At 43.9% G+C, this 144179-nt stretch overlaps 1 protein-coding gene across 1 annotated transcript; it reads right to left on the minus strand.

Annotated features, from left to right (window-relative positions):
* Positions 1-915: 915 nt before the first annotated feature.
* Positions 916-112782, minus strand: slc7a14a (solute carrier family 7 member 14a). The gene is made up of 7 exons (XM_041179242.1): positions 112479-112782; positions 35774-36010; positions 34265-34482; positions 16861-17007; positions 9890-10098; positions 5815-6692; positions 916-1247 (listed from the first exon to the last, which is right to left on the minus strand). Exons 1-7 carry the CDS (start codon positions 112780-112782, stop codon positions 916-918), a joined length of 2325 nt encoding a protein of 774 aa, XP_041035176.1.
* Between the last annotated feature and the right edge of the window lie 31397 nt (positions 112783-144179).

Raw genomic sequence — 144179 nt, forward strand, 5'->3', positions numbered from 1 at the left:
GATTCTCAGCAGGCTATTCAACACTGAGTGGCATCACAACCAGGCCCTTCCATTAAATACATGCAGAGCAAGGGGTCAATGGCTTAGCCAGCAGGGAACTTATGCATTTATTATCTTGTGTAACCAGACACAATGGGGCCTATTCTACCCTGGCCATCATCACTCCGGTTACAATTGCTTCCCTTAGCACGAACTGAGGATCAAGTCTGGGAGGTCCTTGACCTGTATGACTCAGCATCATATCACAAGGTAATTTTTAACAGCTGTAACACTGCATGCCTATTATCAGGTCTTAATTTGAAACCTTAGCCATCCAAGTCATGAATGTATAAGAATGTCTCCTCTCACTCTGCTGACACAACTCTCTGCTCACAATGCTCTCAGTTATAGCAAGATATAAGCCAACCTGTCCTTTGCTTCTGACCTCTCTCATGATAAATTTAGAGTAATTCTGAAATATTTACAATCATGCCTCATTGTAATGTGTCAAATGGACCTGGAAGATTGGGTTATAATTTGGGCAGAGTGTATTCTTTCCAAAAAAGAAAAGTTCTTTTTGGCTTGATTTACTGATTAAAGGGGAACTGTGATAAATATCTGGCAAATTCTTTCACGAGTTTGCAAATACATGAAACGTAACGTCAATATGAGTCACACGGAGTCACCTCGTTAACTCGTTTATCTGTGACATAACCGTCACGGTGCCATGCACAATTCTGCTCCTCTTTGAAGAATAAAGGTTTGCCAAACATTTATTCATGAAAGTGACATCCCTTTAATAAGCTAAGGGAGAGAAGTTTGAAAAAAATTCAAACAAACTACATATTGCCTTTTTATGCCACAAGACTGCATTTTTTATATATAAAAGAGATCATATCCAAGATTCTAGCCCAAGGGTATGAGGGTCAGTATCCTTTACTCTGGGGAATAAGCTAGCTCATCATTTGCAATCAGTGCCTCGGATTTCCCAACATACTTCCCTTTGCTTCTGGCTTTGCTATTGTAGGTCCTGTGATTGCCCACAATGTCAGGCATTGCCTGCTGGGACTGGTACCCGGTCTGTTCTGCTGGCGGCCATTCCTCCCGGCGTTGGCTGCCCTCCTCCTCAGGGTAAGCAAAGCTCTCGTCCACCATAAAGCTGTCATCCACATCGTAGCGCTGGTATGTGCTCTGGCTCAGGGCTTCTTGCCGCGCTCCAATTTCTAGGCTGCTATTCCAAATCCCGTATCCAAAGTAAATGAGTAAACCTGGTGGTGGGGAAACAAAACTGACATGGAAATCCATGAAACGCCAGAAGCAGATTTAATAATAACATTCAGTAGAGAACTGGATATTTGACGCGGTAAAATTTTCAGGGCTATCGGGAAGAGCAGGGGGTGCAGGGCTAATTGGATAGCTCTTTCCAAGAGCCAGCACAGGGATGATGGGCTGAATGGCCTGCGCTTTGCAATTCTATAAGGAGTATAAGTAAAGGAGCAGGAGGAGACCATTCAGCTCCTCATGCCTGCTTTGCCATTCAATAAGATTACGGCTGAATTATGATTCTCCAAGCATTTGAATTGTCAGTATGGAAATGGTTGGGCATATCTTGTCAATATTATTGGTGGTCTCCCAAGGGTTTTGCCTTGTTAACCAGGTGTGTTCGTGAGTCAACATCTTCTGAGGCTCATAAAGGGATTGTTGTTGCCACGGTTTGCTGTAACCTTCATGATCTCTACTCTGAAGCCAGCTATACATACCATAGGATTGTTGAGCACACATTTAGCCCAGTGTGGAAGTGCCATCCAATTAGTCCCACTCCACTGCTCACTCCCTATATCCCTACTGATTTTTCTACTGAAGTTTTATACAATGAGAACATTACTTATTTTGCCATGTCCTAAACACGTGAACATTTACAGCTGACATTGGCTGTTGTAATAATGACATTGGGTGTTAGCTATTGCTCAGTGGCTAACGCTCTTGCTGCTGAATTATAAGGTTGCGTGTTAACGTCCCACTCCAGAGACTCTACCATACAATTTAGGTTGACAGTCCGAGTGTAAAACTGAGGGAGCTCTGCATTGTCTGAAGTCATGTCTTTCAGATGACTCAATAAACCAAGCCTTCCCTCTAGGTAAGAGATTCCATGGTACTATTTTGAGGAAGAGCAGGGGATTTGTGCCTGGTGTCCTGGCCAATATTTATTTCCCAACCAACATTACAACCATTGATGTTCTGGTCCTTATCACATTGCAGTTTGTGGAATCTTGCTGGGCACAAATTGCTACCTACCCTACATTGCAACAGCGACTATGCTTCAGAGCTAAATTATTGATGGCAAAGGGATGTCCAGATGTCACAAAAGGCGCTAAAAAGTTGCAACTTCTTTGTTTTTTTTAATATATGGGTGCTAAATACAGAGGGAAATCGGGCACTAGCTGTAAAAGGTAAAAATTTGACTAACATATTGAATTGAACCACTGTGAATTTCAGCTCCTTATGGATTTAGTCAGTCCAGGAATTAATGACTGTTGTCATGTCCTGAAACCCGTCTTACACCTCTGTTGAAGTTTATGAATGGAACAAGGGAAAGCTTTCCGTTTTATTAACTAATCCTTCTCTTGCCTCTAGGCTTTGACTTGTCTATCTCAATAGCAGTCCTCTATATCTTCCTCTGTGTGATTGATGCCATGATTGCTGCTACTTGTTTGCACTTTCCTCTTTCCAACCTCCAAATACATTGATAAAAACAAAAAAACAAAAAAACTGCGGATGCTGGAAATCCAAAACAAAAACAAAATTACCTGGAAAAACTCAGCAGGTCTGGCAGCATCGGCGGAGAAGAAAAGAGTTGACGTTTCGAGTCCTCATGACCCAAGGGTCATGAGGACTCGAAACGTCAACTCTTTTCTTCTCCGCCGATGCTGCCAGACCTGCTGAGTTTTTCCAGGTAATTCTGTTTTTGCTCCAAATACATTATACCACTTGCTACAATTCTTCTTAAATCTATGGTGACATCAATTCTAGTATTCTTTCCTTCTATCCCCAAACTGTTGGCTTCCTCAATAGTCCTCCTTCCTTCCTACAACCTGGTGATATGTAAAACCCAACTGGTGTTTGAGAATCAATCACGAAATGATACAGAACAGAAGGGTGACTGTGCCAGCCCTTTGAAAGAACTCTCCAATTCACCACACTCCCCTGTTTTTACCCCATAAACCTGTAATTTCTGCCTTCTCAAGTTACTATTTAATCTGCATTCCAGATCATAACAACTCACTGAGTACTTTTCTCCTCATCTTTTTTCTGCTTCTTTTGCCAATTACCTTAGATTTGTGTCCCCTGGTTACTGAGTCTCCTGCCTGTGGGAACAGCTGCTCTATAGTTACTCTATCAAAACCCCTCCTAATTTTGAACTCCTCTTGTGAAATCTCCCGTTAACTTTCTCAGGCTGTGAAGATTTTTCTACAGCCACTACTTCCTGGTTGTCCTTCCTTTTCTGGCACTCTCTAATAATGTGGACTTTGTCCTTCAGCTGGTGAAAGCTGGATGGATCTGTCAGAATTGGGAGGACATACGGGGACAAACAACATAGGAGTCTTTATTCAAAGGTGTAAGGAAAATAATCAACAGGAGCCTGGCCGATCAGCAAAGCTTTGCAGCTGGGACACTTTTCTCTAATAAGATTAATTTCTGATTTCAGCCAATCTCCAGTCTTTTCCAAGAAGGTTACAAAGATTATGTTGGCACAATGAAACAAAGCCAATACTTTGCCATTTCTTCCTTCTTGCTGGACAAAAGGTGACAATAACTTGCATTTAAGCAGTGCCTTTGTGTCGTTAACCATCCCAAAGTACTGACTGAAGTGAAATGTGACACTGGTCCACATAAGGTGATTTGAGGCAAGTCTTAATCAATGTCTTAAGGTGGAAAAAGAGGAAGAGAGTTCTGAGGAATTCAATTCCAGATCTTAGGGCCCAGCTAAAGGCATGGCTGCCAATGGTGCAGTAATTAAGACTGGGGATGCTTAAGAGGCCAGAATTGGAGGAGCACAGAGATCTCAGTAGGTTGTCAAGCTGGAGGATAGGGTGGGGGTGAAGCCATGGTGGAATGCAAACACAGTGAAGAAAAAACTGTGCGAATGAAGGTAAAGGTGTGCAGTAAATTGTGTATGATGCCGTATGGCTTTATTTTAAAAGCGGCTAAAGAGCAGAGAAGGAATCTTGGACAAACGCAGTGAGCAACAGCTTTGCACCATATGACATCACAGTAACTGTGCCATGCCTTGTATTTTTTGGCAGCAGATTCCAGTGCCCAAGAATATTTAATGCTGAGATCGAATACTCTTTCCAGGATAGGAAACTCTTAAAGGCTTCTGTTCAGGACCAAGAAAACAAAGTCCATGCCCCAACCAGGAGGGCACAGGCCTGCCCAATTGGGCCTCAAGCCTCATGAACATTGTTTGGGCAAACTGCTGACTTCAGTCCCTCCTCCACATGCATCTCCCCTGATGAATGTCAGGCTTTTTGCCTCATTGGCACCTGACCTAAGGTTAAGGTTAAATGTAAGGGTACAGTTGTGGGTGGGTGTTGAGGGTTTACAGGTGGAGTCACAATAGAGGGGAGTGATAGTTAATTCCGTGGAGTTCATGGAACACTCCTGCTCCTCCTGAATGCATAGCAAAGGTGATTGTTTTTTTTTTTGTTAAGTTTACATTTGCCATTGAAGAGTGCCAAGCACAGCAGGACATTGAATCATCTCCACCCAATATCCCCAAGGGGCTTAAATCTGGCCTCAGGCCCCTTAGTACATGTAATGGGCCTAATGCTGTTTTAGGCAGTTTCTGTGGACACTTGAAAAATATAAGATAATTAGCAAAAACCCAGAGAAAAGATGAGGGGAAAAAAATTACCCAATATCAGATTAGAGGTCTTTAACTATGGAATATTAGCCAATGAAATTATCTTGCACTGTCTTCATTTTACACACATAGAACAGCACAAAGGATTCAATTTTTACCAGCCAGTGCTGTCATTGGTCACTCCCAAGTTAGGTTTTGGTGTCCCTTCTTCTCTCCTCCAAGAAAGTGCATGAACCTTAGCCTCAGATGATTACTTGCACTGCGCCAATTTAACTTTTGTGTTTGCCACGCAAACTTTTTTTTATGGCCTCTGCAGCTGAGATTGAAATATTTATGTCACATTTTGTGAACTATTTTTTTTGTTATGTACAATAGGTCCATCAAACTTGCAGAGTTTACAGAGCAGAATGAGGCCAGTGGGCCCATTGTGTCTCTAACTCTTTGCTAGAGAAATCCAAAGCTCATCTCCCTGAATGCTCTTCAAATGTTCCAATTATCCCCGAGAACATGTCTCACTTTCTTAACCAACCACCCATCAGGCAAACCAACTCCAAGCTCAAACAAGCCTCTGTGTAAAGAAACATCTCCTAACCTCCCTTCTCATTCCCTTCCTGGTCAATCCTCACCAGGTACTGAGCTGAGACTCACCAATAAATGTTATTTAAGCAGAGAGAAATCCTTCAGCCTAAGTTGATATCAGCCAAAGGACATTGGGGGAACCCATTCATTAAGCTTCCACTGTTCCAGTTACAATTAGAAGTGCAATTATTCTCAACTATCAGTTGGAGCTCTCCATACAGAGCAAATTTGTTTCAATTTCAAACAATAGGCACAATGATATTTCTGCCTTATTGGTTGACACTAATTGATTCATAGTCAAGGCTGTCAAATTTTAATTCAAAGGTGGAAATAGAAGATTTAGCCCAATTCCAGCATCAATAATGCACTCCAAAGTTTTTAATCACACTTACCTACAAAACACCAGACTGCAAAGCGTATCCAAGTTATACTGGAGAGCTTCAACATGAGGTACATATTTACCAACATGGCAAACGCAGGCACAAAGGGGACGCAGGGCGCCATGTACGGCAACTTCTTGGGGTTCTCAGGCTGCTGTAGGATCACAAAGACCAGAGAGCAGATCAGCAGTGCCATCAGGATCATCAGGAGGATGGCCCACCAGCTCCGATCATAGACATACTCCTCCCCAAAAATAGCGAAGGAGCAGAAGACAAACATCAAGACAAAGAGCAGCATCACGCAGGTGGTGACTGTGCGTCCAGTGATGGTTGTGGGACGATCCATTTTGCCAGGCAGGCCAAGCCGAATCCTCAATGTGTAGTAACGAGGTCCAATCAGCTTCTTAAGCTTTATTAAGTAGATGTTCTCAGACTCATCTGCCTCTATTCCGGTGCTCATATCCACAGTACCATAGTTGGGATGGTTCATGCTATAACTGGACTTGTCTGGTTTCCCAATCAGCATCTCATTGTCTCCCAAAGATGGCAGGTTCTTAGCTCCGCATGTGTTCTTCCCAAGGCCTGTGTAATCTTCCCCCTCACTCATAGGGGAAATGGCCTCCTTCTCACACTCAGCCAGTACTCCTTCCTTCTTCTTCGTGCCTTCCTCTGATAAGAACTTTACGAAGCCATCAATATCACTCTCAGGCTGGTAGCGCAGAAGCAGGACACACACTGACACCAGAGTGTAGGCCAGGAGAGTTCCGATGGACATCATTTCAATAAGGTCCCGTAAGCTGACCAGGAGGGCAAGAAGACCTGCCAGGAATCCTGAAACAATGCAGGCCACAACCGGGGTCTCCGTGTAGTTACTGACATGGGCAAAAAACCTAGACAACCATAACCATAAACATTACAGCACGGTCATAGAACTACATAGAGTTTACAGTTTTGAAACAGGTCAAACAGCCTATGCTGATGTTTATATTCCATATGAGGCTCCTCCCACCCTTCTTCATATTCCTTTCTCCCTCATTGGTTTATCTAACATCCCCTTAAAAGATTCTGTGTTGTTCATCTCAACTAACCCACGTGATTTGACATCAACAACGTGCATTTATCTAACATGGTTATTGCAGTACAACATCCCAAAGTGCTTCACGGGAGCATTATCAAACATAGTTTGACACTGAGCCACATAGGAAATATTAGGACAGATGATCAAAAGCTAGGTCAAAGGGGTAGGCATTAAGGTGCATCTTAAAGGGGGAGTGAGTTAGAGAAGTAGAGAGCTTTAAGTAGGGAATTCCAGAGCTTAGTGATTCGGTGCTGCACAGTCACCAGTGGTAGATTGATGAAAGTTAGGGGTACCTAAGAGGTCAGAAATAGAGTACAGAGATCTCAGGGGTTCTAGGGCTGGAGGAGATTACAGAGGTGGGGAGGGATTTGAAAACAAGGGTGAGACTTTGTTATGAAGGCATAATAATGTTCATAATATTTTTCTGGTTTATGGTGAAGTAGGTTTATGGGGTAAGTATAAACACAAAAATAGCTGGAAAAACTCAGCAGGTCTGACAGCATCTGCGGAGAGGAATACGGTCAACGTTTCGAGTCCGAATGACTCTTCATCATATGGACTAGAAATGTTAACTGTATTCCTCTCCGCAGATGCTGTCAGACCTGCTGAGTTTTTCCAGCTATTTTTGTTTTTTTTTTCAGATTTCCAGCATCCGCAGTATTTTGCTTTTATCTATGGGGTAAGTATAGTTGGGTATGTGTGTGTGTGTGATTTAATTACATTTGGAGTCAAGTAGACAGCAAGTTTGAAATCATCAAAAGAAGCTAGGTGCTTGACATGCTAATGAGTAAATATGGCTGCCAGCTTAGCATGTAAGGTGTGAAGGGAATTTGCATTTTTAGATAAATGAAGGGAGTTGAATTTCAAAATGATCTTAGTCTGTTTACAACTAGCCAGAAAAACAAGGCTAAGGAATGTGTTTATTTTTTCCCAAAGGTTACTGACAATATATTAGCAACATGAAAGTTTCTATATTATGTGGAAAATATAGTTTCAAAGACAATTGAAACAACAGAATTTATATATTAAAAAGAGAGAAACATATATAAAGGAGAATGAAAAGCTATGTGTCAAAAGGCCATGGAAAATCTAACAGGACTATGTGAAACAGCCTTAATGAAGCCTCCAGCATTTGTGCATTAGTCTGCTATATAACAAAACTGAAGTTGGGGAAAAGTCATTTGGAATTCCACTGTCAAGTGGATATTGTATTAACTTGCTGGTTCTGGTTTAAATCTAAAATCCATTCTGGACAGTTGCCTTAAAGGGAGTGAAACTGGGGGTCAGGTTAATTAGGAATTTTAGGAGTTATTATAGTAGAAAGTAATTGTATGTGCTTGAAATCTTTTATATTTTGTTAAGAGATATTTTAATTTAATTTTTAAAATCTCTAAAGGTCTTGGTGGACTTGTTAATTCTGAATTCAGCGCATACATCTCGTAATAAATACAAATAATAAAACCGTTGTGATAACCCATGAAATGCGCTTCCTGGGAGGGTGGGGGAGGCGGGTTGCCTCACATCCTTTAAAAAGTACCTGGATGAGCACTTGGCACGTCGTAACGTTCAAGGCTATTGGCCAAGTGCTGGTAAATGGGATTAGGTAGGTAGGTCAGGTGTTTCTCACGTGTCGGTGCAGACTCGATGGGCCAAAGGGCCTCTTCTGCACTGTGTGATTCTGTGATTCTGTGACCAAGTTTCCCTTGTGGATTTGTTCTGCCTGACACACATTGTCTGCCACATCATAAATTTTGAAATCAAAATGTTGTTGGGACAGAGGCAATCTAGGTCAGTGAGCACAACAGGTGATGGGTGGCATAGCAGTAATAACTATTAATCTAGAGAACCAGGCTAATGTTCTGGGGACAGGGGTTCAAAGCCCACCATAGCAGCTGGTGGAATTTAAATGCAGTTAATAAAATCTGGAATTGAAAGCTAGTCTCAGTAATGGTGGCCATGAAACTATCATTGATTGTTATAAAAACCCATCTGGTCTACTAATGCCCTTTAGGGAAGGAAATCTGCCATCCCTACATACATGTGACTTCAGACCCACAGCAATATGGTTGACTCTTAACTGCCCTCTGTAATGGCTTAGCAAGCCATTAAGTTCAAGAGCAATTAGGGTTGGGCAATAAATGCTGGCCTTGCCAGCAACACTAACATCCCATCAAAAAAACAGAAACAGGACTTGGTGCAAATTAGGATGGGGCAAAATGGGTTTTTGTTGAGCTGAAGACTCCATCATCAAGATATAAACTAAAGATATAAAGATGTCTGACTTCCCATGTTGAAGTGTATTTGTTTTGTAAATGGTTACTTTCAATGATAGGCTGACTCATTTAAAGGAGATCCTTAGATTGCTAGATTGTAAGATTGCCTACAGCCTCTCAATGTTATGTGGTGGATATGTATATCCTTGGGATTTCATCTATATGGCCCCATTGTTACTGTGCTGAACTTCAACTTACAGCCAGGTAAACATTTTATATGAGATTTCCTTAATGTAATTGCTGCTCAATGATGTCACATCCTCAAGGATGTATTCATGGTACCACTGGAGTGATGAATTATAGAAGGTTCCAGTATAGAAAAATTTGACCCATCAGGTGGTTTCCCTGTGTGAATTGTATCATTTAATCCCAGTCCCTCTGCTGGACCCCATAAGCAACTATCAAGTTCCCTTTTAAAGTTATTTATGGATTCTGCATCAACAGGCACCTGAGATGTTCCCAAAGTTACAAGGCCAAGTGCCACATACTGCAGCAAAGGTTCCTGATGGAGAATCCTGCTTCTTTCACCAGGACCGCAAAGGCCATAGGACCATTGGGTCCACTGGGGTTTTTTGTGGCAAAATGAGACGAAGCTAGGAGAGAGTTGATGTGGAAGAGGGAAAGACAATAGTTCTCTCCTTATCCGCAACTGTAGGATATCTCGAAACTACCTTCACAGTTACCATCCCCTGGAGCATGAGAAATAGGACCCAAAGTTTGAGGAGGAACCACCAACCTGAAGAGTAAACCATCATCGGCCATGGCGTAAATCACCCTTGGCATCGGGAAGAGGGAGCCAAGCAGACTGACCGTCAGTCCCGCCACTGAACCAATAGCAACAATGTACTTAGCTGCATGGAATCCGTGCAGTACAAACATCTCCATAAGTGGAGACTCCGTGTCGATGGCATAGTAAGGCACCATCAGTGTCAGGATAATGCTGACCTAGTGAAGGAAGGAGAGACACATAATACTGTCAGTAACACAGTATGATTTACACTTACAAACATGCATTGAGTTATATATTGCAGGCAGGCTCCAAAACAACCTCGTGCTGCCTAAAAAGCAACAGAGGCACTCACTTAACAGCTGGCAGTGAGGAGGTGGGTGTCAGGACATCATTCTCTTTTTGACAGGCCTATGGTACAGACAATTACATATAACAAAATATACAGGAGCAGGCCTTTAGGCCCAACTGGTCTATGCTGGTTTTATATTGGTTCCCAAACCACCTACCCACCTTCTCCCCATATTATTCAAACCCACTTCCCCACCTCCTCCCCATATCCCTCAACCTACCTACCCACCTTCTCCCCATCCCACGATCCCACCTATTCACCTTCTCCCCATTTCCCTTAATCCCACCACCTTCTCCCCATATCCCTCAATTTAACATGCCAACCTTCTCCTCATATCCCTCAATTTAACCTACCCACCTTCTCTTCATATCCCTCAATCCAACCACCTTCTCCCCATCCCTCAATCCCACTTCCCCACCTCCTCCTCATATTCCTCAATTTAACCTACCTACCTTCTCCCCACATCCCTCAACCCCACATATCCACATTCTCCCCATATCCCTTCCACTACCTTCTCCCCATATCACTCAATCCCACCTATCCACTTCTCCCCATATTCTTTGATTCCCATCCATGCACCTCCTCCCCATATCTCTCAATCACATCTACCCATCTTCTCCCTATATCCCTCAAATCCACCACCTTCTCCCCATGCCCTTCAATCCCACCTACCCACCTCCTCCCTAAATCCCTAAATACATTCTTTCCCCAGAAAGGCATCAACTTCCCCGCCCATCTCAAAAGCCCTGTCTGATAATGAGTTATACAAACTGACTCCTTGACATTCAATGGCATTACCATCGCTGAATCCCCACTATCAACATGCTGGGGGTTCCCACTGAACTGGACTATCCACATAAATTCTATGGCTACAAGAGCAGGTCAGAGGCTGGGAACTCTGCGGTGAGTAACTCACCTCCTGACTCCCCAAAGCCTGTCCACCATCTACAAGACATAAGCCAGGAGTGTGATGGAATACTCCCCCCTTGCCTGGATAAGTGCAGCTCCAACAACACTCAAGAAGCTCAACACCATCCACAACAAAGCAGCCCGCTTGACTGGCACCACATCCACAAACATTCATTCCCTCCACCACCCGACACACAGTAGCAACAGTGTGTACCACCTACAAGATGCACTGCAGGAATTCACCAAGGCTTCTTCGACAGTACCTTCTAAACCCACGACCACTACCATCTAGAAGGACAAGGGCAGCAGATAGATGGGAACACCACCACCTGGAAGTTCCCCTCCAAGTCACTCAGCATCCTTGGAAATATATCGCCATTCTTTCACTGTCACTGGGCCAAAATCCTGGAACTCTCTCCCTAACAACACTGTGGTTGTACCTAAACCACATCATCTGTAGCGATTCAAGAAGGTAGCTCACCACCATCTTCTCAAGGGCAATTAGGGATGGGCAATAAATGCTGTTTAGCTAGCAGCGCCCACATCCCATGTATGAATTTAAAAAAGACCACCCTTTGGGTGAACAGAATCCACTGCATTCCCTTATCACTCAGAGTTTACTCCTCTTTAATTTCTCCCCTTGTTCTTAATGTTTGAATAAATGAGTTTCCTTGACTCCTTTTAAATTACTAATTACAGTATGTATTTTTAATGCAAGTTGTTACATTAGGGTTATCCCAATCTGCTTAATGGTTTGACATTAGAACTATATTCAGATATCTCCGTTACCATTGCTTGCAATGGTATTCTATCCCATCTGCTTGCATATTGCTGGAGGGACTTCTGGCAACAGTTCAACTGGAGCATATTGCTGTGAAGTGCAGTGTGAATGCTGAAACAAATGTAATGGAACATTTAACAGGAACAGTCGGGAAGGCTCTCGGCCAGATATCAGCTATGTTATTCACTTCTCTGTCTCAGTTTTCTTCTTCACTCAACATGCTTCAGATTGGATATTCAACCAGCAGTGTAGGCCTGGAGACAAGGACTATTCTGGGAATGGTTTGGGTAACATCCAAGACCCAGTGAGCATTACAGTGAACAACCCCAACCCACAGCCCAGCGAGATCCCAAGTTCAATCCTGATCCGTGTTCTCTTGCCTTAGAGGAGAAATGGGGTGTGGTGGTTTCAGTGAGCTGCAATCGGAAAGGCGAAAGCCAGTCAGCGATCCACTGCCTGATCGCTTGCTATTGGATGACAACGGTGGCAATGTGAATGTCATGCTAAAGCTTGCTGTAGTGTCTCCAATTAGACTGTCTCGGCTTACACACGAAGGCTTGTACCAGGGAATACAAGGCACTTGAGTGAATTTTTGGATGAATCACTTTCTGCATGAGAAACACACTTGTATTCCATAGCTGCTGTGCAGCCAAAGCCTGGAGCTGTCCCTTAAGGAGTGGGAGCATGTGGGTAGGCAGGGTGTGGGCCTAAGCGGAATAGAGGATGGAGTGAGTCATGTGGCCAGGACCAGTGCCAGGCAAAGACTTTAGAGGAGCCACTGCCACCTAACACTTACAGCAAGAAGCTCGCCAAAGTGATTGCCCAGAGGGGAAGGAGGCCAGGCATAGGAAGGCTGGCTCCAGATTCGAATCAAGGGTGGGAGGATTATAGTGCAGGGGCTGGATGGAGTGTCGATGCATCTGGGCTTTTCACTGAGAACCATTACTCAAATTCAAATGAGAGGGAAACTGAGTGCAGTGTGTGTGCAAAAGCTTTTACCTATTTGCCTAATCTCAACCAGCTCCCTCATCTATAAAGGAAAACCATTTCCAAACTATTTGTGCAGCAATAGGCTTCATAATGTTGTGAATTCAAAAGCTACGCATATTCACGCACACTGCAACCTGGACACTGCACCTCAGAAAGGATACACTGGCCTTGGAAGGAGCAATTTACCAGAGTGACACCAAGGATTAAATTATGAATATATACTGCACAAACTTTGGAATTTAGAAGATTAAGGGCTGATTTGATCAAAGTTTTCAAGATACTAGGGGAGACAGTTAGGATGGAGAGAAATGATAGAGTCATAGAGGCCTACAGCACAGGAAAAGGCCCTTCGGCACATCGAGTTTGTGCTGGTCAAACAATTACCTAACTATTCTATTGTCCCATTTTCCAGCACTGGGCCCATAGCCTTGTATGCCATGGTGTCACAAGTGCACATCAAAATACTTCTTAAATATTATGAGGGTTTCTGCCTCTATCACCCTTTCAAGCAGTGAGTTCCAGATTCCCACCATCCTCTGGATGAAAAAATTCTTCCTCAAATCCCCTCTAAAACTCCTGCCCCTTACATTAAATCTATGCCACCAAGGGGAAAAGTTCCTTCCTGTCTACCCTATCTATGCCCCTCATCATTTTATACACCTCAGTCATGTCCCCCTCAATCTCCTCGCTCCAGGGAAAATAACCCAAGTCTATCCAATCTCTCCTCATAACTAAAACTCTCCAGCCCAGGCAACATCCTGGTAAATCTCCTCTGCACTCTATCTAGTGCAATCATATACTTCCTAAATTGCGGATTCCAGAACTACACACAATACTCTAGCTGTGGCCTAACCAGCATTTTATACAGTTCCAGCATAATCTCCCTGCTCTTATATTCAATGACTCAGCTAATAAAGGCAAGTATCCCATATGCCTTCTTAACCACCTTATCTACCTGTCCTGCTACCTTAAGGGACCAGTGGACATGCTCACCAAGGTCCCTCTGATCCTCATACTTCCCAGGATCCTACAATTCATCCCGTGCCTTTTTTCTCCTGCCCAATTGCTTCACCTCACACTTATCTGGATTAAATTCCATTTGCCACTGATCAGCCCATCTGACCAGCCCATCTATATCCTCCTGTAACCTAAGGATATCCTCCTCACTACTTACCACCCCACCAATTTTTGTGTCACCCGTGAACTTATTGATCAGCCCTCCTACATTCAAGTCTAAATCATTTATATATACCACAAACAGCAGGGGACCCAACACCAACCCCTGTGGAACCCCACTGGACACAGGCATCCAGTCACAAAAATACCCCTCGACCGTCACCCTCTGCTTCCTACCACTCAGCCAATTCCGGATCCAATTTGCCAAATTGCCTTGGATCCCATGGACTCTTTCCTTCATTATGAGTCTCCATTGCCCTCATCTACACACCTGGTTACCTCTTTGAAAAATTCGATCAAATTTGTCAGACATGACCTCCCCTTAACAAAACCATGCTGACTGTCCTATGTCCATTGTTTGGAGAGTCTAGGACTAGGGGGCATAGTTTAAAGATTAGAAGCAGACCTTTCAGGAGCAAAATTAGGAAATTCCTCATCACACAAAGGATGACGGAAGTTTGGAATTCCCTTTCACAAGTGGCAGTTGATGCCAAATCAGTTATTAATTTTAAAACTGCGAGTGACAGATTTTTGTTATCCAAAGCTATATAGGGCAAAGGCTGGTATTTTGGAGTAAAATCTAATTGAAAGGGGCTAAATGGTCTCTTCCTGTTCTCATTTTCCTATAAAATTATGGATTTTTTTAGGGAATCCAATAATTCCAAAGAAAGCTTGTGGGGGTTTATTTACAGCTTTGAAAAACTGAGGTGGGTCTAACAACTTGCCACTATATTTGGTTAGTTTCCAGGGAAGTGCTGGTGATCTAAATGAGGTCTTGAAAATGATACAGGGACTCAATTGGTCAATACTGAGAAGCTACTTCCTCTGTTAAGGATGTCCAGAACAAGGGAGCATAATCGAAATTGAAGCCAGAGCTGTCAGGGCTGAAAACAGGAAGCACTTTTCAATCACAAAAGGTTGTGGAAATCTGGAACACTCTCCATCAAAAGACTGGGGGTTTTCAGGGGATGGGGGTGGCGGATAGAAATCTTCAAGACTAATATAGATGGATTTTTTTTTAATTATGGAAATTGGAGTTAATAGACCTATCAGCCATGATGTAATAGAAACAGGGTCAAGGGACTGGATGGACTGCTCCTGTTCCTATTATAATGTCAAGAGAATGTGGGGGCAGGGATGAGCTACAAAGTAAAAGTAAGTATTTACAGCATAGAAACAGGCCATTTAGCCCATCATGTTCATGCCAGTGTTTATGTTCTACGTGAACCTCCTCCGACTCCGCTTCATCTCGTCCATCAACATATCCTTTTATTTCTTTCTCTGCCGTGTGTTTATCTAGTTTCTCCTTAAAGGCATCGATTTGTTTCAATCAATCCATGAGGTAGCAAGTTCCACATTCTCACCGCTCTCTAGGTAAAGAAGTTTCTTCTCATTTCCCCATTGGATATGTAAGTGACTCTTTTGATATGGTTATGGCCCCTAGTTCTGCAAGCGAAAATGGCTTCTTTACACCCATTATATCAAACCCCTTCATAATCTTGAAGATCTCTACTTTATCATCCATCAGTCTTCTCTTTTATCAAGAGAACTGCTGACAATTTTCTGAATGGTTCATGTCACCTCATTGCACTTGATGGAAGTGGCAAACATTTGGGATTTCAAGTAATTTTTAAAATATATTTTACACCAGGACAATAGAGTTGTGGAGATATTTTATCTCCCCCTCTTTCTTCTTTGCAATGCCTCCCAAGCTTGATGTTATGTCCTATTTTAACCTCTATTGTTCCTTTTAACCATTTCCTGCACCATAGGCCTGGGCCCATTTGCTGAGCTGCTCAACAACTAGAGTCACCTTTCACCTCCTGACTCTTCCTGGAGCTTCATTCTTCGTGCTTGAGATGAGATGAAGAATGTGGGCAAACTGTTTGACCATGGACTAGATTTTCCAAAGACCTATTGGATGTATTCCTGGAGGTGTCACCACATGACCTTGAACTACCCTACCCCTGCCATTGATCTATCCACCCTGTGTGCAGCCTTCCCATGACATATTGGAAAGGAAACAGAATCGTAGTTACCCAATAGGATTAATCTTGAATTTTGGCAAAGGAGTGCATTTTCTCCCCATCTTCAATATTTAAAGAGGTGAAAATGTTCAAAGAAAATTTAAAAATTCAAAATTACATTTAATTTCCCTATGATATATTTCCTGGCTACTACTTGCAGCTGTGTACTGGAGGTTACACCTCAATTCCAGTAATCTCCCAGACAATCCTCAATGGTTGGAAACTGTACCATAGAGAGAAACCACAGCTGGGCCCAACCCTGCCGCCTATGCACATTCCCAATGGATCACTGTCAGGAGGAGAAAGCCTGGTTGAATTTTAGTTGACCTTTCCCAGATGTGCTTAGGTCAAATATAGTGCCATATCTGGTACTGTGAATGAGATCAACTACTTCATTGCAGGCCAGAGAATGAACTTGGACCGACCTGGACCGGATCAGTTCAGCTCTACATTTACCAACCTATACGGGATAGGGACGTAATTTAAAAACAGAAGTGTGTCTTGATTCATAAATCTCCAAAAGAAAAGCCCAAATTAAGATTGTTATAATACATTTACACAGCTACAAAAACAATAACTTGCATTTATATAGTGCGTTAATTTTACACTGAACCACAAGAGGAGATAGGACATGGATTGGTCACAAAGGTAGGTTTAAGTGGTAGAGATTTAGTCACAGAAATGGCATTAAGTAATGGAGATTTGGATTGCATTTAACCATCAAAGATGTGCTTTTTTCACTCACAGACACATATGCAGTCAGGCAGATCACCAGGGAAGCAGTGATAGCATACGGGATGGAAGTGTTTGGACTCTTTGCTTCCTCTCCAGTTGTGGCGATTATGTCAAAGCCAATGAATGCATAGAAACATGTTGCAGCACCCTGGAGCACCTGTAATCAGCAAATTGTGAAATGAAAGGTTATCAAGGGAAAGGACATGTTTTATAGAAATTAACTACTGCGAAAATCCTGTTTGAACCCACACATTCAGATTTACTAGCTGAGTCAGCTGTGGCTCAGTGGGGTGCACCCTCAAGCAGTATAGTCCTGAAGAGGTGCTGCACTATTAGAGGAGCCATTCTTTGGTTGAGATATTAAAACTCCCACGTAAATGGCACAACTTCAAGAGATGCAGGGGATTTCTCCCTGGTACCCCCGTCAGTATTCATCCCTCAACCCCCAGTGGCATTATCAGATTATTTTGTCATTATCACATTGCTCTTTTGGGATCTTGCTGTGCAAAAATTGGCTGCCACGCTTCCTACTTTAGAATTGCAACTATACTTTTAAAGTACTTTATTGGCTGTAAAATGCTTTGGGACATCATAAGGTCATGGAAGATGTTGTATAAATGGAAGACTTTCTTTCATAGAATAAATCATGAAATCTTACAGCGCAGATGGGGTAATTCAGCCCCTCATGCTTATGCTGGCTCTTTGAAAGAGGTATTCAAAATTAATACCATACCCCTGCTTCTTTTCCCTGTATTTTAGATGAACCAGTTCAGTATTTAAAAACTACATCATTAACGGGCCTCAAAAATCCAAGAGTCACTGGCCTTTGATGATGTTAGGACACAACTGGGTCCCTGCTGATATATCCAGGAATATTAGCTGGGCCTTTCCAGGCTGGGGAATGGTGGTGGGTAAAGAGGTGGGGGTGGGCTGGTTGTGCATAAAATGGTGTCAGGTTCCCTCACTACCCCCGCTGGGGCTCTATCTGGTCATAGTTGCTTGCTTTGTCAGAAGGTATTTGCAATAATTAATAATATTTTTCTTTTAATTATTTGCTCATTTTTATTTGGAGATCAATAGCCTCCACCATTCTCATTGGCCAGCATCAGCCCAGATCTTTGACCCTACACCTTCCCTGTCGGCCAATTACTGCACTGACTCTTGACCACATGCCCATTTTCATTGGCCAATACCTGCACTGACTCTTGACCCAATGTCCACTCCTACTGGCCAGTACCTCGACTGACTCCCAGCTCTTAGGCCTGAGAACTCCTGAGTATCTATCTATCAGTGGCTCTGTAGGAGCAGATTGAGGTCCAGCCCAAGAGGAACATCATGGAGGCTAAGACCTGTGGCCAAAATATGGGGTGACCGAGTCCCAATCAATGGACTACCACCAAGTTAATAACTGAAGTTTGCCAGAATTGACCACATGCAAAGCACATGCCACCTTCGTAGACATTGCACAAGGCAAATGCTTTCCTCTTGGGGTATCAAAAGGTGCCAAGGACAGGACGGGGGTTAGTTTAAACAGCATATTTTAATAAAATATACATAGATATCCTTATGGCTTTTTCTGAAATTTTAAAATTGAACCAAGTTCACTAGTACTATGGAACAAGTAATATTGCCTTGCTGAACTACATAGCTCAGCCTACTGTTTACCATCTATCTAGCAGCCTCACAGAAAAAGAATTCTGTCCAGGTTGAAAACCAGGCCCCACCTACACTGCTACTGCTGGAAGTTCTGTACCATTGCCTATAAGATTGATTTTTTCTCTGCATGTCCCTCTCATCATGTGAAATCAACACCACTGGAAAAGTGAATTATACAGCATTGGTTTTCAACCCACCAACCTCCTTGATACCTCCTTAGACTTTAATTCTGGATTCTGGAACTCATGTGAGCTAATATTAATTTTCTCAGTAGTCGCTGTACTGTAAAACCTTCCTTTCTTTAATCCTCTCTTCACTGTCTGAGTGTGGATGTCACATTGTGACCCTCCTTTCACATTTTCAATGCGTGCAATAAACTAACCATTTTTAGTTCATCCTATTTCAAATTTGCTGTGGGGTTATTAATAAAAAATTGGATAACACAAAAACAGAAGGGTTGGGAAACATGCTATCGCTTATAAAGAGGAAAGAAATCGAACACCTTTCTGTTTACGGACAGGTAGTGAGAGGAGAAATTAGTGCTTAGAGCAATTAGTGCTATTTCTAAAATTTTAAAATTGAACAAAGATCCTTAAAATGGCTGAAACCATGTCAGTCTGTAAGCAGAGGCCTATGTCACATGATCTCCTACCTTTCCACCCATCATCTGACAAAGGATGTGTATCCATCATCTGGGTTCTGAAGACTATTAACTGTCTCAGCCATTAGGAATTGAAAGGAAGATTGCATGGCCTTTGCCTTTGCAGGCAATCCATCTCCTTCTGGCCAGCCTGGGTTGTTAAATTCAGTGGCCTTTGTATATCTCTCTTTTAAGTTGGGCTGTGCAATCCCCAAGTGATCGTTGGTGGCTCCTCAGAGATAACGAGGTGTGAGATTTCCAAAACTGCAAAGTGGCTTCTTTTGTCTTGGGGTCATAGGCAGACACAGTTTCAGCCTTTTCAAGAATCTTTGTTCAATTTTAAAATATTAGAAATAGCCATGAGGATATCTATATATATTTTATAAAGATATGCAGCGTGAAGTCTTAGCCCCTCACAGAAATATTCATGAGATATTCCATCACATTGATGCTTCATTTAGGAAGTGAATTCAACATGAGGTTACAGTTTGTGAGATACTTGACACACTAGCTTGTGACTCCGAGAATCAAGCTCAGAGAACAGTACGCAGGTTTCCAGATTAACCGATCGCTGTTTTAAGTCAGAGTCAATCCCATGACATGTTCTTACGGCTTCGAAATTTGGGACTGCTCTTAATACTGTGGTGTTTCTTTCAGATCTGACAGTGATAAGGAGCAGTTTGTCATGAAATCCATTGAACTTTGTTTCCCTGAGTACTGTCTGGAGTTTGTAACATTTAAGGTACAAGATGCTCCAATGCTTGTAACGTTGGTTCCTGCCTAATAACAAGGGTGAGACACTCTAGGAGCGTTTTGATAGGTCACCAGAACAGTTCAAGGGTCAATGAACAAAAGCTTCCTGAGGCAGTCAGTTTGAGGCAGTCTGCCAGCCGGAAGTGTCACAGACACAGGGACAGGAATAGGTCCCATTAAGTAAGTTAAAAGAACAGAGCAAAGAATAGGCTCCAAATTAAAGAAAGAGTTGCTGTTAGCAGATTGACTCTGTACTGAGGGCTGCTGGGACAAAGGTACCCCTTTAGAGCAATAGTTGCTGATAGTTCAGAGGCCAGGAATCGTGCAATGAGTAAATCACCTCCTGACTCCCCAAAGCCTGTCCGCCATCTACAAGGCACAAGTCAAGAGTTTGATGGAATTCTCCCCACTTACCTGGATGAGTGCAGCCCCAACAACACTCAAGAAACTGGACACCACCCTGGAAAAAGCAGCCCGCTTGAATGGCACCACATCCACAAACATTCACTCCCTCCACCACCGATGCACAATAGCAGCAGTGTGTACCATCTATACGATGCACTGCAGGAATTCACCAAGCCTCCTTAGACTGCCCCTTCCAAACCCGTGACCACAACCATCTAGAAGGGCAAGGACAGCAGACAGATGGGAACACCACCAACTAAAGGTTTCCCTCCAAGTCACTCACCATCCTGACTTGGAAATATATCACTGTTCCTTCACTGTTGCTGGGTCAAAATCCTGGAACTCCCTCCTTAACAGCACTGTGGGTGTACCTATACCACATGGACTGCAGTGGTTCAAGAAGGCAGCTCACCACCAGCTTCTCAAGGGCAACTAGGGATGGGCAATAAATGCTGGCCTGGCCTGTGAAGCCCCACACCCTGTGAATGAATAAAAAAAAGATTGGCACGGCCAAAGATCTGAAAGTGTGCTTGTGAGCTAGTGCTTGAGTGCACTTGGGAATCCAGGTAGAAGTAATCTCGTAAGGCGAGATAGAAAATCTATGAGGTGGGCCATTGTTAAAGCCATCCGAGTGGGCGTGACACTTGGAGAGAACTCCAAGGAGAGATCTTCAAAGCTGGAGATTGGAAACCCTCGTCAGAAAGACAAAGTTTCAGTGAGATTGGTTGACTCACAGTGGGACTAACGTCTGGGTGAGTTGTTGAGAAATCTTTGGAATCCAAGTTTGACTGAAATGGTTTTCTTGCTGTAAGAAGCAAAGCAAACAAGAAACCTTGGAGGAGGAAAAGAAAATATGGGTTACGCAGAAATGGGTGTTCTGTGGTCTTTGCACTGTGGAGTGGGGTGTGAGTAATCCTGTGACTGCACCAGAGGTTGGAGATAGATACCTCCATATTCTGAATTACAGGCAAGCACTAGTCTTTGGAAAGCCTTAAAGAGGACCAGCGTTGAACCTTGTTACAATCCTTGGCCAAACTCCGAGACATAGGGAGGGATCTGGTTAGGGACCAATAATGTTTTGAACGGAGCAAAGAAACAGGTTCCGAATTAACGAAAGAGCTGCTGTTAGAAGACTGAATCTGTACTGTGGCTGCTGGGGCAAAGGTACCCCTTTAGAGCAGTGATCGCCCTGATTGACACTGCCAAAGATCTGAAAGTGTGCTTGTGAGCTAGTGTTTGAATATACTTGGGAATCTAGGGAGAAGGAATCTTGGAACCCATTGATTTCTCAACAATGTTTTGTTTAAAGTAGATAAAGTATGAGATTCAAGACACCTGCGCTTGGAATAAAGCTGCATCTGTCATTGGCTCTATAGTGTGGAGTGTCCAACCACAGTTCATCTGTTAATTCACATGTACCTCATACTTACCCTCAATGTTACAGTATCAGTTACATATTGTAAATGGTTTTATTTTTCTGAACGTGTAAAGTGAAGCTTGTTTTTGTTTGTTTAAAGCCTGTGGAATCTTGTAGCCTCATTCCAAGCTCAGGTGTCTTGAACCTCAACCTTTCTCCACTGCTGGGAAATCTATGGAATCCAAGATTGACCAAAATGGTTTTCTTGCTGTATGAAGCAAGGCAAACAAGAAACCTTGGAGGAGGAAAAGAAAATATGGGTTGTGCAGAAATGGGTGTTCTGCACTCCTAGCACTGAGCGGGGTGGGAGTAATCCTGTGACAGCACCAGATGTTGGAGATAGACGCCTCCACATTCTGAACTGCAGGCAAGCACAGGCCTTTGGAAAACCTTAAAGGGGGCCAGCATTGAACCTTGTTACAATCCTTGGCCAGACGCCGAGACATAGTGAGGAGATCTGGTTAGGGGCCAATAATGTCTTGAACGGAGCAAAGAAACTTAAAGAAAGAGCTGCAGTTAGCAAACTGACATGGTGCAGAGTAAGGATTGTAACAAGGTTCAATGCTGGTCCTCTTTAAGGCTTTCCAAAGACTGATGCTTGCCTGCAATTCAGAACGTGGAGGTATCTATCTCCAACATCTGGTGCAGTCACAGGATTACTCACACCCCACTCCACCGCGCAAAGACCACAGAATACCCATTTCTGGCGTAACCCATATTTTCTTTTCCTCCTCCAAGGTTTCTTGTTTGTCTTGCTTCTTACAGCAAGAAAACCATTGCGGTCAACTTTTTTTACAAGCAGCAGTGTTTGGCCCTTCCAGTTCCTGGAACTGGTGTGCCTTTTAAAATAGAGCCAAACATCAGCTCAAAGTTGGGTCCTGTGTGATGAGGACTAACCAGGGAAGCAGGTGCACTGCAAAGTAAGGCAAGGCCTTTTTTGGAATAAAGCCAAGCTAATAAGCTAAGTATCCACGTTGTCGTAAACAAGCGGGTTCTATTTTTAAAGCTGACATAATGCTGTAGAATAAATGACAAAGGCTGTTATTGGAATACTTCCAGAAAACCACTTAAAATAATTTAATTTCAGGTTTATGCAACGGAACACAAATTTGACACAAATTAGTTGACAAGGCTGCACAAGCATCTGCAGTGGTCAAGTCACTTTTGCGTCACTCTCCCTCTTTTGGTTGGACAGAGGAAAATAAGATCCAGGTTTTGCAGTTGCATTGACAGCAAAACTGGCATAGCCATTGCCCATGAAGTGACAGCAATTTCTGGAGTCTGCATGTTAAAATGTCAGTGATTCCCTGTTCCTTCACAAGGTGCACTGTTGAAGTCCTCACGTATGAACATTTTAGAAATCACTTAGCATTAATGCAAACTTTCAATTCTTATTATATTATTGTCTCTGTAAAAACCTTCGAAAAAGCCACACCCTGTTGGGAGAGGTCTAACTCAGTTCCTTCATGTGTAGTAAGTTATAATTACTCCTGAACAACCTCTCTTGCTTTGAAAAAGTCACTTTATGGCTGGAGTCTTGTGCTGCTGTTGGCAGTAGGAACTGAGGCAGGCTGGTGCACCTCATTAAAACTAAAACAAAAAATTCTGGAGAAACTCAGCAGATCTGGCATCTGTGGAGAAAGAAACAGAGCCAACATTTCAAGTCCAATATTACTCTTCTTCAGAGCTGCTTGCAGATGAGACGAAGAACGAAATGGAGCTGTGGACAAGGAAGCTTTGAGATAGCGTGAGTCGGGTGCTGCTGGAGAGAAAAGTCAAGTGTGTACATATGGCGGTGCATGGCACTGAGTGCAGACCTCAGGATGCAGCAAGAACAGCAGTCCAAGGACTGTTGTATGTCACGGAGATACCTGTAATCCTGAGTGGATCAAAACGTTTGAATTCATTTAATTGTCTGGGAAGCAAAATGTGAGCTACCTAATGGTCAGATGAAATAAGGGAATTAAGGTTGTGGAAAATTGAAGATGGATCAAGCTTCCTGACAGCAAGCCGTGAGATCCTATTTTTAACGCATTAGCATGTCCTGCATACGTATTAAAATACCATTTTGACAGATTCAATTGTACCTTTGCAATTAATTCTGCAGCAAGCATGAAACACGTGCCTTCAGATTCGTGACTGGTTAAAAGTGGCATGCTGCAGGTGAGGTAGTCATTCCTTTTCTTTTATGGGGACCTTTGCTGGACCACAGGAGAGGAGGCATTGATACAGTGAGAGTAGGTGGTGGCAGTGTATGGGAATTGGGGCATGGCTGAGTCAGAGAGGGAGGATGGGTCATGGCAGACATATGAGGGCTCATGGGGAGACAGAGGGAGGAAGCTGGACTGTACAGGGAGGGTCAATATTTACAGGCAGGAGGTAAAACATCTTTGGGGGAGGTCCAGGGTTCTGGAGGGAAGATCAATGGTGAGACCTGGCAGTTGAGGGTAACAAAGGGTAGGTTAAGGTTGATAGAAGAAAGTTTGACGATGAATTGGCAGGTCAAAGGTAACAAGGGAAGGTCCAGGGTGCTGGCGAGGCAGATCAATGGTGACTGGGGGCAGCTCTAGGGTGAATGAGAGTTGAGCAAGGGTAATGGTGGGTGGCTTGAGGGTCAAGGGTGATGGAGTGAGGGTAGAGTTTGATGGAGGGAAGGTCAAAGGTGACTGAGGGAGGGTGCAGGCTGTTGGCTACCAGCTCCAGGTTGAATGGGAGTGTCCAGGAACATAGCTGCAAAAACACAAAGAGGTCTCCAGAGTACAAGTCAAGGCTGAAGATGTTCATGGTGGGGTGGGTGGAGACCAGGGTGTAGCCAATACAAAGTGAAGGGTTTACAATTGGTCAGAGATTCTCAGTTCAGGAGAGAGGGCCATAAAGACTTTGCTGACCAGATTTTTGCCTGACTCGTGTCTGCAGTTCACTTCAGGTAGACAAGATGCGTCAAGTGCACCCAGTGCAGCTGCTAGCTCTGGTGGGGAACTGGCAGAGGGTGGCCCAGGGCCAGGGCCAGGTGCAAAAATGGCCAGAACGCCAACAAGAGGCACCAGCAGAGGGTCAGGCTCAGAAGCATGGCAGTCAGGGACCAAGTGAGATGCTGAGCGTTAGTGTGTAATCAAATATACCACTGGCAGAGCAGCTACCTGCAAATATCCAGGAGGCAATGTTGAAGATGGCTGAGGATGTCAAGGGACCTACATCAGCTGCTTCTAAATGACCTAAGTTCCCATTGACTGGGAGCCATCCAGTAGTTTGCCAGTAGTTTTAAAATCATTTAAAAGCATTTCTACATCATTGGATTGTTCCAGGGGTCCACTGAGGACAGGTGTGGACCTCATAGTCTGCCATTTATAAATGCTTCAGGGAGGTTAGCAATGCCGAGTACAGAAGGGCCACTGAATTTGACCCTGAGAAGCAGACAGCCAGTGCTTTGGGAATTCAGTGCCATTGCTGGATTTCCACAGGTACAACGGGCAATTGAGTGCACACATGTTGGGCTATGACTTCCCTGGGATCACCCAGGGGCCTTCATAAACTAAAAGGGTTTTTACTCTCAATGGGCAGCTGGTGTGTGACCACTGCAAACAAACCCTCCAAGTGTGTGCTCACCTCCGAGGGAGCTCTCATGACTCACACATCCTCACCCACCCTCAGGTGCCACAGCTATATGCTCCCCCTTAGCAACTGCAGGAATGGCTCCTGGGTGACAAGGGATTTCCACAGAAGATATGGCTCATTACTCCTGTGTGGAGCCCTCAAAGCCCAGCGGGGGAGAGGTATAATGTCCCAACAAGGGCAACAATAGAACAGACCATCGAACTGAGGTTCAGGTGCCAGGACCGCTTGGGAGGGACACTGCATGATGTGCCACAGCTAGTCCCAGGATCATTGTGGCCTGCTACACCCTCACAATCTCATGTAGCTAACAAGTGAGGAATTGCCAACAAGGAAGATGGTCCTCAAACGCGGAAGAAGAGGAAGAGACTGGTGATCCTCAGGGTGTGGTTACAGCTGCAGATACCGGGGTGATGGTGCAACTTGCCAGACCTACCTGTGATACCCTCATTGAAACGTGATTCCAGCAGGAGTGTAGCCCTGCAAGAACTCTTTGTGTCTTCATCCTCAATAAATATCACAATGCAAGTGCCAGCAAATCCAGCACACTCCTCCCAGACCACCCTACATTCCCGTGACTCCTGGCACCTCAAAAGGAAAATGGTTTTGCCAAAGCCACACACACGATTCTGTTTGGAAGGAAGTTGCACATACCCAGTGACACACACTCCAAATGCTGGCAAAGCCTGGATAACAACTCTGTGTGTTCACCTGCAATATGTGGAATGCATCAGCCACAGATGTTGTTTAGACAACAGCTTCTGATGGATGATAAAGGGGTGAGCACTGCATTCTGGCTTGCTGCAGCCAGGTTCCAAACCCCCAACCTTACAAAGGTGCCTAAGATGGAAACTTGCACATGTCAAGTGACTCGGAAATGCTACTATTTCTCAGGCCATACAATAAATGATGGTTCCATAGGCCCACATCACCTATTGTTGATCATTAGTGAAGTGTCACACCCTTAAACCCACCCTTCAGCTGTACAGTTCCAAACATCATGACTACTGAACACACATGAATAAAGTAACCCAAACCATACATTTACACGCGACTTATAATATCCATAGAATGAATAGATTCCTGCCAGCTTTGTGCTGTTAGAATTTTTGCAGCTTATGTTTCCTAACACTGTCTTGCTGTAACCCTGACATCTGCAGCTGAGGTGGAGGCAGCCTGCTAAGTGCTATGCCCCATTGCTTGAGATGACCTTGGCTGCAGTCCTCTGGTCACCTGAGGCCTAAAGGGCTCCAGCCTGCTGAGATTCTCCTGCCATGGCGGGGTTGGACCCTCTTCAGCCTCACCTGCTGGAGGCGATGGGCTCACTGGCAGAGGGGAGGAGGAGCGGCGACGGATCCTTGGACACCCCTGGGTTGGCTTGCTGGCGCTGCTGCCCCCTGTCAATGTGTGATGGCACCTCTCTGACTCCTGGAGGGAGGTCAAGGTGCCTTGGTCTCCCTCTTGCCTAGCCACCCATGGCCTGAGCACATATTCGGCTGTCACTGGGTGTTCAACTGGACCTGGCTCTCCATGGTCACCAAACTATCCATGGAGGAAGTCATGTACTCACATGGTGGAACCATGGCAGAACTCAGAACGTGGACAAACTCCTCCACCTGTTGCCCAAGGCTGTGCATGGCCTCAGCATCTCTGCCAGCTGTCCCCCTGCCTGTCTCTGGTTTCTCACATTTCCAGAGGCACATCACCTGCATGGGACTCAACATGGGCCTGGTCACCGATAGTGGTCCAACTGTCAGGCACCTTGGCTCCATCAAATATGGGCGTGTGCCTGTGCTGTGCTCACCAGCTCACGACCCCGAATCTAATCGCGAAATCGGAACCGTCGAGGTGAGAGTCGCTGTGCTGGTGGAGGGTGCAGGAGGGGTGGGGGGGGCGGGGATGATGTGATGGTGGATCCTCAGACTGGTCACTTTGGTTACCCTCAGGGGTGGAGGTCAGACCTGCTGCTTTCACTGTCAGTCATGACTGTGAGTACCTATAACGGACAACACAAAGAATTAGCTGATGGTTATGTGCATTCGCTTTCCCCATCAATGTATCACGTCTGTACCCTATATGCCCAGTTCTGAATGCCAGGCTGAAGGCATCCTCACTCTGATGTCCTGAAACTCCGGGCTCTCCACTGGCACAAGATCAGCCACTGCCCTCCCCTGCCTGTTCTGCAGCCTCCTCTTCTGCAGGGTTCAAGAATCTGATTTCTGGTGCACCCCACGCCCCCAGTCAGCGACCCCCCCCCCCCGCCTCCAATCCCCCCTCACCACCCCCCCGAACTATTTTTGGCCACTCCCTCGTGTTAAGCACACTTTGTCCTGCAGGCAGAAAGAAGGATTTAGTGTCATTTCAGTGGGCTCCTAATCCCTTAATGGGTATGCAGGCCTATGACAGTGGCTGTTGCCTGCCTGGTAATTGTTTCACACACACCCTCCTGCAACTGGTACAACTTCCACAGTTTGAACTGAACCCACACATCATCCACATGTTCCATCTGGCACTGAGGCCTAGAATTTCGTGCCTGACATTCCTCTTCACTCACACGTTTACTTGACTTGATGCCTTTATGAGTGCCATTCTGTACTGATGACATTGTGCCACTTACCTTCGTGGAGCACAGGAGGTCTTTGACACCTTTTCTGCATTGGACCAGTTTCGCTTGTGCACTCAGTGGTTGCTAGCCTCTGCTGCGACCTCTGTCTGGGTGCCTTTGTCAGGCAGGAGGGCTTCCTCTGCCATCATTGGGAAATAGGACACCCCCTCATTCCCGGATGGCCTGGAGGGGAACCTGCAGGGGGCGGGGGGGGCATCTCTAAACCGTGCAGTCACAAGTTGTCTGCTCTGGGACATCTTTCCAGAATAACAAGCGGTAGCAGCAGTTGAGGTTATCCTGGAGGGGAAAGATCAGGAGGTTCCAGCAGCAGCTGTAATCTCAAGACGTCCACTCACACAGCCAGACTGATACTGCTGGATTATAGGGAAGGAATACCTGCCCAGGAGCCTTTGGGATCCAGTGCCCTTTCATTTGTTGGAGCTAAAAAATCCAGATTGCACACTTGTTTCGGAGTGACCAAGTTGGTACCGAGACAGAGAACATCAGGAGATCATTGTTAGAATAAACATATGTTGTTTATTTACAAAAAATTTGTGTGCTCACAACTCAAAACTCTGTCTTCACTCTTCAGTGTCTAACTCAAGATTCTCTCACAGAGGTAGCCTGCGCTACTCTGCTAATGGGTATTAAGATCATGTGATCTTACATTACAACACTTGTCTTAAAGGCATACTACATATCAGATTATTACATCCCTGCCCCTTTACTGATAAATATATTTTACAATTTTTCATTATATCAAGTTATTTATACAGATCAATTATTTACAAAGTTAGTCTCTCTGGGGGAGTGTGGAATGTCTCAGCTCTACAGCTTCTGAAGTTTGATTTGGAACCTCCTTTACTGGAGTCGTCGGAGGGTCTGGTTCTTCAGTAGGTTCCTGTAAATCTGTTTCTTCAACTCTTTCAGGTACAGTCGGCCCTTCAAACACACTTGTACTCAATTCTTTCAACAGAAGATGTTGATTCAGCCTTGAGCACTTGTGGAATCATCTCTAGATATTTGGTTTCTCCTCTTCTAATGTGATCCACATGTTTCCTTATTCCTCAATCTTCAACTTTCACATGATAGGAAAGAGATCCTGTTACTGCACTTACTTCACTGAACAACCATGCTGATCCTTCTCTAAAGCTTTTCATAAATACTTCCTCTCCTACATTAAATGTTCTGTCCCAACTGTGACAATCATGTCCCATTTTCTGACTTTGCTGTCTTCTTTCTACATCCCCTCCCCTCCCCACCCACCTCCTGCCAAGTTTGGATCGGATCAGGCTCGGTCTCGATTGGAGATGGCATTTCATCAACAATTCTGCAGGTGTGACACCTGTTGTTGAATGAGGGGTGATTCTATAATGGAAAAGAAATCACGCTAATTTAGTCGCTATCAAGTCTCCAGACAATTTCTTCATACCAGATTTGAATGTCTGAACCACTCTCTCAATGAGTCCATTTGAAGAAGAATAGTATGGATATTTGATATTTGATATTTTCAAATAAACAATACCGTTGAGGCTTGTAAGTCAGTTAAACTCAGCACTTGTGAATTCTGTTCCATTATCTGATACTAGCACTTCAGGTATCCATTAATTGCGAAACTTTGTTGTAGTTTGTCTATCGTCGCTGAATATGTGGGCAACCTCACTTCGTATATGTCCATCCATTTTGAATGAGCGTCTACGATAAGGAGAAACATTGTTCCCGTAAAAGGTCCCACATAGTCAATGTGTACTCATACCCATGCCCTTCCTGGCCACTCCCAGGGGTTTAATGGGGCTGTTGCAGGTGATTTTTGTACTTGTTGACTCTGCGTACAATTTCTTATTAAGTGTTCAATTTCTCCATCCATTCCCCACCAACACATACAGCTACGTGCTAATGCCTTCATTTTGGAAATTCTGGCATGTGCACTGTAAAGTTCAGATAACAATGGCTTTTGTCCTTTGGGAGGAGCAATCACCCGAGCTCCCCACAATAAAATAACTTCTTGGCCGGTTATCTTGTAACTACTCGCAAAAAGGGTTTCATTTAATCAGATTCTTGTTTTTGTGACCGACCATGAAGAACTTGATTCTCACTTTGGATAAGACTGGGCCTCGGTTTGTCCAATCTTTAATTTGTCTAGCACATATTGGCGATGAGTGCAGGAAATTCAATAACAAAACGAATCCCTGAGGAATTGGGACATCGTCATCTTTTATTTGCAAGGGTAAACAACTGAGTGCATCTGTGTTTGCAATTTGACTTCAGGTTCTATGAATAAAAGTATACTCATACACTACCAAGATCAATGACCGTCTTTGTATTCTTGTCAAGGCTATAGGGGGTATAGCCTTGTCTTCCCTGAATAGTCCTAATAATGGCTTGTGGTCCATTATGATAGTCAAGTGACGACCCTGTACATGTTAAACCTCAACACCGAAAATGATTGCCAGGCCTTCTTTTTCAATTTGAGAGTACTTTTTCTTTGCAGTACTGAATGTTCTCAACACTTATGCTATAGGTCATTCTGATCCATTATCCATTCGATTATCCCACTCCATAGGTTGATGCATCACACATTAATATCAACTCTTTTTTAGGTCAAAATGTACTAGAAGTGGAGATGATTGTGACAACTATTTCACTTTTGTGAAAACGTCTTCCTGTGGTGTTTGCCATTACCATTTTTGGTTTTTCTTGAGCAAGTAATCGAGTGGTGGCAGTTCTGTCAACAAATTAGGCGAGAAGTGTCCAAGAATAATTTCAATCCGTATGTATTCTTTGGCTCTGGGGCTTCTTTAATCGCTTTCACTTTTTCTTCAACTAGATGTAGGCCTTGTGAATCTACCTTGTGACCTGGGTATGTTACCTCTTTTGCCTGGAATGTGCACTTTTTCTTTTTCAATCTCACTCCCACCTGCGAAAAACGTTTCAGAACTTCTTCCAAGTTCATCAAGTGTTCCTTTTCATTGAGTCCAGTCATGAGAATATCATCTAAATAACCTACAGCATGGGGCAATCCCTGTAATAAGCTTTCCATTGTTCTTTGGAATATGGCGCAAGCTGAAGATACGCCAAATGGTAACCCCTTATGTGTATTTATGGTGACAAACATCCAGGATGCCTTCTTTAATTCCAATTGTTGGTAGGCATGACTTAAATCTAACTTTGTGTAAGCCAATCCACCTGCCAGTTTAGTGTATACATCTACAAATTTAGATATGGGTTATCTATCCAATTTTGCAACTTTATTGACTGTTAATGTATGGTCTCTGCATATTCTAATGCTTTGGTCAGGTTTGAGAACAGGTACAATTGGAGCTGCCCACTCTGAAAATTGTATCACTCCCAGATTTTCTAAACTGTCCAGTTCTGCGTCTACCTTATCACATATTGCATAAGATACTGGTCTTGCCTTCATGAATCTCTGGATTTACATGAATTTTTGCTTGTAGCCCTTCAATTTTTCCAAGTTCATCCTTGAAAACTGAGGCATATTTTTGTTGTAGCTGCGATAGCCCATTAATTCTCAGCTGGAAGATTTCTGTCCATTCCAATTTAACTTCTTTCAGCCAGTTTAATTCAAGGAGACTAGATCCCTCGCCTACTACTACTATCAAGGGTAATCATAATAGTTTCTTCTAAATTCAGCTTCAAGATTCAAGTATTCAAAAGTATGCTCACTGATTACCATAGTAGCTGCACCAGTATCCACCTCCATTCTGATAGGCTTCTCATCCACTCTCATGGTTACGTAGATAGGCTCTGTTCTTCCTACCTTCAAATTATATAATGAATAGATATCAGGATCTATTACTTCTAGCTACCTTCAAATTATATAATGAATAGATATCAGGATCTATTACTTCTGGCTACCTTCAAATTATATAATGAATAGATATCAGGATCTATTACTTCTAGCTACCTTCAAAATATATAATGAACAGATATCAGGATCTATTACTTCTAGCTATCTTCTAGCTACCTTCAAAATATATAATGAATAGGTATCAGGATCTATTACTTCTGGCTTTTCAACACTGTTTATCTCTTTGGGTTTTTGCTTTTGTCTGCTAATCTGCCTGAATCTATTTTTACAATGCCTCATGAGGTGTCCATATCGATGGCAGAAGAAACATTTGATCTTTTTAAACTGTGATCCATTACCAAGGTGTCTGCTTCCATCTCTATTTCTATCATGCCATGATTTTGCTGCTAAGTTATCCCCTTTAATTTATCTGCTAGCAGCAGCTGCTTCTGAGTAAAGTTCTGCACTTTTGTGTTCTTTTCGGCTGAGGCTTCCCTCCCAACATGGAGGACGGAGCCATTTTGCGCTCCTCGAATGGCGTCTGAGTCTCGCCCTGCACCTTTCATGGCCAGAACGATTTCCAATACCTTCTGAAAATCTCAATTTGTTTCAGCCAGTAATCTCTTCTGAATCGCACTTTTGTTTATACCTCACCAAACGATCTCTAAGCATATCATTGATAGAAGCCCAGAGCTCGCAATATTCAGCTAATTGCTTCAGAATTACCACATAACAAGCCACTGTCTCCCTCGCAGCTCTAACTCTTGAGTTGAATTTAAACCATTGTTATGGTCACCGACGGTTGGGGCTGGTAATGATTCTATTCCAGGTTCACTAAATCATCAAAACTTTTCGAGCCTGGGGCACTGGGCACCAATAGATTCTGAATGAATCTGTAAGTCTTATTCCCACATGTGGACTGACAGATCACGCGTGTCTTCTCCTCCCCCACAATGTCGCCCACCTTGAAGAAGAACACGAGGCGTTCAACATAATGAGACCGATCGTCCGAGGTTGGGTCGAGAAGCTCCACTCTTCCAAATTGCAGCACGCCCTGAGGGGATTGCTTCAATGCTCAAGGAGGAACTTTTCTTTTACTTACAATTACCATGCGAGGTACGGCCCAGTTTCAGTTCTCCTGATTTCCTTCATTCTCCCTTGCTTTTTACTGCATTTTCTCCGCGGTTTCTCGTGTTTTTACTCTCATAGCCAGTTTGTTGGATCCAGTGCCCTTGAGTTTGTTGGGAAGAAAGGATCAGGGTTTCATGACTTATTCAGGGTGACCAAATCGGTACAGAGACAGGGAACATCGGGAGATCGCCATTAGAATAATCACATGTTTATTTACAAATGAAACTCAGCAACTATATTTATGTGCTCACAGCTCAAAGCTCTGTCTTCACTCTTCAGTGTCCAACTCAAGACTCTCTCACAGTGGTAGCCTGCGCTACTCAGCTGTTGGATATTAAGATCATGTGATCTTACATTACATCACTTGTCTTAAAGGTGTATTCCATATTAGATTATTACAGTGCCCTTATATCACACACAAATCTTTGACCCCATGAGGCATTGCCGAGGTTGTTGACGCCCTGTCCACTCCTTCACATGATTGGCTGGGTACCTCACCCACTAATATCCAATTAGCTGGCTGCCGTGCAATCATGTGACGGCCAACCATCTCGCCTACAATTGGAAATCCTGCGTACTTCCGATCATGCCATCAGGTGACTTAATACTGCAACAAGCTTCCGGCCTATATTTCTAGAATGGCAGACTACTGTATTATAACTTTAAAAATTCCATATATTTTTAAAATAACCAAAAATATATAATTTTTTAATTTTCTTTATGACATTTCCATTTCCACCTTAATCACATATGTATGCTCCAATCATTATAGCATTCTCTGTGGAAACATTAAAAAATGAAGGATAATCAGTGCCTTTTACTTCCCGGCTTGCTGTCTGTGAGAATTCTGCCATGTGGTTGGCTGTCTACACTGCTTGATGATGCTGTTGCTGGACACCGGAGATCCCCAAATGGCTGGAACAAAAGTAATTTCGGGAAAGGTAAATTGATGCTACAGGGATCACTAGATTTTTGTGGATTTTCATTCAGGTCTATGTTGGGCACGATTACTTTGCTGCTGAACACAAAATCTAAACAATATAAATATCAATACATCCTTGTACAAATAACAATCGTAATAATGATCAGGAATGCAACATTTACTCACTGAGTCATTGGTTGGATGGATTGCTGGTTCTAGAAAATATTTTGGGAGTGAAACCAGTCTTCTCTGGTAGCAGAACCAGGAGAAGCAGCAACCCCGTTTCACTTTGCGCCCAAAGTTTTGTACTTTTCCGTTGACTTTGGTGAAAAGGAAATTCACTCACGGTGTAAATAGGGCGGCCAATTCCCTATTCACCATTTCTGCTACTGGTGATGACTAATTTCATTCCCATTACATTCAAATGGAATTGATCAACAATGGACTGCAGGGATTGTTACTCACCCCAGACCATCCGAAAGGTAGAAACCTCCCTTCATCCCAGTTGGAGCTATTGATAAAGAAGAGGCCCGAAAACATGATGAAAACCCAGGCAGCCAAGTTGATGATGTTCAGCACGTTGTTGAACCCCACAGAATTTTTCACCCCCAAGGAAACGATGGCTGTCACAATAACAGCGATGAACAGTGCCAGGAGGTCAGGATAGGACTCTTCCCCTTTCCCTGTACAAACAAGCCACAGAAAACAGGGCCACTCAGTCACAAGAGTTACCTTAAAGACCAACAAGCTGCCATTTCAACTGGCCTAAACCAATTTGTCTTTCAGCAAGGTTTAAGGGTCTGTAACACCAAAATTCAGGTCCTAGGAAACACTTACTACTGAAACTGAATGATGACGCAATGGCTGGTTCACTCTGGGACGAGGGTTCCAATCTATTTCAGTCTAATAGGTCTCTCCTGCTATACGGCTCCAATATTAAATGAACCAGGTTAGTGCTAAAGTGCTCCCCAGCAGGTATGTGTCCAAAGCCAAGTACGAACAATACTCATTCAAGCGCAGTCAGAGTGAAGGTCATAAAAGTCAATAGGTGTGCTCTTCTGTGATTGGAGCTAATGTATATGGTGGGGGTGGTGGGGGAAGCCAGTCCATTTTCCAATGCAAGGACTTAAAGGGCAGCAAAGAGATAGCTTTAGCCATTTGGATGAAGTGTCAAACTGAGGTCCCACCTGAGCTCTTGGGTGGATATAAAAAGTCCTTTCAGACTATTGAAAAGAAATGTATGGGGATCTGCATGGGTGTCCTGGCCAATTCTCATCTCTCGACCAAAATCACCAAAATAGATTATCTTATTCTTCATCTCATTGGTGTTTGTGGGAACTTTCTGTCCCAAAATTGGCTGCAATATTTCCTACAATACAACAGTAACTACACTTCAAAAAAGTACTTAATTAGCTGTGAAGTGTTTTGTGACATCCTGATGTCATGAAAGCTTTGATATGAATACAACAAGTTGATGTTCTTTTCTCTAGAAAAAGAGGACATGGGGGAGTGAACTGATAGAGGTCTTTAAATTTGTGAAGAGGTTTGATAGGGTAAACATAGAAAAGGTATTTTCACATGTTGGACCTTCAAAGCTAAAAGGCCATTAATTTAAGATAGTCACTAATAAATCCACAAGGGAATTCAGGAGAAACTTCCTTAACAAGAGAGTGGTGAGAGCATTACCAGAGGGAGTAGCTGCAATGAATAGCACAAGTATATTTCAGAGGAAGCTAGATAAACCCATGAGGGAGAAAGGAATAGAAGAATATGCTAATATGGTGCTATAGGAGAGTGGAGGCTCTTGTAGAGCATAGCTGCAGTATGGATTTGTTGGGCTGAATGGCCGACTTCTGTGTAAACTAACAGTATATAATTAAACTTACAGAAAGCTAATGCTAGGACTCATGGGTCCAGTGCTTCTACCAAAGTTAAAAACTAACTGTATTTATTATTTAAATTGTACTGACCTACCTAGTCCATTTAAAGTGCCAACATAGTCCACTATCCAATGGCTCATGGTGTGGTTGGCCAATGAATCAAACATACTGCTCAGAGCACTGGCACCAGCGGCTGTTCCAATCAGATACTCCAAAATCAGGTTCCACCCAATGAAGAATGCCACAAACTCCCCCACCGTCACGTAACTGTAGGTGTAGGCTGAGCCGGTAGTTTTAGGTACTCGCACTCCAAACTCAGCGTAGCACACACCTAGAAGAGAAAAGAGCAAATACTTTCATAAAGAGGGCAGAGCTGTCAACATGCCTGTAGCCTTCAGTCTAAATGGGAGATTGAAAGAAGAAAACCCAGCATGTGAGAAGGTCATTTAAAGGTCACTCCATCTACTGACTGTGTCCAAACTTCCCTCACCTGGATTCTATAAAACCACTTAATCTCCTCTTACAGCCCATGTGCATTCCGCGTTTTCATAGACTCTACCCGCCCATTTAATCTGCTGAGGGAAAGTTCAACGTAAATATTCTATGATTCTGAAAGAAAAACAAGCAAAACTCTAGAATATCGATCCAGGGATTTTAAAAAAATGCTGAAAATCTGAAACTAGAAAGGAAAAACAGCAACTTATATGAACTTGCAGGTTAGGAGCAGTAGTAGGCCATTCAGCCCCTCAAGCTTGATCCACCGTTTGATAAGGTCATGGCTGACCTGATTGTGGTCTCAACTCCACTTTCCTCTCTACCCTCTACATCCTTCAACTCCTCTGTCAATCAAGAATCCATCTAAGTCAGCTTTAAAAATATTTAATGAACTTGCTGTCCGGGAAGAGAATTTCACAGACCAACAATCCTCTGAGAGAAGAAATTTCTCCTCATCTCCACACTAAATGGGAGACCCCTTATTTTTAAATTATGTCCTCTAGTTCTAGTCTGTCCCATAAGGGAAAACATCCTCTCACCATCCACACTGTCAATCTCCTCAGGATCTTATATGTTTCATTAAGATCACCTCTCATTCTTGTAAACTCTAATGGATACAGGCCTAGCTTGTCCAATTTTTTCTCATAAAATAATCCCTTCATCCTGGGAATCAGTTGAATGAGCCTTCTCTGAATTGTTTTAATGCTATTGTATCCTTTCTCAAGTAAGAATTCCAAAACTGTACACCGTGCCCCAGATGTGGTCTCACCAACACCCTTGCAATTGTAGGAAAACTTCCCTAATTTTACATTCCATTCCCCTTGCAATAAATTAGGACATTTTATTTGCCTGCCTAATCACTTGCTGTACCTATATACTAACCAGTTGTCATTCATATACCAGGACACCCAGATCCCTCTGTACCGCAATCTTTCTCCATTTAAGTAATATATTGCCCTTCTATTCTTCCTGCCAAAGTGGACGAGTCCACACTTTCCCATCTTATATTCCATCTGCCATTTTTATGCCCACTCAATTAACCTATCTAAGTCCCTTTGTAGACTTGTTATGACCTCCCCATAATTTACTTTTGAACCATCTTTGTGTCAACAGCAAATTTAACAACCATACATTCAGTCCCTTCATCCAAGTCTTTTATATAGATTGCAAATAGTTCAGCCCCACCATCACCCCCTACAGAGCCCTTACTCTGTGTAGCAACCTTTGATGTGGCTCCTTATCAAATGTCTTTTGCAAATCCAAGTACACCACATCTACAGGTTCCTCTTTTACCCACATTACTTGTTGTGTCCTCAAAGAACTCTAATAAATCTTTTGACCCTGAAAAGTGCCTAGTCTACCTCAGATTACCCTGGAAGGGTAAGGTGTCTCAAAAATTTTAACAACAGGTGAAACTAACTGTTTCATGCTGCTATTATACAGTAGCAACACAAGTGGTATTCTCCACTAACAGGATGCTGCAGTCAAGCCAAAAAGATGTTCTGCCTATCACACAAATGAATAATGTGGTTTATGAATTTCAGTGCTGGTATGATGCCAGGTATGTAGGTTGTCATGTCCCAATGGCTATCAATCAGCACGTCCCTTCAGCTGTTTGCAACAGGCAAAGTACTAATCATACCCAACTAGCCCGTACTTGCAAAACACAAAACAAAGTGTCCAACATTATATGTGATTTTGCGAATGGACAGCATAGGCTTAACAATTTTGATTGTGCTAAGAACTATACTGACAACCAATTTAAGATTATCAGCTGGGTTCGTGTGTGGCTCGCTTACGTGTACTAGAAGTTACATATATTCACACACAGGGCCCTGTCCTTTGCAGACAAAAGGAGCATGTCCAACCATTGCACCTTTTCCAACTAAACAAAAGCTTGAGGGATGGCCATTCCCTGATTCATTTGCCATGGCAATGCCATGACCAATCAGAGTCGACCTTGTCTGGCTTAAATTTAAACTAAAGCTTAGCAGTTAACTGTTCTCTGGTGCATTCTGCATGGCAATATCTCTACCAATCAGAGTCCACTTGCCAATCAATCAGTGCTCTCTTCTAATGCAGTATAAATTGTTTTCCTCCTATTTTTAAATTTATTTCAATCTATTGTTTCATCTCCTCCATTTAGCTCATTTCAATCCCTTCCCGCCACCCCATCCACACTAGGGCCATCTGCCACGAGCTTGCTTCCCTTAATGACCCCATTAGCACATCCTTTAGATAATATCACCACTGTCAACACCCCTTTGTCCTTTTGTCTATGACATCTTTGGCAGTCCCTTCTTGCCCTCCACCTATCACTGGCTCCCTATTGAGCTCTCCTGTCCACCCCCTTCTACCAGCTTATATTTAATCTCATTTCTATAAGTCTTAGTTCTGATGAAGAGTCATACAGACTCGAAATGTCAACTGTATTCCTCTCGACAGATGCTGTCAGACCTGCTGAGTTTTTCCAGGTATTTTTGTTTTTGTTCAGTATAAATTGTTGCTCCCCTTTACTATTGGTATTCCTGATTTTCTGTCCTGATGATTGCAAGACAAAAAGCTTCAATAGCATGTATCTTCTTTCAGCAACACTCTAATAAATTAGTCAAATGTGATTTCCTTTCACAAAACCATGCTGACTCTGCCTGATTGCATTAAGATTTTGCTTGTTCCCTGCTAAAACCTCCTTAAGAAATAACATTTTCCCTCTAACGTATGTTAGGTTAACTGGCCTGTAGCTACCTGCTTTCTGTATCCTTCCTTTCTTGAATAGAATTTTCTATTTTCCAATCTAATGGGACTTTTCTGGAATAAGAGGAATTTTAAAATTGGAAGATTAAAACCAATGCATCCACTATCTCTTCAGCCACTTCTTTTAGGACCCTAGGATGATGTCCATCAGGTCCAAGTGAATTGTCAGCCTTTATTTCTAATAGTTTTCTCAATACCCTATCCCTGGTGATCCTAATTGTTTTAAGTTCCTCCCTCCGTTTCACCTCTTGATTTATGATTATTTCTGGGATGTTATTTTTATCTTCTATAGTTATGACAGATGCTTCCAGCATTTCCTTATTTCCAATTATTAATTCCCCAGATGCACTGTTTAGAAGACCCATGCTTGTTCCTCTTTTCCTTTTCAAATATTTCTGGAAACTACCTGTTTTTATATTTCTAGCTAGTTTTCTCGCATACTCTAATTTCTCTCTCCTTATGACTCTTTGAGTCATTCTTTGCTGGTTTTAAAATTCTGTTCAAATCTTCTCACCTACCATTAATCTTTACAGAATTTTAACCTTTTCTTTCAATTTGATATTATCTTTAACTTCCTTAGTTAACCACGGATGCTGCATCTGTATCTTAGAGTCTTTCTTTCTCACTGGAATGTATCTTTGCTAAACATTATGAAATATCTCCTTAACTGTCTGCCACTGCATTTCTACTGACTTACCCCTTAACTTATTTCCCAGTTCACTTTAAACAGCTACATCTTCATACTCTTTAACTGCCTTTATCTAAGTTTAAATTCTAGTCTTAGAAACACTTTTCTCTCCCTCAAACTGAATGTGAAATTAAATCAGGTTATGATCATTGAGACCTGGAGTTTCTGTTTCTGTGAGGTCATTAATACATCTGGTCTCATTGCACATTGCCTGGTCTAGAATAGCCTGCTCTCTGGTTGATTCTAGAATGTGCTGCTCAAAGAAATTGTCCTGAAAACACAATGAAATCATCTTCTAGGCTGCCTTTGTCAATCTGATTCATTCAATCTAAATGTAGATTAAAATCACCCATAATTATTGTAATGCCTTTCTTACAAGCCCCCATTATTTCTCTTGGAATACTCCGTCCACAGAGTTGTTACTGTTGGCCCGAACAATCCCCATCTACCACTACTCTTCTCCGTCTGGCTGAACTTGTACTTTCACTAAACAATTTCTCCTTAAACTCCTCTCACTTCCTCCAAATAAAAGGTGTGGCTATGGGTACCCGCATGGGCCCCAGCTATGCCTGTCTCTTTATGGGGTATATGGAACATTCCTTGTTCCAGTCCTACTCTGGCCCCCTCCCACAACTCTTTCTCCGGTACATCGATGATTATTTCAGTGCTGCTTCATGCTCTCGACTGGACCTGGAAAAATTTATTAATTTTGCTTCCAATTTCCACCCCTCCATCATTTTCACATGGTCCATCTCTGACACTTGCCTTTCCTTCCTTGATCTCTCTGTCTCAATTTCTGGTGATAGACTGTTCACCAATATTCATTACAAGCCCACCGACTCCCACAGCTACCTCGACTACAGCTCCTCACACCCCGCTTCCTGTAAGTACTCCTTCCCATTCTCTCAGTTCCTTCGCCTCCGTCGCATCTGTTCTGATGATGCCACTTTCAAAATCAGTTTCTCTATTGTGTCTTCCTTCCTTAACCGAGGTTTTCCACCCACGATGGTCGACAAGTCCCTCAACTGTGTCTGGCCCATCTCCCGCGCATCCACCCTCACGCCTTCTCCTCCCTCCCAGAAACATGATAGGGTCCCCCTTGTCCTCACTTATCACCCCACCAGCCTCCGCATCCAAAGGATCATCCTCCGCCATTTCCGCCAGCTCCAGCATGATGCCACCACCAAACACATCTTCCCTTCAACTCCCCTGGTGGCATTCCACAGAGATCGTTCCCTCCGGGACACCCTGGTCCACTCCTCCATCACCCCCTACACCTCAACCCCCTCCCACCGCACCTTCCCATGCAACCGCAGAAGGTGCAACACCTGCCCCTTTACTTCCTCTCTCCTCACCGTCCAAGGGCCTAAACACTCCTTTCAAATGAAGAAGCATTTCACTTGCACTTCCCTCAATTTAGTCTACTGCATTCGCTGCTCCCAATGCGGTTTCCTCTACACTGGCGAGACCAAACGCAGACTGGATGACCGCTTTGCGGAACACCTGCTCTCTTGCCCACATGTCTGTCCTTGGCCTGCTGCATTGTTCCAGTGAAGCCCAACGCAAACTGGATGAACAGCACCTCATCTTCCGACTAGGCACTTTACAGCCTTCCAGACTGAATATTGAGTTCAACAATTTTAGATCATGAACTTTCTCCTCCATCCCCAACCCCTTTCCGATTCCCCCCTTTTTTCCCCCAATAATTTATATAGATTTTTCTTTTCCCACCTATTTCAATTCTTTTTAAATGTATTTCCATCCATTGTTTTATCTCTATCTTTTAGCCTATTTCGATCCCTTCCCCCCACCCCACCCCACTAGGGCTATCTATACCTTGCTCGTCCTGCTTTCTACCCTTAATGTCACCATTAGCACATTCCTTAGCTAATATCACCACTGTCAACACCTCTTTGTCCTTTTGTCTATGACATCTTTTGGCAAACTCCACTTATCACTGGCCCTCCATCCAGCTCTACCTGTCCCACCCCCCTTAAACCAGCTTATATTTCACCTCTCTTCTATTTTTACTTAGTTCTGTTGAAGAGTCAGACGGACTCGAAACGTTAACTGTGTTCCTCTCTGCAGATGCTGCCAGACCTACTGAGCTTTTCCAGGTATTTTTGTTTTTGTTTACAGTGTTGTTACTGTTGGAGGCCAATAACTATTCCCACAATTGATTTCTTCTCTTTACTATTTCATTTATCTACCCAAACTGATCATGTCTTCCAACATGTTATGCACTCTTGAATATTCAGGTTTGAGCATTGGTCACCTGGTAGCCTTGCACATTTTCATACGTTGCCTTATATTAACAATAGAGTCACAAAGTCATAGAGGTCTACAGCACAGAAAAAGGCCCTTCGGCCCTTTGAGTCTGCACCAGTCAAACAAGTATCTAACTATTCTAATCCCATTTTCCAGTACTTGGCCCATAGCCTTATATGCCATGGAATCAAATACTTCTTAAATATTATGAGGGTTTCTGCCTCTAACACCCTTTCAGGCAGTGAGTTCCAGATTCCTACCATCCTCTGGATGAAAAAATTCTTCCTCACATCCCCTCTAAACCTCCTGCCCCTTACCTTAAATCTATGCTGCCTGGTTATTGATCCCTCCACCAGGGGGAAAAGTTCCTTCCTGTCTACCCTATTTATGCCCCTCATAATGTTATACACCTCAATCATGTCCTCAATCTCCTCTCCTCCAGAGAAAGTAACCCCAGTCTATCCAATCTCTCTAATAACTAAAACTCTCCAGCCCAGGCAACATCCTGGTAAATCTCCTCTGCACTCTCTCTAGTGCAATCACATCCTTCCTATAATTCAATCACATCCTTCCTATAATTCAGATTTCAGAACTGCATACAATACTCTAGCTGTGGCCTAACCAGCATTTTATACAGTTCCAGCATAACCTCCCTGCTCTTATATTCTATGCCTCGGCTAATGAAGGCAAGTATCCCATATGCCTTCTTAACCACCTTTGCTACCTGTCCCGCTACCTTAAGGGACCCGTGGACATGCACGCCAATGTCCCTCTGATCCTCGGTACCTCCCAGGGTCCTACCATTCATCGTGTATTCCCGTGCCTTGTTTGTCCAGCCTAAGTGCATCACCTCACACTTATACGGATTAAATTCCATTAGCCACTAATCAGTCCATCTGACCAGCCCATCTATATCCTCCTGTAATCAAAGGCTATCTGACTCACTATTTACCGCCCCACAAATTTTTGTGTCATTTGCAAACTTACTGATCAACCCTCCTACATTCAAGTCTATATTGTTTATATATACCACAAACAGCAAGAGACCGAACACCAATCCCTGTGGAATCCCACTGGACACAGGCATCCAGTCACAAAAGCACCCTTCAACCATCACCCTCTGCTTCCTGCCACTCAGCCAATTCTGGATCCAATTTGCCAAACTACCTTGGATCTCAGGGGCTCTTACCTTCGTTATCAGTCTCCCATGTGGAACGTTGTCAAAAGCCTTGCTGAAGTCCAAGTAGACACCTCTTCGAAAAATTCAATCAAATTGGTCAGACATGACCCCTTAACCACACAAAGCTGACTGTCCTTGATTAATCCCTGCCTCTCCAAGTGTAGATTAATTCTGTCCTTCAGAATGGCTTCCAATAGTTTCCCCATCACTGAAGTTAGACTCACAGGCCAGTAGTTCTCTAGTTTATCCCTTCCTCCCTTCTTGAATAACGGTACCACATTGGGAGTCCTCCAGTCCTCTGGCACCTCTCCTCTGGCCAGAGAGGTATTGAAATTATTGCCAGCACCCCTGCTACCTCCTCCTTTGCCTCACTCAACAGCCTGGGATACATTTCATCTGGGCCTGGAGATTTATCTACTTTTAAGCCTGCCAGATCACTTAGAACTTTCCATGCTAATTTATTGAATTATATCACAGTCCTTCTGCCTGATTTCCATACCCAAGTCATCCCTCTCTCTTGTCAACACTGACACAAAGAATTCACTTAGATCCCTACTTACATCTTCCGGCTCCATACACAAATTACCACTATGGTCCTTAATGGGCCCTATTCTTTCCCTATTTATCCTCTTACTCTTAATGTACTTTTAAAATAACTTTGGATTTTCCTTTATTTTACCTTTCAATGTTTTTTCATGCCCCATTTTTGCTCTCCTAATTTCCTTTTTAATTTCCCCCCTACACATTCTAAACTCCTCTTGGGCTTCCGCTGTTTTGAATCCTCAGTATCTGCCATAAGCCTCCCTTTTTCTCTTTATCCAATCCTGTATATCCCTCAACATCCAGGGTTCCTTGGATTTGTTGGTCCCACCCTTTGTCTTTACTGGAATATGTTGGCCCTGTACTCTCACTGTTTCCTTCTTGAATGAGTCCCACTGCTCTGACACAAATTTACCTAAAAGTAGCTGCTCCCATTCCACTCTGGCCAAATCATATCCGATCTTATTAAAATCAGCCTTCCCCCAATTCAGAACTCTGATTTCTGGCCAATCCTTGTCCTTTTCCATAACAACCTTGAATCTAACAGAGTTATGATCACTATCTGCAAAATGTTCCCCCACTGATACCTCTACCAGTTGCCGGGTTTGTTCCCTAAAATTAAGTCCAGGACCACCCCCTCTCTTGTAGAACCTTCTACGTAGTAACTTAAAAGCTCTCCTGGATGCATTTTAACAATTCCACTCCCTCAAAACCGATCACACTATAACTAAACCAGTTAATGTTGGGGAAGTTGAACTCCCCCACTATTATTTTTACACTTCTCTGTTATTTGCCTACATATCTGCTCGCCTATTTCTCTCTGACTGTTTGGGGGTCTGTAGTACACTCTCAGCAATGTGATTGCTCCTTTTTTGTTTTTCAGTTCTACCCATATGGCTTCATTTGAGGAGCCTTCTAAGATGTCATCCCTCCTTACTGTTGTAATTGATTCCTTGATCAATATTTTGATACCCACTCCTCTTTACCTCCTTCCCTGTCTCATGTGAAGATCCTATATGCTGGAATATTGAGCTGCCAATCCTGCTCCTCTCTCAACCATGTCTCTGTGACAGCAATGACATCATACTTCCATGTGTTAATTGTTGCCCGCAACTCATCTGTCTTATTCGTCTTGACTCCTTGCATTAAAATAAATACCACGCAACTTTGCCAAGCTCCCTTGTGCCTTAACTGGCCTATAATTTCTATGCCTTCCAGACTCACTAGGTATCTCTTCTAATTTTGGCTGTGCATCTTCCCCTGCTGAACCTCCTCTCAGGATCCAATCCCCCTGCCAAGTTAGTTTAAACCCTCCCCAACAGCACTAGCAAACCTCCCCACAAGGATGTTGGTCCCATTCCAGTTCAGGTTCAACCCGTCCAACTTGTACAGGTCCCACCGCCCCCAAAAACGGTCCCAATATCCCACAAATCTAAAGCCCACCCCCCCCACCCCCCCACACCCCCCCCCACCTCCCCCACCCCCACTCCTGCACCATCTCTCCAGCCATACATTCATCAGGACTAACCTCCTATTTCTATACTCACTAGCGCATGGCACCGGAAGTAATCCAGAGATTACTACCTTTGAGGTCCTGTTTTTTAATCTGTTTCCTAGCTCCCTAAATTCTGCTTGCAGGACCTCATCCCTCTTTCTACCTATGTCGTTGGTACCAATATATACCACGATCTCTGTCTGTTTGCCCTTCCCCTTTAGAATGCCCTGCAGCCGTTCAGTGATATCCTTGACCCTGACACCAGGGAGGCAACATACCATCCTGGAGTCATGTCTACAGCCACAGAAAAGCCTGTCCATTCCTCTTACTATCGAGTCTCCTACCACTATTGCTCTTCCTCTCTGTTTCCTCCCCCCACAGTGCAGCTGAGCCACTCTCAGTGCCATGAGCGTGGCTGCACTCCCCAGAGGAACTATCACTCTCACCGTTTTCCAACACAGAGAAATGGTTCTCGAGCGAGATACACCCTGGGGGTATCCTGAAGCCTTTCTTCTGACTGATGGTCACCCATTCCCTCTGTCTGCACTTCCATAAGCTGTGGGGTGACCACATCTCATAACGTGCTGTCCACGAAACTCTCAGCCTCGCGGATGTACTTCAGTGCCTCCAGCTGCTGCTCAAGCTGCGAAACCTGGAGCTCAAGTAGCTGCAGCTGGTGGCACTTCCTGCACAAGTGGTGGGTCAGAGTGCAAGGAGTGTCCAGAATAACATGGGACTGAGCTGCCCTGCCATGCCTCTGGTTGAAAAAAAAACCCTTAAAGTTAAATACAGTAAAAAACATTAAATTATTTATGTACTTTAAATAAAAACTGGAACTCTGACCTTTCCTTAGCTTAATCTATTTTAAACTGGAGTAAAACTGGAGAAAAGATCTTGTGAAAAACACTTACCCACAACTCACCAATCAGCTCCCACCTTTGTGTTGACGTCACTTTTTGAAGCTTCCCCACACTCGCGCTGGTTCTGATCTCTCCGCTGCTCTCTTTAATGCTGTCTTGTGATGTCACTCTTGTTATTTTCAACAAGAACTGGCTGCAGGACACTCTTCCCAGATCTAGGGCACAATCCATGTGTCCTCAACAACTCGCCATTCCTGACCCCAACCATTTCTTGGTTTCAGCAGCATTTGGGCCATTTCAGTCTCTACCTATTCCTGTGGTCTCCAATCACATTCCCAACTGGAAATTTATCCAGCTCATTTTAAAAAGATGATAATCTCTATAATGGCTATCAGCTCCTACATGTATATTTCTATTTAAGATGTCGGTTCATCTGTTTTGTGATGATTTTTTTATTTGTTTATGGGATGTGGACATCGCTGGCTGGGCCAGCATTTATTGCCCGTCCCTAGTTGCCCTTGAGAAGGTGGTGGTGAGCTTCCTTCTTGAACTGCTGCAGTCCATGTGGTGTAGGTACACCCACAGTGCTGTTAGGGAGGGAGTTCCAGGACCTTGACCCAGTGACAGTGATGTATTTCCATATCAGGATGGTGAGTGGCTTGGAGCTGCCCTTGTGCTTCTAGATGGTAGTGGTTGTGGGTTTGGAAGGTGCTGCCTAAGGACCCTTAGTGAGTTTCTGCAGTTAATCTAATTAGATGGTACACACTGCTGCTACTGTGCGTTGGTGGTGGAGGGAATGAGTGTTTGTGGATGTGGTGCAAATAAAGTGGGTTTCTTTGTCCTGGATGGTGTAAAGCTTCTTGAGTTTTGCAGGAGCTGCACTCATCCAGGCAAGCGGAGAGTATTTCATCACACTCCTGACTCAAACTTCTTTAGCCAGAGAGTGGTGAATCTATGGAATTCATTGCCACAGAAGGCTGTGGAGGCCAGGTCATTGAGTGTATTTAAGACTGAGATTGATAGGTTCTTGATTGGTAAGGGGATCAAAGGTTACGGGGAGAAGGTGGGAGAAAGGGGTTGAGAAACTTATCAGCCATGATTGAATGGCAGAGCAGACTCGATGGGCTGAATGGCCTAATTTATGCTCCGATGTCTTATGGTCTTATGGACTTGTGCCTTGTAGATGGTGAACAGGCCTTGGGAGTCAGGCAGTGAGTTAGTCATTGAAGAATTCCCAGTGTCTGACCTGCTCTTGTAGCCACAGTATTTATATGGCTAGTCCAGTTCAGTTTCTGGTCAACGGTAACCCCTAGGATGTTGATAGTGGGTGATTCAGTGATGGTAATGCCAATTGAATGTCAAGGGGCGATGGTTAGATTCTCTTTTATTGGAGATGGTAATTGCCTGGCATTTGGGTGGCATGAATGTTAATTGCCATTCATCAGCCCAAGCTTGGATATTATTTAGGTCTTGCTGCATTTGCCTGAGGTTTTCAGGTACAGAGCCTTTATCTTAAACAATACAGAGTCTTTTTAGTGTTTTTGAAAATTCTAGCAATATCTTCCCTCATGTGGTCTCTCCCCCCACTAGTTAGTTCACAGTCCTCTCTACAGCCCTAGTTAAACAACTCGCCAGAGCAGCAGCATGGTTCAGGCCATCCCAATGGTATGGTTACCACTTTCCCCAGTACTGGTGCCAGTGCCCCATGAATCCAAATCCATTCCTCTCACACCAATCTTTGGATTTATATTTATACAGTTTTATAAACAACACCTTTAAAATTAGACACTAAGTCACATAAGTCAATCCTGAGGCAAATAGCCAAAGCTTTGGTCAAAGACAGAGGCTTTAAGGAATAAGGAGAGATCGGGGTGACGAGGTTTAGGAAGGGAATTCAAGAATTTAAGGCCCAGGCAACTGAAGGCATGGCCATCAATGGTGGAGCGATTAAAACTGGGAATGCTCAAGAGGCCAGAGTTAGATGAGCACAGAGATCTTAGAGGTTTACAGAGATAGGAAAGTCACCACCATTGTACCAGAGGACCAGAGGATGCTCTCTCATTAGAGAGAGATGACTGGTGGTGAATTTAATCTGAAGGTCACCACACCTTAGGCAAGGAGCGAGGTTGAAAAGGCAGGGCCTCCATGGATGATCTCAGCAGTACGGGAATCGAGCCCGCATTGTTGGCGTCACTCAACATCACAAACCAGTCATCCAGCCAACTGAGCTAACCCACCCCCATGTAGAGTGATAGGGAGATCCATTTTTCAGCTGGCCAAGGAAAAGGTGGATCCCTCCTCGATTCTTTATTTAGCTGTCATCACATCTCCATGTGTTGCCTATTAAAAACAACAATGAATGTGCCCCCAACAACTCTCCCTTCCTCAATCCCAACAGCAACATGGTTTCAAGGAGCATTTGGCCATTTCAGTCTCTACCTATTCAGATAGTACCCAATCACATTCCTGGACAGATATTTATCCAGCTCCTTTTAAAAAGACTATAATCTCAGCTGTTTGTTTGAAAATATGCTTCATAGATTGGAGACCGATTTAGATATTAAAATTAATCAAAACCTCATAAAGCACTTCCTTCTGTATGAAAAATAACTTACACTGATCTGTAGTTTCAGAAATTGTTTTGTTAGCTTTTATCTGCATCTTGTTTCTTTTATTCACAGTTCAAGTAAATATGATTAGATCCTACATCAGTGCCTCTCAGCGTTTCAAAAACCTGCCTCACGTCCCCTCAAATCTTCTTTTCTTCAATGATTGACAAACAATTGCTGTGAACAGCCCACAACTCCATTTTCGTTGAATCATATGATCACCAGGATGGTGGATTATGAATTAAATGGCCCTTATTCTTTTCATGTCGCACAATTCTTCTCTTCTCAATACTGCATCAGTGGATTTGGAAGGTGCTGTTGAAGGAGCCTTGGTGAGTTCCTGCAGTGCACCTTGTAGATGGTACACATTGCTGCTACTGTCAGGAGGTGAGTTACTCGTCACAGCATTCCTAGCCTCTGACCTGCTCTTAGAGCCATAGAGTCATTGAGGCCTTCAGCACAGAAAAAGGCCCTTCAGCTCATCAGGTCTGTGCCGGTCAAACAAGTATCTAACTATTCTAATCCCATTTTCCACCACTAGGTCCAAAGCCTTGAATGACATGGCATCGCAAGTGCACATCCAGATGCTTCTTAAATGTTATGAGGGTTTTTGCCTCTACCACCCTTTCAGGCAGTGAGTTCTAGATTCTCACCATCCTCTGGGTAAAAAGATTCTTCCTCATGCCCCCTCTAAACCTCCTGCACCTTACCTTAAATCAATACCCCCTGGATTTTGATCCCTCCACCAAGTGGAAAAGTTCCTTCCTGTCTACCCTATTTATGCCCCTCAAAATTTTATACCCTTCAATCATGACCCCCCTAAATCTCCTCTGCTCCAGGGAAAATAACCCCAGTCTATCCAATCTCTCCTCATAACGAAAAATCTCCAGCCCAGGCAACATCCTGATAAATCTCCTCTGCACTCTCTCTAGTGCAATCACATCCTTCCTATAATGTGAATTCCAGAACTGTACACAATATTCTATCTGAGGCCTAACCAGCTTTTTACACAGTTCCGGCATAACCTCCCTGCTCTTATATTCTATGCCTCAGCTAATAAAGGCAAGTATCCCATATGCCTTCTTAACCATCTTATCTACCTGTCCCGCTACCTTAAGGGACCGGTGGAGATGCACACCAAGGTCCATCTGATCCTCAGTATTTCCCAGGATCCTACCATTCATCATGTATTCCCGTGCCTTGTTTGTCCCGCCCAAGTGCATCACCTCACACTTATCCAGATTAAATTCCATTTGCCACTGATCAGCCCATCTGACCAGCCCATCTATATCCTCCTGTAATGTAAGGCTATCCTCCGCACTACTTATCACCCCACCAATTTTCATGTCATCCGCAACCTTACTGATCAACCCTCCTACATTCAAGTCTAAACTGTTTATATATACCACAACCCACAAGGGACCCAACACCGATCCCTTTGGAACCCCACTGGACACAGGCATCCAGTCACAAAAACACCCCTCAACCATCACCCTCTGCTTCCTACCACTCAGCCAATTCTGGATCCAATTTGCCAAATTGCCTTGGATCCCATGGGCTCTTACCTTCGTGATCAGTTTCCCATGCGGGACCTTCTCAAAGCCAAGTAGACTATGTCAAGTGCATTGCCCTCTTCTCTACACCTGGTCACCTCTTCGAAAAATTCAATCCAATTGGTCAGACATGACCTCCCTTTAACAAAACCATGCTGACTGTCGTTGGCTAATCCCTGCCTCTCCAAGTATAGATTAATTCTGTCCCTCAGAGTTGCTTCCATAGTTTCTCCACCACTGAGGTTAGACTCATTGTCCTGTAGTTCCCTGGTTTATCCCTTCCTCCCTTCTTGAATAACGGTACCACATTGGCTGTCCTCCAGTCCTCTGGCACCTCTCCTGTGGCGAGAGAGGGATTGAAAATTATTGCCAGTGCCCCTGCTATCTCCTCCCTTGCCTCACTCAACAGCCTGGGATACATTTCATTCGGGCCTGGAGATTTATCTACTTTTAAGCCTGCCAGACCACTAAGAACCTCCTCCCTTTCTATGCTAATTTCTTTAATTATATCACAGTCCTTCTGCCTAATTTCAATATCCACATCATCCCTCTCACTTGTGAACACCGACACAAAGTATTCATTTAGAACCCTACCTATGTCTTCCAGCTCCACACTCAAATTACCCTATGGTCCTTAATGGGCCCTACTCTTTCCTGGTTATCCTCTTACTCTTAATGTACTTTTCAAATAACTTTAGATTTTCCATTATTTTACCTGCCATTGTTTCTTCATGCCCTGTTTTTGGCCTCCTAAATTCCATTTTTAGTTCCCCCCTATGCATTCTATACTCCTCTAGGGCTTCCGCTGTTTTGAGCCCTCGGTATCTGCCATAAGCCTCCCTTTTTCTCTTTATCCAATCCTGTATATCCCTTGACATCCAGGATTCCCTGGATTTGCTGGTCCCATCCTTTGTCTTTACTGGAATATGTTGGCCCTGTACTCTCCCTATTTCCTTCTTGAATGAGTCCCACTGCTCTGACACAGATTTACCTAAATGTAGCTGCTCCCTGTCAACTCTGGCCAAATCATATCTGATCTTATTGAATTGGCCAATCCCCCAGTTTAGAACTTTGATTTCTGGCCCATCCTTGTCCTTTTCTGTAACAACTTTGAATCTAACAGAGTTATGATCACTATCTGCAAAATACTCCCCCATTGATTCCTCTACCAGTTGCCTGGCTCCATTCCCTAAAATTAAATCCACGACAGCCCCCTCTCTTGTAGGGCCTTCTATGTTCTGGCTTAAAAAACTCTCCTGGATTCTGCTCCCTCTAAACCGATCACACTATGACTAACCCAGTTAATGTTGGGGAAGTTGAAATCCCCCACTATTACTACCCTAGTATTTTTACACTTCCCTGAAATTTGCTTACATATCTGCTCTTCTATTACTCTCTGACTGTTTGGGGGTCTATAGTACACTCCCAGCAATGTGATTGCTCCTTTTTTGTTTCTTAGTTCTACCCAAATGGTTTCATTTGAGGAGCCTGCTAAGATGTCATCCCTCCTTACTGCTGTAATTGATTCCTTGATCAATATTGTGACACTATGACTAACTTTTACTTTCTTCCCTGTCTCGCCTGAAGATCCTATATCATGGAATATTGAGCTGCCAATCCTGCCCCTCTCTCAACCATGTCTCTGTGACATCAATGACATCATACTTCCATGTGTTAATTTGTGCCCTCAACTCATCTGCCTTATTCGCTAGACTCTTTACATTAAAATAAATACCATCCAACCTTGCCAAACTCCCTTCTGCCTTAACTGGCCTATAATTTCTCTGCCTTCCAAATTCACTAGCTCTCTCTTCTAATTTTGGCTGTGCATCTCCCCATGCTGAACCTCCTCTCAAGATCCTACCCCCTTACCAGGTTAGTTTAAACGCCCCCTCCCTCCAACAGCACTAGCAAACCTCCCCACAAGGATGTTGATCCCATTCTGGTTCAGGTGAAACTCTTCTGTCTTGTACAGGTCCCACTGCCCCCACAAATGGTCCCAATGTCCCAGAAATCCAAAACCCTCCCTCCTGCACCATCTCCCCAGCCATACATTCATCTGACTAACCTCCTATATCTATACTCACTAGTGCGTGGCACCGGAGGTTATCCAGAGAGGTCCTGTTTTTTAAAACAAAAACAGAATTACCTGGAAAAACTCATCAGGTCTGGCAGCTTCGGCGGAGAAGAAAAGAGTTGACGTTTCGAGTCCTCATGACCCTTCAACAGAACTGTTTTTTAATCTGTTTCCTAGCTCCTTAAATTCTGCTTGCAGGACCTCATCCCTGTTTCTACCTATGTCGTTGGTATTAATATGTACCATGATCTCTGTCTGTTTGCCCTCCCCCTTTAGAATGCCCTGCAGCCGTCCAGTGACATCCTTGGCCCTGGAAATAGAGAGGCAACATACCATCCTGGAGTCCCGTCTATGGCCACAGAAATGCCTGTCTGTTCCCCTTACTATCGAGTCTCCTACCACTATTGCTCTTCCCCTCTTTCTCCTCCCCCACCCCAGTGCAGCTGAGCCACTCTCAGTGCCATGAGCTTGGCTGCACTCCCCAGAGGAACTATCACTCTCATCGTTTTCCAACACAGAGAAACGGTTCTCGAGCGAGATGCACCCTGGGGATTTCCTGACTACCTGCCTGACACCTTTATTCTGACTGATGGTCACTCATTCCCTCTCTGTCTGCACTTCCCTAATTTGCGGCATGACCACGTCTAAAAACGTGCTATTCACGAAACTCTCAGCCTCGTGGATACATCTCAGTGCCTCCAGCTGCCGCTCATACTCGAAAAATTCGGAGATCAGGTAACTGCAGCTGGTGGCACTTCCTGCCAACATGGTCAATCAGAGCGCAAGGAGCATCTAGGACTTCCCACATTTTGCAGGCGGTACATAACACAGGAGAGGACTGCCCTGCCATGCCTCTAGTTGAAAAAGAACCCCTTACTTTAAGTTAAAAAAAGTAAAAAAAATTAAATTATTCATGTACTTTTAGCCACAGTATTTATATGGCTAGCCCATCTGAGTTTCTGGTCACTATACCATCGCACCCTCCCCACCCCCCCCAAAGCCTGTCAACAATCTACAAGGCACAAGTCAGGAGTGTGATGGAATGCTCACTACTTGCCTGGATGAGTGCAGCTCCTACAACACTGAAGGAGCTTGACACCATCCAGGACAAAGCAGCCCAATTGATTGTCACCCCATCCACAAACATTCACTCTCCCCACCTTTGACACACGGTAGCAGCAGTGTTTACCATCTACAAAATGCACTGCAGGAACTGCTCCATAGGAACACCTTCCAAACTCACAAACACTAAGATCTAGAAGGACCAGGGGAGCAGATACGTGAGGCAGAATTTCTCGTGCTGTGGGTGGGTACATGCCCGACCCGAACAGGAGTGAAATAGTGCGCAATGACATCGGGTAAACATCCTGACATCATCGCGCACTCTCGCGCTGTTAAGGCCTTTAAACAAGTAATTCATTTGTATTTTTTGCTGCCCACTCAACAGGTGTGGGACTAGGCCAGGCGGCCTTTGCATTTTTATGAAACCTCACCCGTGGGCAGGGCGAGATTTCCAATGGTAACTAAAATAAAATGAAAATTTTTTAACATCATTTCTAACATGTCCCTCTTCATATGACTGAGTCACATGTGGGGACATGTTTATATCATTTGTTTTCATTTTAAAATTCTTCAGCTCCCTGAGGCAGCTCTGTGCCTTTAGGGAGCGTTCAGTGCGTGCTTCCCCACGCATGCATAGACTTCAGCACTGGTGCCCCCACCACAGCAGTGCAGAGGCTCTCAACGCGCATTTCATTTTGGCTGGTTGTTAACTGGCCAACCAGCATGAAATCGCGGTCGGAGCCCAATCGAGGGCGGTGGTCCATTTCCTGGCTGTTCCTGAGCCCACCCACCGTGCCCACCCGATGAGGGGAAAACCCTGCCAATAAGAACGCCACCACCTAGAAGCCACTCACCATCCTGACTTGGAAATATACCACTGTTCCTTCACTGTCGCTGGGTCAAAGTCGTGAAACTCCCTCCCTAACAACACTATGGGTGTACCTACAGCAACACTGTGGGTGTACCTACAGCAGCACTGTGGGTGTACCTACAGCAGCACTGTGGGTGTACCTACAGCAGCACTGTGGGTGTACCTACAGCAACACTGTGGGTGTACCTACAGCACATGGACTGCAGCGGTTCAAGAAGGCAGCTCACCACCACCTCAAGGACAATTAGGGATGGGCAATAAATACTGACCCAGCCAGCGAAACCCACATCCCATGAATGAATAAAAACCCTATCACTTGGATGGTCTGGTTGGCGGGGAGGCTGCAGAAAGATTTGGACAGGTTAGGAGAATGGGCAAAGAAGTGGCAGATGGAATACAACGTGGGGAAGTGTGAGGTCATGCACTTTGGTAGGATGAATAGAGGCATAGACTATTTTCTAAATGGGGAGAGAATTCAGAAATCTGGAGTGCAAAGGGACTTGGGAGTCCTAGTCCAGGATTCTCTTAAGGTTAACTTGCAGGTTGAGTCGGTAGTTAGGAAGGCAAATGCAATGTTGGCATTTATTTCGAGAGGACTAGAATATAAAAGCAGGGATGTGCTGCTGAGGCTTTATAAGGCTCTGGTCAGACTACATTTAGAATATTGTGAGCAAATTTGGGCCCCGTATCGCAGGAAGGATGTTCTGGCCCTGGAGAGGGTCCAGAGGAGGTTTATGAGAACAATCCCAGGAATGAAAGGCTTAACGTATGAGGAACGTTTGAGGACTCTAGGTCTATACTCGATGGAGTTTAGAAGGATGAGGGGAGATCTGATTGAAACTTACAGAATACTGAAAGGCCTGGATAGAGTGGACGTGGGGAAGATGTTTCCATTCGTAGGAGAGACTAGGACCTGAGGGCACAGCCTCAGAGTAAAGGGAAGACCTTTTAGAACAGAGATGAGGAGAAACTTCTTTAGCCAGAGAGTGGTGAATCTATGGAATTCATTGCCACAGAAGGCTGTGGAGGCCAGATCATTGAGTGTATTTAAGACCGAGGTGGATAGGTTCTTGATTGGTAAGGGGATCAAAAGTTACGGGGAGAAGGCGGGAGAATGGGTTGAGAAACTTATCAGCCATGATTGAATGGCGGAGCAGACTCGATGGGCTGAATGGCCTAATTTCTGCTCCTATGTCTTATGGTCTTATGGCCTTATGGTTGGTATGAGGAAATAAATAATTCAAAGGTTCATCATTTAAATTAAAACATGTAGAATTCATAAATGTTTAAAAAGTTTGGCATCAGTGCTTGTATCTTTGAAGGCCCAATAAAATAAAAATACTGTAGATGCTGGAGATCTGAAGTAAAAACAGAGACTGCTGGAAATATTCAACAGGTCTGGCAGCATCTATGAAGAGAGAAACAGATTTGATGTTTGAGTCCATTGGACACTCGTTCAGAACTCAGAAGAAGAGTCATAATGAACTTGTAATGTTAACTCCATTTTTCTCCCCACAGATGCTACCAGACCTGCTGAGTTTTTCCAGCACTCTCTGTTTTTATTTAAGCCTCGATAAAGGGAGAATCTTCCTCTCCCATCAGCAGCAGGAATCGTGGCAGGTGGGACGCAAAATTTAGCGTCATAGGAAAAGTCAGTTTCCTACCATCAGGAAATTTGTTTGGAATTTTGTTCTCCTGACTTTGATGGTGGGTTACAGATGAGTTGAGTTTCCTGCTGACCTGTGTCGAGAACCACATTTGCATTCATTTGGGTCTCATGAATGCCCATTAAAAGGCCAACTTGGCAGAATTGCATTTCCCTGTAAATTAAACTTTCCACCAGCAGATAATTAGAATGGACCGTTTCCTAACTATATAAGTAATGTGTACCGGGCGAGCTTCACTTCACTGCTTTCGTCTACCTTTAAGAGTGTTGCCGCAAGATTCTGGGTGATTGTGTTAGAAGCTGCACCAAGGCTGGCCATGGAAGGTGATACCAATGGGGAGGAGGGAAGGCAAGAACAGGACTAAGCAGGAGGGGGGTGGTGGTGGAACACGGGAGGGGAGTGGGGAGCCAGAGGCAGGACTAGGGGGTGGGAATCAAGGAAGAGAATGGAGTAGTGAAAGACAGTCCTGGAGCAAGAATTATAAGTCTGTCCAAGGAGGAGCCTGAGGCTGAGGTCACGCTGCCGGGGATATATTAAGAGACTGTCCTGGGGCTCTGAGGGCCATGTTAATGGGCTTTGCATGGTCTACATGTCTTGGTCCTGGTCTTGGGTTGGGGAAGGCCTCTCTGGCAGTGACGGTAATGCACAGCATGGCATGCTGGGCAAGGTTGACTGTGGGTCCTAGGACATTTTTGAACACCCTCGCTGTGAATGTGCATTCACGTCCGAGGGGAAAGATCAGCCACTTGTCATCCTCCAGAATTATATCATCCCACCAGGAACGGACTTGGTATGCGATGTGCAGACTAAGGGAAAGACAAGGGCTGGAGACTGCATAGCAGCCTTGTATATGGAGGAAGACAATTTAACAGGAACTAACATTGAGTGCCCATTGTATCCATTCACAGGAACATGGAGGAGTGAAGAATGGAGGCATCAGGCAATGATTCCTCCTTGATATCTTTGATGAGAATGGGGGGGAAGAAGAACCCATCGCCAATTGGCACAGCTCAGGAAAGATCATCACCCTGAGGAACAAGAGCCAGCGAGGCCCCAGGGTGACCCAGGTGCTGACAAGGAGGGGCCAAATCCACAAAGACATTTGGCGTGACCAAGGGTTGACAGAAGAACCAGCTCATACATGGACAGTGCTCCAGGTGTATTTGCTTGTCTAGGGATGTGGTAACTCATATTTGCCACATTCACCATGAGGAACTCACATCACATGGACTTGGAGAGCATCCAATGCTGACTGCTCTGAATGTTACCGCTGTTCTGAATATTTTTGCCAGCAAATTCTCCCAGGGCTCCATGGGGACCTTTGCAGAATCTCACAATTGGCAACACACAAGTGCATAAGGGAAGTGACCAATGCCCTTTTCAACAACTCTCACTATTACATGCAGTTCCGCACGGATGAAGCAAGCCAGACCGCCAGGGCTATGGGGCTCGCTGCAAGCTCAGACTTTCCACAAGTGCAGGGCACCATTGACTGCACACGTGTGGTCTTCAGAGCTCCCTGGCAGCAGCCTCTAAGATTGACAAATAGAAAGGTATTTCGCTCTCAGAGCGTCCAGCTTTTCTGTGATCACAGAAAGCAGATCAAGCATGTTTGTGCTAGGAACCCAGGGATCTCACACGATTTGTACATTTTGAGTCACTAGCAAGCTCCTGAGATATATGAGGGAGCTCAGCACTTAGACAGTTGGTTCCTCGGTGATGAGGGATACCCCCTGAACACATGGCTAATGGTGCCCATTCATTATGCACAGAGTGCATCTGAGTAGAGACACAATGCTGCACCTTCAGTCACAAGGTCCTTAATAGAGTAGACTATTGACCTCTTAAACTGCACTGCAGATATTTGGACCAATCAGGTGGAGCTCCCCAATACTCAACTCAGAGGGGGTCCTGCATTATCGAGGTTTGGCCTAAATAGCCAAGTGGTTTTGGTACTGGGTTTGTAACCCCAACATCAAGAGTTCAAATCTCACAATGGCAAACAATGTAACTTCATCTGAAACAGATGGAAACAGTTTTGTACTCGAAAGAGTTACAGTGTGGAAGCTACTTGAAGTCAGTACTGAGGAGCTATCTTGAACCAAAAGACTAGCCGAGATTAATTCTTCCATCGAGGTTTGCTTTGTCCTGCACAACCTAGCGCTTCCAAGGGGGATGTTTTGCCACTGGGAGACATGGAGGAGATACACATCTCCTTAGGCAAGGAGGACATTGTAAGGGATGAATTTGAAGAGGGCGAGGATTCAGACGAAACATGTCAGAATGCCATTGCGCGGGCACACACAGAAGACATGCCTGTGACAATCTCATGGCTGCTGGATTCCAGGAAAAATAAGGTGAAGATAAATTGTTACAAGTGCAGTTCTCTTCACGCTTTGATGCAGGAGAGACAACACCTTCATTGTCATCTTCAACATCTCATGAAAGATCATCAGTCTCAAAATGATCACGGAGGAAGCATAAGTCACCTTCAACCCTAACGATGGGATCATGCTTGGAAGGCACAGTAGCTGCATTGTCTTAGCCCTGTCAGGTTTGACACAGCAATCAATGATAACTTCCTCCCTTCATAGATTCTGCTGAGTACTCAGGAGATGTGCTGGAGCATTGCTTTAATACCATTACAGTCCTCAACATCATCCAATTTACAAAGGCCAATCCTTTCTATGAACCCTAAGTCAACGAGTGCACAGTCACCTAATGAATTCCATATCGATTTGTGTTCTGCGACTTCACAGAGGGATTCCCTGAAGTAACACTAGGCATCTGTTCAGGAGCAAAGTAAGATCTTCACAGGTAATTTGGCAGCTTCATCAGGATGAGCACACACCTCTGACATCACTCACTCATTCCCGCCTAGCAGATATTTCAAATGTGTGGAGCCAACTTCCATCGCTCAGCATCATGCATGGGAAGAGTGGGAACTAATAAAGGAGTAATGTTCGGCCTTAAAAGCAGAGACGAAATAATGTTGCAGGGAGGAATGGAAGTCTGTGGGCTCAATGATGAACATTAATTTTACCAGGACCTCACAGTCCTAAACAAAGGTCATTGCAAAGTGCATTTGGGTGAAAAGACTCCAATGTTGATCACGATAAATAATTATAGCATCCAGAAGTTACAGACTTCAGTGCAGCAGCATCAGGGGAATCACTAAGCTTGATGAACAGTTCTTAGGAGGTCCCATAATGTGTGCCTCTGATGCAAGGGCTACTTGTGTATCGTTCAGCCATCATTTTGATATAGGAAGTGCCTTTGTTCATGTCACTGATGTGGATTGAAAGGTGATTCACAATAATGAGACTGAGTGAGACTTCATGGAACTGGGGGATAAAATGGGGGATAATTAATTGGGGGTGGGGTGGGGTGGTGGTGGATCATTTGCTACTCTTGAATGAACGTGGGACCTCACATCACATTGATTAGCCATTCGATACCTGAGACTTGGAGAGGGATAAAAGAAAATATATTCACAATAGTGCAGGCTCTTTGTAATGAAAGAATATTTGTGCCACTATTGCACATCCAAATTTTTTAATTTTCCTAACTCTACCACCACATCTAGGTGTTTCCCCCGACATTGCAGCAGAGGGGGGCAGCCTGCGGACTGCCATGCCCTTTTGTCTGAGATGACTTTGGTAGGCGTTCACTGGAGGCCCGAGGCCTGGAGGTCCCCAACCTACCAAGGGTCTCCTGCTCTGGAGCAGATGCACCCGCCTTGGCCTGACCTGCTGGAGTCGATGGGATCACAGGCAAAGGGGGTTTGGAGTGGCAGGACACCTTTGGAGAGTCCTGGGTTGATGCACCCAGTATCTCCGACAGGCACTCCTCCTCCCTTTGGGTGCCTGAGGGCCTATCCCTGACTCCTTGATGAGAAGGGGTATCTGGTGGGAGGTTGAGGTGCCTTGTCCCCCCCTTGCCTAGCCACTGCTAGGACGCACCCATGGCTCGAGAAATGGATTGCAGCTCTGAGTACAAATCCAGCAGAAACTGTGCATTCTGCTGGACCTGGGTCTCCAAGGCGGCTCACATGCCAGAGCCAGGACATTAGACAGAATGTGGACGGACTCCTCCATCCTTCATTCCAATCTGTTGACAGCCTCTAACAACTCTGCCTGATGTCCCCTTGCCTGTCTCTGCATCTCCAACATTTTTCTCAGGGCCATTGCAAAGGCTCATCATCAGTCTTGGACTCAGCAGGGGCCTGGTCTCCAGCAGCCCTCCAAGTATCAGAGCCCTTGGCTGTCACTGCCGCCCCCTTGCTGTGGACACGTGTCTGTGAGGTGATCACCCTGAGATGCCCTGGGGGCTGGGCTGAGGCCCTTGCTTGGCGTCTTCCTCCACCTTTTCTTACTCGTGGCTGAAATAGAGAGAAGAGATAATTAATGAATGACTAGGCAGACTCCTACACTACAAGTCACTCATAGTTATTGTTCACATGTTGTCGATCGACATTGCCCGGAGCCTCACAGGTTTGTTGGGGGAGTTTGATCTTGCATTCCACGTCGAAACGATCTGTGTCATCACCACCCAGCTCTGCAGCCTGCTTCTCATGGGAGGAGGATATCCTGAGCTCTGGAGTCCTCCCTCTGGTTTTCGCTCTCTCCCGTCAATTGTGAGCGATCTTGTCCTGCATAAAGACAGATGGGTTGACTGTGAACACTATGGATCTAAGCGCAGTTCAGGAGCATGCATGCCTGCTGTGTGTGCTGAGCACTCCCCAGTAAGGGATTTGTGCAGGATTGTACATGAGATAGTGATCTTAAAGTGGCTGACAAGTATCCAGTGCTGATGTCCTACCTGCTGGTCCTGTGTGACATCCATGTGGACTCCAACCCTTAGACTGCCTGATGCTCTTATGGGAGTGTGAGTTCGGAGTGAGGAGAAGGTTCACTTACCCTGGAGGAGCACATCAGGTTATTCATTCGCTCCCTGCGCTGCAGGCAGGTCCCTTTTTGTTACCCACAGGCTCTGACCTCCCTGGTGACCTCTTCCCAAGCTGGTGTGGGCTGGTGGGAGGACCTCTTACTCCCATCCCAAGGAACGAAGACCTCCCGCCTTTCCTGGATGGCCTGAAAGAGAATTTCCAGGGAGACCTGGCTGAACCATGGAGCAGAGGGCTCTGTGCGTTTTGTCGGCATGCAAACGTAGCATTCAGCCCACACCCGGCCTGTAGTGAATGACTGTCTGTACGGGTACCATTTAAATATGGCGCCAGGATCTTTGGCCCCAGGAGAGAATGCCAGGGTGGATGAATCCCTGCCCAACCCATCACAAGATGTGGTGATTAATTAGGCTGGAAAGTGGAAAATCAGGATGAAAATCCACCCTGCTGTCCAATGGGAATCATGCTGATTTTCCCGCCTGAAATTCCGCCCAAAGTCTTTTACAGTGAAAAGCAGGACAGAGGTGTAAATATTCTGTTATTATTCACTCAGTAGGGTAACAGTTACTCTCTGTGTAACTGTATGGAGTCACTGTTTATTCAGTAGGGTAAGGATTACTCTCTGTGTAACTGTGTGGAGTCACTTTTAATTCAGTAGGGTAAGGATTACTCTCTGCGTAACTGTGTGGAGTCACTGTTTATTCAGTAGGGTAAGGATTACTCTCTGTGTAACTGTATGGAGTCACTGTTTATTCAGTAGGGTAAGGATTACTCTCTGTGTAACTGTGTGGAGTCACTTTTAATTCAGTAGGGTAAGGATTACTCTCTGTGTAACTGTGTGGAGTCACTGTTTATTCAGTAAGGTAAGGATTACTCTGTGTAACTGTGTGGAGTCACTTTTAATTCAGTAGGGTAAGGATTACTCTCTGCGTAACTGTGTGGAGTCACTGTTTATTCAGTAGGGTAAGGATTACTCTGTGTAACTGTGTGGAGTCACTTTTAATTCAGTAGGATAAGGATTACTGACTGCATGTGGAATTGCTGTTTAGTGAACAGAACCTGGCTAATCACTGTGTAACTGTGCAGCTGTTTAGTGAATCGGATCTTATTATTCATTAGGTAACCCTATTGAATTACTGATTCTCAGAAGAATAAGGATTATTCCCTATCTAAATGCTATTGACTTACTGGATCCGTTCCTAAAATAATCTTCAATTCTGGTGAATAAGCAAAAAGTAAAATCCTTCAGAAGGAGAAATTGAGCTCCCGGCTGGTGAAACTGTCTGCAAGGTGATACCCGGTTTTATTTCATTAGGCAGAATGCTCAATAAAAATGCGTTGTGCAAATGAAGATAATTCTACCAACATAAGCAATGGGTCCCATCGTCCTCCTGCTGTGTTTTTATCTGGAACAGGATGGCATAGGTGGATGGTGCTAATCTCTGAAGATTCCATCGCTGATGTTTGGACAGATGAGCTGTTTCACTCTGAGCTATATCGGGCACAAACGTTTAGTCCCGAGGGTGTGGTTGCAACAAAACTATGGCAGCCACAGCGACATGAGTGTGTGGAATCAGATGCTGCCAGGGTGAAGTGCTGATTCCATCTTCTCTAACAGGACTGCAGCCCGGCCACTGGAGTGGTTGTGCCCCTGGACTAATAATTATGCTGCAGCATGTGGAAACCCACCGGGGCCGTTTTGAGATTGGATTCAGCGTCGGAAACATAAAACTGTATTTTTAAGGCTTCCAACTATCAGTGCGGATGACATCATCAGACTCCCTGCGTATTTCATAAACCTTCCAGTGGTTGTCGTACTCACCTGTTTGAGGAAAGCCATCCGGCTGGACTGGGGGCGAGTCCTCATTCCGACTGACACTCCCCCCCGCCCCACTTTTTGCCAGGTTCAGTTTGGCGGCTTTGATGTTTGTGTAACGTGATTCGTGTCATTTTAGGAGCACATTCACCGCACGGGATTGCAGCAGTTCAAGAGCCCACCATCGACTTCTCAAGGGGCAACTCGGAATGGGCAAGAAAAGCCAACTTTGCCATGATGAATGATTATCAGCCTCACTGCAAACTGGCGCAGCGAGCTATCCAATACGCTGCATTGGTCTTGAGGAGTTTTTAAAGGCTTGTGAATAGATTTAGGATTCATTGAAACCAATCCAGGCAGAGCAAAAATATTATCAGCAACTGTTTCCCCTCACACTATAAATAATGGACACATCTGGAGCAAGATCTAAAGGGATTAGTGCTTATCAGTGCCTGCCAGCTCCTTGGAAATGTGAGGGCCACACATGAAGGAGGGAGACTAACTCTGTCTTTAAAAGTGAAACATAAACTTGGTAAACTTGGTTCTCCAGGGTGTCATCCTCAAGTATAATCTTAATTAATTTTCTTGTTACTTCAAGACAAGTACCAGGTAGTCATATTTTGTGTTCCTTCTTAAGGTCTGAGTCTCAACAGCCGATTGTCTGAGCTTCACAGCGACTGCATTTATTTACTGTGATTTTATTAAGGAGCAACTCATAAGAACATATGCAATAGTAGCAGAAGTAGCCTCTACCCTGTTAAAGCCTCTAAGAATGTTCTCCATTTCAATAAGATCACTTGTCATTCTTCTAAGTTCCAGAGAATTCTGACTCGATCTCTTCTCGTCTGACAACCTTCTCATCCTAGGAATCAACCTAGTGAACCTTTGTTGCACCCTCTCTAAAATAAGTATATCCTTCCTCTTGTAAGGAGACTAATATTGTACAAAGATTCACCTCAAATCTGCGACCAAGGCTCAATGGGTAACACCTGTACCTCTGAGTCAGGAGGTCATGGGTTTAAATCCTCATTCCAGAGACTGCAGCCTATAATCCAGGAAAATATACCCAGTAACAGCGCTGAAGGATTGCTGCACTGCCAGAGGTGCCGTTTTTGGATGAGACATTAAACCAAGGCCCTGTGTGTCCTCTCAGGTTGATGCGAATGATCCCATGTCATTATTTTGAAGAAGACCAGGGGAGTTATCACTGGTGTTCTGGTCAATCTTTATTCCTCGAACATGCATCACAAGAAAACAAATTATCTGATCATTTATCTCTTTGTGGTTTTTGGGATCTTGCAGTGCACAAACTGAATGCTGCATTTCCAACATTACAACTGTGACTATACTTCAAACATGTTTAATTGGCTGTGAAGCACTTTGAGATGTCCTGAGGTCATGAAAGATGCTGTAGTGATGCAAACTGTTGGCTTTAAACACTTGAAGTGAATCCATATGTGATTGATACTTGATTTTTCTTGTTATGTTTCAAACTGCAGATGCCAATAGAATAAACCCATTGGATTGCTGAATGAGTATCAGGCTGGAATGTAGCAGGTATCATTGACAACCTGAACTCCAGCTCAAGCATTGCAGCCCCTCTGCTACACCATTTTACATAGAATTATAGATAATCTCCTGACAAAAACAGACCAATCGGCCCAACTGCTCTGTGCTGGTCTCCATGCTCCACAGGAACATCCTCCAGTCTCTTTTCAGTATATTCTTCTCACCATTTCTCCCTCCTGTGCTCACCTCACTTCCCCCATAAATGCTTCTACACTATTCACCTCAACGCTCGCTCCCTGTGGTAGTGAATTCCACATTCGCACCACTCTCTGGGTAAGGAAGTTTTTCCTGCATTTCCTGTTGGATTTATTACTGATTGTCTTACATTTATGACCCTTAATTTTGGTTTCTCCCAAAAGTGGAATCGTATTTTCTGTGTCCGCCCTATCGAACACCTTCATAATTTCAAAGACCTTGACCTGCTCGCCTCTCAGTCTCTTTTTCTAGTGAAAAAAGCCCCATTTGAACCATTAGATATCAAATAACGATATAGACTCTCCCTCAGCTCTAACCCACACTATACATGATGATGGAATGTTTGCTGCTGGCAACTCACTCTAAGCCCCGGCACTTCATCCATCACTCGCTGAACACAAAAATTCATCCAATAACAAAAAAAAGAGTTGCTGGGCATCCAACAGACATATGTAAGTATATTCTGCCTGGGCTGCCGGCAAACAGAAAATTTACTGCCGTTCATTTGAACAAAAAGTTACCCTGCAGAATAGTCAGCGAAATGGAAGTAATAGTCAGTGAAATGGAAGTCGATCAATGTTGCTCCTTGACTCCATAAAACAGTGTGTGACATGCCAATTTTTTGTAAATTTAAAAAGCAAAATTGTGCAGGATCGTGGCTGTAAACTCTGTGTCAGTTATTGGCAAACTCCGCAGAAGAGAATTTAGTGTGTGGTGCAAAGGTGGCTTTACCAGAAAAACTACACACAGAATACAGGAAAATTAAGGTTGTGGGTGGGGAGGGAGGTGGATGAAGGTAATTAGAGTTAGAAGCAGCTCATGTTTAGCTAGGTCATGTTTCTGTGCTGTGCCTTTGATATAATTCCATTCTGATACGTTTGCCAACTCCTTGTTCTCATCCACGCCCAGCATGTCTCAATTCTTGATCAACCTTACCCAATCTATTGTTCTTTGCTGTTCTTTACTGTGGACCTCTGCCCTCCAGCTAACTTTCCCATGAAAAAATATCACAAATTAATCTCCCGTATCCTTGTCAGAACCATGATCGAGCATGACCTCTTCATGGGCTTTTTACATCACCCCTTTCTATCATATTTTATGACTGTGATCTAATAATTCCTCTGATTCCTGGTGTGCGGCATTGATTCTTCAGTGCTCTGTTAATGCAGATGAAAATAAGAGGTTATTGGCTGCTAGCATATCACTTTCATTTGTTAAGCCTTTAAATAGTTTGAAATTCCACATGTGTTTTAACTTTAAAAGGGCAATGAAGAAAGACATCCATTTCTATAACACCCTTCATGGCCACAGAACATCCCAGAGGGATTTTCAGCCAATGGGGAACATGTTTTGAAGAGTAGTCACTTATGTAATGTAGGAAACAGAACAGCCAAATTGTAGCACAGCAAGTTCCCACAAACAGCAACGTGATAATGACCTGATCATCTGCTTGTGGATGTTGATTGAAGGATAAATATTGGTCCATGAAAGAGGGAGAACTGCCCTGCTCTTCTTTGAAATATTGGCCTGATATTTTATGTCTATCTAAGAGGGGATATGGAATCTCAGTTTAATGTCTCATCCAGAAAAAGGCATCTCCAACAGTGTAGCACTCTGTCAGTATTACACTGGACTGTCAGCCTTGATATTTGTGCTCAAGTCCTGCAACGTAGCTTGAGCCCACAACCTTTGGACTCAGAGGTGAAAGCGCTATTCATTGAGTTGTGGCTGCTACTACATTTGAGTACATATTGGAATTTGCACATTTGGATATGTACTGTAAGAGGACTAATTTGCAGTGTTGGGAAAAAGCCAGAATGAGGACTAAATTACTCAAAAGCAAAATACAATGAATGCTGGAAATCTGAAATAAAAACAAAAAATGTGTTATTGTTTCATTAACTCTGTTTCTCCCCACAGATGCTGCCAGACCTGCTGAGTATTTCCAGCATGTTCTGTTCTTATACTAAATTAGGCAGCTCTTTCAAAGGGCCAGCACAAACACAAGGGCTGAATGGCCTCCTTCTGTGCTGTAAGATTCTGAGCCCATGATTCATTCACCACCTGCAGGCATCACCAAAGGTTTTGTACAAGTGTAAATGTTCCTACGAGTGGCTGAATGCCTGACAATGGGGCAATGGGTAACTGAATTTGCATCTTATTCCGGAAGATGATGTCAAGAGGATGATCTGTTCTATGATGGCGGTGGGGGTGGGGTGATGGGGGTTGGTGGAGGTTGGGCGGTGTGCAGATTAAGCTCCTTCTATGTTGCTCTATTGAACATGTAAAATGTCCTTAGTCCACAACTTTTGATGCTAACCCAAGCTAGACTGATTGATGTTCTGAAATGTCAGTCGTGATTGATTTATGAGATTCTCCTTCTCTTGGCCTGTGCTGCTTTAACAAGGTGCGATGCCCAATAGTTGTAGGATATGGGTCCTCCCGCAACCACCTGTGAGTTTTCGCTCATTGAGGTATCCACCATATCTGGGCTGAAAAGACAAATTTTGATCAAAGCGTAAAATGGATGATGACAGATTGGCTTCCCATTCCACATCCACCCAGTTATCCTTTGTATTCACAGAATCACACAGTGCAGAAGAGGCCCATCGGCCCATCGAGTTTGCACCAACACGTGAGAAACACCTGACCTACCTACCTAATCCCATTTACCAGCACTTGGCCCATAGCCTTGAATGTTATCATGTGCCAAGTGCTCATCCAGGTACATTTTAAAAGATGTGAGGCAACCCGCCTCCACCACTCTCCCAGGCAGCACATTCCAGACTGTCACCACCCTCTGGGTAAAAACGTTTATCCTCACATCCCCCCTAAACCTCCTGCCCCTCACCTTGAACTTGTGTCCCCTTGTGACTGACCCTTCAACTAAGGGGAACAGCTGCTCCCTTTCCACCCTGCCCATGTCCCTCATAATCTTGTACACCTCGATCAGGTCGCTCCTCAGTCTTCACTGCTCCAATGAAAACAACCCAAGTCTATCCAACCTCTCTTCATAACTTAAATGTTTCATCCCAGGCAACATCCTGGTGAATCTCCTCTGCACCCCCTCCAGTGCAATCACATCCTTCCTCTCATGTGACGACCAGAACTGCACACAGTACTCCAGCTGTGGCCTCACCAAGGTTCTATACAACTCCAACATGACCTCCCTACTTTTGTAAGCTATGCCTCGATTGATAAAAGCAAGTGTCCCATATGCCTTTTTCACCACCCCACTAACATGCCCCTCCATCTTCAGAGACCTATGGACACACACGCCAAGGTCCCTTTGTTCCTCAGAACTTCCTAGTGTTATGATGTTCATTGAATACTTCCTTGTCAAATTACTCCTTCCAAAGTTTATCACATCACACTTTTCAGGGCTAAATTCCATCTGCCACTTATCTGCCATTTGACCATCCCGTCTATATCTTCCTGTAGCCCAAGACACTCAACCTCACTGTTAACCACCCGGTGTCATCTTTGTGTCATCCGCAAACTTACTAATCCTACCCCTCCCACATTGCCATCTATGTTGTTTATATAAATGATAAATAATAAGGGACCCAGCACAGTTCCCTTCAGTACGCCACTGGACACTGGCTTCCAGTCACTAAAGCAGCCTTCTGTCATCAGACCCTACCTCCTACAACTAAGCCAATTTTGAATCCACCTTATCAAATTACCCTGTATCCCATGTGCCTTTGCCTTCTTTATAAGTCTCCCATGTGGGACCTTGTCAAAGGCTTTGCTGAAATCCATATAAACTACATCAACTGCACTACCCTCATCTACACTCCTAGTCACCTCCTCAAAAAATTCAATTAAATTTGTTAGGCATGACCTCCCTCTGACAAAGCCATGTTGACAATCCCTGATCAAACCTTGCCTCTCCAAGTGGAGATAGATTCTCTCCTTCAGAATTTTCTCCAATAGTTTCCTTCTCACTGACATGAGACTCACTGGTCTGTAGTTCCCTGGTTTATCTCTACAACCCTTCTTAAATAGCAGAATCACATTAGCTGTTCTCCAGTCCTCTGGCACCTCCCCCGTGGCCAGAGAGGAATTAAAAAATTGGGTCAGAGCCCCTGCAATCTCCTCCCTTGCCTCCCTCAGCAGTCTGGGACACAAATCATCCGGACCTGGAGATTTGTCCACTTTTAAGCCTGCCAACACCTCCAATACCTTGTCACTCCCTAAATCAATTTGCTCAAGAACCTCGCAGTCTCTCTCCCGAGCTCCATACCTTCATCCTCATTCTCTTGGGTGAAGACGGGTGTGAAGTATTCATTCAACACTCTAGCGATGTCCTCTGGCTCCACCCATAGATTGCCCCTTGGTCCCTTATGGGCCCTGCACTTTCCCTGGTTAACCTATTCGCATTGATATGCTTATAGAATATCTTAGGATTTTCCCTACTTTTACGAGCCAGAGCTTTCTCATATCCCCTCTTTGCTCTCCTAATTGCTTTCTTAAGCTCCACCCTGCACTTTCTGTACTGCACTAATACCTCCACTGCTTTGTTCCCCTTGTACCTGCTAAAAGTGTCTCTTTTCCATCTTCATTTCAAAGGTGAGTCTAAAGTAAAATTTACCCTCAATTCGACATAAGAATAGAATTGAAAAGCTGGAAAATTATGTTAAACCTACATAGAACCTGTGCTGTGCATTCTATCTAATTCTACGTTGCAAGGCAGAAGGAATTAAAATCAGTGGTGAGGAGGCACAGTTAAATATTTGCAGATGATTTTTTGGATTTAATAAGGGCCAGGAACATTTAGAGAAAAAAGATTATCTTAAGCTTTAACTTTAGACCAGTTTTCCAAATTGCAGCAATTTTAATATTTACTTTTCTTGCAGCATCTTGGTCTCTGCCCTCCCAGCTAAAATGCCAGCGTGGGGGGGGTGGTGGTGGGGGGTGGAGTTTGGGTGGAGACCACTCAGGGGAAGAACGGCTCTTCTGCAGTCATTTAATGGACAATTGGGGGGACAGGATATGAGAGGCCATGGAGGAGGGCAACCTGAGTGATGTCACAGCATGTGGGGAGCGGAGGTGGGGCCCTCCTATGTGTCCAGGGGTCTAATTAAGGAGGGACCGCCCCCCCTCACCCCCCCCTTTCCAGGCACCGCCCCACACCAGGAACCTGCCAGGCTGACTGCTCAACCTGCGCCTCTCCTGCCACAGGTTAAATACCAGCAGTAGTGGGATGATGTCTTTAAGTAGGCATTAATTACCCACTGAAGGACCTAGCCCACTCGCTAGTGGGTTGCCTGATGCCACCCTTGGCACTGGTATAATTGCAGTGGGGTCAGGGACAGGCCACTGGATTTGACGTGCCCCCACCCACCACCACCAGCCTTCAAACCCATCAGAGGGGAATCCAACCCATGATTTCAACTGAGCATTTTATGAAAATGAATGGTTTAACAACGAGGATTGAATAACACAATACACCCAGATATTAGTAGGAGGGTTTCTTTGGTTTATTTAACCTAAGCTGTCCATCAGGAAACAGACAAACATGAGACTGGGTGACTGTTTTACGGGTTGGGGGTTAGTCCCGGGGGTTCCGTGGAGGGTCAGGATGGATGGGCGGAGTCCTGTGGGGAGGTCGGGGAGGGTCATTACTATGGTCACCCAGAGGTTAGAAGTGGTTTTAACTCTTCTAACTTTTTCTGGGTAACTATTATTGTAAAGCAGTTGGAACGATCCGAATTTTGCGATTTAAATCGTACTTTCGGATGGTTGCCAGTGAAGGGCAATTGCCCAATGGAAATTTGAACTTTGCAGGCAATTGCTTTGCAATCCTTTCCATGGGACTTCCAGATGGTGTTCCCCAGTGCATCTTTTGGCACAGTTACGATACCCCAGAGTTCAGAAGTTACAGGTCAATATGTCCACTTGAGAGGGCAGATAGGGCTTATCACATCAAAAAACTTAGCACCTCAAACAGTCCAATATTCCACTGGACTGTCAGCCTAGATCACATGCTCACACATCTGGAGTGGGGCTTGAACTCACAACTTTATGACTCAGAGGCAAGAGCACAATCCACTAAGCCCTCATTAATAGCTTATAGAGGTACTAGCGCAGGTACAAAAAGATTCATAAGGACGATACCAGAACAGGAAGGAATTACTTTGAAGGAAAGGCAGAACAGATGGGGACTCTTTTCTCTAGAAAAGGGAGACAGAGCAGAGAATTGATGGAAACTCTTCAAAATTTTGTAGGTTTGGTAAGATAGATGTTGAGAATATATTTCTAACTGTGAAGAAGAGTAAAACGAGGGAACATGTATATAAGATAGTCACTAATAAATCCAATAAGGAATTCAGGAGAATCTTCTTTATCCAGAGAGTGATGAGATTGTGGAACTCACTGCCACAGGAAGGGGTTGAAGTGAATAAGGAGAAGCTGGATAAACACATGAGAGAGAAGGGAATAGGAGGATATGCTGAGCTGAAGAGGCGTAGGAGGGGACTAGTGTGAAGCAGAAACGCTGGTACTGAACAGTTGGGCCAAACAATCTGTTTCTGTTCTGCAGATCCTAAGTAATTTTATCTAATTTGTCACCAAATTCCCCAGAGGTACAGCCCCCTGACCGTCCATGCTTGATCAGCCTCCAGTTGGCTGTCAGCCAGCAACACAGCCACCTACGGGTCGCAAAAATTGCATTAGGATCCTTAGTACATTAGTAAGATGTGATTGTAAAAATGGTCACGCTTCATGGTCCTAAATGAAGTCTCAAGTGTTTGGCTTATCACTCCCATGGAGCAGTTCTCCTCACTTGTATTATTGATAATCACAAAGCAATTTTTCTATTAATCTTATCCATGCCATTCTGCAATTAAAAGACTGCTATAGTCCTCACTTTCCAAATTGAATTTCTGTCTCTTCTAAGTAGCCACAGTGCTGCAAAGGAATCACACAGGAAGAAAGAACTTGAATTCCTTTGGCGACATTCACGACCTCAGGACATCCCAATGTACTTCACAGCCACTGTCGTGATACAGGAAACATTTTAGCCAATTAGTGCCTCGTAAAATCCAACCAACAGCACCTGCTGTTGTTTGAGGGGATAATATTGGATTCAGGACACTGGGAAGAACTTCCCTGCTCTTCTTTAAAAAGTGCTGTGCCTGTTCTGAGGGCAAGTGTGTCAGGCATAGAGTCAAGGAGGCCATTCGGCCTAAATCCTTGCCAGCTCTCTGTAGAGCAATCCAGTCAGTCCCATTCTGCCACTCTATCCCCGTAGCCCTGCAAGTTTGTTTTCCTCAAATGTCCATTCAACTTCCTTCTGAAATCATTGATCATCTCTGCTTCCTCCACCCTCGTTGGCAGCAAGTTCTCGGTCCATCCCTGGTTTCCTTCGCTCCTCCATTAGCGGCTGTGCCTTCAGCTGTCAGACCATGAGTTCTGAAATTCGCTCTCTAAACCTCCCCACCTTTAAAACTCTCACTAAAACTGCTCTCTTTGACCTTTCTCCTTCTCCTTCTCAATATTGAGTTTGACTTGCTTCCACTCTGGTTCAATGGGTTCTTTCAGATCATGGGAACTTTTACGTTCACCTTAAATGGCCAGCCCTGCTCTCTCAGGTGAACATTAAAGATCCCATGGTACTACTCAAAGAAGGGTAGATGAGTTCTGCCCATTATCCTCCGATCAATCTTAATCCCTCAATCAACATCAATAAAACAGATGATCTGGTCGTTTATCTTATTGTTTGTGGGATCTTGCTGTGCATGATTTGACTGCTGCATTTGCCCACATAAAAAGATAACTACTCTAAGCTGTGAGGTGTTTATGGACATTCTGAAGATGTGTAAAGCACAATATAAGTACAATTCCTTACTTCTAAATATCTTTATGGACCTAACTGGTTTCAGTCCACTAGAACCCCAGGAGAATGTTATCTACACACACACTGGTGGTTGGACACCAGCAAAGGGAAGTGGGGAAGCACAACATGACTACAGGGAACAGCATGGCACAGAGAACTGTAACAAGGAAAGGGAGAGAGGGGTTATGGGGAAAGCTTGGCAGCAGGATTCATTCAGGATTTATATAGCCTTATGAGAATGACAGGGCAGTGGAATTAGTTTGGGATTGATACAAAGCTATAGATAGAGAGGGCAGTTAGATTAGTTTTGAAGAGCCAGCACATGCATAGTGGGCTGAATGGCCTTCACCTATGCCACAAACATATGTGGTCCTGTAACTCTTTCGAGTACAAGCCCATTTCCATCTATTTCAGATGAAGTTACACAGTTTCATAGTTTGCCATTGTGAGATTTGAACTCTTGATCTTGGGGTTACAAACCCATTACCATAACCATTTGGCTATTTAGGCCAAGCTTATGTGGTCCTGTAGAAGTAGGTCAGATATCTCATGAAATTGACATGGGAAGTGCAGAAACATTCAGGGAGATTGTGGTACAATATCATCCCCAATCTGTAAAGCAATTTCCAGCAAACTTAGTTCAGCAAATCTGTATGCCAACTGTCTCTGCTGTGTCAGGTTAATACGTTACTGATTAGCAAATAAATGTTCCCTCAATCTGCTATACTTAATAAAAATGCCTGAACTATAAAGAGATAAATTCAAGGAGGTGAAAAGAGGCTCAAAGAGGTGATCATTGAGGTTTATCTGAGGTATGGGGAGCTTAAATTGATCTGTTAAGGAAGCTAAGTTTGTTTAACATTGGGAGAAGGTAACAAAGCTAGTTTTTAATAATTTTTTTTGTGATGTGGGTGACACTGACAATGCCACTCATATTGGTCTCTCTAATTGCCCTCAAATGGTGATGGTGAGGCTCCTCCTAGAACTGCTGCTCTACTTGTTTGATGCATCAACGTTGGGGTTGGGTAGGGAATTCCAAGATAATTACCCAGAGATACTGGAGGCAGGGTGACATTTGTCTGCTTCAGTATGGTGTCAAACTTGGTCATAGTTCCATATTTTACTGCACTCATTGTTTTCAGAGGTAAAGGCCATGGGTTTGGAAGGTGTTGTTGAAGAAGCCTTGGAATATTGCTGTAGTCCATCCTCTAGATGGTTTACACTATTGCCATGGGCACCCTAATGGGAGGAAAACTTTGAGTGTAGTGATGTGGGAGCCAGTCAAGTATTCAGAAGTATTCTGTTCTGGATGGTGTAAAACTTCATATAAGGATTGTTGCAACTGCACTCATCGAAGTAAGTGGTGAATATTCCATTTCATTCATAGAATCATAGGGTTGAATTTTACTGCAAGCTTCAAGAGCCTGATGTCAGATCAAAAAGAGAGCCCTGAACTGATAAAACAAAGAACAAAGAACAAAGAAAAGTACAGCACATGAACAGGCCCTTCGGCCTTCCAAGCCTGCGCCGATCATATTGCCCGTCAACTAAAACATTTTGCACTTCCGGGGTCCGTATTCCTCTAGTGGGTCCAGCTCAGTGATTTTTACCAGATGGCTTTCTACCTCAACAGAGTGTGAGAGCATTGGTGAGATGAGGGAATCCCAAATCTCTTTCTAAAAGTCCACAATTGTATAGATTTAACATTTAACTGCAAGTGCTGTTTAAATTCTAAGTTACATTCAAGGGCCTAAACAGGGAGATAGAAGCTATCCATTGGCAGCAGCTGAAATAGTTACTTCAGGAAATTAGCTCGAACTGTTTTGTTCTATAACTGGGATCAAACGAGGACTCTGGGTCTATACTCGATGGAGTTTAGAAGGATGAGGGGGGATCTGATTGAAACTTACAGAATACTGAAAGGCCTGGATAGAGTGGACATGGGGAAAATATTTCCATTAGTAGGAGAGACTAGGACCCGAGGACATAGCCTCAGAGTAAAGGGAAGACCTTTTAGAACAGAGGTGAGGAGAAACTTCTTTAGCCAGAGAGTGGTGAATCTATGGAATTCATTGCCACAGAAGGCTGTGGAGGCCAGGTCATTGAGTCTATTTAAGACGGAGATAGATAGGTTCTTGATTGGTAAGGGGATCAAAGGTTACGGAGAGAAGGCGGGAGAAAGGGGTTGAGAAACCTATCAGCCATGATTGAATGGCGGAGCAGGCTCGATGGGCCGAATGGCCCAATTTCTGCTTCTATGTCTTATGGTCTTATGAACCCTTTGTTTAGAGCATATAAATTCAGACAATTTCAGTGCAACCAGCACTAAGTGCAACTGAGTGTGCGAGCTTGGTGAGCTGAGGGAGTTTGGTGAGGAGGGGAGGGAGGTAACCCCTTTGTTTTTTTCTTATATTTTCACCCTACAGGAATTGGTTCTTGCTCTCCTACAGGGGAAGAAGCTAGCTGTTTGGTGAGTATCTGGCAAGTGGATAAGTCCATTCTATTTCTAATGTTCAAAATAGTACAAGAATTTGTGGTGAGAAAATAAAAGAAAATAAACAATTGAATAAAATAATTAAGTAATCAATTAAAGCACATAAAGATGGCAGGACAGGTAATGTGTCATGGCTGCAGCATGTGGGTGCCAGTGTGATCCCAGGAAAACACGCCTGCAGTAAGTGTCTGCTCCTTGAGGAGCTTTGAATCAGAGTCATTGAACTGGAGGCTGAGCTGCAGACACTGTGTCACATCAGAGAGGGGAAAGCTTTGTACCAGGAGGCAGTCATTCCCCTTAGGATAGGGTCTTCTGATTTGGTAGGTGGCCAAGGAAAGGAGGCTATGACTGTGAGTGAAGCAGGAAAGGGGACCTAGGGACCAGGAGTGCAGGAGTGTGGGCCTCTGCAATTGTCCAACAGGTCTGAGGTTATCTGAGCTTGTTTGGATGGGAGTGAGAACTGCAGGGTGGGGAAGCAAACTGACTGTGGCACTGTGGTAGAGGAGGCCATTCAAGTGGAGGGAGCAAAATGAATGTAGTGGTTGTAGTGGACAGTATAGCGAGGGAGATTGATATGGTTCTCTGGAGCAAAAATCAAGAGTCCAGGTGGCTGTGTTGCCTGACTGGTGCAGGGTTCAGGACATTTCTTCAGAGCTGGAGAGGAACTTAAAGTGGGAGGGGGAGGATCTAGTTGTGATCCATATAGTTAACAACAACATAGGCAGGACAAGGAAGGGGGTTCTGCAAAGTCAGTATGAGGAGATAGGCACCATATTAAGAAACAGAACCTCAAAGGTAATAATCTCTGGATTATTACTTGAGCCATGTGCAAATTGGCATAGGGTAAATAAGATTAGGGAAATGAATGTGAAGCTCAAAGGCTGGTGTGGGAGATGTGGGTTCCAGTTTGTGGGGCACTGCCACTGGTACTGGGGAAAGCAGGTGCTCTACTGTTGAGACGGTCTGCACCTGAACCATGCTGGGACTGGTGTTCTAGTGAGCCACATAACTAGGGAAGTGAAGAGGAGTTTAAATTACATAGTTGGACCAATGGATCAAATTTGGAAAGATGTAGTAAACCAAAGAGTAGAGGCAAGGCAAGAAAGAAAGGCACTAATATGGTGAACAGAACATGACAGGAAGAGACAGAGAGCACAGAGCTAAGAGTAAATCTGCAGATAAGGCCAGACATTACAAAAATAATAAAAGGGCAAAATTAAGGGCTATGTATCTAAATGCACATAACATTCAAAACAAAACAGAACTTGATAGTACAGAACTTGAGTATTACTGAAAAAAGAAACATATCTAAGCTTTTATCCTTACACTCACCAGGACACTCACAAGAATACCATTATAAAGGAAAAACAACAATTTATACTGTATGTGAAGAGAGTGCTCAGTGGTTGGCAAGTGGTGCTGCTATGGACAATGCACTGACAAGCATTGTTTGAAATTTAAATCAGGCAGCTTGACCCTGATTGGTCAAGACATTGCCCTGAGGAATGAGTCAGCGAATGGCTGTCACTTATTTTGTTTAGCCGAAACAGGTGCAATGCATGTACATGTTCTTTCTGTCTGCAAAACAAAATAAGAATGTTTCCTTAGAATGTTCTCAGGATAGTTTCTTGGAACAGCACATTCTGGAGCCAACCAGAGAGCAGGTTATACTAGACCTGGTACTGTGCAACGAGATGCTTCAGTTGTATAGGGCACTAGTGAGACAATATCTGGAGTACCGTGTAGAGTATTGGTCACCTTATTTAAGGAAGGATGTAAATGCATTGGAAGCAGTTCAGAGGAGGTTTAGCAGACTAATACCTGAAATAGGTCAGTTATAAGGAATAGTTGGACAGACTAGGCTTGTATCCACTGGAGTTTAGAAGGGTAAGAGGCAACTTGGTTGAGACCTTTAAGATCCTAAGGGGTCTTGACAATGTGAATGTGGAGAGGGTGTTTCCTCTTGTGGGAGAATCTAGAACTAGGGGGTCACTGTTTAATAATAAGGGGTCACCCATTTAAAACAAAGATGAGGCCAATTATTCTCACTTGGAGGGTTATGAGTCTTTGGAACTCTCTTCTTGAAAAGGTGATGGAAGCAGAGTCTTTCAATATTTTTAAGGCAGAGGTGGTTAGATTCTTGGCAAGGTGTGACAGGTTATCAGGGATGGTGGGGTGCAGATTTCAGGTTACTATCAGATCAGCCATGATCTTATTAAATGGCGGAGCAGGCTCGAGTGGCTCAATTGCCTACTCCTGCTCCTTGTTCATATGAGATGTGATTAATTGATACCCTCATTGTGAAGACACCCCTAGGTAGCAGTGATCATAATTTGATTGAATTTTACATTTAGTTTGAGGGAGAGAAGAGTGGTTCCAAGGTTAGTATTTCAAACTTAAATAAGGGCAATTATGAGGGCATGAACCCAGGGCTAACTAGACTGAACTGGCAAATGAGGTTAAGGGATAGGTCCATAGAGATGCAATGGCAGACACTTAAAGGGATATTTCAGAATGCACAGAATGGGTACATTCCAATCAGAAAGAAAAATTCTAATGATAGAACTCACCATCCGTGATTAACTAAAAAAGTAAAAGACCGTATCAAACTTAAAGAAAAATCATATAATTGCGCAAAGGAGGGTGGCAGGTCAGAAGATCGGACAGAATATAAAGAAAAGCAAGGAATGACAAAAAGATTAACAAGGAGGGAAAAATTAGAGCACAAGAGAAAACCAGCTAGTAATGTACGAAAGGATGGTAAGAGTTTCTGTAGATATTGAAATAAGAAAAGAGTTAACAAAGTGAGCACTGGTCATATACGAAGTGAGTCTGGGGAATTAACAATGGAAAGTAAGGAGATGGCAGATGAAGTGAACAGGTATTTTGCATTAGTTTTCACGATAGAGGATACAAGTAATATCTCACAAATAGCTGTAAACCAGGAATGGGAGAGAGGAACTCAGGAAAATCACCATCACCAGAAAAGTGGTATTAAGCAAATAGTTGGAGCAGTGAGCTGAATGGATTTCATCCTAGGGTCTTGAAAGAAATAGCTCATGAAATAATTGATGCATTGGATTTAATTTCCCAAAATTCCCTAGATTCGTGGAAGGTTCCATTAGATTGGAAAATAGCAAATGTAATTCCTTTAACCAAAAGGCGAGGGAGACAGAAAGCAGGATGCTAAAGACCAGTTAGCCTAACATCTCTCATAGGAAATATGTTAGAAGCTATCATTAAAGATGTTATAGCAGGGTACTTAGAAAAGTTTAAGGCAATCAGGTAGAGTCAACATGGTTTTATTGAAGGGAAATCATGTTTAACCAATTTATTGGAGCTCTTTGAAGGAGTCACATGTGCTGCGGATATTTTTCTGTATTCATTAATGGGATGTGGGCGTCGCTGGCTGGGCCAACATTTATTGCCCATCCCTAATAACTCTTGAGAAGGTGGTGGTGAGCTACCTTCTTGAACCGCTGCAGTACCTGTGGTGTAGGTACACCCACAGTGCTGTTAGAACATAAGAACGTAAAAGAGATAGGAACAAGAGTAGACCATTCAGCCCCTCAAGCCTGTTCCGCCATTCAATGAGGTCATGGCTTATCTACTTGATTTTCGATTTCCACATTCCCATCTAATCCTGATAACCTTTGATTCCCTTGCCTAACCAGGATCTTCTACCTCTGCCTTAAAAATATTCAATGACCCCCTTCTCTACCTTTTGAGGCAGAGAATTCCAAAGTTGCACTACCCTCAGAGAGAAAAAATTTCTCCTCATCTCTGTCCTAAAAGGGTGACCCCTAATTTTAAAGCAGTGACCCCTAGTTCTGGAGTCACCCACAAGAGGAAACATTCTTTTGATATCCACCTTGTCAAGACCATTCAAGGTCTTATATACTACAATAAAATCACCCCTCACTCTTCCAAACTCCAGTGGAAACAAGCCCAGTCTGTTCAACCTTTCCTCATAAGACAACTCACTCATCCCAGGTATCAATCTAGTAAACCTATTTAGGCAGGGAATTCCAGGATTAAAGGGGAACTGGTGGATGTACTGTACTTAGGTTTCCAGAAGGTATTTGATAAGGTGCCACATCAAAGATTATTGTGGAAAAAGAAGCTCATGGTGTGGGGGGGAGAAATATTGGCATGGATAGAAGATTGGCTATCTAACAAGAAACAGAGGGTAGCCATAAATGGGTCTTTTACTGGTTGGCAGGATGTCCCTAGTGATGCCACAGGGATCAGTGCAGGGGCCTCAGCTTTTTACAATTTATACAAATAATTTGGATGAAGGGACAGGAAGTATGGTTGCTGAACTTGCTGATGATACAAAGATAGGTAGGAAATTGTAAAGAGGACATAAGGGAGGCTACAAAGTGACATAGATAGGTTAAGTGAGTGGGCTACAAAAAGACATAGAGAGGTTAAGTGAGTGGGCTACAAAGGGACATAGATAGGTTAAGTGAGTGGGCTACAAAGGGACATAGATAGGTTAAGTGAGTGGGCTACAAAGGGACATAGATAGGTTAAGTGAGTGGGCTACAAAGGGACATAGATAGGTTAAGTGAGTGGGCTACAAAGGGACATAGATAGGTTAAGTGAGTGGGCTACAAAGGGACATAGATAGGTTAAGTGAGTGGGCTACAAAGTGACATAGATAGGTTAAGTGAGTGGGCTACAAAGTGACATAGATAGGTTAAGTGAGTGGGCTACAAAGTGACATAGATAGGTTAAGTGAGTGGGCTACAAAGGGACATAGATAGGTTAAGTGAGTGGGCTACAAAGGGACATAGATAGGTTAAGTGAGTGGGCTACAAAGGGACATAGATAGGTTAAGTGAGTGGGCTACAAAGGGACATAGATAGGTTAAGTGAGTGGGCTACAAAGTGACATAGATAGGTTAAGTGAGTGGGCTACAAAGGGACATAGATAGGTTAAGTGAGTGGGCTACAAAGTGACATAGATAGGTTAAGTGAGTGGTCTACAAAGGGACATAGATAGGTTAAGTGAGTGGGCTACAAAGGGACATAGATAGGTTAAGTGAGTGGGCTACAAAGTGACATAGATAGGTTAAGTGAGTGGGCTACAAAGGGACATAGATAGGTTAAGTGAGTGGGCTACAAAGGGACATAGATAGGTTAAGTGAGTGGGCTACAAAGGGACATAGATAGGTTAAGTGAGTGGGCTACAAAGGGACATAGATAGGTTAAGTGAGTGGGCTACAAAGGGACATAGATAGGTTAAGTGAGTGGGCTACAAAGTGACATAGATAGGTTAAGTGAGTGGGCTACAAAGGGACATAGATAGGTTAAGTGAGTGGGCTACAAAGGGACATAGATAGGTTAAGTGAGTGGGCTACAAAGTGACATAGATAGGTTATGTGAGTGGGCTACAAAGTGACATAGATAGGTTAAGTGAGTGGGCTACAAAGTGACATAGATAGGTTAAGTGAGTGGGCTACAAAGGGACATAGATAGGTTAAGTGAGTGGGCTACAAAGGGACATAGATAGGTTAAGTGAGTGGGCTACAAAGGGACATAGATAGGTTAAGTGAGTGGGCTACAAAGGGACATAGATAGGTTAAGTGAGTGGGCTACAAAGGGACATAGATAGGTTAAGTGAGTGGGCTACAAAGTGACATAGATAGGTTAAGTGAGTGGGCTACAAAGGGACATAGATAGGTTAAGTGAGTGGGCTACAAAGGGACATAGATAGGTTAAGTGAGTGGGCTACAAAGGGACATAGATAGGTTAAGTGAGTGGGCTACAAAGGGACATAGATAGGTTAAGTGAGTGGGCTACAAAGGGACATAGATAGGTTAAGTGAGTGGGCTACAAAGGGACATAGATAGGTTAAGTGAGTGGGCTACAAAGTGACATAGATAGGTTAAGTGAGTGGGCTACAAAGGGACATAGATAGGTTAAGTGAGTGGGCTACAAAGGGACATAGATAGGTTAAGTGAGTGGGCTACAAAGGGACATAGATAGGTTAAGTGAGTGGGCTACAAAGGGACATAGATAGGTTAAGTGAGTGGGCTACAAAGGGACATAGATAGGTTAAGTGAGTGGGCTACAAAGGGACATAGATAGGTTAAGTGAGTGGGCTACAAAGGGACATAGATAGGTTAAGTGAGTGGGCTACAAAGGGACATAGATAGGTTAAGTGAGTGGGCTACAAAGGGACATAGATAGGTTAAGTGAGTGGGCTACAAAGTGACATAGATAGGTTAAGTGAGTGGGCTACAAAGGGACATAGATAGGTTAAGTGAGTGGGCTACAAAGGGACATAGATAGGTTAAGTGAGTGGGCTACAAAGGGACATAGATAGGTTAAGTGAGTGGGCTACAAAGGGACATAGATAGGTTAAGTGAGTGGGCTACAAAGTGACATAGATAGGTTAAGTGAGTGGGCTACAAAGGGACATAGATAGGTTAAGTGAGTGGGCTACAAAGTGACATAGATAGGTTAAGTGAGTGGGCTACAAAGTGACATAGATAGGTTAAGTGAGTGGGCTACAAAGGGACATAGATAGGTTAAGTGAGTGGGCTACAAAGGGACATAGATAGGTTAAGTGAGTGGGCTACAAAGTGACATAGATAGGTTAAGTGAGTGGGCTACAAAGTGACATAGATAGGTTAAGTGAGTGGGCTACAAAGGGACATAGATAGGTTAAGTGAGTGGGCTACAAAGTGACATAGATAGGTTAAGTGAGTGGGCTACAAAGGGACATAGATAGGTTAAGTGAGTGGGCTACAAAGGGACATAGATAGGTTAAGTGAGTGGGCTACAAAGGGACATAGATAGGTTAAGTGAGTGGGCTACAAAGGGACATAGATAGGTTAAGTGAGTGGGCTACAAAGGGACATAGATAGGTTAAGTGAGTGGGCTACAAAGTGACATAGATAGGTTAAGTGAGTGGGCTACAAAGGGACATAGATAGGTTAAGTGAGTGGGCTACAAAGGGACATAGATAGGTTAAGTGAGTGGGCTACAAAGGGACATAGATAGGTTAAGTGAGTGGGCTACAAAGGGACATAGATAGGTTAAGTGAGTGGGCTACAAAGTGACATAGATAGGTTAAGTGAGTGGGCTACAAAGGGACATAGATAGGTTAAGTGAGTGGGCTACAAAGGGACATAGATAGGTTAAGTGAGTGGGCTACAAAGGGACATAGATAGGTTAAGTGAGTGGGCTACAAAGTGACATAGAGAGGTTAAGTGAGTGGGCTACAAAGGGACATAGATAGGTTAAGTGAGTGGGCTACAAAGGGACATAGATAGGTTAAGTGAGTGGGCTACAAAGGGACATAGATAGGTTAAGTGAGTGGGCTACAATGGGAAATAGATAGGTTAAGTGAGTGGGCTACAAAGGGACATTGATAGGGATAACTTCTAATGTGAAGTGGGCTACAAAGCGGACATAGATAGTTAAGTGAGTGGCGCTACAAAGGGGCCTAGATAGGTTAAGTGAGTGGGCTACAAAGGGACATAGACTAGGTGTTAAGTGAGTGGGCTACAAAGGGACATAGATACGGTTAAGTGAGTGGGGCTACAAAGGGAACAATAGAATAGGTTAAGTGGCAGTGGGCTACAAAGTGGACATAGATAGGTTATGTGACGGGGGTTTTGGCTACAAAGTGAACTAGATAGGTTAAGTGAGTGGGCTACAAAGTGACATAGACTAGGTTTAAGTGTGTCGGGCTTACAACGTGCCATAGATAGGTTAAGGTGAGTGGGGCATACCACACTGTGACAATAGATAGGTTAAGTGAGTGGGCTACAAAGTGACCATAGATAGGTTAAGTGAGGGGCTACAAAGGGACATAGATAGGTTAAGTGAGTGGGCTACAAGTGTCATAGATGGTTAAGTGAGAGGGCTAACAAAGGGCCATAGACTAGGTTAAGTGAGTGGGCTACAAAGGGGGAACATAGAATAGAGTTAAGGTGAGGGGCTACAAAGGGACATAGATAGAGTTAAGTGAGAGGGCTACCAAAGGGACATAGATAGGTAAGTGAGTGGGTCCTCAAAGGGACATAGATAGGTTAAGTGAGTGGCTACAAAGGGACATAGATAGGTTAAGTGAGTGGGCTACAAAGGGACATAGATAGGTTAAGTGAGTGGGCTACAAAGGGACATAGATAGGTTAAGTGAGTGGGCTACAAAGGGACATAGATAGGTTAAGTGAGTGGGCTACAAAGGGACATAGATAGGTTAAGTGAGTGGGCTACAAAGGGACATAGATAGGTTAAGTGAGTGGGCTACAAAGGGACATAGATAGGTTAAGTGAGTGGGCTACAAAGGGACATAGATAGGTTAAGTGAGTGGGCTACAAAGGGACATAGATAGGTTAAGTGAGTGGGCTACAAAGGGACATAGATAGGTTAAGTGAGTGGGCTACAAAGGGACATAGATAGGTTAAGTGAGTGGGCTACAAAGGGACATAGATAGGTTAAGTGAGTGGGCTACAAAGGGACATAGATAGGTTAAGTGAGTGGGCTACAAAGGGACATAGATAGGTTAAGTGAGTGGGCTACAAAGGGACATAGATAGGTTAAGTGAGTGGGCTACAAAGGGACATAGATAGGTTAAGTGAGTGGGCTACAAAGGGACATAGATAGGTTAAGTGAGTGGGCTACAAAGGGACATAGATAGGTTAAGTGAGTGGGCTACAAAGGGACATAGATAGGTTAAGTGAGTGGGCTACAAAGGGACATAGATAGGTTAAGTGAGTGGGCTACAAAGGGACATAGATAGGTTAAGTGAGTGGGCTACAAAGGGACATAGATAGGTTAAGTGAGTGGGCTACAAAGGGACATAGATAGGTTAAGTGAGTGGGCTACAAAGGGACATAGATAGGTTAAGTGAGTGGGCTACAAAGGGACATAGATAGGTTAAGTGAGTGGGCTACAAAGGGACATAGATAGGTTAAGTGAGTGGGCTACAAAGGGACATAGATAGGTTAAGTGAGTGGGCTACAAAGGGACATAGATAGGTTAAGTGAGTGGGCTACAAAGGGACATAGATAGGTTAAGTGAGTGGGCTACAAAGGGACATAGATAGGTTAAGTGAGTGGGCTACAAAGGGACATAGATAGGTTAAGTGAGTGGGCTACAAAGGGACATAGATAGGTTAAGTGAGTGGGCTACAAAGGGACATAGATAGGTTAAGTGAGTGGGCTACAAAGGGACATAGATAGGTTAAGTGAGTGGGCTACAAAGGGACATAGATAGGTTAAGTGAGTGGGCTACAAAGGGACATAGATAGGTTAAGTGAGTGGGCTACAAAGGGACATAGATAGGTTAAGTGAGTGGGCTACAAAGGGACATAGATAGGTTAAGTGAGTGGGCTACAAAGGGACATAGATAGGTTAAGTGAGTGGGCTACAAAGGGACATAGATAGGTTAAGTGAGTGGGCTACAAAGGGACATAGATAGGTTAAGTGAGTGGGCTACAAAGGGACATAGATAGGTTAAGTGAGTGGGCTACAAAGGGACATAGATAGGTTAAGTGAGTGGGCTACAAAGTGACATAGATAGGTTAAGTGAGTGGGCTACAAAGGGACATAGATAGGTTAAGTGAGTGGGCTACAAAGGGACATAGATAGGTTAAGTGAGTGGGCTACAAAGGGACATAGATAGGTTAAGTGAGTGGGCTACAAAGGGACATAGATAGGTTAAGTGAGTGGGCTACAAAGTGACATAGATAGGTTAAGTGAGTGGGCTACAAAGGGACATAGATAGGTTAAGTGAGTGGGCTACAAAGGGACATAGATAGGTTAAGTGAGTGGGCTACAAAGGGACATAGATAGGTTAAGTGAGTGGGCTACAAAGGGACATAGATAGGTTAAGTGAGTGGGCTACAAAGGGACATAGATAGGTTAAGTGAGTGGGCTACAAAGGGACATAGATAGGTTAAGTGAGTGGGCTACAAAGGGACATAGATAGGTTAAGTGAGTGGGCTACAAAGGGACATAGATAGGTTAAGTGAGTGGGCTACAAAGGGACATAGATAGGTTAAGTGAGTGGGCTACAAAGGGACATAGATAGGTTAAGTGAGTGGGCTACAAAGTGACATAGATAGGTTAAGTGAGTGGGCTACAAAGGGACATAGATAGGTTAAAGTGAGTGGGCTACAAAGGGACATAGATAGGTTAAGTGAGTGGGCTACAAAGGGACATAGATAGGTTAAGTGAGTGGGCTACAAAGGGACATAGATAGGTTAAGTGAGTGGGCTACAAAGTGACATAGATAGGTTAAGTGAGTGGGCTACAAAGGGACATAGATAGGTTAAGTGAGTGGGCTACAAAGGGACATAGATAGGTTAAGTGAGTGGGCTACAAAGGGACATAGATAGGTTAAGTGAGTGGGCTACAAAGTGACATAGATAGGTTAAGTGAGTGGGCTACAAAGGGACATAGATAGGTTAAGTGAGTGGGCTACAAAGGGACATAGATAGGTTAAGTGAGTGGGCTACAAAGGGACATAGATAGGTTAAGTGAGTGGGCTACAAAGGGACATAGATAGGTTAAGTGAGTGGGCTACAAAGGGACATAGATAGGTTAAGTGAGTGGGCTACAAAGGGACATAGATAGGTTAAGTGAGTGGGCTACAAAGGGACCATAGATAGGTTAAGTGAGTGGGCTACAAAGGGACATAGATAGGTTAAGTGAGTGGGCTACAAAGGGACATAGATAGGTTAAGTGAGTGGGCTACAAAGGGACATAGATAGGTTAAGTGAGTGGGCTACAAAGGGACATAGATAGGTTAAGTGAGTGGGCTACAAAGGGACATAGATAGGTTAAGTGAGTGGGCTACAAAGGGACATAGATAGGTTAAGTGAGTGGGCTACAAAGGGACATAGATAGGTTAAGTGAGTGGGCTACAAAGGGACATAGATAGGTTAAGTGAGTGGGCTACAAAGTGACATAGATAGGTTAAGTGAGTGGGCTACAAAGGGACATAGATAGGTTAAGTGAGTGGGCTACAAAGGGACATAGATAGGTTAAGTGAGTGGGCTACAAAGTGACATAGATAGGTTAAGTGAGTGGGCTACAAAGGGACATTAGATAGGTTAAGTGAGTGGGCTACAAAGGGACATAGATAGGTTAAGTGAGTGGGCTACAAAGTGACATAGATTAGGTTAAGTGAGTGGGCTACAAAGGGACATAGATAGGTTTAAGTGAGTGGGCTACAAAGGGACATAGATAGGTTAAGTGAGTGGGCTACAAAGGGACATAGATGAGGTTAAGTGAGTGGGCTACAAAGTGACATAGATAGGTTAAGTGAGTGGGCTACAAAGGGACATAGATAGGTTAAGTGAGTGGGCTACAAAGTGACATAGATATGTTAAGTGAGTGGGCTACAAAGGGGACATAGATAGGTTAAGTGAGTGGGCTACAAAGGGACATAGATAGGTTAAGTGAGTGGGCTACAAAGGGACATAGATAGGTTAAGTGAGTGGGCTACAAAGGGACATAGATAGGGTTAAGTGAGTGGGCTACAAAGGGACATAGATAGGTTTAAGTGAGTGGGGCTACAAAAGGGACATAGATAGGTTAAGTGAGTGGGCTACAAAGGGACATAGATAGGTTAAGTGAGTGGCTACAAAGGGACATAGATAGGTTAAGTGAGTGGGCTACAAAGGGACATAGATAGGTTAAGTGAGTGGGCTACAAAGGGACATAGATAGGTTAAGTGAGTGGGCTACAAAGGGACATAGATAGGTTAAGTGAGTGGGCTACAAAGGGACATAGATAGGTTAAGTGAGTGGGCTACAAAGGGACATAGATAGGTTAAGTGAGTGGGCTACAAAGGGACATAGATAGGTTAAGTTGAGTGGGCTACAAAGGGACATAGATAGGTTTAAGTGAGTGGGCTACAAAGGGACATAGATAGGTTAAGTTGAGTGGGCTACAAAGGGACATAGATAGGTTAAGTGAGTGGGCTACAAAGGGACATAGATAGGTTAAGTGAGTGGGCTACAAAGGGACATAGATAGGTTAAGTGAGTGGGGCTACAAAGGGACATAGATAGGTTTAAGTGAGTGGGCTACAAAGGGACATAGAATAGGTTTAAGTGAGTGGGCTACAAAGGGACATAGATAGGTTAAGTGAGGTGGGCTACAAAGGGACATAGATAGGTTAAGTGAGTGGGCTACAAAGGGACAGTAGATAGGTTAAGTGAGTGGGCTACAAGGGACATAGATAGGTTAAGTGAGTGGGCTACAAAGTGACATAGATAGGTTAAGTGAGTGGGCTACAAAGGACATAGATAGGTTAAGTGAGTGGGCTACAAAGTGACATAGATAGGTTAAGTGAGTGGGGCTACAAAGTGACATAGATAGGTTAAGGGAGTGGGCTACAAAAGGGACATAGATAGGTTAAGTGAGTGGGCTACAAAGGGACATAGATAGGTTAAGTGAGTGGGCTACAAAGGGACATAGATAGGTTAAGTGAGTGGGCTACAAAGTGACATAGATAGGTTAAGTGAGTGGGCTACAAAGTGACATAGATAGGTTAAGTGAGTGGGCTACAAAGGGACATAGATAGGTAAGTGAGTGGGCTACAAAGGGACATAGATAGGTTAAGTGAGTGGGCTACAAAGGGACATAGATAGGTTAAGTGAGTGGGCTACAAAGGGACATAGATAGGTTAAGTGAGTGGGCTACCAAGGGACATAGATAGGGTAAGTGAGTGGGCTACAAAGGGACATAGATAGGTTAAGTGAGTGGGCTACAAAGGGGACATAGATAGGTTAAGTGAGTGGGCTACAAAGGGACATAGATAGGTTAAGTGAGTGGGCTACAAAGGGACATAGATAGGTTAGTGAGTGGTCTACAAAGTGACATAGATAGGGTTACGTGAGTGGGCTACAAAGGGACATAGATAGTTAAGTGAGTGGGCTACAAAGGGACATAGATAGTTAAGTGAGTGGGCTACAAAGGGGACATAGATAGGTTAAGTGAGTGGGGCTACAAAGTGACATAGATAGGTTAAGTGAGTGGGCTACAAAGTGGACATAGATAGGTTAAGTGAGTGGGCTACAAAGGGACATAGATAGGTTAAGTGAGTGGGCTACAAGGGACATAGATAGGGTTAAGTGAGTGGGCTACAAAGTGACCATAGATAGGTTAAGTGAGTGGGCTACAAAGGGACCATAGATAGGTTAAGTGAGTGGGCTACAAAGTGACATAGATAGGTTAAGTGAGTGGGCTACAAAGGGACATAGATAGGTTAAAGTGAGTGGGCTACAAAGGGACATAGATAGGTTAAGTGAGGTGGGCTACAAAGGGACATAGATAGGTTAAGTGAGTGGGCTACAAAGGGAGACATAGATAGGTTAAGTGAGTGGGCTACCAAGTGGACATAGATAGGTTAAGTGAGTGGGCTACAAAGGGACATAGATAGGTTAAGTGAGTGGGCTACAAAGGGACATAGATAGGTTAAGTGAGTGGGCTACAAAGGGGGACATAGATAGGTTAAGTGAGTGGGCTACCAATGGGACATAGATAGGTTAAGTGAGTGGGCTACAAAGGACATAGATAGGTTAAGTGAGTAGGGCTACAACGGGACTAGATAGGTTAAGTGAGTGGGCTACAAAGTGACATAGATAGGTTAAGTGAGTGGGCTACAAAGTGACATAGATAGGATAAGTGCGTGGGCTACAAAGGGCATAGATAGGTTAAGTGAGTGGGCTACAAAGGGACATAGATAGGTTACAGTGAGTGGGCTACAAAGTGACATAGATAGGTTAAGTGAGTGGGCTACAAAGGGACATAGATAGGTTAGTGAGTGGGCTACAAAGGGACATAGATAGGTTAAGTGAGTTGGGCTACAAAGTGACATAGATAGGTTAAGTGAGTGGGCTACAAAGGGACATAGATAGGTTAAGTGAGTGGGCTACAAAGGGACATAGATAGGTTAAGTGAGTGGGCTACAAAGTGACATAGAATAGGTTAAGTGAGTGGGCTCAAAGGGACATAGATAGGTTAAGTTAGTGGGCTACAAAGGGACATAGATAGGTTAAGTGAGTGGGCTACAAAGGGACATAGATAGGTTAAGTTGAGTGGGCTACAAAGGGGACATAGATAGGTTAAGTGAGTGGGCTACAAAGGGACATAGATAGGTTAAGTGAGTGGGCTACAAGTGACATAGATAGGTTAAGTGAGTGGGCTACAAAGGGACATAGATAGGTTAAGTGAGTGGGCTACAAAGGGACATAGATAGGTTAAGTGAGTGGGCTACAAAGGGACATAGATAGGTTAAGTGAGTGGGCTACAAAGGGACATAGATAGGTTAAGTGAGTGGGCTACAAAGTGACATAGATAGGTTAAGTGAGTGGGCTACAAAGGGACATAGATAGGTTAAGTGAGTGGGCTACAAAGGGACATAGATAGGTTAAGTGAGTGGTGCTACAAAGTGACATAGATAGGTTAAGTGAGTGGGCTACAAAGGGACATAGATAGGTTAAGTGAGTGGGCTACAAAGGGACATAGATAGGTTAAGTGAGTGGGCTACAAAGTGACATAGATAGGTTAAGGTGAGTGGGCTACAAAGTGACATAGATAGGTTAAGTGAGTGGGCTACAAAGGGACATAGATAGGTTAAGTGAGTTGGGCTACAAAGTGACATAGATAGGTTAAGTGAGTGGGGCAACAAAGGGACAGTAGATAGGATAAGTGAGTGGGCTACAAGGGACAAGATAGGTTAGTGAAGTGGGCTACAAAGGACCATAGATAGGTTTAAGTGAGTGGGCTACAAAAGGGACATAGATAGGTTTAAGTGGAGTGGGCTACAAAGGGACCTAGATAGGTTAAAGTGAGTGGGTGCTACAAAGGTGACATAGATAGTTTATTGAGTGGTCTACAAAGGGACAAAGATAGTTGATAAGTGATTGGGCCTACAAAGGGACATAGATAGGTTAAGTGAGTGGGCTACAGAGGGACATAGATAGGTAAGATGAGTGGGCAACAAAGTGACATAGATAGGTTAAGTGAGTGGGCTACAAAGTGAATAGATAGGTTAAGTGAGTGGGCGACAAAGGGGTCATAGATGGGTAAGTGAGTGGGCTACAAAGGGACATAGATAGGTTTAAGTGAGTGGGCTTACAAAGTGACATAGATAGGTTAAGTGAGTGGGCTACAAAGTACTGGACATAGATAGGTTAAGTGAGTGGGCTACTAAGGGACATAGATAGGTTAAGTGAGTGGATGGGCTTCAAAGTGACATATGATAGGTAAGTGAGTGGGCTACAAAGGGACATAGATAGGTTAAGTGAGTGGGCTACAAAGGACATAGATAGGTTAAGTGAGTGGGCTACCAAAGTGACATAGATAGGTTAAGTGAGTGGGCTACAAAGGGACTAGATAGGTTAAGTGAGTGGGCTACAAGGGACATAGATAGGTTAAGTGAGTGGGCTACAAAGGGACATAGATAGGTTAAGTGAGTGGGCTACAAAGGGACATAGATAGGTTAAGTGAGTGGGCTACAAAGGGACATAGATAGGTTAAGTGAGTGGGCTACAAAGTGACATAGATAGGTTAAGTGAGTGGGCTACAAAGGGACATAGATAGGTTAAGTGAGTGGGCTACAAAGGGACATAGATAGGTTAAGTGAGTGGGCTACAAAGGGACATAGATAGGTTAAGTGAGTGGGCTACAAAGGGACATAGATAGGTTAAGTGAGTGGGCTACAAAGGGACATAGATAGGTTAAGTGAGTGGGCTACAAAGGGACATAGATAGGTTAAGTGAGTGGGCTACAAAGGGACATAGATAGGTTAAGTGAGTGGGCTACAAAGGGACATAGATAGGTTAAGTGAGTGGGCTACAAAGGGACATAGATAGGTTAAGTGAGTGGGCTACAAAGGGACATAGATAGGTTAAGTGAGTGGGCTACAAAGGGACATAGATAGGTTAAGTGAGTGGGCTACAAAGGGACATAGATAGGTAAGTGAGTGGGCTACAAAGGGACATAGATAGGTTATGTGAGTGGGCTACAAAGGGACATAGATAGGTTAAGTGAGTGGGCTACCAAAGGGACATAGATAGGTTAAGTGAGTGGGCTACAAAGTGACATAGATAGGTTAAGTGAGTGGGCTACAAAGTGACATAGATAGGTTAAGTGAGTGGGCTACAAAGGGACATAGATAGGTTAAGTGAGTGGGCTACAAAGGGACATAGATAGGTTACGTGAGTGGGCTACAAAGGGACATAGATAGGTTAAGTGAGTGGGCTACAAAGGGACATAGATAGGTTAAGTGAGTGGGCTACCAAAGGACATAGATAGGTTAAGTGAGTGGGCTACAAGGGACATAGATAGGTTAGTGAGTGGGCTACAAAGGGACATAGATAGGTTAAGTGAGTGGGCTACAAAGGGACATAGATAGGTTAAGTGAGTGGGCTACAAAGGGACATAGATAGGTTAAGTGAGTGGGCTACAAAGGGACATAGATAGGTTAAGTGAGTGGGCTACAAGGGACATAGATAGGTTAAGTGAGTGGGCTACAAAGGGACATAGATAGGTTAAGTGAGTGGGCTACAAAGTGACATAGATAGGTTAAGTGAGTGGGCTACAAAGGGACATAGATAGGTTAAGTGAGTGGGCTACAAAGGGACATAGATAGGTTAAGTGAGTGGGCTACAAAGGGACATAGATAGGTTAAGTGAGTGGGCTACAAAGGGACATAGATAGGTTAAGTGAGTGGGCTACAAAGGGACATAGATAGGTTAAGTGAGTGGGCTACAAAGGGACATAGATAGGTTAAGTGAGTGGGCTACAAAGGGACATAGATAGGTTAAGTGAGTGGGCTACAAAGGGACATAGATAGGTTAAGTGAGTGGGCTACAAAGGGACATAGATAGGTTAAGTGAGTGGGCTACAAAGGGACATAGATAGGTTAAGTGAGTGGGCTACAAAGTGACATAGATAGGTTAAGTGAGTGGGCTACAAAGGGGACATAGATAGGTTAAGTGAGTGGGCTACAAAGGGACATAGATAGGTTAAGATAGTGGGCTACAAAGGGACATAGATAGGTTAAGTGAGTGGGCTACAAAGTGACATAGATAGGTTAAGTGAGTGGGCTACAAAGGGACATAGATAGGTTAAGTGAGTGGGCTACAAAGTGACATAGATAGGTTAAGTGAGTGGGCTACAAAGGGACATAGATAGGTTAAGTGAGTGGGCTACAAAGGGACATAGATAGGTTAAGTGAGTGGGCTACAAAGGGACATAGATAGGTTAAGTGAGTGGGCTACAAAGGGACATAGATAGGTTAAGTGAGTGGGCTACAAAGTGACATAGATAGGTTAAGTGAGTGGGCTACAAAGGGACATAGATAGGTTAAGTGAGTGGGCTACAAAGGGACATAGATAGGTTAAGTGAGTGGGCTACAAAGGGACATAGATAGGTTAAGTGAGTGGGCTACAAAGGGACATAGATAGGTTAAGTGAGTGGCTACAAAGGGACATAGATAGGTTAAGTGAGTGGGCTACAAAGGGACATAGATAGGTTAAGTGAGTGGGCTACAAAGGGACATAGATAGGTTAAGTGAGTGGGCTACAAAGGGACATAGATAGGTTAAGTGAGTGGGCTACAAAGTGACATAGATAGGTTAAGTGAGTGGGCTACAAAGTGACATAGATAGGTTAAGTGAGTGGGCTACAAAGGGACATAGATAGGTTAAGTGAGTGGGCTACAAAGGGACATAGATAGGTTAAGTGAGTGGGCTACAAAGGGACATAGATAGGTTAAGTGAGTGGGCTACAAAGGGACATAGATAGGTTAAGTGAGTGGGCTACAAAGGGACATAGATAGGTTAAGTGAGTGGGCTACAAAGGGACATAGATAGTTAAGTGAGTGGGCTACAAAGGGACATAGATAGGTTAAGTGAGTGGGCTACAAAGGGACATAGATAGTTAAGTGAGTGGGCTACAAAGGGACATAGATAGGTTAAGTGAGTGGGCTACAAAGGGACATAGATAGGTTAAGTGAGTGGGCTACAAAGGGACATAGATAGGTTAAGTGAGTGGGCTACAAAGGGACATAGATAGGTTAAGTGAGTGGGCTACAAAGTGACATAGATAGGTTAAGTGAGTGGGCTACAAAGGGACATAGATAGGTTAAGTGAGTGGGCTACAAAGTGACATAGATAGGTTAAGGTGAGTGGGCCTACAAAGGGACATAGATAGGTTAAGTGAGTGGGCTACAAAGGGACATAGATAGGTTAAGTGAGTGGGCTACAAAGGGACATAGATAGGTTAAGTGAGTGGGCTACAAAGGGACATAGATAGGTTAAGTGAGTGGGCTACAAAGGGACATAGATAGGTTAAGTGAGTGGGCTACAAAGGGACATAGATAGGTTAAGTGAGTGGGCTACAAAGTGACATAGATAGGTTAAGTGAGTGGGCTACAAAGGGACATAGATAGGTTAAGTGAGTGGGCTACAAAGGGACATAGATAGGTTAAGTGAGTGGGCTACAAAGGGACATAGATAGGTTAAGTGAGTGGGCTACAAAGGGACATAGATAGGTTAAGTGAGTGGGCTACAAAGGGACATAGATAGGTTAAGTGAGTGGGCTACAAAGGGACATAGATAGGTTAAGTGAGTGGGCTACAAAGGGACATAGATAGGTTAAGTGAGTGGGCTACAAAGGGACATAGATAGGTTAAGTGAGTGGGCTACAAAGGGACATAGATAGGTTAAGTGAGTGGGCTACAAAGGGACATAGATAGGTTAAGTGAGTGGGCTACAAAGGGACATAGATAGGTTAAGTGAGTGGGCTACAAAGGGACATAGATAGGTTAAGTGAGTGGGCTACAAAGGGACATAGATAGGTTAAGTGAGTGGGCTACAAAGGGACATAGATAGGTTAAGTGAGTGGGCTACAAAGTGACATAGATAGGTTAAGTGAGTGGGCTACAAAGTGACATAGATAGGTTAAGTGAGTGGGCTACAAAGGGACATAGATAGGTTAAGTGAGTGGGCTACAAAGGGACATAGATAGGTTAAGTGAGTGGGCTACAAAGTGACATAGATAGGTTAAGTGAGTGGGCTACAAAGGGACATAGATAGGTTAAGTGAGTGGGCTACAAAGGGACATAGATAGGTTAAGTGAGTGGGCTACAAAGTGACATAGATAGGTTAAGTGAGTGGGCTACAAAGGGACATAGATAGGTTAAGTGAGTGGGCTACAAAGGGACATAGATAGGTTAAGTGAGTGGGCTACAAAGTGACATAGATAGGTTAAGTGAGTGGGCTACAAAGGGACATAGATAGGTTAAGTGAGTGGGCTACAAAGGGACATAGATAGGTTAAGTGAGTGGGCTACAAAGGGACATAGATAGGTTAAGTGAGTGGGCTACAAAGGGACATAGATAGGTTAAGTGAGTGGGCTACAAAGGGACATAGATAGGTTAAGTGAGTGGGCTACAAAGGGACATAGATAGGTTAAGTGAGTGGGCTACAAAGGGACATAGATAGGTTAAGTGAGTGGGCTACAAAGGGACATAGATAGGTTAAGTGAGTGGGCTACAAAGGGACATAGATAGGTTAAGTGAGTGGGCTACAAAGGGACATAGATAGGTTAAGTGAGTGGGCTACAAAGTGACATAGATAGGTTAAGTGAGTGGGCTACAAAGGGACATAGATAGGTTAAGTGAGTGGGCTACAAAGTGACATAGATAGGTTAAGTGAGTGGGCTACAAAGGGACATAGATAGGTTAAGTGAGTGGGCTACAAAGGGACATAGATAGGTTAAGTGAGTGGGCTACAAAGTGACATAGATAGGTTAAGTGAGTGGGCTACAAAGGGACATAGATAGGTTAAGTGAGTGGGCTACAAAGGGACATAGATAGGTTAAGTGAGTGGGCTACAAAGGGACATAGATAGGTTAAGTGAATGGGCTACAAAGGGACATAGATAGGTTAGGTGAGTGGGCTACAAAGGGACATAGATAGGTTAAGTGAGTGGGCTACAAAGGGACATAGATAGGTTAAGTGAGTGGGCTACAAAGGGACATAGATAGGTTAAGTGAGTGGGCTACAAAGGGACATAGATAGGTTAAGTGAGTGGGCTACAAAGGGACATAGATAGGTTAAGTGAGTGGGCTACAAAGGGACATAGATAGGTTAAGTGAGTGGGCTACAAAGGGACATAGATAGGTTAAGTGAGTGGGCTACAAAGTGACATAGATAGGTTAAGTGAGTGGGCTACAAAGGGACATAGATAGGTTAAGTGAGTGGGCTACAAAGGGACATAGATAGGTTAAGTGAGTGGGCTACAAAGGGACATAGATAGGTTAAGTGAGTGGGCTACAAAGGGACATAGATAGGTTAAGTGAGTGGGCTACAAAGGGACATAGATAGGTTAAGTGAGTGGGCTACAAAGTGACATAGATAGGTTAAGTGAGTGGGCTACAAAGGGACATAGATAGGTTAAGTGAGTGGGCTACAAAGGGACATAGATAGGTTAAGTGAGTGGGCAAAGATTTGGCAAATGGAATCTAATGTGGGAAAATGTGAAATTGTCCATTTTGGCAGGAAGAATAAAAAAGAAACATATTATCTAAATGGTGAGAGATTCAGAGGGATTTGGGTATCCTAGTGCATGAATCACAAAAGGCTAGTATGCAGGTAAAGCAAATAATTAGGGAAGCTAATAGAATGTCTTTGTTTATTACAAAGGGAATTGATTACAAAAGTAGGGAGGTTATGCTTCGTTTGTACAGGGCACTGGTACGTCCACATCTGGACTGCTGTGTACAGTATTGGTCTCCTTATTTAAGGAAAGATGTAAATGCTTTAGAAATAGTTCAGAGAAGGTTTACTAGACTAATACCTGGAATTGGTGGGTTGTCTTATGAGGAAAGGTTGGACAGGTTAGGCTTGTATCTACTTATATTTAGAAGAGTAAGAGATGACTTGATCAAAACCTTTAAGATCTTGAGGGGTCTTGACAGAGTGAATGTGGAGAAGTTGCTTCCTCTTGAGGGAGAATCTAGAACTAGGGGTCATGGTTTAAAAATAATGGGTCGCTCATTTAAAACAAAGGTGAGAGAACATATTTTCTCTTGGAGAGTCATGAGTCTTTGGAACTCTCTTCCTCAAAAATGGAAGCAGAGTCTTTGAATATTCTTAAGGCAGAGCCAGATAGATTCTTAAATAAAAAATAAAAAAATAAAAACACAAAATTATGGATGCTGGAAATCCAAAACAAAAACAGAATTACCTGGAAAGACTCAGCAGGTCTGGCAGCATCGGCGGAAAAGAAAAGAGTTGACGTTTCGAGTCCTCATGACCCTTCAACAGAACTGATTCTTGTTTAATAAGGGGGGTGAAAGATTATTGGGGATAGGTGGGAGGTTACAGTCAGATCATCCATGATCCAATGAATGGTGGAACAGGCTGGAAGGGCCAAGTGGCCTACTCCTGCTCCTAGTTCATATGTATGTTCATATGTTTACATGTATTTGTCCGCCTGTGAGTCCACCATCCAATTAAGGACAGCAGGCAGGCTCCTGACCTTGCTGGTCCAATCAGAGATCTGGCAGCTCTGAATCTCCAGAAGACACACGGGGCGAGGTACGCGCTGCTGATGCAGGCAGGTGACCTTGGCGGTAACTCACAATGGAGGTGCCTTCAGACCATCATGTAAAAATTAAAATTTCGGGGCTGAGGGAGGTGGACCTCACGGGATTGGAGGGACAAAATCCCTCTGGGGATCAGTAGGGCTCGAGGGGGCTACCTTTCAGGCCTGTGGCCCCCTTGTTTGGGTCATGAAGCCTCTGACTTCGATGGCCCCCTCGACTACCGCAAGGAGGCCATTTCCCTGAGGCTGGCAGCCTCCCCATGTGGCAGGGGGTACACCTGCCTTTGGCAAAATGCTGGTGGTGCTGTAAAATTGGGACCTTAATTCTGCACATGGAGTGGGTAGCTGGTTCAATGTGCAACCTGCCACTGGGTAACTCCCCTGGCTTTAGGACAGTGACAGGGAGCCAGCCCAATGCGGCTCCCAACCATTTTACTGATGCCCCCTTCTCCAATCCTGCCACTCGCTAGGGCCAATAAAATCCAACCCATAGTATCATAGATTGATTGTAGTCATCGAAGGTATAGCCTTTCCCACTGCCTATCAGGGGTAACGTGATTGTTCTTGGAGGCTCCAACCAAGAGCCCTGAGCGTGGGTAAGCTGATGGGGCAGGGCTTCTTGTTGAGGACCTGGTTCAAAAATGTAGCATCTGAAAAGCTCTCTGTAATAAAGTTATCTGTTTCTCGTTGAAGCCTGTCCAGTGCATCAAGTCATTACATTTGGTGACAAGGGTAAAATATCTCCAACACTGCACCTCTTATTGTGAACATGTGAACAACAAATCTTAAGCAAAAAGAAAAGAATACTCACCAGTCAATCCATTCTATGGCAGAATCAATCCTTATGACGTGACTATGGAAGACTGGAGCCAGTAAGTAGAGCACCCTGGTTTTGATTTTGTAGTGAACAAAATTACCACGGAGGAGAAGCAGAAAGCAATCCTTTCATGTATATGTAGCAGCAAGACATACAATCTCACCTACAGCCTGGTGGCCCCGAACATGCCCAATTCTAAACCCTCTAATGAATTGGTTGACCTCATGAAAACACATTACCAGCCAAAGCCATCCGTAATAATGCATAGGTTTAAGTTTAATTCCAGAGTAAGGGCCCCAGGAGAGTCCATCGCAACCTATATATCGAAATCGCAGCAATTGCGACTGCGCCACTGTGACTTCGGAGGCACAATGATATGCTGCGGGGCCAATTAGTTTGTGGAGTTCACGATGACGCCATTCAGAAGTCTGGCAGAGACTTACTGGCAGAAGTCAGCATCGATTTGAAATGTACCCTGGAAATAGCATTAGCCATGGAAAGTGCTGCGAAAGACTCGCAGGCTTTACAATACGTATAACATGACGCTGTCTGTCATGTGGGGCGGGAACCTACCACCAGGTGTGGCGTGAAAACCGGAAACACAGCAGCGAAGCGAGAAGCAATATCTGCTGTTAGAAACATGAAAAGGCCTAATAGAAACATTTCAGCAACGACTCCAAGGTTAACCTGTTATAGATGTGGGGGTAACCACATTGCAAACACCTGCAGATTCACGGGGACAGAATGCCATTACCGGCATAAGAAAAGTCACATTATAAAGCAATGCTGGGTGAAATCAAAACTGCCCAGAAGGCAGCAAACTAATATGACTGAATTGGATAATACAACAAAACCTGAAGCTGCCAATATCAACATCTATTCCCTGTACAACATCATTGTAAAAACTGAACCTATTACTATCACAATCCAAATTAAATGAGAAGCCACTAATAATGGAAGTAGATACAGGAGCCTCAACCAGGAGAGCACACATTTAAATACCTAAATGAAGGTACCCAGCCATTGAAGCTGGAACAAACAACAGCTCAATTGAAGACGTACACTGGAGAATACAGGTAAAGGGCATCGCCACAGTACCCATGTCCTATAAACAACAGACAGCCCAGCTTCCAATGATCATAGAAACATGGAGAATAGAAGCAGGAGTAGATCATGCGGCCCTTTGAGCCTGCTCTGCCATTCAGTATGATCATCACTGATCTTCTATCTCAATGTTGTACACCAGCTCTCTCCCCATACCCTTGATAACTTTAGAATCCAAAAATCTATCAATTTTCTTCTTAAATATATTCAGAGTCTTGGCCTCCACAGCCTTCTGTGGTACAAAATTCCACAGGTTCACCATCCTCTGAGTGAAGAAGCTTTTCCTCATCTTAGTCCTAAACGGCCTACCCCGTATTTTGAGATTGTGACCCCTTGTTCTACACACCCCTGCCAGACGAAACATCATCCAGTCTGTCCAGCCCTATCAGAATTTTATACGTTTCCATGAGATCCCCTCTCATTCTTCTAAACTCTAAATACAGGCCTTGTCATCCCAATCTTTCCTCATACGACAATCCTGCCATCCCAGGAATCAGTCTGGTGAACCTTCGCTGCAGTCCCTCAATGGCAAGTATATATCCTTTCTTAGCTAAGGAGAGCAAAACCAAACACAACACTCCAGCTGCAGTCTCACCAAGGCCCTGTGACAGTGAAGGGCCTAGTCTTTTGGGCAAAGACTGGTTACAAATATCAAGTCAACTGGTCTGAAATATTTCACTTGGGAACAGGGGGTGTTCCTGAACTGCTAAAGAAATGCAACAGTGTATTTTGTGACGAATTAGGGAAGTTAAAAGGCTTTCAAGCAAAAATGTATGTGGATTCTCGGGGGACACCCAGTTTCTTTAAGGCCAGACCTGTGCCTTATGTCTTAAAGGAGAAGGTGGATGCAGAACTGTGTTGGATAGAAGAGCCAGGCATCATCCAATCTGTCCAACTGACCATGAACAAGGAAGCCAAACTAGATAAATATCCTATCCCGAGGATAGATGACTTATACACAAAGCTAGCTGGAGGCAAATCCAGTACCAAACTGGACACGAGCCATGCAAACCAACAGTTAGAGCTGGACAGCACCTCTAGAGGGTATATAACCATCAACATGTACAGGGTCTGTATAAAAATACTTGCCTACCCATTGGAGTATTGTCTGAATGTGCAACCTTCCAAAGGGCAATGGAGATTCTTTTGCAAGGGCGTCCCCGAATACTTAGATGAAGTTCTGATCACAGGGTCAACAGAAACGGAAGACTTGAGCAACCTGGAAGAGGTGCTAAGAAGATTCTTGGAAGCCGGTGTATGATTAAAGAAAGAGAAATGTACATTCCAAGTGCCAGAAATTACTTGCCTGGGTCACAGGGTGGATACCATGGGTTTGCATCCGATAGAAGAGAAAGTTCGGGCAATTAAAGAGATGCCCTCTCCATCTACTGTAACCAAACTCAAGTCTTTTCTGGGTATGATCAACTATTATAGTCGCTTCTTGCCAAACTTGTCAACAGTGTTAGCACCATTAGACTTTTTAAAAAAGAATCACCTTTGGTCATGGAATTTGCAACAGGAAGAAGCCTTTGTGAGAGTTGAGAAGCTATTACATTCATCATGTTTATTGGCATACTACGACCCATCAAAAGAATTGGTATTAACATGTGATGCGTCTCCTTATGGTTTGGGAGCTGTGTTATCACATAGGATGGAAGGTGAATCAGAAAGGCCAATTGGCTATGTCTCCAGAACCATCTCCAGTTGAGAAGGGTTATCCCCAACAAGAAAAGGAAGGTTTATCGGTGGTATTCGGAGTGAAGAAATTCCACCAGTACCTGCATGGATGAGATTTCGTCATTGTGTCAGACCATAAACCATTAATGGGTTTATTCAGTGAGGATAAAGCCATTCCACAAATAGCATCAGCAAGAATTCAATGTTGGGCTTTGATATTATCTGCTTATGAGTATATCTTTATGTACCATCCTGGCCTGCATATTAAAAATGCAGACACACTCAGTCATCTCCCATTACCAGATAGCATTGTACATGCTCCAGTACCACAAGAAGTTGTGCTAATACTGAATTTCTTGGATTCTTCGCCTGTGTGTGCAAAGACATTACAGAGATCTAATTTTGTTGAAAGTCTGAGACCTTGTATTGCAAGGGTGGTCAAATTCACCAGTGTCTGAAGAGGTGAGATCATTCCATGCCCATAAGTTGTCAAGATGGAATCTTGTTGTGCGAATCAAGAGTTGTTGTCCCTTCGCAAGGAAGAGAATCACTCTTGGCATCCAGGTATATTGAAGATGAAAATGCTCGTGCGAAGCTACGTCTGGTGGCCAGATATTGACAATGACATTGAAAGCATGGTCAAGCGCTGTCTCCACTGTCAGCAACAACAGGAGTTGCTTGTTTCAGCTCCATTGCATCCGTGGGAGTGGCCTGATTCACCCTGGGTTTGACTACATATTCATTATGTAGGTCCATTCTTAGGTACCATGTTTTTATTGATCGTAGATGTGCATTCTAATTGGATGGATGTGTATGAGCTCAATCACTGACATCGAGCGCAACTATCGAAAAACTGCGTCAATGTTTTAGTGTATATGGCCTACCGGAAGTCATCATTTCTGATAATGGTACAGCCTTCACCAGTACAGAGTTTCAGAGATTCATGAGTTTAAATGGAATCAGACATATTAAAACAGCACCATATCATCCTTCATCAAATGGTTTAGCTGAAAGAGCTGTGCAGACTTTCAAATCTGGAATGAAGAGGTCACCAGGGGGTAGTCACCAGGGGATAGTCTAGAAACTTGACTTTCTCGCTTTCTTCTCAATTATCATATAACATCTCATTCAACTACGGGTTCGACACTGCCTGAATTATTGATGAAACGCCGCCTACATACAAGGTTAAATCTGGCTTTTCCAAACTTAAGAGGGGAAGGTAGAGAAGAACCAGAGTAATGAAAATTGAATCACAATATTCATAGCAAAACTCAAGAATTTACTTTAGGAGACACAGGTTTGTACAGAATTTTGACAGTGGACATTTTGGGTTCCAGGTACAATTGCCTCAGAAACTGGTCCCCTATCCTTCCAGGTTGAAGTGGAAGACTGAATTGTTTGAAAACATAGGGAACATCTTAGGAATATAGAGGCAGTGCAATAACCAGCTATTCCACCTGTGATTAACCTCAAACCATCAATCCCTGAGGTGACAGATTGACCTGGTAACAGAATAGACATGCCCAATGTCTCTGTGCAGTTACCAAACCCTGAACTGCCACTTTCTAATGATGCACCTGGTGCTGCAGTTCCTGATCATGTCGATCCAGTGGAAGAACCTCAAGTGATAGAGCTACGCCGCTCATATATATATATATATAATATAATATAGATAGGTATAGTGGAATATGGGATATTCAGATGTTCTCTGTAAATAGAAACTGTAAAAAAAAACTGAAGGGGAAGAAATCTAGTAATTGAAGATGTAGCCTTTCTTACTGCCTATCAGGAGTCACATGGTTGTTCTTGGAGGCTCCGACCAATAAGCTCTGGGCGTGGTTAATCCGGGGGGGCATGGCTTCTTGTCAAGGACCTGGTTCAAGCATATAGCATCTGAAAGGCTCTCTGTAATAAAGTTATCTGTTTCTTGTTGAAACCTATCCAATATGTCAAGTCATTACAATGATACAGCACAAAAGGAGTCCATTCGGCTCATCGTGCCTGTACCAGCTCTTTGAAAGAACTATTCAGTTAGGCCCACTTGCCTCCCCGTTTACTACCATCCTGCAATTTTCTCCCCTTGAAGTATTTATCCAGTTCCCTTTTTGAAAGTTACAATTTAATCTGCTTCCAGCACCCTTTCATGAACAACCTTCCAGATCAAAACTCACATCTTAAATATTCCCCTCAATCACTTTCCCTCTTGCTCCTTAGCCAATTACTTTAAATCTGTTTTGTCTGGTTCCCAACTCCACTGCCCATGGAAACAATTTCTCCTTAGTTTATTAAAATCCTGGAAATGTTGGATTGAAGCAAATGGTGAGGAAGAGATTAAGTGGGATTATGACATATGACAAGGAGGTGTTGCTGGGTATGTTTCTAATGATTCTTGTGTTCCAAGTTCCTGTAGACCATGGCACAGAAGGTATCACAGCTTCTTTCTAACAATGCAATGCTTGTTTCGTTATTGCTATCTGACATGGGGCAAGGTGCCAGATGGCACTCAGACATAGAACTATGATTAGAGTTAATCACTGTCAATTGTCACCGGTTCTTCTTCGAGATGCAAGTAGGTGACCAGTTGAGTTAAAGTGTCCCTAAAAATAATCTTTAGGGATTTTTTTCTAATGCAAAGAAGTCAGATCAAACTGTGTGGGAGATCCCTTGAGGTTATACACAGTGGCAGAGACAAGGATATCGGAATCAGATGAGATGAGCTGGGTTTTGACAAGTCTGCGCAGAAGAGGAAGAATATGAGGAAGAGGGGGCTAAGGAAGGTGAGGAGTTCTTGGTAAAGAAAGAGTTAGAGCAGGAGAAGGCGGCTGTGTGACTTTCAAGAAAGTAATGATTTTGTAGCTAGTGACAAACATAAGTTCAGATGGCCACTGACTGTCCTCACATTGATTATGTTGAGAGAGACAGGCAGGGGTGTGAAAGAAAAACAGAGGTTTGGAGGTTAGAGGTCAGAGAAGGACCTCTAGAGGGAAAGAATTACGTGTGTGCGCAAGCGTTACTATGGCAACATTGAGTTAGCAGACAGGAATTAAGATGGACGCTCACATAGAGAGAAGCCATCTGTTGTAGGAGGAGGATGAACAGAGATGGACACAGAGTTATGAATGATTCAGTGTGATTGCAATCCTTTAACCCTTAGACTGCCAGCAGCTCCAATGCGAGCTGCATCAGCACGTTTCTTTTTCGTTTTAAGATATCATGTCCCACTCTACACAAACTCACAAAAAATTACAGGCAGATAAAGATCAACTGTTCTATCAAAACAGTGCTGCACAGTCATGTTGGCTGGAGCAACATGATGAGCCACTTCCTCCCCTCCCCCACACCCCACAATGCCCATCCCCCTTCCTCCTCCAGGGCCCAGGGTCAATAAGAAGAAAAATATTCTGAAAAATTCCTCTCTGACCCTCTGAGGCAGTCAATGACGCTCAAGATGGCAGGAATGATACTGCTTAAAAACCAGGGACAATGTTTTTCTTGTAAAATTAATACTCCATCTCTCAAATATACATGTCAGATGTCCCAAACATCTGGGACCAAAATTCCTGCGCAGCACCATAGGGTTGTTACTATCCCCGGTGACCAGGGCCAATGTTTATGCCCCCAACATTAAAGAAAAACACATGATCTGCTCATTATCACACCGCTGTTTGTGGGAGTTCGCTGTGCACAAATTGGCTGCTGTGTTTCTGACATTACGACAGCGGCTAAATTTCAAAATAATTTCATTTGTGATATCTTGAGATCATGAAAGGCACTGTGTGTTTGAAAGGTAAGACAGTCAACAATTTATACAGTACCTCAGTCCCCATCTCAGAACATCACAAATTACCTCACAAGTGCAATTGATGTTGCAAATACAACAGCCAATCTGTACTCAATAAGATCTGACAAACAGTAAAGGAGATGAATGACAGGCTAATCTGTTCTTTGAATTTCAGCAGGTACCTCACTTGTCTTTCCCAACTAGTGCTGCGAGGTATTTTACCACAGCTGCATAGAGACTAGGTTTAACATCCGATCTGAAATAGAGCACATCTGACAATGCAGCACTCCCTCTGTACTGCCCCTTGAGGACCTGTCCAGCTTGAAAGCAGCTAAGTGAACGGCAGAAAACCCGAAAGAGATCAGGGGAAGATCTGTACCAGGGTCAATCTGACAACCGATGTCATGAGTGTTGGGGAAATGGTTCTTATGAAAATTGGACTGCATATTCATGAAAAGTGACAAATTGGAAGTATAGTGAACTGTGGGGGGGATAATGATAGACTTCGAGAGGACATGGGCTGGTGAAATGGGCAGATATGTGGCAGATTAAATTTACTGCTGGGAAGTATGAAGTGATACATTTTGGTAGAAAGAATGAGGAGAGGCAATTTAAAATAAAGGGTATAATTCTAAAGGGGATGCAGGAGCAGGAGGGACCTGGGGTTATAAGTGCAAAAATCACTGAAGGTGGCAGAGCAGGTTTAGAAAGTAGTTAGTAGGGGATCCTCAGCCTTATAAATAGAGGCATACAGTATAACAGCAAGGAAGTTAGAATGAGCCTTTATAAAACCTCTTCTTCTTAGGCAGTCCCTGGGCGATGACGATGACTTGCTTCCACACTAAAAATGATTCTCAGTTGACTAAAGAGTCCAGTGCGTGACCTACAGTCTCCGTCACAGGTGGGGCAGACAGTGATGTGGGGACCCGGTGGGTGTGGTGCCCGGGTTGCCACGCGCTCCTTTCACTGTCGACGCTTAGCTTCAGCCAACCCTTGGCGATGAGACTCGAGGTGTTCAGCTCCTTCCCGGTTGCTTTCCCTCCACTTCAGGCTGTCTTGGGCCAGGGATTCCCAGATGTCGGTGAGGATGTTGCACTTTTTCAAGACGGCTTTGAGGGTGCTCTTGAAGGGTTTCCTCTGCCCTCTTGGGGCTCACTTGCAGTGTCGAAGCTCCAAGAGAACTTGTTTCGAGAGTTTCATGGCAGGCATAAAACACCAAATCAGCCTGAGCCGGAGTGTTGTGTTGAATTCTGAGCACATTTTAGGAAGGATATGAAGGCATGAGAGAAGGTACAGAAAAGATTTACAAGAATGGTTCCGGGGATGTGAGACTTCAGTTACGTGGATAGATTGGAGAGGCTGGCTCTTTTCTCCTTAAGAGGCTTGAGAGGAGATTTGAAAGAGGTATTCAAAATCAAGGGGGTTCTGGGCAGAATAGGTCAGGAGAAACTGTTCCAATTGCTGGAAATGTTGAGAACCAAAGGACATTGATTTAAGGTGATTGACAAAAGAACCAAAGGTGTCATGGGGGAAAACGTGCTTACATAGTGCTGGTTAGGGACTGGAATGCGCTGCCCGAGAGCGTAATGGACGCAGGGTCGATCATGGCTTTCAAAAGGGAATTGGATAAGCACCTGAAGAGGACAAAAATCGCAGGGCTACAGGGAAAGGGCTGGAGAGTGGGACTAGCAGACTTGCTGTTACAGAAAACTGGAATGGAAATGATGGGCTGAATGGCCTCCTTTAATGATTCTATGAATAAATTGGAAATGAATCATTCACCTCTTATCAGCAATGATTAATAAACTATCAGCACTGTCGTCATGCTCAAACTGAGGCGGAGGGGGTGGTGAAGTTTAAACACATGACGGAGTGGCTCAGGGGTGAGATTGTGACTATCTGAGTCAAGTTCACACCTGGGGCAGAGCTTTTCACTTGGCATGCTGGGCGTGCTGGACATGCTCAAGCGTGAAATAGCGCCTGATGTTGTCAGGCAAACGTCCCGATGACATCGCGCAATCGCGTGATATATTGGTCGACAGGCACCTCAAGAGTGCGAGGCATGTTAAGGCCATTAACATATTAGTCAACCGTGAGTTTTCACTGCCCGTCCAACAATATGGTTGGCGGCTAGGCACCTTTGCCTTTTTGAGGAAACCTCATCCAAGGGCGGAATGAGGTTTCCGATATTAATTTTGAGAAAAAACACATTTGGACAGAATTTTCATCTTGTATATGTTCAGGCGACTGTTTCAGATGCATGGGAATTTTTTCTGGATTTTAAAACCTGTTATGATTTGATTTGAATTCTTCAGCTCTCTGCCCTCAGGGAGCTTTCTGTGAGCGCTCGCCCACGCCCGCGCTGACGTCAGCTCTTACCCTCCTGTCGTCCCCCACCCAGGCAGCGCTGAGCCTTCCAGTGCGCTTTTCACACTGGCTGGCCGCTAACTGGCCAGCCAGCGTGAAATCGTGCTCAGGGGCCGATTGCAGGCAGCAGCCCATTTCCTGGCAGCATCCCCCCACCCCCAACGAACTCAAAACTCTGCCCCTGGAGGATCTACATAGGGATTGAGAATCTCAGGCTCGTTCCAAAACATGCCTGCTGTAAATAGAATGGTGAGAATGTGGAACTCACTACCACAGGGAACAGCTGAGGTGAATGGCATCGATGCATTTAAGGGAAGCTAGCTAACCACATGAGGGAGAAAGGAATAGTAGGATATGCTGATTGGGTGAGAATATTAGGGATTGTAGGAGGCTGATATGGAGATACACATCGGCATGGACCATTTGGGCTGAATGACCTGTTTCTATGCTTTTAATTCTATAGAAGTCATTGCAAGTTGAGGATCACAATGAGACACATTCTGGTCTAAGGATTTTGGGCTCAGGATAAAGTGGATGAAAGAGTTATGAACAGTTCATGGTCCTCACCTCTTTCCCTTTTATTCAGCATATCCCTCTTTTCCCCAGTTTTACCAATTCTCATGAACACACCAGGATTACATTTTCAAAGAAGCTCATCAGTCAGTTGCACATCAATCACCTGTAAACCTAAACTGGACGAGGAGACAGCAGTACAGCTGAACCTGATCCTGAACCTCAGTTTACAGGAGGAGCTAGTAAATAGTATCACCGAATAATACAGCACAAAAGGAGGCCATTCAGCACATCGTGTCTGTGATGGGTCTTTGAAAGAGCTATCCAACTAGTTCCACTGCCCGCTATAGCCCTGAAAAATTTTCCTTTCAACTATATATCCCATTCACTTTGCAATTAACCATTGAATCTACTTCCATCACCTTTTCAGGCCCTGTGTTTTAGATCATAACAACTAGCTGGGTTAAGAAAATTTTCCTCATCACGCCTCTGGTTCTTTGTTGTGATAGCATGTGTGCTAATATGGAAAGTATACTCATTCCAATATATAATTATGTAAATGCACAGGAAGTGATGCAATGCCATGTGATGCAGCAGCCATCTTAGTTAGTTATTCTGCCCTGTGAGCAGCACATGTAGCAACAGGAAGGAGCAATCACTAAAGATCTGTGCTCAATCCCTACACCTGCCATCACTTCACTTGTATTAATCTAGAAAGATATAATACAACAACCTTATATCTTTTGGTTACTGACCCTTCTGCCACAGGGAACAGTGTCAACTGTATTTATAGAGCACTCACAGCAAACTATCCCAAGGCATTTCACAGGAGTATAATCAGAAAAAACAATGACACCAAGTTAAAGAAAGAGATACTAAGACAGCTAATAAAAAGCTTGGTCAAAGAGGTAGGGTTGTAAGCGGTAAAGGGGGAGAGAGAGATGGAGATGTTTGGGAAGGGAATTCCAGAGCTCAGGGACTTTGTGGTTGAAGGCATGGTGCCAATGATGGGGTAAATGAAGTGAGAGACCAGGAGAGGAACTCTCTTGGTCTATTTTATGTTTCCCCCTTACACAGGCCTGAGACCCATACTCAGCCCAGACCCAGGCTAGAATCATGGACCTTTCTGCTCTGTGTGTTTTTATTCTTCTATGGGACCTCGGCATCACTGGAAGGGTCAACATTTGTTGCCCATCCCTAATTACCCTTGAACTAAGTGGTTAACACATTATTTCAGAGGGCAGTTAAGAGTCAGTCACAATTGATGTGGGTCTGGAGTCACGTGTAGGCCAGATAGGATGACAGGTTTCCTTCCCTAAAGGGCATTTGTAACCAGATGGGTTTTTATGACAATCGTCAATGGTTTCATGGTCACCATTACCGAGTCTAGCTTTTCAATTCCAGATTATTAATTGAGTTTAAATTCCACCAGCTGCCCTGGTGGGAGTTGAACCATATCCACAAAATATTAGTCTGGTCCTCTGGATTGCTAGCCCAGTGACATTACCACTACACCACCTTCTCCCCCTCATGATTCATGGGGCTGCATATTAGGGGAAGTGGGGGTGGGGGGAGGGGCGATGGGTCAGCACCCCCCCACCTCCAAAGCAGAAGCAAAGTCAATGGGAAGCTGACTCACTCCACACCCACCCCGCAGCCATAACGCGCTGCTGGTGGGCTAAACTGCCTGCCAGTGGTTTAGGGAGGGGGGCAGGGGGACAGTGGGGGGGGTGGTGGTGGGGGTGGCAGGTTTTGTTGAGCAGGCGGGTAGAAAGAAAGTGAAGGGGGGGCTATTATCTTAGAGTGCCTGCCCGATGCAGAAAGGGCATCCCCCAAAGATAGTACACCCCTTCCTGCCCTTTTCAAAAGTTATAAAACAACCAGCCTGCCCACTCCTGCCCGACTGCCCACAGGCAGTATGAAGGGGTGGGCAGCGTATTATCAGGGTCAATTGACTCTTGATTATGTGTTGGCGCCTACCCACCTACCATGTTATGGGGATAGTATTGGGGGTGGGCGGGAAGGTGGTGGAGTTGGAACCCTCCACATTTTACATGCCCCATCCCCCCAAACCCCTCCCCCACCACTGAAAACATGCCCGGTGGGGGCATGTAAAATACAGCCCAATGTTTCTAGGGATAGTAGGGCACAATGTTACAAATCAATGAAAATCACAAGCAGCAGAGGAACCATGTGGAACAGATGATGCATATCAATAATTCAGGTTTCTATACTGGATACGTTACAAACACATTAATTAGACAGGGTGAGCACTGACAGATTGCCATTGTGTAGTAGTGTGGTTTGGCTTAAGAACAAGCATTCAGTGTTGTGCTCTATGAGATTCCATTCAATGCATGTAATATTTCTCCTGGAATGGCATGGTTCTCTCTTTCAAGTTAAGATAACCTGAATGAAAGAAAAGAGAGGGTGGGCTGGGGTGCAGCCGTGTTACTGAATCACTAATTCCCACCCGCCTGCTCAACAAAACCCACCACCCCCCTGCCCCCCTCCCTAAACCACTGGCAGGCAGTTTAGCCCACCAGCAGCGCATTATGGCTGTGGGGTGGGCTTGGTGTGGAGTGAGTCAGCTTCCCATTGACCTTGTTTCTGTTTTGAGGGGGTGCTGAGCCATCGCCCCTCCCCCCACCCCCACTTCCCTTAATATGTAGCCCCATGAATCATGAGGGGGAGAAGGTGGTGTAATGGTAATATCACTGGGCTATCAATCCAGAGGACCAGACTAATATTTTGTGGATATGGTTCAATTTCCACCAGGGCAGCTGGTGGAATTTAAACTCAATTAATAACCTGGAATTGAAAAGCTAGTCTCGGTAATGGTGACCATGAAACCATTGACGATGGTCCATTTCCACAATTAGGAGTCAACAATTGGTGGGGCAGTTGGGAGAGGTAGGGGGTGGGAAAAGGAGGTGGAAGGATTGGCAGCTGGGTGGGCTGCATCAGAAAAGTTGCCTCCTCCAGATCAAGTAACCAAAAAGAATTCGAATAGGACAGGACTAGTTAACTTTAACATAAAACAGTGGTCCAATAATGAAGCACTTTTCATAGCACAGAAAGAGCCCATTGATCCCTCTGGACTGGTCAACAGAAATTGACCATTCACACCCCAATTTTCTTTTGTCTGCTCCCTGGATCCCACCACTTTCTTCCTTTTCAAAAGCCAACTCTCTTAACAATAACACCCTGATTTATTTGCGCCTTTAACATAATAAAATATCTTGAGGCCCTTTACAATATCATTATCAAACAAAACTTAACACTGAGCCACACAAGGAGTTATTGGGACAGGCGAACAAAAGCTTGGTCAAAGAGGTTAGTTTTAGGGTGTGTCTTAAAGGAAGAGAGAGAGAGAAATAGCGCGGTGAAGGGATCTACAAGGGAATTCCAGAGCTTTGAGTTTGGGCAATCGAAGGCATAATAGTGGAGTGATGGAAATAGGGGATGTACCAGAGTTGAAGGACTGCAGAGAGTTGTAGGGCTGGAGGAGATTACTGAGATAGAGAGTGCTATGGTCATGTAGGAATTTGAAAAGGAGAATAAAATTTCAAAACAGATGCTGCTGGAGTGGAAGCCAATGTGAGCACAGGAATAATGGGTGAACGGACTCAGTGCAAGTTAGGATACGGGTAGCAGAGTTCCAGATGAGCTAAAGTTTGTGCAGCGTACAGGGTAAGAGGCCGGCATTGGTAGGATCCAGTGAGTGGGGTTGGGGAGCAGATTAATTTTCTTGGGATTATTCCAACTCCACCACTGTAACTCTGGGGGAATCTCATTCCAGTGTATCAATAGGAGCTCAGTTGTAGATAATTGGATTTACCACCAATAAAATTCCATCCCAGGCAGCTGTGATTATAACCCATCCAGCACAGTGGAAACAGGGTCCGCAGCACAGTTAAAAATCATCTCTGAAAACCTAATACACCATTTTGTCTCAATTCCCACCTATTATCGCTTTAACTGGAGTCTTTTCTTAGGCATCCAGGGCTCTTGTCTGAATCAAACAGAGGTCTCATTAACAGGTGCAAATTGGGGTTCTGTGGTGTCATCAGAACCTCAGTGGTACCTGACGTGATAATAAATCTTGGTGGGGAAGGAGCAGGGGTTTTAAATGTCTTCTCGAGGCAAACAAGATCCAGGCGTATGGTTCAGTCTCCACAAGCAAAGTCTGTGCCATTGCTTCCCCAGTCTCCCAAACCTACCTGTGAGAACAAAGCCCAGGGAGCATACTGCCTGGTTTTTCCTCAAGTTTAGAAAGTTGAGGTGTGATTTGATTGAGGTGTTTAACATGATTTAAGGGATTCAATAGTGTAGATAGAGCAAAACTACTACCTTTGATTGGAGACTCTAGAACAAGGGGTGGGGATGAGTCATAACCTTAAAATTAGAACCAGGGCATTCAGGGGTGAAAATTGAAGGCACTTCTTCACTCAAACGGTTGTGGAAATTTGAAACTCTCTTCCCTTAAAGCCTTTGGATGCTGGAATCAATTAAAAATTTCAAAACTGAGATTGATAGATTTTGTTTGCTGAGGATATCAGGGGATATGGATTTTTTAAATAATCATTCACGGGATGTGGGTTTCGCTGGCTGGGCCAGCATTTATTGCCCATCCTTAATTGCCCTTGAGAAGGTGGGGGTGAGATCCCTTCTTGAATTGCTGTACTCCATGTGGTGTAGGTACACCCACAGTGCTGTTAGGGAGGGAGTTCCAGGAGTTTGACCCAGCGACACTGAAGGAACGGCGATATAATTCCAAGTCAGGATGGTGAGTGACTTGGAGGGGAACTTCCAGGTGGTGGCATTCCCAATGTCTGCTGCCCTTGTCCTTCTAAATGGTAGTGGTCGTGGGTTTGGAAGGGGCTGTCGAAGGAACCTTGGTGAATTCCTGCAGTGCATCTTGTAGATGGTACACACTGCTGCTACTGTGCATTGGTGGTGGAGGGAGTGAATGTTTGTGGGTGGGGTGCCAATCAAGCGGGTTGCTTTGTCCTGGATGGTGTTGAGCTTCTTAATTGTTGTTGGAGCTGCACTCATCCAGGCAAGTGGGGAGTGTTCCATCACACTCCTGACTTGTGTCTTGTAGATGATGGACAGGTTTTGGGGAGTCAGAAAGTGAATTATTCATCGTGGGATTCCTAGCCTCTGACCTGCTCTCGTAGCCACAGTATTTATATGGCTAGTCCAGTTCAGTTTCTGGTCAATGGTTACCCCCAGGATGTTGATAGTGGGGCATTCAGTGATAGTAATGCCTTGAAAATCAAGGGGCGATGTTTAGATTATCTCCTGTTGGAGATGGTCATTGCCTGACACTTGTGTGCCACTTGTCATCCTAAGCCTGGATATTGTCCAGGTATTTCTGCATATGGATATGGACTGCTTTAGTATCTGAGGAGTCACGAATGGTGCTGAACATTGTGCAATCACCAGCAAACATCCTCACTTCTGACCTCATGATGGAAGGAAGGTCAGTGATGAAGCAGCTGAAGATGGCTGGGCCAAGACACTACCCTGAGGAACTCCTGCAGTGATGTCCTGGAGCTGAGATGACTGACCTCCAACAAACACAACCATCTTCCTTTGTGCTAGGTATGACTCCAACCAGCAGAGAGTATTCCCCGATTCCCATTGACTCCAGTTTTGCTAGGGCTCCTTGATGCCACACTCAGTCAAACGCGGCATTGATGTCAAGGGCAGTCACTCTCACCTCAAGAGTTCAGCATTTTTGCCCCTTTTTGAACCATGTAAGGAAGGTAAATGAAATTCAAAGTATAAGTTAGCCATGACCTTATTGAACAGTGGAACAGGATGGAGAGGCTGAATGGCCTTCTCCTGTTCCTGTACACTGGCACCAGCTGAAATCAGAAAGCACAAATCAAAAATTGAACCATGGATCTTCCTGGTCTACAGGACTCAGTGCCACACCACTCAGTGAACCCACCACTTGACATTAGGGAAGGACTCATGAATATTTAATCATTCATTCGCTTACCTGATAAGATGGAGGCCACCGCTGCGATGATAAACGACACAATCACACCGGGTCCTGCCATCTCCTTGGCCACCAGTCCCGATACCACATACATGCCAGTCCCCACACAGCTGCCAACTCCGAGAGACACCAGATCGACTGTGGTGAGTACCTGGGCCAGTTTAGAGTGACCCGATCCTTGCTGGTTGGAGTCTTCGAGCATAGATTCCACGGGCTTGGTGCGAAGAATCCGCGAGTGCAATGCCATCCACGTAGCGCCCCAGTGAACCCGGCGAGGGTCCAGGTACGAGAGGAATCCACTCATTGCAGCAAATGGTAGGGGGGCGTACTTCTGCTGATATGAAAGGTCTTATTGGGATTCAAAGCTGTTCAGCGGAGAATCCAAATGGCAACAGGAGAGAACCCAGCCATTCACAAGAAGATCCTCTAAGCCTTTAAGAACATTGTACTGAAGTCCAAGTGAATGTTGACCCCTGGAAACTCGTTGAACCTGGGAAGAGAACATGACAAAGACAGAATTCTTCAGAAAGTGCTCAGGGACAGTGCCCACAGGAACAATCAGAAATATTAGAGGGAGCGTTCTTATCCAACAACCCACATTTATGTACGGTTGGTGTGGGATCAGAGCCACATAAAGGCCAGACTGCGTAACTACAGAATGCTTCCTTCTTCAAAGGACATTAGTGAACCAGTTGGCTTTTTATAACAATCCAACAGCTTCATGGTTATTTCATTCCTGGTGATATTCCCACAAATGATCAGATTTATTGTATTCATTGAATCATAAAATTGCACAGCACAGAGGAGGCCATTTGGCCCATTGTGCCTCTGCCAGCTCTTTGAAAGAGCTTTCTAATTAGCCCTGCACCATTACCTTTTCTCACAACTCTCCAATTTTTTTTCTTTTTGAGTATCTATCCAATTCCCTTTTGAAAGTTACCACTGAATCTGCTTCCACCACCTTTTCTGGTAATACATTCCAAATAATAAATACTCACTGCTTAAAACATTTCCACTCATCTCCCCTCTGGATACTTTTCCAATTAGCTTATATCTGTGCCCTCTGATTACCAACCTTCCTGCTACTGGAAACAGCTTTCCCCTGTCTACTCTATCAGCACCATTTTGAACATCGCAATTAATTCTCTCCTTAACTTTCTCTGCTCGAGGGAGAAAAATTTCAGCCTCTCCTGTCTCTCCACATAATTGAAGCTTGCATCCAGGTATTACTCTAGTAAATCTCCTTTGCAAACCCTTCACGGCCTTACATCGTTCCTGAACTGTAATGCCCAGAAGTGTACACAATCTTCCAGCCTGGGCCTAACCAATGATTTAGAAATATTTAGCATAACTTCTTTGCTTTTGTATACTCTACCTCTGTTTCTGAAATTAAGGGACCCATAAACTTTTTAAACAGATTTTCAACAATTTTTCTGCTTCTTCTGTAACAGGATGTGCGCTTCGCCAGCCAGGCCCAGTATTTATTGCCCAGCCCTAATCCCTTGAGAAGGTGGTGGTGAGCTGCCTTCTTGAGCCGCTGCAGTCCATGTGGTGTAGGTACACCCACAGTGCTGTTAGGGAGGGAGTTGCAAGATTTTGACCTAGCGATAGGTCAAATATTTCCAAGTCAGGGTGGTGTGTGTCTTGGAGGGGAGCTTGCAGGTGGTGGTGTTCACATGCATCTGCTGCCCTTGTCCTTCTAGGTGGTAGAGGTTGTGGTTTTGGAAGGTGCTGTCAAAAGAGCCTTGGTAAGTTGCTGCAGTGCATCGTGTAGACGGTACACACTGCTGCTCACTGTATGTCAATGTTGGAAGGAATGAATGTTGAAGGTGGTGGATGGGGTGCCAATCAAGCGTCTTGCTTTGTCCTGGATACTGTCAAGCTTCTTATGTTATTGGAGCTGCACTCATCCAGACAATGGAGAGTATTCCATTACACTCCTGACTTGTGACTTGTAGATGGTGGACAGGTTTTGGGGAGTCAGGAGATGAGTTACTCCCTGCAGAATTCCCAGGCTCTTGTAGCCACAGTATTTATTTGGCTAGTGCAGTTCAGTTTATGGTCAATGATAACCCCAGAATGTTAATTGTCAGGAATTCAGTGATTGTAATGTTAGCGAATGTCAAGGGGAGATGTCTGGATTCTCTCTTGTTAGAGACAATCATTGCTTGGCACTTGTGTGGCATGAATGTTTCTTGCCACTTACCAGCCCAAGCCTGAGTATTGTCCAGGACTTACCGCATCTGTACACAAACTGCTTCAGTGTTTGTGTAGTCACGAATGGTGCTGAACATTGTGCTATCATCAGTGAACATCCCCACTTCTGACCTTATGATGGAGGGATGGTCATTGATGAAGCAGCTGAAGATGGTTGGTCCTAGGACAGTACCCTGAGGAATACCTACAGCAATGTCCCAGGACTGAGATGATTGATCTCCAACAAACACAACCATCTTCCTTTGTCCGATGTGTGATTCCAAACAGTGGAGAGTTTTCTTTCTGATTCCTATTGACACCAGTTTTGCTAGGGCTCCTTGATGCTGCACTCATTAAACTGCGGCCTTGATGTCAAGGGCAGTTACTCTCACCTCACCTCTGGAGTTCAGCTCTTTTGTCCATGTTTGAACCAAGGCTGTAATGAGGTCAGGAGCTGAGTGGCCCCGGCGGAACACAAACTGGGCATCAGTGAGCAGGTTATTGCTGAGTAAGTGCCGCTTGATAGCACTGTTGATGACCTCTTCCATTACTTAACTGATTTTCAAGAGTAGACTGATGGGGAATAATTGGTTTAGTTGGATTTCTCCTGCTTTTTGTGGACATGACATACCTGGGCAATTTTCCACATTACCGGGTAGATGCCAGTGTTGTAGCTGTACAGGAAAAACTTGGCTAGGGGTGAGGCTAGTTCTGGAGCACAAGTCTTTAGTATTATTGCCGGAATATTGTCAGGGCCAGTGCAGTATCCAGTGTCTTCAGATGTTTCTTGATATCACGTGGAGTGAATTGAATTGGCTAAAGCCTGGCACCTGTGATACTGGGGACCTCCAGGGGAGGCCGAGATGGATCATCCACTCGACACTTCTGGATGAAGATGGCTGCAACTACTTTAGCCTTGTCATTTGCACTGATATGCTGGGCTCCCCCATCATTCAGGATGGGGATATTTGTGAGGCCTCCTCTTCCAGTTAGTTGTTTAAATGTCCACCATCATTCCTGGCTGGAAGTGGCAGGACTGCAGAGCTTAAATCTGATCCATTGGTTGTGGGATCGCTTATCTCTGTCTATCGCAAGCTGCTTACGTTGTTTAGCATGCACATATTCTTGTTTTGTAACTTCACCAGGTTGACATCTAATTTTTAGGTATGTCTGGTACTGCTCCTGGCATGCCCTCTTGCACTTTTCTTTGAACTAGGGTTGATCCCCTGGCTGGATGGTAATGGTACAGTTGGGGATATGCCGGGCCATGAGGTTACAGATTGTGTTTGAGTACAATTCTGCTGCTACTGATGGCCCACAGTGTCTCATGGATTTGAGTTTTGAGTTTCTAAATCTATTTGAAATCTATCACATTTAGCACAGTGGTAGTGCGACACAACATGATGCAGTGTATCCTCAATGTGAAGACAAGTCTTAGTCTCCATAAGGACTGTCTGGTGGTCAGCCCTACCAATACTGTCATTGGCAGATGCGTCTGCGACATGTAGATCAGTGAGAATGAGGTCAAATCTTGTTGGTTCCCTCACCACCTGCCACAGACCCAGTCTAGCAGCTATATCCTTTAGGACCCAGGGAGTTCCGTCTGTAATGGTATTACTGAGCCCTCTTGGTGATGGACATGGAAGTGCCCCACCCAGAGTACATTCTGTGCCCTTGTCACCCTCCGTGCTTTTTCAAAGTGATCTTCAACGTGGAGAAGCACTGATTCATCAGCTGAGGTAGGGTTATTGATGGAAATCAGCAGGAGTTTCCTTGCCCATGTTTGACCCGATGCCATGAGACTTCATGGGGTCAGAGTCAATGTTGAGGACTCTCAGGGCAACTCTCTTCTGACTGTATACCACTGTGCCGCTACCTCAGATGGGTCTGTCCTGCCGCTGGGACAGGACATACCCAGGGGTGGTGATGGTCGTGTCTGAGACATTGACTGTAAGGGAGGATTCTGTGAGGATGATAATGTCAGGCTGTAGAACAGCCCTCAGTTTTGGTACACACCCCAGATGTTAGTGAGGAGGACTTTGCAGACGTCGACAGGGCTGGGTTTCCGTTGTCATTTCCAGTGCCTAGGTCGATGCCGGGTTGTCCATCTGGTTTCATTACTTATTGACTTTTCTGCCGCCATTTGATATAACTGAGTGGCTTGCTGGGCCATTTCAGAGGGCAGTTAAGAGCCAACCACATTGCTGTAGGAATCACATGTAGGCCAGACCAGGTAAGGATGGCAGATTTCCTTCCCTAAAGGGCATTATTGAACCACACAGGTTTTTACAACAATTGACAATGATTTCACGGTCACAATGACTGAGGCTAACTACCTTTTTAAATTCCAGGTTCCTTAATTGAATTTAAATTCCACCAGCTGCTGTGGTGGGATTTGAACCCCTGACCCCAGAGCGTTAGCCTGGGCCTCTGGGTTATTAGTCCAGTAACATTGTCACCTGCCACCATTAAAATTTTGTATACATAAAACCTCTAAGTCTCCCAGTTCCTACAAGCCCTTTAAAGTTGTATCATTTAGTTTCTATTGCCTTTATTCATTCTTCCTCTGTGTAATTGGTTCCTGGGCTAAAAAAGGTTAAAAGTTAACCTGGAGTCCTCCTATTGATCCCTAGTCAATATCTTATTGATTTGGATGAGACTAGGTTTAATCACTCTCTAAATTAAGATGGCCAACTTTGGTTGGACTGTAGTCCCTAAGGTTTTATCATATGGCTTTTCTTATCTATCCGCTTCACCACCACATTCCTGCCACTCAAAAAGTCAATCCCCTTGGAAGCGGAGCTGTATTGGCAACTACAATTCCTATCATCTTCTTTATTCCAAAAATTGCCGTACCCACACATTAAGAATACAATATATTTAGGGAAGCCAGTGCTGGTGATATTCAACCCTGGCAGCTCAAAACACTGTGAGGAGGAGAGAATGCCAGAGTGGGAAATAACAAACATGTGTTCACTCTGTCGTTGCAAGAAGGAGCAGCAGGTATCAACTTGAAGCATATTAAAATGGATTATAGTACCAAAGGGATATTAATCAGAATGTACAGAACCAACAGATCTCTAGAGAATAAACTGAATGGGGGAATATAGGACACCTCATGGACTTTAACCTACATAACAGGATTCTGACATGGAAAGAGTTAGATCAGCAGTCAGCTGTGATGTCAGTAGTCCGCTGAACTAGACAGGGTATAACATGACACAGGCTAAAATCGAGTCATGCTATCATTTCCAGCTTCGCTATCAGATTACATTAACAGTTCTGAGCTGGATAATGATTAAAAACAGTACTTCAGCTCATCCATAATGCAATGTCCCTTCATAGTTGGAAGGAGAATACATTGGAAGAGAACCAAAGTGGACAAGTCACCACAGTGTGGCATTGCCACAGGGATCGAATGATCAGAATGAGTTGAAGGATGACAGCAGCCCGATTTGGATTGATATGTTTGATAGTTGGGCCACAAGTCATTCTTGGTCAATCAAGACGGATTTGCATAACAACATAATTCATGACTCAATATCACAAGGGTTACTGCGAGAGAGAAGATCCATTCAGCCCAATTCAGTTCATCCATGCAGGGACATCTTATGATCTCCTCATTGCTGAGTCCAATATTTTATTAAATAACTCAGATATTTCCTTCCAATTAATCTATCCAGAAGTCCATTTCATGTATTTCTCACTGTGGCTGGACAGAAATCCCTTAGTACCACTTCTAAAGTTACTTTTTACGATTTTGAACAAATATCCACCCCCCCCTTCCCCCGCCCGCACTTCTATTCCAGATGCTTAAATCAAAGTAATATTCAGGCTTAAACTTTTTCTGTATTCCTACATTACATACATCTGATGATTCCTTTCAAGGTTGAAAAGCCCCAGGTTTCTCCAATCTTTCCTCATTCCTCTGCACCTTGACACTGGGAATTATCTTCCTCGCTTTTCTCCACAATGTCTCCAGTTCTGGAATCTCTCTTTTGTTTCTTAGTGATTGGAACAGGTTACTGTCCTCAAGGAACAATCTGACCTGAACCCTGCTGATAGTCCCAAATAATGATTGATCATTCCCTCCAACAAATCACAATTTCATTGCTTAACCCCATGATTCCCAGAGCAGCAACAAACAAATTGATGAATAGAAAGTGGAAAAGTTGAGCAGTTAAAGACATAAAGAACTTGCACTTATATAGCACCAATCATGACCTGCCTTCCTGGATTGTGCACATAAACCTCGAGGATGGGATTTGAATACGAGACCTTCTGAGAGGCAGGAGGGCCAGCCCTGAGGCATGACTCATATCTGTTGATATCCAAGCATCTTTCTCACCGTTTTTAACTGTACAGCAGAAAAATGTATTCCAGTCACCACCACTGGTCATGGTGACAAGGGATAAAAACAAAGATGTGCATTTGTGTAGTAGCTTTCACATCCATTAGGACACCCCAAAATGCTTTGCAACTAATGAAGTAATTTTTGAAGTGCAATCACAGTTGTAACATAGGAAATTCAGGTGGTACACAGCTTGAACCCAGAACCCTCTGATTCAGGAGTAAGGATGTTACCCCTAAGCCACAGCTGACACCTTGATGGGCATTTGGGGCTGGGGAGGATGTGGGAAGAGCAGGGGGAGGTGGTTAAAGTGCTGAGTCTTCATTAATAATGCACCAGGGCCACACTCCTGGAGTGCAGAATAATGAAACTCTCAATTAAAACAGACTGCAGCTTCATTGCATTATTGAGATCAATAGTAATAATATACAGTTAATCACAAACACAGTCTCTTATGCTGCATGTCTAATGAACCTGACCAGCTTAAAACAGGCCTCACAAGCATAACAAGTCTGACAGCACACATAACTGGTGGGCATTGCAATCTGATGTAAATTGAGAAGTGTTTGTGCCAGAGGAGATTTCCACTGCTGTCTCTATCCCTGGTTATATTTTCAGGATCTGGACCAAGAGTTTTGCCTGAGATTTTTAGATGTAACATCCAGAATTTCCAATGAGGGTGGTGGAATAGGAATTCCATTAGTTTTGTGTATTTAAAAGCAGCAGATTTAAGGGCTGGATAGCAATCAGACAAGACCTCACTGGAGCCGGACTATTTTTGTCTGCTGTTACTCATCATCTCGATTCTCATAACAGGAGAAGCACTTTCCCCTGGCATGAGGGTCAGTAACCAGAGGATGTAAATTTAAAATAAATGGCAAAAGAGCCACAGGGGAGGTGAAATCAATTGTCTTTATTCAGTGAGTTGTTGTGATCTGGACTACACTACCTGAAAGAATGGTGGAAGTGGATTCAGTAGTAACTTTCAAAAAGTAATTGGATAAATGCTTGAAACGAAAGATTTGCAGAGTAATGGGGAAAGAGCAGGGAATTGCGACTAATTGGATAGATCTCTCACAGAGCCAGCACAGGCACGATGGGCTGAATGGCTTCCTTTTGCATCATCATTCTGTGATTCTGTGATTATACCTGTGCAGGTGGATGTAAACTATCCCCTGCCACTATTTGAAGAAGAACAGAGGACTTCCCCAACCCCTAATATCCTTGCCAATATTACCAAAGAGCATACGATCTTATTACTGTCTGTGGGATTATGCTGTCTGAAAATTGGCTGCATATTTCCGGCCTTTCAACATTGACTACACTTCATAGAGCAATTCTACAGCTGTAAAGCATTGTGGAGTGCCATGAGGACAATATAGATGCAAATTAATTCTCCTCCTTTCTACCTCGCTCACACCCTGCGCTTCACCCAGTGAACCCAACTCATGCAGCCTGCCAACAATCCCTGAGCAAAAGTACCTAGAAAAGTGCTCTCAACAATTCTTGTATGACATGCCTGTGTTGGATCTGCTGTTCAAGCTGGAAACTTCTCCAGGAAGCTTAAAGAAACAGAAAAATTCAGTTAAGAATATTATCATGTGCATGAGCATACACTATTTATGTGCCTTGCGTGTGTTTGAGCGCAGGCATGAATTTGTTTATGGATGTAAGTTGTTGCAGGTGTGCACATTTCTGAATTTGCGTGCACATGATACTTTGCAGTTGTGTGTGTGTGTGTGTGTGTGTGTGTGTGTGTGTGTGTGTGTGTGTGCGCGCGCGTATGTGTGTGGCTGTGTGTGTGTGTGTCTGTGTGTGTGTGTTTGTGTGTGTTTGTGTGTGTTTGTGTGTGTGAGTGTGTGTTTGTGTGTGTGTGTGTATGTGTGTGTGTGTGTGTGTGTGTGTGTCCGTGTGTGTGTGTGTGTGTGTGTGTGTCCGTGTGTGTGTGTGTTAGTCACGTCAGTCATCAAGCTTTCTGATCTTATATGATCTTTCAGAGGAGTCACTGCAGACCATCCTCAAGTGACTCAAGTTCTTATTGTGATTTAATGTACATTTTTTTTTATTTACTAATGAAATGCGGGTGTTGCTGACAAAGCTATCATTTATTGCCCATTCCTAATTGCTCTTGAGAAGTTGGGGAGCTGCCTTCTTGAATGCAACTTAGTGGCCTGCTAGGCCATTTAAGATCCCCGCTTCTCTCCCTGAGCCCTGTTTATCTCCCACTGAATCGCATCCATCTCTCCTTCCAGTTCTATTTCTTCCACACCCAGTTCCATTTCTCTTCCCACCTCCAAGACCCACTTTTCCCTGGGCGTGCAACATCCTGGATTTCCCTTGATTTTGCTCAATCTCTGGCAGGCCTGCAGCACACTCATCAATATGAACAGTCTCCGCATGTGAACCTCGCCATCAACCATCCAGGTTGCCACAATCAGTTTCAATCCTGTTCTCAACCAATAGGCACTGGAGGACATTCCACCACTGATTATTGCACAGTAAACAGGAATGTGGAGCCTGGCTAACCTTTCCCTTTCTGGTTGCAGGTGGTTTGTTGAGTCTGACTGAGAACTGCTGACTCTGCACAGATTAGGGGCTAATCTCAGGGCTTGGTCTGTTAGTATTAACTCCATCTCGGGGATCACTGAACAACTGAGGAGGTCTGACTCAAGAGGATAAAAACATAAGGAAAGAAATCTCAGAAAAGCCAACAACAACAAAAAGTCTTGAGTGCTTAGTTTCCAGTCACAGGGATCGTGGTCCAGAAAAGATTCAGCATCAGCACAAAGCCACAGGTATGTTGGGAGCTTGAATGTCAGAATTAATTAACTAAATATAATCATCTGAGACAACATTGGACAACTGAGAATTCTCCTATTAGTAGCTGGCCTGTTTGACAACCCTCACACCGTTGGTGCTCTGGGTCTTATAAAGCCTAATTCACACTTCAGTGGCTATGTTAAGAGGGTTAGGGTAAGGGTTAGGGTTTTAGAGGACAGCAGGACTGTGAATGGCTCACCTCCTGACCTCCCAAAGTTTCCCTATCACAAGCATCAGGAGGGGTTTGAGTTAATTAAGGAGAGCCAGTACGAATCTACAAAAGGCAGATCATGCTTGACACATCCATTTGAATTTTTTGATGAAGTAACAGAGAAGCTTGGTGAAGGGAATGGTGGACATTGTCCATATGGATTTTAAGGAAGTGTCTGATGAAGCACCACATAAAGGGCTGGTTAACAAAATTGAGACTTATGGAATAGGAGGGCCAGTGTCAGTTTCGATAAAAATTAGCTTATGGACAGAAATCAGCGAATTGCAATAAATGGTTGTTGTTCATGCTAGACGATAGTAGACTGTGGTGTTCCCCAAGGGTCAGTACTAGGACCACTCCTTTTCTGGGTTATACCAGTCAACTGCAACAAGACTTAGGCTACCAAAATAGGAAGACAAGTGACAGATGAAATTGAATACATAGAAGCATGAGGTGATGCATTTTGGCAGAAGAGATAGGGAGAGGCAATATAGACTAAATGATACAGCTCTAAAGAATGTGCAGGATTAAAGGGAGCTGGGCCATCATGTGCATAGGTCTTTGAAGGTGGCAGGATGTCATGAAAGGATAATTGGCAAAGCATATAGGATCTTGGGTTTGTAAATAGAGCTATCAAGTACAAAAGCAGAAAGGTTATGTTTAAACTTTACAAAGCCCTGAATAGGCCACAACTAGAAAATTGCATCCAGTTCTGATCACCACGCTTTAGGAAGAATGTGAGGGTCCTTGAGAGGATGCAGAGGAGATTTACCAGAATGGTTCCAGGGATAGGGAATTTTGGCCATGAGGTTAAATTGGAGAAGCTGGGGCTATTCTCCTTGCAACAAAGGAGATTGAGGGGAGATTTGATAGAGGAGTGCAAGTTTATGACAGGTTTAGATAAGGGAGACAGAAAGCTGTTCCCATTAGCTGATGGCACAAGGACTAGGCGACACAGATTTAAGGTTTTGAGATAGAGATGCAGGGGGAGATATGAGGAAGAAATTCCTTATGCAATGGGTGGTAATGAGCTGGAACTCACTGCCCATGAGTCAATAATTTCAAACGGAAATTGAATGGTTGCTTGAAGGAAATAAACTTGCAGGGCTACGTAGATAGGGTGGGAGAATGAGATTGCTCGACAGAGGAGCTGGCATGGACTTGATGTGCCAAATGGCCTCTTTCTGTTCTGTAATGACCCTATGACTCCATTAGCTGTGTAAATATGTATCCAAATTTCTTTTAACCACATTCGTTTGATATTCCTTGATGTTCTTACCCAACAAAATCCTATCAATCTCAGTCTTATATATCTTCAACTGAGACCTAGCATCCATAGCTTTTTGAGGGAGAGATCCAGAGTTCCGCTACCCCTTGTGTTGAGAAGTGCATCCTGACATCACCCCTGGAAGGATTAGCTTGAATTGTAAGATGGCTCCTAGTTGCTCTGGACTCCTCACGAGAGGAAATTGTCTGGATGTATCTACCCTAATGAATCCTTTTATCAATTTAAGCACCTCACTCAAATCAGCCCACCACTTTTAATCTCGAGGGAATACAAGTCTAGTCTATGCAACTTGTCCTCATAATTTAACCCTTTTAGCCCCACTATCATTTTGATCAACCTGTACCGCAACCCCTCTGAGGCCAATATATCCCTCCTGAGATGCACTGCCCAGAATTGAAAACAGTTATCCACATGTGGGTGGTGACCAAGGCTTTGCACAACTGAAGCATCACTTACTCACTGTTGCATTCCGGATTGATATAAAGATCAACATTCCATTTGCCTTTTTTATCCAATGACCAAACATTCCCAGACACTCCACTGTCTATTAATTCTCAAAAGATTAGATTAGTCAAACCTGACATGAAGGCATAACAAACTTAGCACATTCTCTGTGCTGAGTCCATATTTGGAACCACAGTCAAGAGGATATATTTTTAAATAACAGAGATTTGGAGAGGTTGGAAGGGAGAGAGGAGAAAGGACAGGGGAGGGGGGGGCGATGTGTGGGCTAATTAAGAAGGAAGAATCAGAGAATGGAATCAAGGTTTCTGGAGGCGTTCAGACATCCTTTTTTTTTAAATGAACAATACAATCGCCTTAATTAAATAAATAAACAATATTTACACTTTGAAACGTACTCTTGAAAATCAATACACAAATGTGAGGACACAAAAGGTGAGAGGGGGAAGGCTGTCATCAGTGACTAATAAGCCATTTATCAAAAGACGCTATTTATTCAAATGGCCTAACTAAATTGCTCATATGTTATTCTATTGACAAACCTGTGGGAAATTTATTTCAATTTATTGAGTGGGTTTAACAACCAACAGGAAAGTGTTGGCTGCAGCTCGATTCCCAGAAAACCTGCAGTTGGTTTAACTACCAAGACTGAAAAGCAAACTGCTGGCTGACTAACAGGTGGAGCCAACAGGAGGAGATTTGTGAAGGTCCTTGCCCACCTTCTTTACAGTCAGACAAATGGGGGAACCAGAGCTCTGGTGGTGGTGGGGGGGGGTCTCACATTGGGAAATGGGGGCAGTCTGGGACAGGGGAACTCTGAACTACCCTTGCATGTGCTGGAGAGGCCTTGACTAATACTTCCAGTCCCACAAAAGAAAATGCTTGCCTTTAATATTGCATACTGCTGAAGCTTTTCATCTTAGACTCATCAGGACAGAATTCAGACCAGCACATGGCAAAAAAAAACAGAATCAAAATGGGGAGGGTGGGGGGGGTGGGTGGTTGCAGAGCTCAAGGTCTGAAAAGGTTGAGCTCAATGTTAAATCCAGAAGGCCAGTCTGAATCTAGTTATACAAAATTTTGCTTTCAGAAAAAGCTATCCTTTATTCTACCATTCACACTTACTCTGAACAAATGGTTTGTGTCTTTAATACAACCATTACCACTCCTTTTGCCTTTTGTTCCGTGACATCTTCGTCAGTTAATCTCTCCCTCCCTCTACTGTACCTAGACATTCCCTTTTGTTCTTCCTCACCATCCGCCTTTTCAATGGCATAAAATCCATCGTAACCCCTCCCTTTAGTTCTGAAGAATAGTCATATTCAACTTGAAACGCTAACTAAGTTTCTCTTTCCTCAGATGTTGCCAGACCTGCTGAGTATTTCTAGCACTTTGTTTTTACTTACCTTTAATTGCCTCTCCCATTTCTCACCTTCTTCATAAAATCATACAGAACAGAAGGAAGCCATTCAGCCCATCATTTGTGTGCTGGCTCTTTGAAAGAGTGATCCCCCTATTCTTTCCCCATAGCCCTATAAATTTTTGCCTTCAAGTATTCATCCAATTCCCTTTGGAAAATTTCTATAGAATCTGTTTCTCACACCCTTTCAGGCAGCGCATTCCAGGTCATAACATCTCACTGTATAAAAAAATTCTCTTCATCTTTCCCCTCTGGTTCTTTAGCCCATTACCTAAAGTCTGTGTTTAGTCCTAAGCAATGGAAACAGTTCCTCCTTATTTACATTTATCAAAACCTCTTAGAATTTTGAGCACCACAATTAAATAAGCACTTAACTCAAATTTTCTGTTGTTTTATGCAGCCTGCTTATTTCACCATACAACATATTCAACATTGCTGCATGTCTGTGCACGTAAGTATTTTAAAGTTACTGAGGTACTGGGTACTGTCCCTAGTACTGTTCTGGTAAACCCTTTCTGTAGTCTCTCCAATGACTACTTACTCCCTAGGCACTGCTCACTTTTGCTCAACCTGAATGGATTTAACCCTCTGTAGCTATCTGGGAAACATTGGGGATGATTTTTAATTTGCTTCCTTGGTGTGTAGCTGACATTGTCAATTGCCTGCCCTTTGTTGTTCTGAAATGTAAAGTGGGGATTTTCCATAAAGAACGGCTGATCTGGGACACTAATATTGCACTTAGGCAGGAAGTTGAAAATCTGCCCCACTGCAAAAATATGTATTCTGACAAAGTGGCAGAGAATTCAGTTTCTGATTGTTCCACGGTTAAGTATAATAACAAGAGAGCAATTGCTGAAAATACTTCATCTACAATCAAAGGCCATATTAAGATATTCTCCTAATTCAACCCCCAGGGTTAATTCAATGCGGGATTCTGTAACCACCTTTCTTGTTCCTTTCTAAAATAGGGTTGTTGCCGACAAGAATAATGGGGCAGAATTTAGCCACCCCACCCCCCCCCCCCCGTCGCTCCAGCCCCCCCAGCACCCCCAGCCCCAGCACAATCTTAAGGGTAGTAATGCCATGTGAGAGGGTGGGAGGATGCGAGGTGGAGATTCCATTGCCCTCCCACCTCCCTCTGGTCAAGTCTAGGGCAGGAAAGCCTAAGGGTAGCCTTCCTGCTTGGAGGCTAGCTGAGGCCCTTAAATGGCCAGTTAATGACCTCATCCTGCCATGACACCCTCTTCTAGGTGAGGTCAACATCAAGTTTGGCTTTGATGCCTTCAACAGTGAAATAATCGCCTGACATCTACTCTGCAATCATCATGAAGGAAGTCCAGTTGGGTCAGGTACTTGACAACTCTTCACACATCTGGAAGCTACAGTACAAGCTAGCACTTTCAGCCGTATGTGTAACTATGGCAGGTCTTATTGATGTCTGAGCTATTACTCACTATTTGCCTATCTTTCTGTTCTTTTATAGAGCAGAGATGGTACATAGCATGTGCTTTTGAATTTCCAATCATGTATTGTGTTGTCACTGGGTTAGGTATTTTGCTCAATGGCTCTTAGGTGGAGTATCAGCTGCAGAGGAAAGAAATAAATAAATGAAAGGCAGACTTATATTTATAAAATACCTTTGATGACCTCAAAACTTCACAATCAATTAAGTACATGTTAAGTACATTCACTGTTGTAATTTGGGACATGCAGCAGTCAATTTGCATACAGCCTGCTCTCACATAGCACTAATGGATAAATGACTAGGTAAATTTTAGTAATGTCGGTTGAGGGATAAGAACTCTTCTGCTCTTCTTCCAATGGACCATGGGATCTTTTATGTCCACCTGTTGGGGCAAGTGGGGCCTTAGTTTAACATCTCATCCCCCTTGAAAGTGCTGCACTGAATTGTCAAGTGTTAACCACAGAGGTTTCAGCACCTTGGGGAGTAGCTGAAATTAGGTGAAAAAGAAGACTCAAGAATTGCAAGCAATGATGGAAATTTAACTTTAACAAGCACCAATCCCTTTACGCCCACAAAATAAAATGTCCAGGATTATAATTAAACAGAAAAGGAGGGGACAGGCAGAACTAGAGAGAGAAGATTGGTTCTTTCAGCCTTGTCTCCCTGGTGAAATTGCCCCCATGGGTGGCTATGTCAGAGATTGGGAATGACAATCTGTCATCCTAACTCTGATCCACACTCCCTGTGAGGCCAGCTCCCCTACTGGAAGTTCAGAAGCATACTATATTTAAACCAATTAGACCAACTGTGTGAATGTGATTTTTTTTAAGGGGAAAGGTGAGCCAATTTATCTTAAAACAGCAGGGAAAGAGATTTCATATAACAATGTTGAGAGTTTAACTGCTTGCATTGATAGCATGTCTTTAACACCCCTGAAGAAAGTACTTTGCAGGAGTGTAGGCAGGCAAAGATTGACCCCAGCCAAAGGAGACAATAGAACAAATGACAAAAAAACTTAAAGTCAAAGAGATAGGTTTTAAAGAGTATCTTAGAGATGAGAGAGGTGCATTGGATTTAGGAAGGGGATTCCAGAGCTTAGGACCCAGGCAGCACCACCAATGATAGGTTGAAGGCAATAGGAAAAGCACAAGAGGCCAGAATTGGAGGAATGCAAAGATCTTGGAGGATTGTATGCTTGAAGGAGGTTATGGGGACAGTGGGGCTGAGGGCATGGGGGGATTGAACACAGAATAAGAATTTTAAAATTGAATCCCTGGTGTACTGAGAGTCAACACTGGTCAATGAGCACAGTCATGATGGGTGACCATGAGTTGGTGTGAGTTTTGATAATGGCATCAGAGGTCTAGATGAGCTCAGGTGGGAGACTGGCCAGAAGAGCTTTGCAATAGCCAAGTTTGGAGGTAAAATGGCATGGAGGAGGGTTTCAGCAACAGGTTGGCTGAAGCAGGGGCAAAGATGGTAGATGTCATAGAGGTGGAAGCAAGTGATTATTGCATTGGAAAGGATATGGGTTTTCTAATGTTGTGAAAAATAGTTAAATTTTCTATGTGGCAAGAGAGAGGAATGGAATCGATGGCCAATGGACAGACTTATAGCTTCATTAGGCAGGTACAGTAGCATGGTAGTTATGCTCAGAACCCAAAGGTCTCAGCTAATGCTGTGGGGGCATAAGATCAAACCCCATCACCATGCTGGGAATTCAAATTCAATTAGATAAATAAATCTGGAATTAAAAGGCTAAGCCTGAGAAATGGTGAGCATGAAACTATCAAAATGTAGAAACCCATCAGATTTAGAAAAGCCCTTTAGGGAAGGACATCTGCTGTCCTTACCTGGTCTGGCCTATGTGTGACTCCAGACCCACAGTGATGTGGTTGACTCTTAACTACTCTCTGAAATGGCCCAGTAAGTCACTCAGTTATATTCAAGAAGGTGACTCTTCAGTGCCTAATTAAGGGCAATTAGAGACTGGGGGCCTTGCCAGTGACATAAACATCATGTGAATGAATGAAAAAAACACATCAGTTTTAGGCATGAATTAAATAAAAGCTTGAAAAGGAAAACTCTTCCAGATTTTGTGGGAGAGAATGCAGTGAAGGACTAATTGAGTAGCTCTTTCAAAGAACAGGCACAGGCACTGGCTGGCCTGCTTCTGCATTTTATGATCTTAAAATGCTAACTCTCATATAACTCATGTTAATGTAAAATTAATTCTATTTTTAAAAGATGTTAATAAGTGATCGGATGTTTTTATGAATCAGCATTAGCCTGTAATGAAACAAGCATAATCCAACAAGCTGAAGCATTTTAAACATACTCATAAACATTTGACCAATGTTCTATTAACTTCAGGCACCTATTATGCTTTAATAGAAAAATCATTACAGCTCTTTCATCCACCATCTTCTGTGGCCTGGTTGGAAAAGTGTAAGACAAAGGTTAAGAAGATAAAAACAGGCGTAATAATCATTTATTCCCTTGAACCTATTCAAATGGACCATGACTTATCTGCATTTCAACAACATTTACCTGCCCTGGTTGTTTAACCCTCAATAGAAGATCAATCTTTCTGAATTAGTTCATAGGCACTATGGCAATGGATCCTGGGGAATGGAGTCACAATAATCGTCATCAAATGTCATCTGACAGCTTCCTAACTGTAATACTGAACATCTGTACGTCAGAGCTAGCTACTCCTCTAGACAAGATGTTCAGAAAATCAATGACACTGGCATAAAACCCACAATGGCAGACATTGTCCAGGTATGTCCTATCTACAAGTCTAACTTAACTAATGACAGCCCTATCAGCAGTGGCCCAATCATTAATAAAATGTTCGAATGAGTCATCAATAGTGCCAGCAAGCAGCATCTACTTGACAATAGCTTGCTCAGTGGTGCTCAGTTTGAGTTCCACCAGGAACCAGTTGGCTTCCAGTTTCTTGTTCCAGACATGAATGCAACAGCTGAATGCCAGAGGAGAGGTAAGAGTTGATATCAGGGCAGCTTTTGACCCTCCAGGACACAGCAGTTTGCTTGATTGGTGCTCCCATTACTAGTATCAATATCAAACCCTCACATCCATACTGCACTGTGTCTGCAGTACGTATCCAGCACCATTGTGTGGGAGTACCATCAGCAGAGGACTGCAGTGGTCCAAGAAAAGGACAAGCTTTGCCTTCTTGGGGCAACTAGGGATGGAAAATAAAACAGCCTTGCTAGCATTGTACAACAAATCCATCAATACTTAGTCCATTTTATCAGGAGTTACATAGTTCTAATTATGGCACAATTATCCAAAATCATTCAAACACACAAATGATTATGCGAATTAGTTTGAAGTGGATAATAAAAGTTTGTGATTTGTGGGCCAAATTTCTTCAATAACCAAGGGTCAGTTTGGTAAAGTTAGCTCCACTGGGGTGGAATTGAGATTCAGGATCATTGCATATTGATAATGAAAAAGCAGGTTTGGGAGGGGAGAGGTAGCATTCTGGAGAGATCTGCAGTGTATACACAATGATTCACAAGGATAAAATATGTTACCCAGAAATAAGGCAGGGTGCTTTAGATGTCCACATGGTAGTTGACAGCAATTTTCATAGATAGCAAGAGATGGGATGTCTGAGGTAGTTAATAGAAATCAGTAGGATCTAGAGAGGTCATTGTAAAATCTAACTTGTACAAAAAACCACAAGAGATTGGGAAGAGTCTTGATCCAGATTCAAAGCGTCATCAAGGTGGCATTAGTGGGATGCAGCAATTGTGGGGGAGCAGAATAGATACTGTTAGAGTGTGAGTGATCGAAATATGATCTATTCTCAGGAACAATGTGAAGAGACAATTGGGCCAGGAAGATGCAAACATAAACTAGTCATCAGCCCATTCAAGGCTAAAATTCAAATTTTACATCGAATTCCAGCTCCATTTGATGGGTTGTGTGTGTCTATGGTAAAACCTGGACTGTAAAAGGTATATATTTGACATATGAGCTCTCTAAGAGACTGAACCTTTGAACTGACCTAATTACTGACCTAATATAGTCATACCTTGCAGATATTCTGTGTATAAACTCCATAACTATACGTGTACAGACACACACATAGTCCTATAGATTTTGAAACAAAAACAGAATTACCTGGAAAAACTCAGCAGGTCTGGCAGCATCGGTGGAGAAGAAAAGAGTTGACGTTTCGAGTCCTCATGACCCTTCGACAGAACTATAGATTTTGGCTTTACGCGAAATAGCTGCATGTAAAGGCGTTACGAACGTAATTAGCTCAATGCAGAGTTCAGCACCCGAGACAGCTCTTAGTTTGGTCCTTGGGGAACTCAGCAGAATCAATCTTCCAGCATTCAGAGACCATTCAACACGTAAAGAGAAACGGGCTCTTCCCTGGAACACGGGGATGCGATTCAACTGAGAAAGATTGACAGTGGCAGCGAGAATGATTATTGAGAATAGCACACGGACAGGTTGTTAAGGGTGGCGGGGGGACTCACAGCCCTAACATTATTCACTCTAGGTATACTGCAGCGTAAACCAAACAAACATAGGCTCAAACCAAAAATGTTTCTTAAGACTTAAAAGACAAAAGCACCCATTAAATCGAACGTCGCCTCCCCACCGGAGGGTATCACGGGTGAACCTGCCCCTCTCCCCCAACGATGTCTTGTGAAAGTTAATTTCAGCACCAGGAAAAGCGCTCGGCTGCTGAACAGAAAGAGGGAGAAATCGTTCAGCTCGGGAGGTAACCAGGGGATCCGCCAGTGTTTGTGTGTGTCGAGTTTCCGCAGTCCTTCTTAAACCCCAAAACCCATCCTCAAACAGGTGAAGAGAAGGGGCAGAATAGTCTGAGCGTCCGCCGAAGATTCTCCCCTCTGAAGCCCAGACTGCCGGGGACTTCTCAGAGAAAGTGAGCGTAGGAGAGACCACCTCATCTTCCCAGTCTCCTTACTAGTGACAGAGGGACCGATGTGCTTTGCTAATGTTACTGTAAACTTAAGCAACATCGCGTTGGCCTGGCGAATTGCAAACCCCAGATATTTTAACCTGTTTTCATAATGACATTGTATTTCAGCTCCTTCTAATATTGGAAGAATGTTTTGCTGAAATAATGCTGAAAACTGCAATATGGCAAGGCAAGGCATGACGACAATACTGTAGGACTGACGGGTTTGTTGCAGTCTCGTTCAATTCATGCAGAGAACATCTACGTGATCGATAAGAAGGCAGGTAAATCCGAAAGGGCTGTGTTTCCATTAAACCGCCTAACAAATAACACAATTATATTCTACAGTGACTATATGTTATTTTTTATATAAAGGAAACAGACGGAGACATAATCCGCAGATAGAACAGAAATAATAGCAAAATAATAACGGTTTGATAAAAAAAAACACTCACCCCTAAGTGATTCGCCAAGGATTATTTCAGAAAAAAAAGACACATTTCTGGACTGCTTTCGGGGCCGCTTTGATGCTGGAGTGATTGAAGGAAACGATGTGATCTCGCAAACGCGCTGAATTATTCAGAATCAGAGTTCACGTGACCCTCCCCAATTCATTATTTAAATGCCAGTTCCATCAGCAAACAGCTCTGCGTCAAAGAGCGGCCACCCAACGCAGTAGGGTTAGAGAACACGACACAGACTGTCTGCCCAGCGTCTCCTCGATCCCATTCTACAACAGGGCAACGTATGGTTAAAGCAAACTCGGTGCTTTCAATAAACTGAAATCGGTGCCTTGGATTTCAGCTGTTGTTTTCATTTATAGGCGGCCCACAGCCAATAGTAAATATTTGTTCTTTTTACACAATGCTGATATAAGCTATTGGATTGGGCTAGGGAGAATAGGGAGGGTGATTGTATGTATCTTACGCCTGCCTATATGCAAGCGTGTGCGTCTGTACACGAATATAGATGTATGTTTGTTTCTGTGTGTGTGGCATGTCTATGTGCATTCTGACCCTATGCAAATATTGGTTGCCTTCTGTTTAGTTATCTGGGATGCATTTATCTGCTGATCCCTATCTGAATAGGGACTCGAACATCTGTCACAGGGAAATTGTTAGAATCCATTATTAGGGCGGTTATAGCAGGATACTTAGAAAATCATAATGGGATTAAGCAGAGTCAACACGATTTTGTGAAAGAGAAATCATGTTAAACTAATTTATTAGAGTTCTTTGAGGAAGTAACAAGCAATGTGGATAAAGGTGTAGATGTGGTGGACTTGGATTTCCAAAAGGCATTCGACAAGGTGCCACATCAAGGGTTACTACACAAGATAACAGCACATGGTGTAACATGGGTAACATATTAACATGGATAAAGGGTTGGTTAGCTAACAGGAAGCAGAGCATAGGGATAAATGGGTCATTTTTGGGTTGGAAAGATGTAATGTGTGGAGTGCCACAGGCAACAATGCTGGGGCCTCAACTATTTGTAATCTATATCAATGACTTGGATGAAAAGGCCAAATATATGATAGATAAATTTGCCGATGATACAAAGATAGGAAAGTGAGTTGTTCTGCGGAGATAAAGAGATCTACAAAGGGATATAGACAGGTTAAGTGAGTAGGCAAAAATATTGACAGATGGAGTATAATGTGGGGAAATGGAAACTTATCTATTTTGACAGGAAGAATAGAAAAGCAGTATCATATTGAAATGGAGAGAGATTGCAGAACTCGGTGGTAGAGAGGGATCTGGGTGTCCTGGTACATGAATCACAAAAGGTTAGTATGCAGGTATAGCAAGTGATTAGGAAGGTCAATGGAATGTTGTTGTTTATTGCAAGATAAATTGACTATAAAAATAGGGAAGTGTTGGTACAGCTGCACATAGCCCAGGTGAGACCACATCTGGAGAACTGTGTACAGTTTTGGTCTTCTTATTTGAAACAAAGGATACAAATGCATCAGAAGAGTTTAGAGAAGGTTCACTGGACTGACTCCTGGGATGAAGGGGTTAAATTATGAGGACAGGTTGAACAGGTTGGGCCTGTACCCATTGGAGTTTAGAAGAATGAGAGGTGAACTTGACAAATATAAGATCCTGAGGAGACTTGACAGTGTGGATATCAGGAGGACGTTTCCTCTTGTGGGGGAGACTAGAGTAGAGGACACAGTTTGAAAATAAGAAGACTCCCTTTTAAGATGAAAAGGAGGAGAATTGTCTTCTCTCTAAAGGTCATTAGCCTGTGGAATTCTCTCCCCCAGAAACCAGTGGAGGCTGGATCAGTGAATTTATTCAAGGTTGGGTTAGGTTTGTGATCAATAAGGAAGCTGAGGGTTATGGGGGGCAGACAGGAAAGTGGAGTTGAGACCATAATCACATCAGCCATGGTCATACCAAATGGTGGAGCAGGCTCGAAGGGCCAAATGGCCTATTCCTATGGATTTTTGAACATGGCAGTACCTGGTCTTGACTGTCTAAATCCTTCCTAGCACAGAGTTATTCTGTCTAGACAGAGTTCTGTGCATGCATGTTTAAATGCTGCTATAATTCCAATGACCATTGGGTGGTCCAGAGTAGACCATTTGGCCCCTCGATACTGCTTTACAATCAGATAAGATCATGTCTGATCTTCTACCTCAACTCTATTTTTGCACCCTATCCCATATGTTTTGGTGAGGTGAAACAGTTAGCTCTTGATACCCCCCACCCCAAGACTACCCCCCAACCCTTCGACTACCCTCCCACCTCCCCAACCACCACCCTTACCCCCATGACTACCTCACTACTGACCACCCCCATCCACCCCAGAGACCACCAAGCACCCCTCCACTACAACCCAACCCCCCACCACTGACCATCCGATGCCCCCACTGAACACCTGACCGCCACCACTGACCACCTGACTGCCTCCCACTGACCAGCCAACTGCCACTACTGACCACCTAATCCCCACCCCAGCTGACTATCCAATCCTCCCCACTGACCACCCGACCACACCACCCCCCTCAATTGACCATCCAACCCCACCCCCATCCTACCCACTTACATTATAAACTCACCTTCTCCCTAGCTTCTCAAAGTGGCTGGACCTTTAAACTTACCTGCTTTATGACAGCGAGTACCATAGAAAAGGGGGTATGGTTTCCTTCACCCTGACTCTCCTGCCCTCGACAGAAGGACTTGGGAATCCATTTCACTGCACTACTCTCACCTGGCCCATGTTGGTATTGTCCTGTCTATCCCTTAATGGTCCTATTCCCATCACAGCCTTCCAGTTTTAAATTAATGAGCTTGTAAAATATTTTACTATTTTGTTTTATGTTACTTGATAATTTAATTAGATCCCCTTTACCTTCCTAATTGTTTTATTTGACTTCTCTCTTAACCTTTTCACATTCTCCCTTATCAAGTATCTTTCTGCTATGTTCTTAATGTTTGCCTCTTTCCTTACTCTCAATTGTTTCCTTATGTCTTTACTCACCCATGGAATCTGCTTTTTTCCTTTTAGTGGTTGGCATTTTGCTTCCACTCTGTTGAACTTCATTGTTCTACATTGTTCCATTGTTGCCTATTGTATTTTCCCAAGTTCTATTCTCAACCCCTCAAAATCAGCTTTTTTCCAATCTATTAACTGGATTTTCATTATACTTATGCCCTTCTCCATCATCATCTTAAAGCGTATTATAGTATGGTCATTACTGCCTAAATGGTCCCTTATTTTTACTTCTCTTATCTCCAATGGTTCATTCCCCATTACCAGATTCAATAGTGAACTCCCCTAGTTGGATTTTTGGTATATTGGGTTTGACAGGTGTCCTGTATACATTGGAAGAACTCCATTTGGGGAGGTGGTGGCATAGTGGTACTGTCATATCCCTGCACTAATATTCCAGAGACTCAGGGTAATGCTCTGGGGACCCAGGTTTGAATCCCACCACAGCAGATGGTGGAATTTGAATTCAATAAAAAAAATCTGGAATTGAAAGTCTGACAATGACCATGAAACTATTGTTGTAAAAACCCACCTGGTCCACTAATGTCCTATAGGGAAGGAAATCTGCTGTCCTTACCTGGTCTGGCCTACATGTGACTCCAGACCCACAGGAACGTGTTTTATTTATTCATGGAATATGCCCATCACTAACTGTCCTTTTTCAGAGGGCAGTTAAGAATCAGACACATTGCTGTGGGTCTGGAGTCACATGTAGACCATCTCCCATTGCGGAATTCAAACCCCGGTCCCTGGATTATTAGTCCAGCAACAATACCACTACGCCATCACCTCCCCATCTTAAATGCCCTCTAAACAAGAGCAATTAGGGATGGGCAATAAACGCTGGCCTAGCCAACGACACACACATCCCATGAATGAATAAAAAAAGAATAACCTTATCCTCTTTACCTACCCCTTCTGTTCAATTAATATCAGGATAATTGAAATCCCCCATGACTTTTTTACTCATTTCCAACTGATACCTGGGTGAGGGAGGGGTGGGGGGGGTGGAGATGGTGGTGGGGTGTTGGGTGATATCTCACAAGGAAATGTTAGACAAGCTGGGCCAGAATGAGAAGTGATGTTATTGAAAAGTATAAGATCCTGAGCTGAGCTGACAGGGTGGATGCTGAGAGGATGTTTCCACTTGTGGGAGAGACAACAACTACGGGACACAATTGAAAAATAAGGTGTCTCCTATTTAAGGCAGAGGTGAGGAGAATTTTTTTCTCTCTGAGGGTCATGAATCTTCGGAACTCTCTTCCCCGAGAGCAGTGGAGGCTGGGTCATTGAATATTTTTAAGGTCAAGGTAGATAGGTTCTTGATTAACAAGGGAGTCAAAGGTTATCGGGGGAGGCGAAATGTGGAGTTGAGGCCACAATCAGATCAGCCATGACCAGGCTCAAAGGGCCAAATGACCTATCCCTACCCCTACTCCTAACGTGTCTTCATGTGTCCCTGATTTGTCTGCATATTTATTCCATTGATTCCTTTCCACTATTAGGTGGTCTGTAGGCTCGTCGGTAGACCATCAATGTGATATCATCTTTTAACTCTATCCATGCAGATTCTAGGAACATGGGAATTAGGAGCAGGAGTAGGCTATTTGGCCCCTTGAGCCTGCTCCACCATTCAACTAGATCATGGTTAATCATCTACCTCTACACCATTTTTCCTCACTATCCCCATATCCTTTGATGTCATTAGTATCTAGAAATCGATCGATCCCTGTCTTTGAACATGCTCCATGATTGAGCTTCCACAGCCCTTTGGGGTAAAGAGTTCCACCACCCTCTGAGTAAAGAAATTCCTCCTTATCTCAGTCCTAAATGGCCTTTTTCTTATTCTAAGACTTTGGGCAGAATCTTCCGCTCCTGCCAGCGGGTTGGGGCATTAAATTTGACATGATGGAAACATTCAGATTCCCATCAGCGGGAAATTAGTTCGGAATTTTGTTCTCCCGACTTTAATGGTGGGTTAAAGGCGGGCTGAGTTTCCCGCTGATCCATGTCAGGGACCATATTTACATTCATTCGCATCTCATCAGCGCTCATTAAAAGGCCAATTCACCAGAATTACGTCACCGCACTTAGTCTCCAGAATGGAAAATTATGCCCATCATTCCCTGCTTCTAAACCTCCCCCCATCCCACCAGGACCACCCCTCCATGTCCAGCAAAGGGAAACATCCTTCCTGCATCTACCGTGTCAAGCCCTGTAAGGATTTTGTATGCGTCAATGAGAAATTGAACTGAGCTCCATTATATTTTTGTCTTACTGATAACTGTGTCCTTTTTCTCTCCTGCCATTATGTGACCCCCAAATAAGTGCAGCTACTCCACCTTCCTGTTTTTCCTCTCTATCTTTTCCAAATACGTTATATTATACCCGGTATTGTTTAATTCCCAGTTCTGGTGCCATGTCTCAATAATCTCTTCTATATCTGGTTGCTTGTCACACGATTCTTCCAGCTCCCCTGTTTTATTATAGAGAATACACATTGCCGTACAGACATTTTTAACACATTTTTAATAGGATCTTGCTCATTTTATGTTGAACCATTCTTTTAGACTCCTGTTCCAGAACTCTACTTATTCCCCTGCCATCAATGTTCTCTCTTACTTTATTCTTTCCTATGTTTACCTTTCCTGTTCTGTTTATACTTAGGCTGCTTATGTTTCTTGTAGAACCCTCCCCCATTTTACTAGTTTAAAGCCTTTGCCACCTCTCTATTTACTCATTCTGCTGGGATAGGTCCCATTGGAGTTTAGGTGGAGCCCATCCTGTCCCAGAATTAGTACCAGTGTCCCATGAAAAGGAACCCCTCTCTCCTACACCAGATTTTTAGCCACTTGTCAGTTCTCCTGATCTGTCTGCTCCTGATGTCAATTTACACCTGGCTTGGGCAGTAAAGCAGAGATTATTACACTCTAGCTCCTGCTTTTTAATTTAAAGCCTAACTCCAGATATTCCTTCAGAAGAACCTACTCCTTTTTCCTACCCATGTAGTTTGTTCCAACATTCACAGAATCACAGAATCACACAGTGCAGAAGAGGCCCTTTGGCCCATCGAGTCTGCTGCACCAACACATGAGAAACACCTGACCTACGTACCTAATCCCATTTACCAGCACTTGGCCCATAGCCTTGAATGTTATCATGTGCCAAGTGCTCATCCAGGTACTTTTTAAAGGATGTGAGGCAACCCGCCTCCACCACCTTCCCAGGCAGCACATTCCAGACATCACCACCCTCTGGGTAAAAAAGATATTCCTCGCATCCCCCCCTAAACCTCCTGTACCTCACCTTGAACTTATGCCCCCTTGTGACTGACCCTTCAACTAAGGGGAACAGCTGCTCCCTATCCAACCTATCCATGCCCCTCATAGTCTTGTACACCTCCACCAGGTCACCCCTCAGTCTTCTCTGTTCCAACGAAAACAACCCAAGTCTATCCAACCTCTCTTCATAACTTAAATGTTTCATCCCAGGCAACATCCTGGTGAATCTCCTCTGCAGCCCCTCCAGTGCAATCACATCCTTCCTAAAATGTGGTGACCAGAACTGCACACAGTACTCCAGCTGTGGCCTCACCAAGGCTCTATACAACTCCATTGACCACAATATCTGGATTTACCCCCTCCCTTTCCAAGTTCCTATGAAGCCGTCATGAGATATCCTTTACCCTGGCAACAAGTAGGGAGCACACACTTCAGGATTGGGATATCTCAAATATTGAAGTCAATGGGAATCACTTATGGAGGGGGTAAATTCTCCAGTGGCTAGAGTCGTATCATCAGCATTTTCATTGCTAAATCCCCCAATACCAACATTACTGCATCAGAAAGTCTTCTGGACCAGCGACATAAATATTTTGGCTACAGTTATAGGCCATAGTCTGGGAATTCTACAGCTATTAACTCACTTCCTCAATCCTAAAGCCTGACCACCATCTACGGGGTACAAGTCAGGAATATGGCGGGATATTGATATGATGGGGGAGACGGCAGCATCGTGGTAATGTCACTGAACTAGCGCCCTGGGGACACTGGTTCAAATGCTACCATGACAGCTGGTGGAACTTAAATTCAATTAATAAAATCTAGAATTGAAAGCTAGTCACAGTAATGGTGACCATGAAACTATTGCCAATTGTCATAAAAGTCCACCTGTTGCACTAACATCCTTTAGGGAAGGAAACCTGCCATTCCCTGGTCTGGCCTCCATATGAATCCAGGCCCACAGCAATGAGGTTGACTCTTAAGTGCCCTCTGAAATGACCTAGAAAGCCACTCAGTTCAAGGGTAATTTGGAATTGGCAACAAATGCTGGCCTTGTCAGTGGGGGCCCAATCAGAAAAATAAAAGAAAACAAACTCTACACTTGCCTGAATGAGTGCGCTCCAACAACACTCAAGACATTCAGTGGTTTTTAGGACAAAGTAGCTCATTTGACTGGCACCCTGTTGCTACCTTAAACATTTGCTTCCTCCAGAACTGGCACACACAGTGGCAGCAATGTGTACCATCTAGAAGATAGACTGCAGCAAATCACCAAGCCATCTCCGACAGCACTTTCCAAACCTGAAACCGCTACCACCTAAAAGGACAAGGTGGATAGAAAGATAACCATCTGCAAGTTCCTCTCCAAGGTCCACACCATCCTGATCTAGAAATATATCACTATTCTTTCTCTGTAGCTGGGTCAAAACCCTAGATCTCCCTCCTGAACAGCACTACGGGTGTACCTAGACTACGAGGATTGCAGTGGTCCAAGAAGGTGGCTCACCACCACCTTCTCAAGGGTGAACAACCAATGCTGGCCTTGCAAATGTTACCTACATCCCATGAATGAATAAATAAAAGATTCCATCAGTATCCCAAGTACAATCGATGCCAGTCTTCAATAGACTCAATGACTGACCCTTCATGGCCTTCTGGTGTAGAGAGTTCCAAAGATTAACAACCCTCTGAGTGAAGCATTTTCTCTTCACCTCAGCCCTAAATGGATGACATCTTATCCTGAGAATATGTCCCCTAGTTCTAGACTTTCCAGCCAGGGCAAACAGCTTCTTCGCCTCAACCCTGTGAAGCCTTCTAAGAATTGTATACATTTCAATAAGATCACTTCTCATTCTTCTAAATCCCAGTGAACATAGGCCCATTCTCCTCAATTTCTCCTCCTCAGACAATGCCCTCATCCCAGGAATCAATCTAGCAAACACTTATTGCACGCTTTCTAAAGAAAGTATACCCTTCTTTAGGTATGCAGATTAAAACTATACATAGGATGCCAGGTTAATGTTCCCTCTATGTCGACCCTGCTTATTGACACGCTCAAAAAACTCTCATCACTTTGTCAAACATAAATTTATTTTCATAAAAATGGTGATTAATTATATTTTAATTTTCTAAGTGTGCTTTTACTATATTCTTAATTGATTCCAGTATTTCCCCTCCTACTGACGTCAGGCTAACTAAACTATAATTCACTGTTTTCTCTCTCCCTCCTTTCTTGAATAACAGATTGCATCTGCTACCCTCCAGTCCACAGGCACCGTTCTAGAATCTAGGGTAATCTGGAAGATCAAACACAATGCATCCGCTATTTCTGCAGCCACTCTGTTAAATCCCTATGATGTAGGCCATCAGGTCCAGGGGATTTGCTGGCTCTTAATCTCATCAATTTCTCCGGTGCTTTTTTCTCTCTTGATATTAATTACCGTAATATTCAGACGTTTAGCTCCTTTGTACCAAATGTTCTTCTGCACTATTATAATGGAGATAGTTAATCCTTCCATAGAAGTAGCACAGAAAACTTTCAATATGACTGCATTTCACAGCCAATGATGTCAATGCCTTCAAAATATTTGAAGAAACCCTGGGAATAGAAATTATGCAATAAAGAGAGTGGTGAGTGTTACATTCCTGTTCCACAGATGGGAAAAGAATAAACCAGTAAATAATGAGCCATTCTGTCTTGTCTCTACTGAGGGCAAACGTTTCAGGGCCTATGTTTCCCTATGGTCCTGAGTTACTTTTGTTAGGCAAGGGTATAGGGGATTACAGAATCAAGGTGGGTGCATGAGATTAAGATAGAGGTCCACCAGGAACTAATTGATTGACAGAACAAACTTGAGGGGCTGAAAGGCCTCCTCTTGTTCCTAGGTTTTTACTGTCTTCCTTATTTGTTTGGTACATAATAATGGGTGTCTGTTACATTCTGCCCTCTTTCGTCTCCCTGAAGAAGAGGCGAGTACAATGTGTTTGGGTGTTTGGACTATGTTTGGCAGGTGTAGACCAAGCAGGACTAGTTTGGACAGACACCAAAAGGAACCTCAGGCAGGACCAATCATGGAACACTGGAAGGTAGCCTGAACCTAAGGAGAATAGGACCAATGCACTTGGCCAAAACCAAGATATCCAGGTGGGTCTCGGTCCAACCAACCTGCTTCCTGGTGATAATGGGTGATGCACATTGGGGCTCTAGACTACATAATGCAGGTTGACATTGAAGAGTATTTGAAAAAATGCAAATGAATCAGGACCAACAGCAAAATGGCTCAATGTAATTGGTTTTTTTTCAGGAAGTCACAGAGTACAGAGAGATAAAGAAAATGAAATGGACATTGTACGTAAGGAGTTTCAGAATGTATTTGATCAGGTGCCAAACAGGAGACTCCATACCAAAAATTGTACAATAGGGTAGTAAAACAGAATAACAAAAGAAACAGAGGGGGAGATGAAGAGAATTTTTTGAATGTAATACGTTGCTGTGATCTGGAAGGCGCTGCCTGAGAGGGCAGTGGAAGCAGATTCAACAGTAACTTTGGCAAGGCAATTGGAGAAACTCCTGCAAAGGAAATATTTTCACAGCCAAGGGAGTGAAGCTAATAGGATAGCTTGTCCAAAGAGCTGGCAGAGGCACAATGGGCAGAGTGGCCTCCTTCTGTACTCTGTAATTATATGAATGTAGCTATTTGGATGAGAAGGGGGTTAAGAGAGAATGCACAGTGAATAGTTGATCTTTGAACTGGATGGGATATGAGTAATGATCTGTGCTTGAAGCTCTTCTGCAATTTGAATAATGAGTCACAGATAAAGGTAAGAGGAATGGTTCCAGTTTATGGCACATTAGAAGGGAGGAAACTCTGAGAAGATTACAGGAAGATGCAGTTTGGAAACAATGGCACATTGTATTTGTATACAATACAAGTTATTGTATAAAAACAATTATTTCTATACCCTGAAGGATGGGATTCTTTACAGGGTGCAGGAACAGAGATTCTATTTTGCATAGCGTGGTTTCCTGTACTGTCCTCTCTCTGCTTCTTTAACCTCATCATCTGCCTCAGACACATGGTAAGGGTGTTCCGTGCAACCCCTCCCCCTCCAACCACTTCCCCACCCACCCACCCACCACTATCATGGCTGGGGTCTCAGGGATGGAGAATTCTGCACTGAGCACTGGTTCAAAGTGTCCTTCTCAACCTCACTTCAAGGATTACCAGGCTGCAAGTCCATTCTGCAGCCTGGAGGGAAACCTGATCATTTAATTGCCATGTCTAAGTTTTCAGCACCACTGTCTCAATTTAAAGGAAACACCCACAAGTCTTGATTTGAACAAAAAAGTTGGAAGAAAATTACATAGGATTACATAGGGTTTCACAGGATATACAGCACAGAAATAGGTAATCCGGCTCAAACAGTCAATACCAGTGTTTATGCTCCACTCCAGCCTCCTCCCATCCTTTCTCAGGTAAATCTATCACCTTCTATTCCCTCTCCCTCACATGCTTGTCTAGTTTCCCCTTAAATGTGTCGATACTATTCACATCTCATTCAAAATGCAGCCCCTCCGACAGTGCAACACTCCCTCAATACTGACCTAAAAAACATAATGCTTGCTCACTATCTCACCTGCAACTAACATCACAAAAGCAAATCGTTTTTATCACATTGCAAAGTGTGGCATCTTGCTGTGTGCAACCTCGCTGTCACATTTCTGGAATTACAACAGTGTCACATGTCAAAAAGTACGTCATTGGCTGCGAACCACTTTGGAATGTCCTCAGGTCAATAAAAGGTGCTATAGAAATGCAAGTTCTTTGCTCCTTGTAGCAAGGCCCCCAGGTTATGTATCTGCCATATGTACCCTGTAATAAATAATGTGACACAGCTTCCATCCGTATGCCAACTGCCTGATGCTCAATCCCCGCTACTGGGGGTGAGGATTGCAATACACCCCATGGTCAATCAGCCCTTCAACATGGAACCCTCCTAACATGTATCTGTTTCCTGGAAATGCCAGTTGTATTCCAAGTGAAAGGCGAGGAGAAGGGAAAGGTGGAGTTGGGGGGTGGGGTGGGGGAATACACAGAGCAAATTTCCCAGTAAACCAGGACCAGGAGTAACAACAGCTTGAAAAAGCCAAAATAAAGTCATTAGCTTTTTCACAGTGCCCAGATGGTTCAAGAAGACCAGACAGGAACCTGTCAGATAATTGCATCGTTTTAAACAAGAGAATTGAACTCCCTTTCAATTTAGGATCGGTGAAACTGAGTTGAAGTTCAAGGATGGGCTTGATAAAAGGGAGAGGCACAAAAGCTTTGACAGCCAGAACCCCGCTCTTTAGTTCAAATGCACCACATTAGTAAACACTTAAATCATTGCCCAATTACACAGTTTAGTAGACTGCTTCACTTCGTGCAAGTGAACTCAATATCGGAAGACTATCATTTGAACAGGAGATGAGTTCTATCCAAGAACCATTTGTGTTTAACATAGTAAAATGCCCCTAGATGCTTCACAGGAGCATCAGACAGAAATGTGACACTGAACCACATTAGGACACAATGGCCAAATACTTGATCAAAGAGGTGGGCTTGAAGGAGCATCTTAAAGGAAGAGAGAGAGGTGGAGAAGTGGAAATTCCAAAGCTTTGGGCCCAGGCTGCCAAAGGCACGGCTACAAATGGTGCAGCAATGAAAATCGGTGGAGCTCAATGATCTCG

Source organism: Carcharodon carcharias, chromosome 2, assembly GCF_017639515.1.
Source record: "Carcharodon carcharias isolate sCarCar2 chromosome 2, sCarCar2.pri, whole genome shotgun sequence".
NCBI classification, from domain to species: Eukaryota; Metazoa; Chordata; class Chondrichthyes; order Lamniformes; family Lamnidae; genus Carcharodon; species Carcharodon carcharias.

Excerpts from the sequence above, each read along its gene's own strand:
- slc7a14a (XM_041179242.1), bottom strand. The coding sequence starts at position 112,782 with ATGAGTGGATTCCTCTCGTACCTGGACCCTCGCCGGGTTCACTGGGGC. Across the intron at positions 34,483-35,773 it reads TGGCACTTTAAATGGACTAG|GGAAAGGGGAAGAGTCCTAT; the intron begins GTAGGTCAGTAC and ends TTGTTTGTACAG. Across the intron at positions 17,008-34,264 it reads TACCTTTCGGATGGTCTGGG|GTGCTCCAGGGTGCTGCAAC; the intron begins GTGAGTAACAAT and ends TGCTGATTACAG.